The sequence below is a fragment of the Apostichopus japonicus genome, chromosome 15 (genome assembly GCF_037975245.1).
Source record: "Apostichopus japonicus isolate 1M-3 chromosome 15, ASM3797524v1, whole genome shotgun sequence".
Lineage (NCBI taxonomy): Eukaryota > Metazoa > Echinodermata > Holothuroidea > Aspidochirotida > Stichopodidae > Apostichopus > Apostichopus japonicus.
In genome coordinates, this window is record NC_092575.1 from 26,309,595 (window position 1) to 26,414,515 (window position 104,921).

The 104,921-nt window shown below is 37.7% G+C and overlaps 6 protein-coding genes across 11 annotated transcripts; 2 read left to right on the plus strand and 4 right to left on the minus strand.

The window, feature by feature from the left end:
• Positions 1 to 309: 309 nt before the first annotated feature.
• LOC139981466 (uncharacterized) lies at positions 310 to 26,809 on the minus strand. Of its 2 annotated transcripts, none has more exons than XM_071993873.1 (16): positions 26,648 to 26,809; positions 24,645 to 24,720; positions 23,701 to 23,836; positions 19,472 to 19,525; positions 17,359 to 17,815; positions 16,061 to 16,386; positions 15,531 to 15,787; positions 14,544 to 14,643; positions 14,024 to 14,393; positions 12,521 to 12,910; positions 12,132 to 12,236; positions 10,647 to 10,778; positions 9,954 to 10,085; positions 9,170 to 9,653; positions 7,864 to 7,960; positions 310 to 3,063 (listed from the first exon to the last, which is right to left on the minus strand). In XM_071993873.1, exons 2-16 carry the CDS (start codon positions 24,683 to 24,685, stop codon positions 3,055 to 3,057), a joined length of 3,090 nt encoding a protein of 1,029 aa, XP_071849974.1. In that variant the 5' UTR covers positions 24,686 to 24,720; positions 26,648 to 26,809; the 3' UTR covers positions 310 to 3,054. The 2 variants fall into 2 exon arrangements, with proteins under 2 accessions (XP_071849974.1, XP_071849973.1); XM_071993872.1 differs by having other exon boundaries at positions 9,170 to 9,656; positions 26,648 to 26,808.
• A 3,152-nt stretch (positions 26,810 to 29,961) lies between these two features.
• On the plus strand, positions 29,962 to 36,207 carry LOC139981468 (mitochondrial import inner membrane translocase subunit Tim10-like). The gene is made up of 2 exons (XM_071993877.1): positions 29,962 to 30,351; positions 33,209 to 36,207. The coding sequence occupies exons 1-2, from the start codon at positions 30,269 to 30,271 to the stop codon at positions 33,393 to 33,395; spliced, it is 270 nt and encodes an 89-aa protein (XP_071849978.1). The 5' UTR covers positions 29,962 to 30,268; the 3' UTR covers positions 33,396 to 36,207.
• A 4-nt stretch (positions 36,208 to 36,211) lies between these two features.
• On the minus strand, positions 36,212 to 60,269 carry LOC139981467 (G-protein coupled receptor 143-like). Of its 3 annotated transcripts, none has more exons than XM_071993876.1 (9): positions 60,177 to 60,269; positions 53,402 to 53,908; positions 52,377 to 52,483; positions 45,929 to 46,017; positions 45,027 to 45,128; positions 44,149 to 44,273; positions 42,980 to 43,085; positions 40,043 to 40,151; positions 36,212 to 38,500 (listed from the first exon to the last, which is right to left on the minus strand). In XM_071993876.1, exons 2-9 carry the CDS (start codon positions 53,676 to 53,678, stop codon positions 38,294 to 38,296), a joined length of 1,122 nt encoding a protein of 373 aa, XP_071849977.1. In that variant the 5' UTR covers positions 53,679 to 53,908; positions 60,177 to 60,269; the 3' UTR covers positions 36,212 to 38,293. The 3 variants fall into 3 exon arrangements, with proteins under 3 accessions (XP_071849977.1, XP_071849976.1, XP_071849975.1); XM_071993875.1 differs by having other exon boundaries at positions 60,139 to 60,255; XM_071993874.1 differs by lacking the exon at positions 60,177 to 60,269 and adding an exon at positions 59,123 to 59,431.
• A 1,440-nt stretch (positions 60,270 to 61,709) lies between these two features.
• Positions 61,710 to 89,267, plus strand: LOC139980573 (ubiquitin-protein ligase E3B-like). The gene is made up of 27 exons (XM_071992310.1): positions 61,710 to 61,879; positions 63,394 to 63,514; positions 64,188 to 64,261; positions 64,902 to 64,958; positions 65,579 to 65,683; positions 66,486 to 66,585; positions 67,208 to 67,376; positions 68,009 to 68,114; positions 69,057 to 69,177; positions 71,410 to 71,474; positions 71,912 to 72,024; positions 72,659 to 72,808; positions 74,018 to 74,178; positions 74,403 to 74,574; positions 74,942 to 75,060; positions 75,688 to 75,799; positions 76,440 to 76,542; positions 77,257 to 77,376; positions 81,550 to 81,627; positions 82,089 to 82,187; positions 83,091 to 83,198; positions 83,371 to 83,508; positions 83,951 to 84,075; positions 84,464 to 84,646; positions 85,370 to 85,481; positions 86,016 to 86,108; positions 87,211 to 89,267. The coding sequence occupies exons 1-27, from the start codon at positions 61,766 to 61,768 to the stop codon at positions 87,400 to 87,402; spliced, it is 3,210 nt and encodes a 1,069-aa protein (XP_071848411.1). The 5' UTR covers positions 61,710 to 61,765; the 3' UTR covers positions 87,403 to 89,267.
• A 906-nt stretch (positions 89,268 to 90,173) lies between these two features.
• LOC139980575 (coiled-coil domain-containing protein 86-like) lies at positions 90,174 to 96,461 on the minus strand. 2 transcript variants are annotated; one of them, XM_071992313.1, is made up of 5 exons: positions 96,325 to 96,461; positions 93,290 to 93,468; positions 92,631 to 92,760; positions 91,457 to 91,531; positions 90,174 to 90,798 (listed from the first exon to the last, which is right to left on the minus strand). In XM_071992313.1, the coding sequence occupies exons 2-5, from the start codon at positions 93,460 to 93,462 to the stop codon at positions 90,733 to 90,735; spliced, it is 444 nt and encodes a 147-aa protein (XP_071848414.1). In that variant the 5' UTR covers positions 93,463 to 93,468; positions 96,325 to 96,461; the 3' UTR covers positions 90,174 to 90,732. The 2 variants fall into 2 exon arrangements, with proteins under 2 accessions (XP_071848414.1, XP_071848413.1); XM_071992312.1 differs by having other exon boundaries at positions 96,312 to 96,456.
• Positions 96,462 to 96,688: 227 nt separating this feature from the next.
• On the minus strand, positions 96,689 to 100,356 carry LOC139980574 (F-box/LRR-repeat protein 8-like). Of its 2 annotated transcripts, none has more exons than XR_011797595.1 (2): positions 98,120 to 100,356; positions 96,689 to 97,844 (listed from the first exon to the last, which is right to left on the minus strand). XR_011797595.1 is itself a non-coding variant. In XM_071992311.1 (2 exons), exon 1 carries the CDS (start codon positions 100,348 to 100,350, stop codon positions 99,184 to 99,186), a length of 1,167 nt encoding a protein of 388 aa, XP_071848412.1. In that variant the 5' UTR covers positions 100,351 to 100,356; the 3' UTR covers positions 96,689 to 99,116. The 2 variants fall into 2 exon arrangements, 1 of the variants encoding a protein (XP_071848412.1); XM_071992311.1 differs by having other exon boundaries at positions 96,689 to 99,116; positions 99,184 to 100,356.
• Positions 100,357 to 104,921: the final 4,565 nt, after the last annotated feature.

Genomic DNA, 104,921 nt, shown 5'->3' on the forward strand with positions numbered 1-104,921 from the left:
GCTGCATCAGGAGGGGAGGGGGCTACGTCCAAACAATCGAATCTTCGCTAATTGTTACATGGGTGGGGATACAGACATGCCATTCCTTTGAATATACATGCTGTAAAGGTGGGGAAGGGCTGCGGGGGGAGGCGTACGTTTTGTTCTGTGCATAAAATCTGAATTGCATTGAATAAAATGAAATTTTTTAGCATGTGGTGAAAAATTTTAATACTTAAGAATTTAAAAGATGTGAATAATATATCCACCTTGGCAAAGTCAAGAATAGTCACTATAAGAATAAAGACAACACTGGTAAAAAGACCTGTATGAATATTTAACATTTATTACAAGGATATGGCACAAGATTTTATGTCTACTCATGCATTTTGAGAAGACAGAAATCAGATTATTTCAGCAAACCAGTTTTTTCCCCATAATCATCCATTATTAATTAATATGATACATTTACATGTAGACGGGGAAAAAAAAAGACCGTCGAACAATCAGCTGAGCAGAACATCTTGAGTTTATCAACCAGCTAAGGGCTACAATGCTGGGGAGGGGGAGGATGGGGCAATGAGTCCCCAGATAAAAAACTAATTCTAACTACTGTCATTTATGTAATATTTGAATTATTAATTATAAATTTTTAAACCAAGGAGTACTGTCTGCTTTAGATACTGTTCTCTAGTTTCAGAGTATGGCGTGACTAGTCACAACATGACTTAGACTGAACACATGCTTCTGGTATGTAATGTAACTTCTTAAAGTAATATAACAAAATGATATTTCTTCAAAAAATAAAGAGAAACTTTCTTACAAGAAGAGTCGATAGAGAGAGGTAAACCAAGGAAGAAATCGTAGTCTTGAATATGAAACAATTTATCCGTGGGCCTGCATAGCAGTTTTTTGAAATTGTTTCTAAAATATATTTATTTACAACATGATTCCTATAGTCAACCCAAACCTGACAACATCAGTTATTTGTTTCGGTTTAGTTTTCAGCTTAAAGAAGTTTTGTTTAATATGAGAGAAAGAAAAGAAAAAAGAAGAAGATAATTCAATTCACTTTGTGAATTTTTTTGTGGCATAACTAAAAATTAACCATGTAAGAAAATAACTGTATGATCTGACTTTGTCAACATTTTTGTTACAGTAATACAGGAAACTCACATCCGATATTTTAAATCCCTTCAGGTTTATTTTTGGAGTAAGCTTTTACGATAAAGTTCAACCCTTTTCCATGCTTGATTGTTTCCTTCTTCCTCAGTGTAAATCGATTACACAGAAAAAAAACCCATCTTATCATCTAGTGGCATCAACAATTCAACGATTCAACATTTCACATTAATGTTGTAATCCTTAATCATTATACCTAGTACAGCTTGGTACATGATTAACATCCTCAAATTAGAATTATTAGGAGGTATGAGACTTGAATAATACAGTTAGGTAAGATGGACATCCTCAAAGCAGAATTGTTCAGAGGTATGAGACTTGAATAGTACAGTAAGGTGGGGTTAACATCCTCAAAACAGAATTATTAAGGGGTATGAGACTTGAATAATACATTTAGGTGTGATTAACTTCGTCAAAACAGAATTATTAAGAGGTATGAGACTTTAATAGTACAGTTAGATGTGATTAACATCCTCAAAACAGAATTATTCAGAGGTATGAGACTTAGGTGTAATTAACATCCTCAAAACAGAATTGTTCAGAGGTATGAGACTTGAATAGTACAATAAAGTGTGGTTAACATCCTCAAAACAGAATTATTAAGAGGTATGAGACTTGAATAATACATTTAGGTGTGATTAACTTCGTCAAAACAGAATTATTAAGAGGTATGAGACTTTAATAGTACAGTTAGATGTGATTAACATCCTCAAAACAGAATTATTCAGAGGTATGAGACTTAAATAATACAGTTAGGTATGATTAACATCGTCAAAACAGAATTGTTCAGAGGTATGATACTTGAATAGTACAATTAACATCCTCAAAACAGAATTGTTAAGAGGTATTCCATTAAGCAGAAATCATTTTCAAGGCTGGCTTTATCAGTTTTCTCTTTCGAGTGATATACTTTCAAGAGATATAGTGTAATGTTATTCAAACAACTCTCCTACCCCCCACCCATACCCCTTCCCATCCCTGCTCTACCAAATCTAGGTAACAAAAGCGACAACAACAGCAAAAGCTTTAATCCCAGAATGCCATAAACTTCATTGAAAACATCAGCAAGGTATTAAATATATATTAAGTACTGTACTGTAATCAGTGGTAAATCCAATTACCATCTTGAATAAAACACCATTTCATTTTTTTGACACAAATAAAAACTTATGAAATTTCATGTATTTGACTTGATTAATTATTGGGGAAAACGCAAGGGCAAGCAAGGTTAGGTGTTAAAGGAGAAGGGAAAACCAATTCTCACTTCTTAGACAGATATCCAACGATTTTGTAAGCAGCAATGAGGTCGTCTTGGACCCCACTATGCACGTTGGTGAGTAGTCTACAAGCTCGGCCAAATGTTAGATACTGTAGCTGGGTCCGAACTAGCAATTATGTCTAACCTATTCAATGAATGGTGTACTGCTATCGCTTGCAAACCTCACAGATGGGAAGCTTTAAGGTGATTTTTCTTTCGCATCTTAAAACGAGCAATTTGTTTGAAAAATATGCAAATATAATATATTATATACCATACAAAGAAAAAAGAAGGAAAAAAGAGAATAAAAAGCAAAGGAAAAAGTAGGTCACCTGGTAATTTTAAAGATGAAGAAGGATCATACTTAGTTCACTCATCATGGATAGCTGATGCCTAAAATACCAGATGTCTCTAAAAGGGTTTATTTTAATGTAAGTATTACTCTCTAGATGAGGGTTGAACTAGACTAGCCATGTATCGTGAGGGATTCATTCTATTCGTAGACGCCTTTTACTGACTTAGACCTGGCTAGACATAACTAGGATCAATTTCCCTCGGTTTTCGTACACACTGCTTCGTCTTCTCAATCCAGTGCGATCACAGACATGTCATCGTAGGTTACAAGGCTGGCGATTTTAGTTATACTGTGGAACCAAAAGAAGAAAGGGATGAAAGGTTCTCAAAAATCATGGCCCGAAAAGTTTACAAAAATTTGATTTAAAAACTTTCCTGAAGTATCATGAATAGCTTAAAGCATCTTTCCTCATTAAAAAAAAAAAAAAAATCAAGTCATGAGCTATTGCATGGGTTACAGCAAATGTTAAGAAAGGTTCTTGCATTGGTCATTATAAATCTTTGATACTGTACTTTAACCAAATTCCCATCACAACATAAATTATTAGCTGGAGTAGACAGGCTTCATTGAAGTCGGCTCAGGAACATTGCCTATTTGTATGATGTTTATACCAGGGATGAGCCTGGGGTAAAATACAAATCACAGAATTTTCAAACGTTGCGGTATAGGCTCCAGTTTGCGGATGCTACAGTGTGTTAGGATAATAGTTTTTGTCCCTGAGGTAGAAAAGAAATCACGGATATTCCGCGTTATATTCCGCTGTTATACACTAACTGAAAGTCTCTAAACAATAAATGAAACAATATTTCATTCATAGTTCAAAGTATGTTTGTTGAATAACAACCTGATACACTGTTTCATCAATTGAAATACAGTTTCAGAGTAATGATTGTTGGGTCTGGTAATACTGGTAACCACATGCAAATACAGTCTGAAAAATGTCTTATAAATGTGAAGATATGTATGTATTTCAATGGAATGCAAATAAAGGATGGTTAGAAAATTAGATTCTAAACCTAAAAAGACCAAGTCTTCCCACTAAAGCTTTCCAAACTTTACCGCCGATGCTTTCATTTTGAACAATTTTTCTGCCTTCCTGTTCGCTGTGACTCATACAGGTTTTCAGGGTCTGTAGTACTACAGCCTTATCACATTGTAGGCTTGCCTTCAACATTACACGAGTCTAATATTTATGAACATTATAAAAGCAAAATAGACTGTGTAAGTTCCACAGACTCTTTCTAATAGAAAATTTCAACAATCAATGTTACAATGTCTTTTAACTAAAACTTAGATCATAAAAATGTGATAATTTTAACACAAATCAATTGTTCTCTTGTGAGAACAAAGGAACCTCCAGCTGTGGCATTTCTTTTGTTGCATAATTCATGTTTCTTTTGTGTCAAAGGTAGATGATTTGAATAAGAATTGATGTTTCATAATTATTCAAATTTGCAAAAGTAATCAAGATGAAAACGTCGCTCATTCATGGGAAATTTGGCCAAAAATGATATGAGATTATTGATTAAGAGTGGAAATATTTGCTATTATATGACTTACTATTTCGTCAGTTATGAAAAATTATGATCTCTTCAAAACATAAATTTACATATATAAAAAAAAGGTAATTTATTCGTAGCTTCTTCAATTAAAATCATTTAACTTACTTGATTTACCTACAAAATTCTGGGCTAAAGTTATTACTTTCATCAAAAATTAATTGGGTGAATTCCCATCAAACTGCACCATTTTGGGCTTGTATCAAATCAAATAAGTAACATTTGTCAACATAGATATTAACCAACTTATTAAATTTCATTTGAAACAAATTTGAGGTAAATTTGAGTAAATAAACAACAAAGTCACTTTCATAAATTATCTGCCATGGTTATTCATGATGTTACACTGTTGGTATGGCAAGTCCGCCAACCAAAAGCTCTCCACAATTGACCATTAATTCTTCCTTTTTTTCAATAATTTTTCGTCTCTTTATTTGCCTCAATCACTGAGCTGCATACGGGCAGTCTGTGTTGTGTTGTGGTTCTGCAACAGTATCGCAGTGCAGACTTGCCTTCAACAATACACTTGTAATTTTTGCTCATAAATTTTCAACTACAGTATCAATGACATTACAGTTTCTTTTGCGTAGTACCCATAATTAAAAACTTCATTCATGGAAGTACTATATGGTGTTCGAACAAATCAATTGTACTCTTGTGAGAACAAAGGACCCTCCAGCTGTGGCAATTCATTTGCTGAAACTGTACTGCGTAATTCATGTTTCTAAAATTAAAATTGATTTTGGATATTTAAGAAACAAATTTTGAAATCAATAATTCAAGGTGGACACATTGCTCGTTCATGGGAAATGTTACAAGTCGAAAAGAAGAAAGTGCTATTGATTAAGAGCGGAAACGACTTGCTATTCTATAACTGGTTCATCAAATTACGGAAAGCGACCCTTAGCTGCACTGTGTGCGGGAAAGCAATTGCAGCAAAACTGTTTTGAAATTGAAAACAGTTATCCACAACAAACTGTTCGCTATTTGCATGATGATGTCACTATAAAAGTTAAACATTTTGCCAAATTTATTTTAGTATTTCCCACCATTTAATGATTTGTTTGGTCACCTGCTATCAACTTTTGTGACAACATAAACTAAACCCGAAAATAACTTATTGAAACAACATATAAAAAACATAAAAAAAAAGAAAATATGAATTATGAGCTGCAGGGATATTGAAGCTTGACATCACAATGTACATAAAGCTTTATTTACAAAACCCGGAGTTCACTTATTTACACATTTCCACCTGACTCCAGTACTAATCAGATGGAAGTACCTAAGATTTATGACAGTAAAACAATGAGTATATAGCAAACCACATTGAAACGAAGAAAGTAAATAAAATGTATAAAAGATTAATGATCTAGGCACATGACAAATCTCTTTTCAAAAATTAGCAATGACATCCTTTAAAAGTTTATTGAAACTAATCAAAAGTAAACATACAATATCAACAAAACCTTACTGAAACTATTCAAAAGTAAACATGCAATATCACCAAAACCTTACCGAAACTATTCCAAAGTGAACAAACAATATTACCAAACCATACTTAAACTATTCAAAAGTAAACATACAATATCACCAAAACCTTACTGAAACTATTCAAAAGTAAACATGCAATATCACCAAAACCTTATCGAAACTATTCAAAAGTAAACAAACAATATAAAAAAAAACCTTACTGAAACTATTCAAAAGTAAACATACAATATCAACAAACCCTTACTGAAACTATTCAAAAGTAAACATACAATATCAACAAAACCTTACTGAAACTATTCAAAAGTAAACAAACAATATCACCAAACCTTACCGAAACTATTCAAAAGTAAACATGCGATATCACCAAAACCTTACTGAAACTATTCAAAAGTAAACAAACAATATAAAAAAAACCTTACTGAAACTATTCAAAAGTAAACATACAATATCAACAAACCCTTACTGAAACTATTCAAAAGTAAACATACAATATCAACAAAACCTTACTGAAACTATTCAAAAGTAAACATACAATATCAACAAAACCTTACTTAAACTATTCAAAAGTAAACATACAATATCAACAAACCCTTACTGAAACTATTCAAAAGTAAACATACAATATCACCAAAACCTTACAGAAACTTTTTGAAAGTAAACATACAATATCACCAAAACCTTATCGAAACTATTCAAACGTAAACAAGCAATATCAACAAAACCTTACCGAAACTATTCAAAAGTAAATAAACAATATCATCAAAACCTTACTAAAACTTTTCAAAAGTAAACACACAATATCACCAAAACTTTATCGAAACTATTCAAACGTAAACAAGCAATATCAACAAAACCTTACCAAAACTATTCAAAAGTAATAAACAATATCATCAAAACCTTACTAAAACTTTTCAAAAGTAAACATACAATATCACCAAAACCTTACTGAAACTATTCAAAAGTAAACATACAATATCAACAAACCCTTACTGAAACTATTCAAAAGTAAACATACAATATCAACAAACCCTTACTTAAACTATTCAAAAGTAAACATACAATATCAACAAACCCTTACTGAAACTATTCAAAAGTAAACATACAATATCACCAAAACCTTACAGAAACTTTTTGAAAGTAAACATACAATATCACCAAAACCTTATCGAAACTATTCAAACGTAAACAAGCAATATCAACAAAACCTTACCGAAACTATTCAAAAGTAAATAAACAATATCATCAAAACCTTACTAAAACTTTTCAAAAGTAAACACACAATATCACCAAAACTTTATCGAAACTATTCAAACGTAAACAAGCAATATCAACAAAACCTTACCAAAACTATTCAAAAGTAATAAACAATATCATCAAAACCTTACTAAAACTTTTCAAAAGTAAACATACAATATCACCAAAACCTTACTGAAACTATTCAACAGTAAACATACAATATATCAACTATGACACAATTTGTTGTTATTTAATTGCCCTTTAGGGATGACTGTAAAACAGGTAAGACAATCAGAAGGTGATAAAGACTTAAAGGTAAAGTTTCTTATAATGCAGGGTACAGAAGGCACTGTGATGGTATCACTAGATGCACACACTTAGAAGCCAGTACTAGGGACCTTGCACCACCTGAGGAGAAGTATTCTACAATAGGTCAAAAAGTCAATCTATTACAGTACGTAACATCAGCAATGTAGATATGTACATGTTCCTACACTCTTCAACAGATATACACTAATGTGTTTGGGAACATATACTGTATATATGTGCTAACAAAAATCGGATTGCACTTGGGTAAATAAGGTCACCTCTTTGACTCAGCTGTTCTAATAGGTTTTAATGCTGAGGTATTTTTCAACTTTGCAAAGACCAATATGGTAATGCATAATGGCAAAGAACAAAAAGTTTTGTTGCTTTAAGTGATGCAGCAGAAAAAAGAGAACATTGTATTTTAGGGTGAAAAAAAAAAACATCTTTGATCTAATTGGTTAGTTTGAAATTAACGATATAAATCTTCTCACCTGATTGGCCTCTCTATTGTTGTGACATCTTTGCATTCTTGTTTCTCTATTATCTCTTGCAATTCCTTGTTCTCCTCCATCAAAATTTGCCATAATTCTAAAGATATGAGCAAAATATGAAGAGATACCATCAGTATAAGGTTTGTAGTCTTACTTGTCTTCAATTGTGAGAGCTGTTCTTGCTCGCTGTATTTTACCTCCATCAATTTCAAATAATGTCCTTGTACTCACCAAGCTGGATCTACATACCAAGTATGACTTTCAACCACAATGTACTTTTTGACATATCATGTTTACAAGCAGGTGTCACCTACACACACACACAGATACACAGGTGTGTTTTACATTCCATTGTTCAAATCTACGTACCCTAACCTTAACAATACCCCATAACAATAGAATTCTTTTGAGGACGTGGTGATTGTTTAGAAATCACATCCGAGGACCTGGAATTCTATTGTTCAAGTCCTCGGTCAGAATACAAAACAAGTGCACAGACACACACATCATCATCATCATTATGCATAGATTCCTTTTGCCTCTGACAAGGAATCTAGAATCCCTCCAGAATGTTTGTGAAAAACATTACACATACTAGTAGTGTTTCTTCTGAGTATTGCTAGATAACAGTTCAAAACCAGCTGAATCAAATGTAACAATACCCTTGCTGAAATGTTACAAATTGCACAGTTTTGCTGGTTCATAAAAATCCTTTGCAGAATAGTTGATGAATGCTCCGGGCATCATCTGGGAGTTCTTAATGCGAACAAACAGTCATAATTCTAAGGTTCAATATTAAAGAGTAAATTAGTCTGTGAACATGTGAGCACTTTAAATTTGAAAATCCTAGCTGAACATTAAAAAACCCAGGTCATTAATAGCTTCATTTCAAAATATAAGGTCAAAACTCAAAAACACATTGAAGATTTTCATTTTGAATAACCAAGAGAAATACAGTAAGTTGAACTATCACACAGCAAATCAATAACATTTATGCGTCTTTTTGGAGAAATTAAGACAATTTTTGGACAATTTTGTTTGAGTCATTTTATTATTTTATCTCATAATCCTTTGCTAAAGGTAAGTCCCTTTGGAACCAATTTCTTTTCGATCTGTTCAAAACAGTGAAGTTGGTTTATCAAAAATATGATTACAGTTCAAACCATGGCAGGACCGAACACCTTGACTGTCACAGGCTCTGAATTTTTGCTGAAAATGAATTTTCTAATCTATCTTAAACCAACATTTACGACTCATAAACTTAAGTCCTGCTTATCTTAAATTGTCAGCTTTAATCCCAACTTACCTATGTCTTCTTAGATTTCGAACTCCATCTCCATCGTTCTGCCGCCTCTCACTGGGGGGCTGTCTGTTCCTCCCATAAGTGGTCTTCGACGAAGAAGTACCACCACCACCACTACCCTTGTTCCTTGCCATGAATTCGTTCACATCGTTCAAATCTCTTCTCACAAAATCATTTTCAAAAGCCATCTCTGGCTCTTCGAGGTTTTTTACTGCCCTCCTTCGATTGGCCGCCGTGGAATTTCCTTCGAGGCTCTTGCCGTTTACTGCTTTCTTAAGATTTGACGGTGACGAACCTTGAAACGGAAGAGACTTTTGAGCAGTCGTAGATCTAGGAGGAGTCACTCTGGATGATAAATTTGATGACGATAATGTTCTTTGAGACGTTCTCTGAGCAGTTTTCCTTCTCTGATCTTGTCCATCTTTTCTCTGTGGTTTTAGCATCGATGGTGATGTCACTACATTTTGCTCCCTATATTTTGGTTGTGCTGCTGTTTGGAAGAGACAAAACAATATATATAAGAGCAGACACCTAAAGGTAGTGGATTAGTGGGAAGGTGCTTGGGAGGGTAGGTGGACGTTTTGGATCACATTCTTGCAGCTGAAGAGGGTAGGATGGTTTGCAAAACAAACAGGAGTACAAAGGAATTATCAAAAATAAACATTATTGGTCAGAAAATTAATAATTTGTGATATTTCTGCCAACATTTTACATCATTTATGTCACTAGACCCTTTCTACTTCTGATGATGAAGTATTAAGTGAACCAAACAAACAAGCCTCCTCACCTCCTGATTTTACAGTTCCCTTTAAATTGAGGCTGGCAGCATTGTTCATATTCTCCAGAATGTCTTCCCAACTTTCCTCTCTTTCCCATTCTGATGCAGGAGGCTCTGAAGTCATCATCGAATTGGAGCCAACTGGAAAATAATGAAAATAAAAATGCAGTTTGTGCCAAGTACGAAAACAGAATACAGGAATGGAAATGCGTCTGTTTGCAAACTTGGTCCTGAAGTTATTATAATAAAGACTACTTTTGATCAAAGCATAAAATGGGAATTGTAGATGAAAGGCTGGATCATACTCTTGAAGCTGAAGAGGGTGGGGTGGGTTTCAGGACTGTCGTACAAAGAATTGTGAACCAGAAAACCTATGGACATAGTGATACCTTGCAAACTATGATGTGAGAACATTCAACAGAAACACTTTAAACCAGGTTTTTTTGTTAGCAGTAATTTACAACCAGTAATCCACGAGGCTCTTGCACTAATACAGACCTACATATTGAATATGAAGTTATCCAAGCTTTACTTTAAGAGATATCACGCTTAACAGGACTATGACTTCTGTTGACCTCAAATGACCTTTGGCCTCCACCCATTCAACACATTCTAAAAACTTTCTTAAATGTAAGTTTCTCAAATTTTCTTTTCTACTACTAATGATAAAAGCCAAAGCGTAGAACAATCAAATGTCCGTACCACCTGATTTAACTGTTTGCTTTGATTTGAAGCTAGCAGCATTTTTCATTTCCTCCCTCATGTCTTCCCAACTTTTCTCTCGTTTCACTTCTGATGGAGGAAACTCTGAGGTCATCACCGAATTGGAGCCGGCTGAAAAATGGTAATGAAACAAACATGTAATCTGTGCCAAGTACGATTACAAAAAATAAGAATATAAATGCCCTACTTAACAGTGTTGCAAGATTGAGTATGGTGCAATGAGGTTTTTCCATCTTATCCAAACAGTAGTCTCACATATACACATGCAGGCACACAAACAGACACACACAAATACACAGACAGAAGGCAAAACGAGAAAGAAAACATTAACCTCTGTAACATTAAAACAACAAATCTCCTGGCAGACATATCGGTATATGAAAGGACGAAAAAACCAAAACAATGCACGACCTAGCGAGTGATCAAACAGGAACAATAATTAAAATAATGCAAACGGTGAAGAATGAATGGCTGGAAGGAGGAAACCATGTATGGAACCAACCAACCAACCATGGATGGAACTAACCAACCAACAAACCAACCAACCAACCAACCATGGATGGAACCAACCAACCAACCATGGATAGAACCAACCAACCAACTATCCAACAAACCAACCAACCAACCATGGATGGAACCAACCAACCAAACAACCAACCAACCAATCAACCAACCAACCAACCAACCATGGATAGAACCAACAAACCAACCATGGATGGAACCAACAAACCAACCATGGATGGAACCAACAAACCAACCAACCGTGGATGGAACCAACTAACCAACCAACCAACCATGGATGGAACCAACTAACCAACCAACCAACCAACCATGGATGGAACCAACAAACGAACCAACCAACCATGGATGGAACCAACTAACCAACCAACCATGGATGGAACCAACTAACCAACCAACCAACCATGGATGGAATCAACAAACCAAACAACCAACCATGGATGGAACCAACAAACCAACCAACCAACCAACCATGGATGGAACTAAGAAACCAACCAACCAACCATGGATGGAACCAACCAACCAACCATGGATGGAACCAACCAACCAACCATGGATGGAACCAACCAACCAACCAACCATGGGTGGAACCAACAAACCAACCAACCAACCATGGATGGAACCAACCAACCAACCATGGATGGAACCAACAAACCAACCATGGATGGAACCAACAAACCAACCAACCAACCATGGATGGAACCAACTAACCAACCAACCAACCAACCAACCATGGATGGAACCAACTAACCAACCAACCAACCAACCAACCAACCATGGATGGAACCAACCAACCAACCATGGATGGAACCAACAAACCAAACAACCAACCAAGGATGGAACCAACAATCCAACCAACCAATCAAGGAAAACCTGGTAATTTGTTTCCGACCATGAACAGAACGATACATCCAGATATTCATTAGATCACAGGGGAATCCTTACCTATATCATTTGGATATTTGGCTGATGATGTGATTAAATCGTCTTCATGTGTTGGCAGTCTATTTCGTGTACTGGATTCTCCCCATTTGTTGGTTGAAGAAGTTCCTATCAGATGAAAAAACAGAGAAGACAAAGAATAGATAGGAAATCCATTTATGCATTTCAGTTTACTTCTTTTTAACTTTTATATCAGAGAGGTTTCTCCTTAGCAATGTTGTGCATCGGTGGAACTTTGGTTTTTTGAAAACAAAACCATGAATGTCAAGCAAACCCATCAAATATGTAAATTATATCAAACAGCATTAGAAACAAGAAGCAAACCACCCAAAAACCGTCTTCAATCTGCGAATGGGGTAAACCCAACCCCTACCACAGTTATTTCTGCTCACCTCTTCTGTTCCGGATAACTTCCGAAGAAAGTTCAAAATCAGATCCTCTTGCATTCCTTCCATTACTAGTACCTGCCTTCTTCAAAGCTGACATTGTATTTTTTCCGTTACTATGAGCAGGTTGTGCTAGAGAATTGGCTTCAATTGTTCCATTGCGGGGTAAGTTCCTCAGCCTGCTTTCTCGTTGCATCTGCAAGGCCTTCTCTTTGGACACGACGCCGGCCGTCGGTGGATTGAAGGCAGAACGCTGGCTGTGCTGGAATGATTGATTGGCTATCTTTGGTTGTTGAAAAGCGGCCCTCTCTTTGCCCTTATTGACCAGTTTCTTCTGACCGGAAGTCTGAAGCATGTTCACAGTCTTCTCTTTCGAAACAACACTGACTTTGGTTTCTAAGAACGTCAAATAAAAGAGGCAGGGTAAAAGTGACACTTTCCTTTTGATATTCATCTGATTAGTATGTTTTTACCCTTCAAACAAAAACTTAATAGCAATAACCCTTCTCCTACCTACCAAAGATCCATCCTCATTTGTAACTATTACAATTATTTTCTATTGGAAGTTTCACAATTTTTGGTTAAATAGCCCCTTTGGGAGTCACAGATATACAGATTAAATTTCATGTAGGTTTACATTTCAACCAACATAACTGCTTTGTGTACAATACTTACAGCAATACTTTCACACTGTACCTAGGATACAACTTTAACAAAACTGTTTTTTTCGCAACGAACCCATTCCCAGCAGGCAATCTTTTTTTGCAGCAACCTACGCTAACTTCCACACCACAAATTCATAAGCCAATGAATCATGAAGAAATGTATCGTTATCTGTCATGACATAAATTTCACATTGATCTTGAGTTGCTCCTTGGGTGGTTTGAATGTCATACTGTCGTTTCATATCTGATCTCATTATATATCAATGTTTTCATGCAACAGAATGACTTACTGCCACAATACAGTAAAAACTCCAACTATCCGAAACTCTTTTATCCGAACCCCCGATCTTCCGAACTGGCCATCCGTTCATTAATAAAAAGTCTGGAGGCCCAGTGTTATCCATTCCAAGTACTGATATTATGTCCAACATAAACTTGTGAACTTACATAACGATCAGCTTTTTAAATCTTTTGACAAAGAATGTATATTTTCATTCATTCTTCCATTGCCATCGAATAGATTAACACCTATTACATAAACATTGTTTGTATCAAGATTGTTACCACTTTACAAAAAAGTCGTGATTTCCGATCATACATTCAAGACAATAAATGTTCATTAGGCTAGCGCTTGTGTGCTCAGCATGTCGGCTATGGCCTTCTATTACCTGGTATCTGATACTAGTAGATTACAGTCATTGCAGCATTGTCAACTAAACACATTTTTGAATGAAAATCTACAGTGGTTTAATGACTTAGGATATGCCTCTTTATGGAAAAATTCAATGATATTTTTGTTATTTTCAACATAAGTTTGAGAATTATATTCTGCTTTGCTTCTTACCAACTTTTGGTGCAACCCGACTATCTGTGAAGACTGGATCAGGCTGGTGTCTTCGAGCCCTACTTGGAGGTTCAGAGGGTATCTCCTGGTGTCTTCGAGCCCTCCTTGGAGGTTCCAAGGGTATCTCCTGGTGTCTTCGAGTCCTACTGGGAGGTTCAGAGGGTATCTCCTGGTGTCTTGGAGCCCTACTGGGAGGTTCCAAGGGTATCTCCTGGTGTCTTCGAGCCCTACTGGGAGGTTCAGCGGGTATCTCTTCAACGAATGAACTAGTTGGTATTTGCCTTGCTCTCATCACCTCAGAATCTGGATTATCAAACCCATATTCCTTCATGTCGTCTTGAATATAACCGTTTTGAGGATCACAACAGACCTAGAAACCAAGATGAAGCAAAACGTTAGCATCTCGCCAACAAAATAAACCAACAAAAACACTATCAAAACGATTCAAAATGCTTTAAGGATGTCGTTTGTACCCGATAGATAAGTCGGACATTTTGTGCAAAAATGGTCCAGTTCTCACCTGATGTATGGCAACCGCATCAAATGGGAATAACTCCTCACAAAATTCACAAGGAACCATACTACTTTCGTCGTCGTCGTCACTTGGTAGGTTAATTTCTCTGAAAAAGAGAGCAAATTTCAAAGTTGATGACATCATCAAGTCAGGGGATCCTCTGGTCATTGCAAACATGGGCAATCATTCAGTCATATTCCAGCTATATTTTAAAGGATGGCTTCTAGGCACAAAATTAATGTTGATATTTTGTAGACCGTTTCAAAAACAAAAATGAGTTATCATTATAGGTTGCAGTTCTATATCACACCTATTATCAGTATAGGCTGCAATTTAAACATCTCAGGCTCATCTAAGAAAGTGGCTGGACAACTAAGTCTAAAACAAAGGTCATTAGGTCAGTTCCTCAGATGCAACATAAAACTCCATAGCAAAAACATAAAGAAAGTTATGGCCTAAAATCACATATTTAGGGATTACAAATTTGTGAAGGACAAATGATGTCGAGTGTCATCCGAGAGGGCACTGTTGTTTTACATGAAGTAAAAAGAACAAGTTTTCATTGAGTTATTACAATTCCTGAAACAATGGATTTACCTTTAACAATTAGGCCTACTCTGAGGAGTTGACCACATCCTAAATTTGGCTTTGAATATGCCTTAAGGCATCCTAAAATACCACCTCATTAGCATTTAGAATTCCTTCCAAATAATCACTTTTATGACATTATTCTTCTTTCCTCTCATTTCTTATTTGTCTAATTAATCTTATTATTCTATACATTAATATACATATTACTTCTTTCTTAAAGGTCAAAATCATTGTTATTACTATTTTCTGCTTTTTCTATTGTCCTTCACATGCAACATTCTTCATTCCACTCTTTTATGAAATATTATCTGTATGACTTGCTTATGAGAGTTAATTTGAACATACTACAGCATGCAGTAAGCGAACAACCTGTTCAGCATATATATATAGGACAATAGTTACCTGTAGCCGTCATTTCTGATGGCCGATGTGGTCCCATTAGTTCCTGTTTGGAAGGGGTTTCTTGATTGGCTGGAAGGAGGCTGTCTGATATCAAGAAACGATGGAGACTGACGACCGGTTCCCAGATAGGGATTGAACAGCTCTTCATCTCTGGAAGGGTAACGCCACGCTGTGTCTGCAGGGGCATGATCAACTTCAACAACATTGTGGAAGTTTAGACCGTTACCGAGTCCGTTCTGTACGAGTTGACATTCCTCCTGGTAGTTATGATAACAAAAGCAAGTAAAATTAATCATTCGAAAACTGACTGGGAAAATATAGAAAAAGTTGAAAAAGAGAAAAGAAATTTATGGCTAGATTCTGAGATATGAAAAAAGAGATTCATTCTCCTTCCTCGCTAGCAAATTTATGCAATCCTGTTTTCTTAGAATAACTGGCTGCAGTTCATAATCACATGACACTTATAAGAGTCCATGCAAACTTACCAGAGCTACAATTTGGAAACTATTGTGAACTTATCTTTGGCTTACCTGATGTGCGTTAAGTATTGTTGAAGATATCAACTGATTACAGAACTCGCAGGGAATCTCAAAGTCACTAGGGAGATCCGCCTCCTCCTGGGCGTCGTCAACGCTGAAACTTGTGTCTGTGTTTCTGGGCGCTCTGTTGAAATTGGCATTAGCAGGAGGCGACGAATGAGGCGCAAGTCCTAACAGGGCCAAGTCGGTCGGTGAGACATTGGAAGTGCTCTGTGACGGTTGGACTGCAACGCTGTCTGCTTCGATGTTAGCAAGCTGAAAGGCTAAGAGGTAATCTTCCTGCTCCTGTTGTTTTGTGGGGGAGCTTCCATCTATCTCTAAATGATGATGATAATGATGATGAGGATGATGATGATTAATACGAGAAGGACAAATGTTGCAAAAGTGGAAATTGAAGATCTGGTGCTACTAGTTTTATTCAGATGATGTTTCTAGGACTTCAATGGGATGCTGTCATTGTAATGTAATCTTAATCAAAATCTAAAATGTATGGACCATGCCCCCTACCCCCCCCCCCTCCTGTGCCTACATTCTTGAATAGTTATATGACATTAGATACCCTACCTAAACCTATAAGAGCAATATAATCTAGTATAAATGCTTGTGCTTTATTCAAAACTTTTAGCTTCCAATGAGTGGATAAGAAAAAGATATGCCTGTGCTGAATCATTCTGAATTTGGATACATACTACCCATTGTTATTTAAACTTGGCATCCAAATATCTATACGTTCTTTAATGTTTACAGCCGACCGCACACTGCCCCAACTGGTCAAGACCAGACTAAACTCCACCATTGTGACCCAGTATTCGATAGTTGTTAAGGCCCTTGGTCTTACAACTGACCTTGTACACTGTGCCACTGATTATCACACACGACAACTATTCACTGCTAACGGCTGGTGTTCATTTAGTCACAGGCAAAGTTACTTGATTGGTTAAAACTGTTAAGACTGGGTAATTTTAGTTATGAACAACCACGCAATGCCGACAGCCGATCAGCAAAAGGCTACATGTTCTGTTTTCACGACTGAAGCAGACACAACTCAAAACTGGCAAACACTTGATAAGTCGTAGTCTTAAGTTCACATGAATACTGTCGACTATCCAGGAACAACGATGGTCACGTTGAGTTTATAGGGTCGTGTGGTCAGAGTGCGGCAAGCTTCAAAGCTTAGCACATCTGAAAAAACGGCCGCATTCCTGTTTTAGCCATATACACAGAGAGACCAACAATACTAACACCCACTGATGGATGAGAAAATAGTACAGGAGTAAGAGTATATTTACCATCTGTCGGGGGACAATATAAATTCTGAACAGTTCTTTCATTTTTTTGGTTGTGCCTCTGAGTAGTTTCGTTTTTCAAACTCCTCCTCTGACCGATCATTGAATTCGAGTCCAATTCTTCCATGACTGTCTGGCGGTAATACGGCTCGTGATGGAAGGGTACGTCTTCCGGAAAGAAGTCCACGACATGGTTTCCTGGCCAAAGACTTGTTTGCTCTGGTCCTCTTGTGTAGGTCAAAGGTTGTTTGTAGGGATTCATCCCATTCTGCCCAAGGCTTCTTTCTTGGCAGCCGTTATGTTCGTGCAATATCTGATCTCTCAACTTGACAAATTTCTTACACTTCTCACACTTCTCGGTCCTACTTCCGCAGAAATCTTTGTGTTCGGACATTTTTTCAAAGGTCAAATCTATTTCGCAGTACTCACATTTAACCTTGCGAAGTCGACACCCATTTTCCTAAACGTGAGAGACAATGATACACAGTGACACTTTTAAACTGACAAATAAAAATAATTGCATGCATGGGTTTACACATTCATTGTGCTTGTATTGTTCCTAGGATTAATAAAGGTTACCATGGCGCCACCAACAAAGTATTATATATTCATGAAGTGTGAGCAAGACTGCGCAAATACTACCATTTCAATTTACGCCTTCATGGAGAAATGGAAAAAGGAACAAAACTACATATTATTAATTACTGTACAAGAGCAGAAAAAAAACGACACATGATATTGAAGTTTTCATTAATTAATCTGATAAATGTTCGTGCTTTTCTTGTTCGTCTTAGAACTTGCAGCTCTCCATAGATCTGTCAAGTCATTTAAAAATATCTGATCAATGATATTCAGAGCATTGAGAATTTGTTTAAAAAAAATGGTCTTCCAAACTGTAAAACAAACGAAAATCCAAACTAAGCTAAAACTTTCAATTGCATAGCCACCCGATGTGCAGTGTTTATGTATTAAGCCATTGGGCCTCTCCCACACACATATGTGTGGCTGCTAAAGTATTTCACTTTTCTCCCCCTTTTGGTTTTTTGTTCCTTCCTCCTCCTTTTTTGTTGTCTACGTAAAATCATTTATAGAAAACATAATGGCTAGGAAGCCAGCCATTAGCTCATATTTATCTTTTTGTGATGTGATGATTGTGGATAAATTATCATCAAGTAGCAAGTCCTCCTTTGTAAAAAAATTGATTGGATTGGGAGGATTAGAGGTTGGTTTTATAATTTTTCAACTTTAATTGTTACCATGTGTATACTTATTAAAAGTGATATCCAATATCTGGTTGGATATCCCCCCCCCCCCAATAAAAATCAGAATGCAAAAATGCATTGTGGTTTCGATGATATAACATGAGCAGTTTTTCTTCATGAAATCTGACATAATGGGGTGTAAACGTTTATAAGTGTTTCACAATTTGACCTCTGATGTACCTTTGACCTCTATCCAAACACAATAGGAATTTTTAACTCAATGTGGTATTATCTACACACTAAATTAGAGGTGGGCCCAAGCTGCCAGTATTGATATATCGTGTTTACAAGGTTTTCACAATTGACCCCTGGTACTACTACAAACTAAATATGAAATTTGTCTGACCTTCCCTTCTTGAGATCTCTCATGTTTACAAGCTGGGCATCACAAACGCACTAACTCACACACACACATACTCCATCATGAATGCATAGGTTACGATTATCATCGAAACCAAAAATGGGGTTTGGATTTTTTTGGTTATACGATTTGGAAGACCATTTTTGATATATGCCACTAAAGACTTAATCTGTCAATAAGTTAGATCAGGTAAATTGGTATCAAAAGTTCCACCTGATACGTCACCTCCCCACTACATCCCCTCCCCCTCCTCTCAGCCCCCCTCCCCCTCCTCTCAGCTCCACCCCTCATCCCAGGAAAGCAACATGCAACTTACCTACTACACATAATGAATAGTTCAAGCAAATGTGTGTGAGAAGCCCAATGGCTTATTACATACCTTTGACATCGGATGGCTATCCAATCCACAGCTTTTATATACATGTAGCTCATGTCAGATATTTTTCATTTTATGATTTGGAAGAGCTCAAAATGTCAAGTTATCGTTGCTTACCTTATGAGACTCCATCTGTTCTTTTTCAAAACTTTCCCCACATTCACAAGGCTCCTAAAGCATAGAAGGAATAAAATGATGCAAGAAATAATTTAGGATCAGTAAATTAATTAAAATTAGTTATGTCACCTTGCTGATTTCAACAGCTGAAATCCTGAGTCAGAACACTTGTAAACCTCAAGTAAACAAAAGCTAAACATCCTGGGTTTCCTGACTAAATTTGTAGAGCAATATAGACTGTTTTCTTACAAGACCTTGGCTTTCTAGATCATGTTATTTTGCCGCTTTGCTTTAGGTGTTATTTGTTGATCACTAATTTCTCTACGCTTTTCCGTTTTCTTGACATGCTTCTTTGCAATGTCTTATATTTTCAACCTAATTCTAGTCTTGTGATGAATACAGTCCATATTGCAATTTCTTCACTCCTGTTTGCACCATGTTTGTCATCAAAATCTTACACCCCAAGAAAGCAACATGCAACTTACCTACTACACATAATGAATAGTTCAAGTAAACATGTGTAAGGAGCCCAATGGTTTATTACTTACACTTCACCTCGGGTGGCTATGCAATCCACAGCTTTTATAGCTCATGTTGGATATTTTTTTCACACATAAAAGTTAGATTTACTCAATGGTTTGGTGAAGGTCTTCAGCTATCGAACTAGTATTCACCCCCTGTAATGCGGTCACGGCATTGTTTATAGTTCAAACATGAACAGTTTATTCGTCCTTTAATGCTTACAAATGAACCAATCTCTGTTGCCTGTAACTGTACAATGGGGTCCTCCAGCCATGTGCAATATCAACAGAGGGCACTCTCATACTTGGTCCTATCTAGAACTGCAAAAACTTGACCAGCTGCGGTCTATGACCGCAGATCAGCCTGAGTTTATCATTAGTAAAAAAACATTTTTGCAGGTAACTGTTAAAGCAGAGATCTTGTTAAACATTTTTTTCAAAGTTCCAAGTTATTGTGTAAGGCACCTTAAAATGTGTCTTCTAAAGCATAGTTTAGGCCAATGTTCCCCAAGCTTGTGATCGCTTTCACACAATTGTGTTACTTTTGATTCTGTAAACACAACAGATCACCGATATTGTGTCCAAAACGACAGTGGTCTCAGTTGATACGCTGGGGAAACCTGTTAGAAATTGAAAGAGTATTCTCTCAGGTTATCAAAAGGAAAGTCCAGGTAATAATTTTATATTTGACCGATGAAAGAGGAACCTCCCTCTGTCCATTTATCCTTCCATTCATCCAATTTTGTAGCAATCTTTGCGTCAACAATTTCCTGGTGACACAAAACTTTTCACAACATATCTATATAAGTTTCAATGCAGGATTGTAAATGCAGTGCATTCATGTCACCTTCCACTAGCCAAGTGAACCGTTAATAGACAGAATTGGCAGATATGTTCCATTATTCCAATCCCGACCCTTAAATACGTTGACACGGCATTACAGCGGGTGCATTCTAGCTCGATAGCCGCAGACCTTCACCAAACCATTGAGTAAATCTAACTTTTATGGTAATAGGGCGTTTTCATGTTTGTGCACCGCGTCTATGGAACGCCCCATTGGTTGCTTCAAGTCCCAAATTAGAACTCATCTTTTTATCATGTACTTTACTGACTGATCTTGGTTTTTATTTGTCTTAACCTTGTTTATTTACTAGTTTTGTTAATTGATTTTTTCTTTACTGATTTCCTTTGACTACTTTATTCCTTTTATTACTCCGATGTATCATATGTATGAATATGTGTATATATATGTATTGTGGGTGGTGGGGGTGGGGTGGGTGGGTTTTACGTATTTGGTTGGTGTGTGGGTGGATATAAGTGCTACTGAATACTTGTATTGTTCTCTTTATTTACTTATTGGAGCACTCTACTAGACAAGCCCTCTGGATTCTTTGTAGTGCTTCCTTTCACAACTTTCCCAGTTGTTGATATGTTTTGTCACTTAGTTAACTTCTCTGTATTTATATTGTGAAGAAACAAATGAATGAAATTAAATGAAATTTGTACCTTCTTCAGATTTTCCTCTTAGTAAAGTTCTTTAGAGATATTCTTCAAGTAAAGGGGCAAGGGCTACATTAATACATAAATTATTATTACTAAGCAGGACCTGCTGAATCATTGACATGCTATTTAGTGATAAATAAGTTTAAATCAACGTTCAAGGTCTGTTTTGTCATTCCAGACATTGTATTACATACAGTTCACATGTTAAACCTTTCAACAGCTGTGGGAATGAATACTGGCACACACCTAAGTGCAACTGTGAATTCAGTATGAAGTTAATGTTATTCTCTATAAATGCTCTCAAGTAGTTTCATTCTTTGTTTTTCTGCCAAATTTGTTTAAATAAATTTATTTATGGCAGTCTGATGGTCATTAGCATACATTAATACCCTGACAAACAAATAACAATCAAGAAAGAAAAAAAAACAACAGTGTGAAACATTTGATGATATTCAGAATAAGGCTTGGTATATGTGCTACATGGTAGTAACACAGAAATAGCTAAATATATATATTTCTATGGGAGAGACGGGTGGTCGGGGGGGGGGGGGGGTTACTGCCTTTTACTCTGACTAAACATCTGTTGTCAAGGACAATACTGTACCAAACTTACACTGCATTTTGCATTCATCCTATGGGTGAGAATACAATTTTTGGATAGTGTGTGTACGCCCAATTGAAGAACACATAGTAATGTATAGTAGTAATTGATAATTTGAAGATAAGCAAAACTAAAACAATGTTTTTCCCTGCTAATCAAATTGGGATTCACCCCTGTCTTCACCATATATATAGAATACATATCTACCATTGAATGATCCAAAATTAATTGGTTTAGGTAAACTTAATTATACCTCATTCAATACAGAACTGTAATTATCATATGAAGCTGTATGATCTTATTTGAATTGGCTGGTTTGGTCGACTGTATATCGACTTATTCATTTACATAGGCCTGCCCTACAAACTCAGGCTATTTACTGGCCATTGCTCTAGATTGCGAGCAACAAACACATGATTTATTAATAGTCTCTCAAACAATTTGGGTTGATTTCGGTACCTAACATAGGCCCCATATCTTTGCTGATTATCATCAAACATCTGTAGGCTGCTACCATAAGCTTGTACAGTAACTGAAGCCTGCTGTAACTCAAGAAAATGACAGTGGGAACTTGATTTTAGCCAGTAGCTGTTTTAAGCACTTGCATTTTTGAGCTAAAAGTGGCTAAAATTGTCAAGTTCTAGGCCTGTGACAGTTATACTAAAATCCAAATTTAATAACAATCTAGTAAAATAGTGTGAGCGATAAATCAATTTTTATCTCAAATAATTAGCTAGTAAGTTCTGAAGCAACACAATCGAGCTACAAAGGAGGGCTGCATTTTTTAAATTTTTTATTTCATTTCACAGCACATATATATGTTACCAAGTAGTGCTGTCAATGAAATCTGTATTGTGTTGAAATGTGAAAGTAAAGGTTCATATTACTCATACAGAACTATACTGATAAGACTGTAGGTCTTTCAATATGATATCAAACAGCTAGAAGTGGTATAAACCTTAGTAATCCCAATCATGATAAGATAATTTGTATTGTTATCTTGCTGGCTTTTAAGATAATCATTGAACTTGCTGCAGAGTACAGTACTTAGCAGTTACTGAATTTAGTATTTACATCAATTGCCATGTGATCTGTTTGGTGAAGCAACAACAGAAACTGTTGATGGTCTCGTCAAACATGAGAGTGACCTCTTGTGACATCACATGGCAAAATATATGCTAAATATGGTCACCATCGTTTTTCATTTCTGATTGTACGAAACTTTTATTGGAATACAAAATTTGAGATTTCTGGGAAAATGAAACAAGGGAATGAAACTGAACTTTGATGTGGAAAAATTCTTCTAATCCCTAACACTTGAAAGTCTATTGAAGATATGCCCAGTCATTGCGATTGTGTAAGGGGGAAGCAACACCAGTTAACAAATTCACAAAAAAAATGACCAAACTATTGGATTGCTTATTATCTCTAAAGTCTCTAAACAGAAGTGAAACAGCTTTTATTGAAAGAAGGAAACCATTACTTCTTGCACACTTCCAGGTCTCTTCACCCCATTTCATCAGCTTTCCTGCCAATGATGTCACTGGAAGCAACTTGGCTAGAACTCACAACAATGAGACTAGAAAGTACAATTGTTGACTCACCAGTATATGATACTCTTCCTCATGCGCCTCCATCTCTGATCGAGGTACCGGTTCTTCGCATTTCTTACAGAGAATGAGGTTCCTCACACAGTGGGTCTGGTGCATAACAAAGTTAATTGCAGGTATCTCTCGCTTGCTGCGTGAAAACAAACACAGAGGAAATGTTCATGAAAGCTCTCACTGGGATCTAAGGTTTACTGGACAAACTCTTTTCATAATCTTTCAAGTCTTTCAAAGGACAGATATTCCACTTGTTTTTTTACATATTTATTCAACAATGAATATTCAACAATTTTATTGCAATAAAATTTATTGAATTCCGAAATGCCATGATGTCTTCACACTGTTTTATTCAGGGAGTCACTCAGCTTCAACAACTGTATTAGCTGAGGAAATGTCTACGATTTTTATGCAAATATTTTTTCAAATCTAGCGATTGCAAAATAAGCAAAAGTCAAATTTAACATCAAATTTAACATCATGGAGTGTTAGCTCAGTGGTTAACGCCGGTACCTTCCAATCATAACGTCCCTGTTCGACTCACTCCAAGATTAATGTATGTCGTCCAGAGTTAAAGAGTTGTTGACAATTGATAATTCATAATAATGGACGTTAAATATGAATCTAAGAGACTGACTTTGGTCAGCTTGCGGCTTCGATAAGCCAATGAGGCTCCTTCGCGAGTTTCTACTTGCAGGAGGATATAAAATACATACATACATCTCTCTTCAAAATGTTTTAATTATGGCAACATTCTAACAAGTTGGTCTTTGGACCAAACATTTAACACTTTCCTCCATTTTGTCCACCTACGGACTTTTCTGTATATATACTGTAACTTTAGCAAACATTTATATTGTCATTCGATGGTACATACATTGCTATATAATGATATAGATAATTGATGTAAAAGTTGAACCCATGTCTGTGCATTCAAATCATACCAATTACTGCAGTATTCTGTATCCTCTTCTGAAGAATCCATAATGGTGTTGTGAATACACGTATCAAGAAAAAGTGCTGTATTAAAGAAGAAAAGAAATAAATTAGGAAATATTAATTAAACATGAATCAAAGAGCAACATGTCTTGCATTCAGCTTGCAGTAAATATATTATTAAAGCCTTAGTCCCTGAACCCTTAGACATGGTTGTGAAAACTTTCAAATTCAAAACTAAGAACCTCTAGTCATCTGTGAAGATTTTGATGATAAACATGGTGCAAATAGGAGTGAAGATATTGCAAAATGCACTGTATTCTCCATTGTCAACTTTGATAGCAAAGTAACAACTGAACTGGATAAAATTGATAAAATCCAACAAGGAAACATCGACTATACAAATCCTATATAATTGAATTAATCCAACTCAAAGCAGTTACTGCTATATAGTGTAAATCGACATTCCAAGATGGCAACAAAACTGCTACAAAAAGCAGATCACTGGTATTTTGTAGTTTCTCCAAAAAGTAAGCATATTTTGCTCCGGCTATGACTCTCTGGAAATTAAACATGAATATTTTGGTTTAATTCTGAGTGACGTTCCTACATGTCTAATACAATGTTGATGCTGTAAATGTGTCCAATCACTATAACTTAACAGAGTAGTCTGGAAACCTAATGTGGCATGGTACGTAATATAGCATACTTTGGGAATTACATGATGTTACCATAGCAACTCAGAGTAGGCCATGCTTTAAGGATGCTTGCTAACAAGTCGCTCAATATGTTTTACACAAAAGTGAAGCCACAAGATGATGTAAGTTTGATATTAAAATAGGTCAAATCACAATTCAGTAACTATATTTTTTTTTCTGCTAGGCAACTTCGATCAGGAAATGTATACATTCTTCTTGTTCCTATGATCATTTCTGATGTAAATATGAAGGAAAAAATCAAACCTTTCTTATTTGTAACATATTACATAGGACAGTATTTGTAACTCCCCGGAGGAGGAACAAATCGATTCCAGCTACATTCCACTCAAATAGACTTACTGCACTGTAACTTGTAAGACATCATACTTCAGTACCAATATTAATGACGATTTCACTGCAACAATTGCCCAGAATTTCATTCAAACAATTTTGAACAAAGTTTGAATACAATTATCTATGTGTAGGCTAGGTCACATTTGTATATGCTTGATAAAGTAATCAATTACCATTCAAAGTTTAAGTCCACCTAATTCACGCTACCCTTACCACTCTCAAACATGAGTAACCAGCTAATCTGAGCTAACAATTTCTGTAACTTTAACTGTAGGCCTATATGCCTATTGTTTAGAAGTAATTTAAGCTATAGCTTTGCATAGGGCTATGTTAGATCAAAACCAGTCAGTGTTTGGCTTTAATTCTTTGGTGGGAGCTGTTTACCCAATCCTCAGGTAAATAAGGATGGTGCTCTTGCTTATTTAATCAACTGTTGATTGACTGCACATACTATAGCATTTTTTGAACATCTGTCTAGGCCTGCATCATGGAAACCAGGAACTTTGTGCAATTTCTAAATGTACTCCTTGGATAATGCACAAATGCAAAAGTTTTTTCCAAGGCTTGATGCATCCAGTAATCGGTCACCAAGATTGATTGGGTGCAAGAACCCCATCCTTATTAAACTTACGATCGAGCAAATAGCTGCCACCAATTTCTTTTTTCCTAAATGTAATTGTTTACAGAGCTTATTAAGAGTGCAGTTAGGACTTGTCTACTTTATTATGAATGAAGCTATATAGGAAGCAGGATGTACGTTATAATATCTCAACTTTGCTGGTAGAGGATCTGAACTTGAGTAACGAACATATGCACCAACAAGTCTTTCGCCTTTACTGCAGTAGGTTAGCTTAGGCCTAGCCTAACGTTACTGTAGTTTACCTGTCTGAGGTCCTTTAGGACTAGACCCAAACTTAAACAAAAACACAATAAGAAAATCACCATTTCATTCTACATACCAGCGAGAACAATTTAGAGAGGAATTCAGAGAAGCAGGCGTGTTACTGCATATCAAAGAAATTTATGTTGAACTTTTGCAGGACCAAAGAAGGATTGAACAGAATATAGAAGTACGTTTCACCTTCGTTCGGTTTGATAATATTATAAGACAACAGATTTGCCATTGGTCTAACGTACGTACGTATGCTATGGTTACATTAGCCTAGCCAATGACGGTTCAATTTCATGATGTCACTGATTGATCGAAATGGCAATGGGGGAATTCCCAATGTCAACACTGTATCGTCTGAGTAACACTCCCTCGCCCACACTGATTTCAGGGTGTCGGTCATTATGATTGTGAAATCTCGCCTCTGTTAAGGATATCACGACAAATTAACTTAATATTTATCAATAATTTGGATTACTCATTTATTTTCATATGCATTTCACCAGGGAGACGGCATGCAGCCCTCGATCGATCGCGTTTTTCAACTTATATGTCTTGCCTGTAGCCTATATAACTGTCGAGGTAACAATTTATCTGACCAACATATAAAATGACTATTATAGTTAGGAATTATCTTTGGTATTATGAAAATAGTAAAAAAGTGTGAAAACATTAGATTCACAAGATCGACTGACTGGAAAATAAATTCATGTAACACTTTTTTTGCTGTTACCATTTTAATAGCATTAGATACATAATTTTGATCAACATCTTAAGCAAATGAGAGGATTAAATGATCATTTCTCAAGGCAGGTGAGCCTGCAGGGCATATAATGTATCCTTTAGTTTAGGCAAGCCCATCATTGAGACTGATTGTTAATAATTCTGTTTCTGACAATCATTTACTTTAATGATATCGGATGTGAATGATAAATGTTCGTATATACTAAATAAAATGCCCTGCGCCAGGGGCGGCGATTTGTTTCAAATATTAGGGGTGGGGAGACATTTGCATGGTTACTGGTTGCTACAGCCTTCGGCAAATTTCATTACGGATGCGGTCCATCTAGTTAATTCATTTCGAAAAAAGTAAAACTACTTTCAGGTAAATTTAAGTCTGTGATGTTATTGGGTGATATTGAGTAACAAATTGTGACACGGTTAGACAGGCGCGTAGCGCGGAATTTGCCAAGGGAGGGCGAAACTTGTAGGCAAACTATCTAAGCGTACCGCCACCATGAGTTGGCGCGAAGCGTAAAAGAAAATTTTGGCCGAAATTACCTCCCAGATTGCTGGAAATGGCACTTCCCAGGCCTTGTAAGTTGCATCTTAGCATTTCCTACTTTGAAATTACTAGCAATATCATAAAAAGATACAACAAAATGCTCAAGGGGTGGAGGCGATTGCCCTTCCCCCTCCCCCATGGCTACGCGGCCTGCGGTTAGAATCTTGTAGAAAACAGGCCAAATGGAAACCCAGTGAACCCATATCGATGTGGATCATATATATGATTGCACGTCGATCCTTAAACTCATACACAAGAGATGTACAGACATTATGATAATATGCTTTACAGTCACAGGTCACAGAAACGACCACGAAGTGTCATTTAGCTCATGCAGCATGTTTTGGATGAAGTTTAGGCCGCCGCCTAGTATGATTTGGACAAATAATCTCACACATTATTTTCTATTTATAGCCACAAAATAAAAACGATGCCACCAAATATTGGGGGGGGGGATATTAGATACTATATCCCCACCTAAAATATTGAGGGGACATGTTCCCCCGCCCCCCTCCCCATAATCGCCGTCCATGCCCTGCACTGTCCCTTTCAATAAACGAAACGTTGTTACTGTTTTCAATGTTTTTCAGTGCAATATCACCTGAATAAAAAATTAAAGATATTTCTATCGTGATTAGTAATCATAGCAGTGCGAAGGCGAGGTATCATCTTTTTGTTCTTGTCTATAATATTTCCGACATTTATCCACATATAGCAAATAAACTAATTAATTTGTACTGATATATTTAAAGGTCATAAGCATATCACGATCGAACTGTTTCATGACCCCTAAATTTAGCACGCTAGACGGTTTGCAAAACTACTTTCCTATGTGATGCGATCCTCCAAATGAAAATGGATGGCTGCAGTTTAATGTTTGTTAACATCTTGTATGAACATTCATGGATCGTGGCCGGATGTACTGATGAAGGTTTTTTTTAAAGGAGAAATATAGCCCAGGGGTCGTTGAAGAATACAGCCATGTAGGGGTATGGGGCAGGCGCGGCGGAACGGGAAAATTATTGGGGGGCTAATGCGTGGTGACTATCTAAGCGGAGCGCCACCATCAGTTGGCGCGAAGCGTACAAGAAAATTTTGGGTTTTTAAAACCCCCAGATGGCCGGAAACGGCACTTCCCGAGTGTTTTATGCTGCGAATACCTAGCCCTAAAATATGGGTCTCAAGCCTGCAATTTCTCAGATTGCACGTAAAAATCTGTAAAAACATTGTAATTTGTATATTCGATGGTGTTTTAAGAGAGTAGCTATTACTCGTAGTGTACTCGCAAAGACGTTTTTGACTGTAGTAAATGACTACTTGCAATTAAATGCAATAATTAAATAAATGTCATAAGAAAAAACAGAAAGCATTTCTTAATGTCAACAAATGGAAAATTCCAAAACCATGTGCAGTTGCCAACAAATCTCTATGAACCAAGCACTGTCACGAATGCATGTACCCTATACAGTACACGTGAATTAAATGCTAATATTGTGTTTTTGTTCGTTTAATAATTGATTGTGTTTAAACATAGAGCCATGCTCTACGCCTTGCGTGTAATCGTAGTGTAAACGCAAATTTTGATAAGTGTAGCGTTTAGCTTATTACACTCTTATTTAAAACACTAATATTCGATGAGGCATGATACAGACAAACAATTATCAGCAGTCCCCCCCCCCAGCATTTACTAAAATTATTACACCTATATAGTATAGGCCTACGTGTGCATCGGACAGATCGACAAGTATGCATTGAAAAATGGGCAGATGCACGTTTCGGAGCCTTGGTAAATATTGGGGGGCTTATCATGCATTTGCCCCCTCAACTTTTTCATGGGGGGGGGCTGATCCCCCGAGCCTACCGGTTCCGCCGCCATTGGTATGGGGGTCGATCCTCCCCTGAGGCAATGATATATATCCTAGGCTATAATGCGGTCTATTACGCAATTCAGGTACTGCTAATAAATACTTTTGATTTCTGACAATGGCAAGTAAAAGGACTGGTCCCCTGTCCCCCTCCCGACTCATTTGCACACGCCACTGTATCTGTGTATCTGATACATACTGTTTAATTCCTACTGCAAAATACCCGAGTAGGGAAATATGTCTCGAAATTGAATTTTGTGGCACATATCGGTGTGTCTGAAACTTTTGCAGTTCGGTAGTACTGGTAACGGTAATATTGGTATACTACCGTTTCCACATGGTCTCAACGAGGTAAATGATTCATTTACCTCGTTGCATGGTCTGCAAAAAATCTAGTGTGATTTTTGCACAGTATCATCGAGTTGGTTTGTACACAGCTATACGTCGCAGAATTCCTGTGCTTTACGTACGTACTTACACTTAGAATAGCAGGGAGCAGTTGACGATTTTTTCATTTTGGTTTATAATCCGTTCCGACAAGATGGCTATGAACCTTACCCAGCAGCAGCAGATGCAAATTTTAGCAGACTTAGAGATCGAAATGATGGCTGATATGTACAACAGGTCAGTTCATTTGCTATAGTTGAACCAACTCAGTTGTGACTCACAGTCACAGTTTTCGCGAATCTAGCCTAGCCGAGGCTTTGCGTATACTTTCTTTAGTCTCACTCTCTGTACTAAATGAAAAACTTAGATTATCGAAAACGCAGAAAACCAATTTAATAATCTAGAGATTTTAATTGAAATACTTTCTGCAACTGATTCATAACATTGATGATTATGGTACTTTGTCATATAGTTTGCCAGATTTAGTTGTAATACTAACAGCAAATTACATTTATAAGACCTAGCCTAGTAAAGTACTACTATTTTTAACTAGGCTACTACTACTAGCCTACTACTAGTACTAGGCCTAGTGCGAGCAGAAGTACATACTAGTACAGTAGTAGCAGACCTAGTAAGTAGTAGTAAACAGGGCTCGAATTTCGTAATTTCTAGGGCAGGCCAACTGACCTTGGAATACATGTTTTTAGGGAGGGCATCAAGGCCAGTGGGGAGGGCAGCAAGGCCAATGCTGAAATTGTGAGCAGGGCACCAAGGCCACTTTGAAAAATGATGCGAAGAATGTCTCAATTTGTAACCTGTTTTATTTTCCTCAGCAAAAATTACTTATCGCAGAGAATTTCAGTTTAACACCAGTTTAACACCTGCATTTAACACCATGGGAAACCCTGTTCACTCCATCACTCAGAGGAGTCTGAAACACTGTCACTGAGGGGATCTTCCTCGATCAGGGGCAAGTCCCTTGGCTTACAGGATCTCATATATGGCCTTCTGACAGCCAATCCACCTGACCACCACCTCTGCACCGCATCCTTGAAACAGATGGTGCCTGGTGCAGGTCCCTCGCTGCACACCCTCAGCAGGTCTTCCACGGTCTGGCGGCCCAGGCTCAGACGGCCGTCACCCTGAAATCTCTTGATGAAGGAGAACTGTCTTTCCACCTGTGCCGTGGACACAGGCATCACCAGGATGATGCGCACCAGGTGCAGCAAGTTGGGATATTTGTCTGCCTTATCCTGCAGCATCTTCTGGAACAGGGGGATGAATTTGTCTTTTCTGTGATGCCTGCCAATGTCCACTTTCATCCTGGCCCACTCCACTTTTTTCCCATCGGCGCCTTGCACTTAGCCCCACTCGATTTTACAGAAGTTTATGACACTCCGATATCACAGGCGATATCACCCGTACCACCGGGAATGATTTTTTTCCGAATACACACAGGCCCCCTCCCCCCCCAAAAAAAACATCATCGGCGAAAATATGCTCGAACTTTCATGATCATACCCGGACCCGCTACGGTTTGGGTTCTCAAACCGCCGCGTAGCACTCCTCCATGAAACAGCATTATTATTATGAAATTCATACACAACGCCGAAACACTGTCGATAATACAACTTAACTGCATATGCTTCCAGTGTACAACTCTCCACTACATAATTATTCGGTCTTCCGACTCCCGTCTGAAATTGGGTGTACTTGTAATTGCCAATAGTGACACACCCTCCCGAAATAATCCTGTGTAACTTGACTCTACTGGGAATTTCCCAGATTCTACCAAGCACCTCGCATTCATGTAGTTGTTAAGCCAATAAGCGAGCACGATTCTGTGACGTCAATCAGCCAAGCTGTATAATGGTACTACTGTGTGCAGGTGTGGTTTGACCGTAGCTGCTACTGGTTGTAAACTTTTTCGAACTTTCTTTCAATTTACGATAAATACAGGTATGTTATACATACATATACGTGAATGATATGGTTAGGAAGCTAAACATGTTCTCTCTCGGAATATGATGATTTTGTTCACATTGTTGTCCCTGGAATAATTTCTTCGCGATTCTAGAAACACTGTATTGCATTACGACTGAATTTCCCACTGAACTACGTTACGAAAATGCAATGACAGCCCGCGGAGCGGTCGTATATTAATCAGTTGGATAGGCTCACATGCGTGTACCGTTAGAATGCGGTACGTTTTCACACCAACTACCAAGGTCAGTACTGTGATGATGTTCAATTTTCGATCACAGTTCGTTATTCACGTCCTGTGACCGCGATACGCTAGCATGCTCTTCATCATTTTCCGCGAATAATAGCCACGCTTTTTCGGAACATATGATTCGTTTTTTTGTCATTCTCAAAGTCGCATTTGTCCAATGCCTATTCCTGCAAAAGGCACGGAGGCCAATGGGTAAAAAGGGCAAGGCCAGTACTGGCCTTGATAGTAGTAATTTTCCCTTGGGCATCGCGGCCAGTGGCGAGGGCACCCGCGGCCATGGCCGCACTGGCCGCCGCTTATTTCGAGCCCTGGTAGTAAAGTACTGAATACTAGTAGTAGCACATAGCCCATGTAGCCTAACAGTAACAGCATAAATTACGGCTAGCTCCTAGGCCTTTTAAGGGCTTAGTTAGGCTTTCGCTGAAAATGGGGGGGATATTGTCCAGCCATACATAAGGCTCCAAAAATGTTTAGTTTCGGCCTAGGTCGAATTCAATGACTTCGAATTGAGATTGTAGAAAAACCTTGGTTGTAAACATGGGCTTAGTAATATAGCCAAGGTTACTTGTCAAGGCAAGGTCCTAATTCCACTTTCAGCAAAACAATCAATTTAAAGGCAATGTGCTGCGCAACATAAATTATATGGTAGCAAATCCTGGTTGTCATACACACTAAGGTTACTATCACAGCTCAAGGTAAACACTTACACAGTAAGTTAGAAATAAATAGGACAAACAAGAAGTAGCAGTTGCTAATCAGCCTAATGCTGCCATTGTTACTGTTCTCTGGCATACATAGCTTGGCCTCAAAGCTGAAAACTATGCATTTGAGTATTAACCATGTATATTAACTTATTTTCAGGATGACCACAGCATGCCAGAAGAAGTGTATTCCAAACACTTACAAGGAAGGTGATCTATCTAAGGGGGAAGCTGTTTGCCTGGACAGATGTGTGGCAAAATACATTGAGATCCATGAGTCAATGGGAAAGAAACTGACGGAAAAGTCTATGCAGGAACAGGCAGCTGCTACACCAGGCCAAAGCTAGTTGCAGCTTTCCTTTCTGTTGAGGCAGATGGTATCTTCTATGCAACAAGAGAGATGGAAGATTTCAACCCATGGAGGGACAACTTGGAGGAAAGAAGAATATGTGATTCTGAATTTGTCAAGTAATGGATCTTACAATGCTGCCACCATCCATGTACCATGGATATGTTAGTTCAAGGGTTTATTCAAGATTGGCATTAGTTAGCAACATCTGTTTCTATGTCAATTTTAAGCTGGATTGCATTGTAATGTAATGGAATGAGTCTAGGTAGAATGTAATTTGTTCATAGAAAAAAATATAATCAGAGAGAAAATTCTATTCCTATTTGGTTTTGAGGATATGAAGTATGTTAAATTAGATTGGTTTGTCTGTTTAACCTCCTCATGAAACTCAATTTTGCATCACATTAAGGGACCTTGTTAGAAGTTTTCCTGGAGTTTCATATAATCTTCTAGACACCACGGCTATATGTCCCTGATGAACTGACCTGTTTGTTAACCATATTATACAATCTACACTGACTCCTAATTTGTATTGACTTTCATTTCGCTTGCAAGGTTTTGATTGGGTGTTTTGTGAGCTATGAGCTCATCATTCCAGTCACTTTGATGAATGAGCCACCAACTATTTATAGCTAGTATTTTTAAAAGCCGTAAGTGGCATTATGAAGGTTTAACAATGTTGTTTTTAATGGTCTGTTACATATTTGTAAGGTCTTCAAGCACTGGCACCAATATGAGCAAGCTAGAAACTGCTCAAAGTATAGCATTTTTCTAGAAGATTCTGACTCTTCTAATTATCCACATGCATGCATAAGAATTCAGTCAGACAATTGCATATTTCAGTGAGTGTGGAAGTGAAATATACCTTTTGAAGGTTGCGCATGAGTGACCATTATTTGAGATTCTACCATATATCCTGTAAGTCTTTCTTAGAGGCAACCTTTGATGCAACACAATTTAAGAACCTGGATATCTTATAGGTCATCAAAATAAAAAAGGTCTTCAATTCGTGGTTATCATTTGGATGCATTTTTGGTGTAGAAAGTTATTCGATAAATTCACGATGCTAAGAACACACAATTTTCTTACAGATTGGATGAGAATGCTTCTATTTTGCCCTGAATGTTTCAATTTCTTGCAAAAGATTTCAAATGAAACGAATGGAATGTCAGATACTTTAATGTTGTTTTGACCTGTTTTACCTAGAAATTGACATTGAGAAATGAAATGAATTAATGCACAATACGATAAAGGATTTGTGCTTGCAATATTTCAAGTAATAATTGAACCAATATGATGTTAGCTGGTTACACATCAGCATATTTCAATGAAACAGGGTTTTACTTAAATGAGTGTCATACAGTAAACATGGAACATATATTGAGTTTTTCCGATGTTAAAGGATTAGTTCAGGTGTCACAAATGTTTATGTTAGATGAAAGAGGACAATAAAAGAAACCCAGTAGTGAAGAAATTATTGAAATATCTTCTTCCGTTTAGGAGATATTCAAGTTTAAAGTTCTATCTGATTGTGTAGAAACTGCTGATATCAGACTAGCTGTGATGTCATATCCTCACATTCCTGAAAAGTCTTTGTTATTTTATTAAAATATTTTGTAAGAGTTTATGACTTACAACCAAAAGATACATCAGGAGATCTCATATGTGTCAAGGGAAGTATTTTAGATTTTCTGAAGAATGTTTGATTATTTTTTTTAGATTTGTGAAAAAAAATGTAATTATTTTTTAAAGAAATATATTGACACATGTTAAGGAAGTGAGGATGTGACATCACACCCTCACAGTTAGTCTTTCTACACCAGTCATTTGCAAAGAAATTTTGAAATCTTCAAAGTGTGATATCTCCTTAACAGAGAATGCTATCATGGTAGTTTCTTCACTATTGTGTTCGTCTTTTTAAGCTCTTTCATACAAGATAGACATGTCAGACACCTGAACCAATCAGCAGTTTTGTAAAACCCTTTGAGTTTTGAGAAAGTGGACATTTTTATAAACATTTGGATAGGAAACTATGGAAAGTCATTATTAGGATTTTCTAGTGTGATTGTGAAACTTTTATCAATGAGAAAATATTCTACACTGCTAGTTGGAAACACCATCTCAATATCATGTCCCTTGAGATACGGTTGATTGAATGTAGGCTGTTTCGATTGGCTAAACCTTCGACGACTACTCCAGGAAATTGGATCAGAGTAGGAGGTCTCTGATGTCATCTGGGTAAATGCTCTTCAAAAGGCTTTACTTATATTATTATAATATTCTTGGTGATTTTTCCATGAAACCTGATACATTTGGAATGTTTGCTCAGCTATCACAGATCTCTGTACTTAGAATTTCATCAAGATGTATCTCTTTTTGTAGAAATAACTTTTCCTCCTGGTTAAATGATTGACAAAGACAGTTTAAGCTGAATTGTTGTGAGGACATCATCCATTCTGCTTTTGCCGGATTCATTTTCAAAATATCACCAAAAATTGAAAAATTCATAAAAAATGATACTAAATGCTATGTGGATGTGGTTTTCACATAAAGATTCTGCTAAACATTCAACTTCCTGTGCAAGACAATCCTTTTAACTGCACAATTAGTAATTTTTGTTTAAGATTGCTACTATATTGACAGAAAGATCTCCTTTTAAGTAATGAAACTTGGATAAGTTGACATGTATTGTGTGAACCTGTCCATACATAAAGCAATGGTTTCTTCATGTAACGAGATGGGTGTCTACTGAATACCTTTTTCTCCAATTGAAAATGAAATTTCGAAAATAAAAGAAATTTCACAAATACTACCTTATCTTCACTTTTTCTTTATTACTGTAGTTTCATCTTATTTACAAGCACTTAACATCTCCTTTACTTACACATATATTTAAATCCCCTTAGAAACAATAAAGTAAGATAAAAATAAAACAAAATGTTTATCCGAGGCTCCATATAATGGAGTATGGCTTACCAACAGTTAATGTTGCAGCAATATAAAAATTGCTATAGTTGTTTACATGTGCATGATTAAATTCTGAATCCCATCTGCAATAAGTTGTTCTAGGTTTACTAGGCTAAAAGGAAATGTAAAATAAAGGATTTAAGGAATGATCTCAAGCAACATGAAGTCTGTACATAAATAAGTCTGTACATAAATAAGTCTGTACATAATAAAGTCTGTACATTAAGTCTGTGCATGAGTAAGTTTGTACACAAGTAAGCATGTACACAAGTAAGTCAGTACATTGAGTAAGTATTTGTGCCAAGCCTAACCTTTGCCTGAGCTTCCTTTGAAAATCACATATAAAAGATACAACTATCACATGTGCATCACATGTGCACCACATGTGAAGCTGTGTATCACCATATCATCTTTGGGAATGAGTACCACATCACACTTGAGACTGGGTACCACATCACTCTTGTGTTGGGTACTGCATTCCAAGTCTTATCAATTTCAAATTTCATCAGGGCAATTGTTATTTTTTTCTAAAATGAACAAAAAGGAACAGAAAAACAAACTAAATACAAAAGAAATTGCAACAAAGTTTTTTCAAAGGTGAAAAGCGAGCCTCGTTAAAACATCAAAATCAAGCAAAAATAGTAGTACTGGTAAAATATTTGAAACAAAATATAAATATTACTCTTACTGTAGAAACTATAAAAACATCCTTATATTCAATAAAGTACAAATATGGTGATTAATAGGCAAGGTTTACATCACATTTTACATCAGTCGCTGTAGGTAATTACAACTGATACACCAGAACTTTTAGAAAGTTTTAATAACGTCTTTAAGTCACATATGAGACATCAGAAATTGTGATGGTTAATAGTAGTTCATTTCTTTAAATAGTCATTGACTTTTACACTATTCAAATGAGGTAAAATTTCACAATGTTTGTGTCTTAAAAATAAGAAATGTTAATACATGATGCCAATTAATTCAATCCACAAGTTGAACCAAGGTCTAATTATTGTCAGCCTTGTATAGTTATTTACACCACACCCTTCATACTGTGAACTATTAAGCTGCTTAATTAAATGCAAAGTAATAACTACCAGAGAGGCTTGCCTCTCAAAATGAATTATTTTGGGTGGCCTGTATTTGACATTTCTCCGTCAATATTCAAGACCTCCACATTTAGAGCCAAATTTGTACGCTATTTTGGAAAATGTTTATGCCAGATATGTAACACTGATAAAGATACAAACCAGTACTCTTTATTTGGAGATCATGAAGAGAAAATCTGACAAGCAAAATCGTGGAAGCACTTTCATAAATTTGAACAAATAATCAGGATAAATTGTAGCAGCAACGACAGATAAATAACACTAGCATACTTGATCTACTCAAAGATTCCAATCTTTTGAAGAATCGAAACAAAGCTTTGCTACGACAATCCTCTTTTGTCCAAAAATGTTTTAGTTCTATAAATGCTACAAACACCAGATTTTTGAATGCTGGTATCAAAAACATATATTTACACAAAATGATCCATATGTTGGTTTATTAAAGGCATTGAAGACTCGCCCCGAACGGCGTGCCGTGCTCTGTAAAAGTTAACTTTCCGTTGCTTGCAAGTGAAGTTTTCTCTTGTCGCTACAAAATGCAGACAGTAATGAAACGTGATACCTTGTTATCTTTAGCTGGACCTGAGATGTCCATTGCTGTATCGTTTTTACACTGTGCTGTGGGTATTGACCGCAGCTGTATGTACTGACTGTACACTAGTGTCTAATTACCGACGGTAGCAAGCTGTGTGTGCATTTTCTGGGATCGATGGTGGTTTGTAATACTTCTGTTACACCTCATTCGAAACTAGGTCAGATTACCGGCATTAGACGTTTCTTTTTGCGCGAGTCTTCACACCCTTTAAAAAGACCTGGTCTACAGCATCATACTTCGGAGTAGGGGTGTCTGTTCGCCTGTGCCCGTCGCGTTCAAGGAGGTTGGTCCCGACAACTTCCCAATGTAGCCAGCACTGTCTGTCTCCAGCTGTTGGCTTGTTTCTCGGCTGGTTTGTACTTTTGTACATCCTGCCGGACCCCAGTACACCAGGGCATTAAAAAATGCTTGCAACGGATTCAAAAGAGCCTTTCAGAAAGGAGAAAAAGAATGCCGCAATTTTTATAATTCTCTCTGTTAATTTTATATAAGCTACAATGGAAGTGAAGGGTTAAACACTATATAGGTTTCAAGTTTCTTTGTAGAACACAATATTTCATAGCTTGAGTTTTTACAGTTAGTTGTATATTATTTTACTGTTGAGAAAAATAAAGTGGTCCAGACTATTATGGCTACATTTTGTTTAATGAGTTTTCATCAGGTAAAACCAAGTTTATTTTCCAGGTAATCAAAGGTTACAACAGACCTGATTAAAGGGGACACAAACCCAACTATCACCTTTACCTTAACTAATCCCAACTATCACCTTTACCTTAATTAATCCCAACTATCACCTTTACCTTAATTAAGCCCAACTATAACCTTTACCTTTATTAAACCCAACTATCACCTTTACCTTTATTAAACCCAACTATAACCTTTACCATTATTAAACCCAACTATCAAATTTACCTTTATTAAACCCAACTATCACCTTTACCTTAATTAACGACAGGGACCAATGTGAAGACCAACTCCCGAAAACATGTATTATGCAAATATCTTGTTCTGTACGGGAGATATCTTGGTTGAAAAGTCTTGCCTGGGAGCTGTCATTATGTAAATCTTCCAAGTCACCATCCCACTAGAATCTGAATCCTGTCACTTAATCTTTTATTTTCATTTTCATATTGTCCAGGTAGAATATGACCAGTGTTGACCCTGAAACCTAAGCCATCTTTATGTCATATTAAGAGCTTCGATAGTTTAGATTCAGCACTTGCAGTACTCATCTCCATTACAGAAAGAAACAAATCTTGTAATAAACAAAGAGAAGCAAAAATAATTTGAGGCAAGTGTCACTCGCATATGTAGACTTGATCAAGCCTTGGGCTTTGTCAGTTGCTATAGCAACAGTTTCCATGGTAATGGTTAAGTTTCCTGAGCAACTACTCCTGGGGTGTCACCCATGGTGGGGTAAGGCACGATGACTGAAAGTTCATGACTTGGGGGACGGGGGGAAAGGAGGGACAGTGGGGGGGTCGGGGGTCAAAATGTGTCCATTTGCATGAATGTGGGTGTGTGTCCAATTTTGTGTCAAAAACTCCTAAACAGCTGAGCAGATTTTCTTCATACTCTGTGGGAAGGTACTCCACGGTGAACCAAAGTTCAGAGGTCAAATTTAGTGAAAATCATTTTGTTTTTGGCTTCAACACCAAGGGAAAACACTGAATTGACATGGAACCTTCAGAAGCAAAATGGAAATTGGCAAGTACTATCGAGATATGTTGTTGCCATGGCAACAAACGTCACAATGTTAAAGGTCAAATGTATATTTTTATTGCAATTTTGTGTAAAAAACTCTTCCTAAATGGCTGTGCCGATTTCACTTCAAACTTGGTGGGATGATCCTTCATGAAGACACACACAGCATGGGAAGTGCTCCATTAGGAAAATATTTGTTCATCAATTTTGATGTGAGCTGATCAGCTCAAAACATGGGACAGTGCCCCTAATAATCAATACTCTTACCATTGTTAGCCATATTGGTATGTAGATGCCACGGGAATCATGCGAATAATTGACACCGAGAGACAACTGAATACCCATGATGGCAGCATTGAGAATGTTCGGCGCCCAGCTGAAGAGAGAAATATAAGAAGAGAGAAATATGAGAATATTTGTTTCATGAAAATGGGAAACGTCTGTCGTCTCATAGCAAAGATGCTGCTACCAGGAAAAAAGAGCTATTTATGTTGTGATTATTCACAACTTTGATAACAGTTCTGATGAGCATGTGTGTGTCCTGTCCACCTTTGTGTTCCTCTTAGCCTGATGATGTCATGTTGAACAGGGTGTCACACTATAAACTCTGTCTTTTGGAAGTTATTCTTCCACGTTAACTGATTAATTGGTAGCAACTTCTTTTGACTTCACAAAAAATGGTTTACAATGTTCATGAATGTGCACTGTTTAACTTCCGATGACTATTTCTGCCTAAGAATCTTACATATTGACCGTATCATATAATTCAGCCCTATTAGAAAGAACATGTGCTTTAGACGATCTTTGAATCTATCAATGCTATTGCAAATTGGAATCTATCAACGTTATTATTCATGCAGATAGTGCTTTAGATAACCAGGGAATGGGAAAGGGTAGAGGGGTTAGGATGGGAATGGATAGAGGGGTTAGGATGGGAATGGGTAGAGGGGTTAGGATAGGAATGGGTAGAGGGGTTAGGATGGGAATGGGTAGAGGGGTTAGGGTGGGAATGGGTAGAGGGGTTAGGATGGGAATGGATAGAGGGGTTAGGATGGGAATGGGTAGAGGGGTTAGGATGGGAATGGGTAGAGGGGTTAGGATGGGAATGGGTAGAGGGGTTAGGGTGGGAATGGGTAGAGGGGTTAGGATGGGAATGGATAGAGGGGTTAGGATGGGAATGGATAGAGGGGTTAGGATGGGAATGGATAGAGGGGTTAGGATGGGAATGGGTAGAGGGGTTAGGATAGGAATGGGTAGAGGGGTTAGGATGGGAATGGATAGAGGGGTTAGGATGGGAATGGGTAGAGGGGTTAGGATGGGAATGGGTAGAGGGACTAGGATGGGAATGGGTAGAGGGGTTAGGATGGGAATGGGTAGAGGGGCTAGGGTGGGAATGGGTAAAGGGGTTAGGGTGGGAATGGGTAGAGGGGTTAGGATGGGAATGAGTAGAGGGGTTAGGATGGGAATGGGTAGAGGGGCTAGGGTGGGAATGGGTAGAGGGGTTAGGATGGGAATGGGTAGAGGGGTTAGGATGGGAATGGGTAGAGGGGTTAGGATGGGATTGGGTAGAGGGGTTAGGATGGGAATGGGTAGAGGGGTTAGGATGGGAATGGGTAGAGGGGTTAGGGTGGGAATGGGTAGAGGGGTTAGGATGGGAATGGGTAGAGGGGTTAGGATGGGAATGGGTAGAGGGGTAAGGATGGGAATGGGTAGAGCGGTTAGGATGGGAATGGGTAGAGGGGTTAGGATGGGAATGGGTAGAGGGGTTAGGGTGGGAATGGGTAGAGGGGTTAGGATGGGAATGGGTAAAGGGGTTAGGATGGGAATGGGTAGAGGGGTTAGGATGGGAATGGGTAGAGCGGTTAGGATGGGAATGGGTAGAGGGGTTAGGATGGGAATGGGTAGAGGGATTAGGATGGGAATGGGTAGAGGGGTTAGGATGGGAATGGGTAGAGGGGCTAGGGTGGGAATGGGTAAAGGGGTTAGGATGGGAATGGGTAGAGGGGTTAGGATGGGAATGAGTAGAGGGGTTAGGATGGGAATGGGTAGAGGGGCTAGGGTGGGAATGGGTAGAGGGGTTAGGATGGGAATGGGTAGAGGGGTAAGGATGGGAATGGGTAGAGGGGCTAGGGTGGGAATGGGTAGAGGGTTTAGGATGGGAATGGGTAGAGGGGTTAGGATGGGAATGGGTAGAGGGGTTAGGATGGGATTGGGTAGAGGGGTTAGGGTGGGAATGGGTAGAGGGGTTAGGATGGGATTGGGTAGAGGGGTTAGGATGGGATTGGGTAGAGGGGTTAGGATGGGAATGGGTAGAGGGGTTAGGATGGGAATGGGTAGAGGGGTTAGGATGGGAATGGGTAGAGGGGTTAGGATGGGAATGGGTAGAGGGGTAAGGATGGGAATGGGTAGAGGGGTTAGGATGGGAATGGGTAGAGGGGTAAGGATGGGAATGAATAGAGGGGCTAGGGTGGGAATGGGTAGAGGGGTTAGGGTGGGAATGGGTAGAGGGGTTAGGATGGGAATGGGTAGAGGGGTTAGGATGGGAATGGGTAGAGGGGTTAGGATGGGAATGGGTAGAGGGGTTAGGATGGGAATGGGTAGAGGGGTTAGGATGGGAATGGGTAGAGGGTTAGGATGGGAATGGGTAGAGGGGTTAGGGTGGGAATGGGTAGAGGGGTTAGGATGGGAATGGTTAGAGGGGTTAGGATGGGAATGGGTAGAGGGGTTAGGATGGGAATGGGTAGAGGCGTTAGGATGGGAATGGGTAGAGCGGTTAGGATGGGAATGGGTAGAGGGGTTAGGATGGGAATGGGTAGAGGGGTTAGGATGGGAATGGGTAGAGGGGTTAGAATGGGAATGGGTAGAGGGGTTAGGGTGGGAATGGGTAGAGGGGTTAGGATGGGAATGGGTAGAGGGGTTAGGGTGGGAATGGGTAGAGGGGTTAGGATGGGAATGGGTAGAGAGGTTAGAATGTGAATGGGTAGCGGGGTTAGGATGGGAATTGGTAGAGGGTTTAGGATGGAAAGGAATTGGTAGAAGACATAAAATTATCAAGTTGTCATTTGTTCACTTATGCATTCAATTTAAAATGAACACGGGGATAAATAACGCTATCTGATCTGGTTGGCTGAGAGTGAATGGGTATGGGGAGGGGGGTATCCAGGGCAGCGGGACCTCCTATTGTTCCTCTTACTTCGAGCTTACCAAACAGCGAAGACTATGACGATCCTCAAAAATTTCTTCTTTATCTGAGCCTTGACTTTCCTTTCACGGTCTGTGTAAACTCCTCCTCTTTTAAGCATTGGAGAAACTGAATGAGAAGAGAGAGAAATATCAGTAAATTAGTCTGATGCATTTGCAAGACAGAATCCGGTTGCTCTATATCCTCGAGAAAATATATGTTTGGTGTTTTTTAAGCAACAATTGCTTTGCTTCGGCCTACAACACTTTCAGAGCAGGGTTACTCTGCAGATTGGAGTAGACCAACTACGAAAGTGGAAGCAGCAGGATAATATCATCGCTATGGTTACTATACATCTGGATTTTCTTGGACATGTCCTCTTTATTGGTTTCTTATCAGAGCGCATTTTGTTACATGTACCTTGTCTCAGTCATTTCATATTTTTTCTTTCTTACTATTTTGCCAAAATAAAACCGACATGCCGAGAATATCCTACAGTGATTCCACCAAAATTTTACTACAGTAGATTTCTGTTTTTAAATGCATTTGGCGTTTGGGTTGTCACTTTGTGTCATTAGGACCATTCTGTAATCATAATAATTAACAGTTCTTATATAGCGCAACTTGCAATAAAGTCAATAAATTGATAACTTGTCACACCTACACACCAAAGTGTGCACACTTCAAACAATCTCTCCTGGGGCACCACAGCCACGTGTCCCATGGGGAACTTCCCATAGGGTGCCGCCACAAACTGGCGCACGCAACTATATTTACAAGTCACCTCGCAAGTCCCCATTTATACACCTGGGTGAAGAGAGGCAATGGAGATAAAGTGCCTTGCCCAAGGCACAACTCAATGATCTGTCCAGGGCTCCAACCTGTAATCCTTAGATCACAAGTCCACTGCCTTAACCACTTGACCACAACGCCCACTGTATGTAGTTAGAAACATACATACAGCTGTGTGTAGTTAGAAACATACATACAGCTGTATGTAGTTAGAAACATTTTGTACACATTTCCTGTCAGAACTTCAGCAACCTGTTACAAACCCGTTGACCCGTTGAAGTTTATAATAAATTATTGCCAGATTTCGTGTTGCCTGGTGTGAGTTTAATGACACAGTTTATTATTTGCCTTCAGGTAGCCGCAAGATCAAATTGACAAGTTATGAAACTGGTGAACTTACTTTGTCTGGAAGATAAAATATACAAAATAGGCATGGCAATAAACACAATGTAAAGGGCACAGTAGGATCCCCACATCAGCCATTTGCTGTGTTGTTGGTCAAATTTAGTGGAACACTCAAACTTTCTAGAAATAGAAAAAAAAGAGAACAAATTTAATACACTTGAAACATTTTCCTATATACAAATATAAATAAACATATTGTTATGATGACTGCAGTCTGCAGCTTCTTTAAACTCTTGGACATTTTTGGAATACTTGTTATAGGGCAGTACCATTTTCCTGTCAGTCAGTCAGTCAGCCAGCCAGCCAGTCAGTCATGAGGTCATTCAGTGAGTAGGTCAGTCTGTGAGTAAGTGAGCCATGTCAGTAAGTGAGTGAGTCAGTTAGTGAGTGAATCAGTCAGTGAGTGAGTCAGTCAGTCTTCAGTCAGTTAGAGAGTGAATCAGTGAGTCAGTCAGTCAGTTAGTGAGTCAGCCAGTTAGTCAGTGAGTGAATCAGTTAGTGAGTGAATCAGTGAGTCAGTCAGTCAGCTAGTGAATCAGTGAGTCAGTTAGTGAGTGGGTCAGTCAGTCAGTGAGTGAGACAGTCAGTCAGTCAGTCAGTGAAAGAGTCAGTCAGTCAGTCACTTAATGAGTGAATCAGTCAGTCAGTGAGTCAGTCAGCTGGTGAATCAGTGAGTCAGCTAGTGAATTAATCAGTCAGCAAGTGAGTGAGTCAGTGAGTGAGTCAGTGAATGAGTCAGTCAGTCAGTGAGTCAGTGAATGAGTCAGTTAGTGAGTGAATCAGTCAGTCAGTCAGTGAGATACTGACAATTACCTATAAGACACAGTAAACATGTGAGATATAGTTTGATGCAATTCGTTTGAGACTACATACCCCTTTTCATATTTACTGTCATAGACAGAAATCAAAGTAGATGCGATAATAATGGCAGACAACAGCCAGGTGACACCAAAGTAAACCCAAAAGAGAAATTTCCTGCAAAAATAAACAAAAGAGAGAATAATCACCAAGGTTCTAACAAACCTGATTAAAAAGTGTCAGAGTAGTAAGAGTTATGTGTTATCCTGGAAGACTAAATATTACCTTATCATCTGGCCTATTTCCTATATATACATTAATATTTAAGAGAAAAAAAGAAAAACAGATTCAAACAAGGAAACAGATTGCTAAAATAATAAAGGTATATTTTGTTTGCTCTCGATATTGCTCTCAAGCTTGATACAAAGCCTAACAACAAAGCTTATGCTATAAATGCTGTTGAAGATTGTTGAATCTTATGGTGCATTTAGTTTATCATTTAAGGTCAGCTAAGAGAGATATTAATAAGACATCATGTGCAGAGCAAATGAAATACTTGTAAAACTGAGAATTGAGACTGCAAAACTTTATATGTAATTTTTATATCTAAAGGCTGCATTAATGTTCAGCTACATCTAAGTGGACAAAGACATATCATAATTTGATCCAATTGAACCTAGTAACTTATGAAGGGTATGGAGGGGAGGGGGGGGGGGAGTTTAAACTCTGACCAAACATATGAACAGTAACAATCAGTATTGTAAACAGTACCAAATACTCTCATTTGAAATGATCTTGTAAAAAAAATTAAAAAAAATTAATTAGGCTATTTGCTCTCTCCCTTCTCACATTCCCTACACAAAATACAATAGATAATGGGAAACATACAATCTCCCCCCCCAGTAAAAGGTACCCCCTCACCTCCCTTCCTTCACCCCTTTTCTGTACATTCTAAATGCGCTGATGATCAAACTTACCATTTGATTCCCTTCAACATCAGGTACACATCCAATGCATAGAACAACGACCAACAGTATGTTGCAAGGTAGAAGAACTGAACCCACGCCTGCACACAATGTGAAAATGTGAAACTTGAATTTCTCAAATTAATCAATTTCGATTAAGTAAAGTTACGATTTGTTCCATAAATTCAACCAGTCATTTCTTCTGATACAATTATTAATTTGACAAAAAACAGCTAATAATGGGTGTCCCAAATCCTACCAGGTGTGGATAATTACGAGTGATGAGCTTACCTGTCTACTCACAACCTCGCTCTACCTGTCTAGGGTAACCTGGTAACCTTTTAACACTATTCACCCCCCTATGGTGCAGTTTTTCCATTTCTCGACACTTTGGGGTTGGGGGGGGGATGGAGGGGTTAGAACGAGGAGGAGGGAGGGAATGGAAAGTGGCTGGTCATATAGGGGTACAATGTTGAAAGGTTGCCAGTTCACTTTTGACAGGGTAGAGTGAGATTGCTGAGGTTGTGTAGAGACAGGTAAACGAGGGAACAAGTAAATTTATGTTAATATTGTTGACAAAAGGTAATCTGTGTTCCATTTAGAACATAAAATTATCTTATAACAGTATTTTGATTGGGGGATATTTCGTGTAACTACTGAGGTCACACATACAAACAAATTTCAATTAACCTTCATTACAACAAGTATATTTAATTAAACCATTTATCAATTTAAACATTTATCAAAAAAAGAAGGCTGAAGGTTGTCAACTTGCTTTTCAGCATGCAGCCTCTAATCCTATACTAAAACTCAAAGAAGTATGTCTATTTATTTTTTTAAAGATTACATCCCTAGCAACAACCAATATTCAAAATCTAAATCTGATATAATCACCGAGTAGTTCCTGATTCAAATTTTACCTACCCCATTTTATGGAGTATACGGCACATGTAGCAATTGAGCCTATTTTGAAAACATATTCACTTCTTGTAGTCGAATTTCAATCCAGTGGATACCTCAAACCAGTGAACCATGAACTTCTGTGCCTACAGTTTCACACAAGGGTGTCTGATTTCCTATACACTTCCTATGCGTGCTTATTCCCGATTTGCAACTTAGGTATACAGTATATAGCAATACCGTAATACATACAATTCACACCCGGACAGCAGTGTCATTGCAGGAAACAATTTAAATACGATATCAGATACATATCCGTACACAGGGTGTAGTGTAAATAGGGTGCTAATAGATTAGAGCATCTCAATGTCACTTAATAAAATATGACAATGTGTCCATAAGAGGATGTGATACTTCTGCTCAAGTTAATAGATATTTACTTTCATTATATATATCAGCTCCATTGAATATAAAATAAAAATTGTCCAGTTATTTCTAACTCTTCTAACTCACGTAACTCTGTAATATTGCAACCAGCAAACCAATAAATAAAAAGGTAATAAGCTAAAAAATGGATTAATATGAAATTAAACAGTAAAAACAAAAAAACAAAAACTAGGAACTTCCCAGCATTGCTCTCATGATTGGAAAGAGAAACATCTTGTAGACAATGAAACCTGTCAATCGACGCCACTTGAAAGTTTACCATTTTAAATATTCTTATAAAGTTAATGGGTGTGAAGACTCTCGCAGAAAGAAACGTCTCATGCCGGTAATCTGACTTAGTTTCCAATGAGGTGTAACAGAAGTGTTAGACACCACCATCGATCCCAGAAAATACACACACAGCTTGCTACCGTCGATAATTAGACACTAGTGTACAGTCAATACATACAGCTAGCTGTCAATACCCATAGTACAGTGTACAAAGCAGCAATGTACATCTCAGCAGGGAGTTGTTATGGAACTCCCTGATCTCAGGTCCAGATAAAAGATAACAAGGTATCACGTTCCATTACCGTATGCATTTTGTAGTGACAAGAAGAAAACTTCACTTGCAAGAGACGGAAAGTTAACTTTTTCAAGTCGCGGCACACGGTTTGGGGCGAGTCTTCAATGCCTTAAGGAATATTTTGATCACGTAACTCTGCCAGGGTCAAACCAACAGAGTGAGTGGCAACTTTACTGAGAAGGGCTTCGGAAGGGAGCTCATCAGTTGGTAAAGAATTTAGAGTTGGCTGGTTAATATCGATATGGATCTTAACACCACAAGTTTTGCAACGTAAGAGTACTTGAACAGAATTCGCTATCTCTATTGCTATTATATATTGCACTACTGTCGAACAATATCAGTTCTCTCTACATAGTTTTTATTGCAATACAGTCTAGAGTCCCATGCTAATCTTTCTTTTTTTTTTTTGCTAGTTAATTACCATTGCATTAATGTCACATGTACTTACATAGAAGTGATATTGTCAGAATATTGTCAGGGCAAATGTGTAACCTTTCAAAACAAATTTGAAACCTATCATACTTTCATATGTTGTAATACCTAGCCTACTTTGCATATATTAGAGGCAAGCCTGAAGCTAAGAGCCAGCTAACTGCACTTTTTCGGATGACAAAGAAAAATCACAAGGACTAGAAACACAGAGTACTGAACACATGACTTGAGTGAACCTGGTCATAAGTGGAAAATAAAGGTTTTGAAATGCAACCATCTACCTCCTGAAAACAGCTTTTTGCATTTGATTCATAATATTTAACAAATCCCCACAATATTTCTCAAAGTTTGATTGCTAGGAAAGTGTAGGAAAGTTTTTTCCACCTAGTGAACCAGTATTAAGCAATAATATCATATAGAAATAAATATTGCAAATTGGATTACCTGTTCAACATTCAACTTGACTTGTTAACATGACTTGTCCCTCTAATGGTTTACATTTTAGTGTGATGCAAGGTTATGGAAGATCGTTGACTTGTAGTGACCTGTAGCTGAGGGCGTACGGTGTTAAAAGGGCTTTATACAAATTCACTCTAGGGAAAGTAGAGTGAAAGTGCTGAGTTTTTGAGGGGACAGGTAAGGAAGTGAGCAGAGATAACGTATAGAACATTATCAAGAATATCATCAAAGTCAATCAAAACAAGTTGGCTTACTAAACCTCTCCTCAAAGCTGTATGCTCATGTGATATCCATAGGGAACCCAGTTATAAATAGCATATGACATCATGATCACACAAACTCACATGTATAATAGTCTGTTCACCTTTTTGAACTCTCTGTTTTTGAGTAAAGCAATCGAAAGGGCTGATCTACTCCAACTTAAAAGGAAATAAACCTTCCAGGAAGTTAAAACTGTAGTTGCTTTGATTGCTTCATTCGATCCTCGTTGATAGAGTGCAGCTTGAAGAAGTTAAAATTCTGGGGAGTATTCAAAACTAAATAACCCACAAAATAAGAAATGTACATAAAAACCTAGGATATAAAGGGAAGTGAAACAAATTTAATTGACCAAGGCTATGACAACAGCAGCACACTAACTACAAGGACACTAATTACTGTACTTGGATGAATTTAAGTTGTGGAGACTTATGAGTTTTGTGATCACTTCCTCAAGTCTTTGATATAAGCCATGAACTGCATGGCCTGGAATAAGTACATATTGTTGTACATCTTTTGAAAGAAAAACAAAATCAATTTTTTTTTCTTTCAATTTTTCAACTTTTGGTATGCTGTTAGCATTGTCCAACAAGCTGAATGTCGCTTAAAATCCCTCGTGTTTTTCATATTTTTAAGATAAATTTAGCATGCAACTGGGGTGCAAATCCTGGTTACCCCTGGCTGGATACTGTAGGTCAGTTTTTAGTTTCGATGAAATCTTTACCTTTGTAGTCATGCAGGCTGATGAGTGTGTGTACAGGTATGTGTGTGACGCCTTGCTTGTAAACACGTTATCTTAAGTCGGGAAGCTCAAACTAAGCGCATATTTAGTGTGTAGGAGTACCACATTGAGAAAAATATGCATATTATTTTTGGGGGATGTCAATTGTCATTTGGGGTCACCAGGCGTCAAATTGTGAAAACCTTGTATACACGATATATCAGGAAGGGAATCTTTGACCAATCTGATATTTAGTATGTAGTTGTGAAATGTTTAAGTACTAAAAGGGTATCGTTTTTGTGGATGTCAGAGGTCATTTGGAGTCACCAGAGGCCAAATTGTGAAAACTTGTAAACAGGATAGCTCATGAAGGGAAGCTTGGAGCAATCTCATATTTAGTATGTAGTTGTGACACGTTAAGTTCAATATAAAGCCTATTAAGTTCAATATAAAGCATATTGTTTTTTGTGGAGGTCAAAGGTCATTTGGGGTCACTAGTGGTCAAATTGTGTACAAAAAGGTGTACTCGTGCACAAGCAGCGTTGCTATTGGAACGAACGATATCACTGAATCATTGGTATTATATATTTGCTTCCCGTTGTTGAAGTTTTCCGTTGTATTTTGCAATTGTCGAGATTCAGTGCCGAATAAAAACTACAGGTTTGGATACAGTTACTTCCGGGAAATGGCTAGGTGCCGATTACAAAACTTAACTGTCGCCTTGTTAGATTTTTATCAATGACCAATCTAAATGCGATTTAACTGTGTAAAATGGTTTGCTATCTGCACATGCGTGCATTACTTACGGGAAGTTTTCATGTGCGGAGATTGTTCACAACCTTCATGGAGCATTTACAAACAAACAGCGAAAGCATCATTTAAAATCTAATATAACTATTTATTAGAGGGACCGGTTTGAGCTTACGAAGTATGTAATGTGTTTTAAAGGCATTCATGTTGTGTTCATATATTAATTTCTCAACCAATTATTAAAAAATATTTCACCGTCGATATCACAGCGGCTTGGCAACCCCTGCACAGTAGAGTATATGCAGGACTCCTAACAATAGGTATTGTTAAAAGGTTTGGTGTCAGAATACCAATACAATTTAGGTGGCCAAAATTTTGTGGCTTGGATTTGGCCCATTTAATAAGAACACAGGGTCACCTATTAAGAACACATGTACATTACAGGATCTTCTTGAAGATTGTAAACCTACTTAAACTTAAACCAGTTGTGTCTCAACTGACTGATATATCCACCATTATAGCTAGCTACCATTTTTTGAAATTAATGTACACGCACGTGTCCATAGAGCAAATGAAAGGACTGAATTTGCCACATCACAACAGCTAGTAATATCAATTGTCGTTGACCTGATTATCAAATTCAATCAATAATACCGTCCAACTGGACGGCCCCTTCAATCAAAACCACTGACCTCTGGACAGAGTACAGTATGTACAATGCAAAATAACTTGAAAGCATGCAAATAATTCATCTTTATTTTTGAAAATTCAATGGTAAATCTTGTGTTTATCTAGATGCATATGTTATTGTACTCTGGAAATGTGCTTATTAGAGACAGAATCAATTTAGGAATTTGTTTTTAGCAATTTAGCAATGGAAACTGAAAGCAATTTTGTGCACTGCTGGATCGAGGGGACATTAAGTTGTAGGGCAAAACAAAACTATCTACATGTTATAACAGAAAAACTCTTGGACATATGTACAGTATAGCAATGAACTTGACAAATAACCATAGCATTGAGGTAAAATGTTAGGAAGATGGTTTCAGTGCACACAATATCTTCAACATCTCAAATACTAATACCAACATGTTTATCACACACGACTTAAAAAACCTGTTACAGTTGCTGCAAAAGTTGGTACCTCCATAATTTCACTAATTCATGGCACCCTCTAGCAGCTGATTACAGGCATCGACGTAACATAACAGTTCTTCTGTAACCAGTGAGTTTTATCCAAGTCAACAAACAGACAGCATGATGATATAAGAAGCCACCGAGTCCCCAGGAAACCGGTCCCAGCAGTGATAACATTCGAAGTCAACGTAAACTTAACATGCATTCATAAATTATGAACTCAACCCCTCCCACTTCCCAAAAAGGCTTTCTTTTTATCGGTAATAAAACAACCTTTTCCTCCATCGGTCACTCCAACTTTACAAGGCCGACAAATATTAACCAGACAAGTGGAGGTACGGACCTGATTCCTTCCTAGCATGGTTGGGCGGTTTGTTACCATGGCGACACTTTGAGATGGGCTCTGCATCTTTATTTATCCTGTCTACTATGTACTTGATCTACTTTATGTATTAAGCACTGTTTAGGTGTCTTTTGGTGGGAGGGGGGTGGGGGTTGTGTGTGTTTTTTGTTGGTGGCCTGGCATTGATAAGCTTTGCTTCTGCCAGGTCTCCCCCACTTCACATCATTTGTATATATCAATTGTTTAATTCCTATGGAATGTATTTGTATTGTATATTCAAGTGTTATATGTTCACTTTGTTTATGTTATGGTGAAGTGGAAATAAATAGTTTTCAAATTCAATTTCAATTCACTTTTGCAGCTTAGGCAGTGAAAAACTGAATCTACATAGTACACACACACTCTATAGGACTCTCTCAGAGGATCAGATTTCACTCATAATACTTACTGTGAAAATGATACAGAGCAGGGATTCTCTAATAGTTCCTTCTGTTGGTACAGTTGAAGTATAATCCTGTAGTTCCACCATACAAAAAATTGCAAAAACAATAACACCTGAAGAGGAAGACGAGAGTAGGTAAGACTGGGAATACAGTACACTGCTATAATTAAGTAGGGCTCTGAACTAGATAAATACGATAGTAGGAGAAAGATCAATGCTAAATTTAAAAGAAAACTTGACGGTTGAAAAATCATAAAAAAAAACCCACTATAGTTCTAATCTTCTAGTCAATGGTGGATAAAAAAATAGTAATGAGTCCACTGTTAAATCTTCCTCCTGTATCCCATAATGTTCTGCAATTATTATACAGTACTGATTAACAATGGAGAGTACAATGTCCAACCTCCCTTTCCCCCTCCCCCTATATCCCCACCCCCAAACAGTCCCAACAGAGAGAATCTGGACAGCACCTGCTGATAGGGTTTTAGTCAGAATGACTGTAGGTAGGGCAGAGTCCCATGTCATGGCAGGGGTGTCAATCTAAAAGGCCAGGGAAAGAATTGATCAACTAAGGTGAGGTGTCAAAAATGGTGATCTCTGTGTTTACAAGCTTCTGAAGCAGACAATTGGGACTTCATTTATCGGCAGGTTCATGTGAAGTCTTCATCCATTCTCCATCACTCTGGAAACATATCAACTTCTTATTGCTTTCTTCCAAACAGTCTCATGGCAGGCAAAGTATATACAGCGTAAATGAATATTCAGGAATACATCTCGTTCTTTTCTCATTTCTTGGTCGGTCCGAACTTCCAACAGATGACAGGGCATGTCGCAGGCTAAAAGCAAAGCCTCCTGGTTATATCTATGTTTGGTCCATAATATTTGAGGCAGGGGGTGTATAGGGGGGGGGTCGGGGTGATCAGCATGGCTTCCCAATAATATGCACAGCAATGAAATACATGTATAGCAATTTTTAGACAAGTTTCTTAGCATCTTAAACCAGCATCATGAAGTAGGGATGAAAAGCTTACCCACGCATGCTATCAAATCTGATGCTGCCAGCCAGGACAGAATAATTCTCTGTCTATCGTCTGAGACTGCATCTCGTCTTGTCCGTGGAACGCCCCTTTTGGGCACCAGGGTGATGGCAGTTCCTATGACGCTAACCAGCGCCGATAGGAATAGTGTCGTAAAAAAGATATAACCAAGGACGAGGTCAGAGACATGTTTGTTATGTTTGGTAGGATCGGTCTGTGTCGTATTTTTTCTGAACAAGCAGCACAGTAAGTCAAGGCTTGGCGAGGCCATTGTTATTACTATAGTATCAACCTCCCTTCAAAAAAGTCTTCCACTGAGATCAGGAGTCAAGTGTGTTACTGTACCATAGAAACAAGTGACTTTCTGTCTTGTGGTTGACCGGCTTGAGAATTTCCCCTCCGAAATTGTTGAGAAAGAACGAGAATCTACCATTAGATCATACCACTTTTCCCTGACCATACAGTATGTATGACTGTGCAACTTGTGAAACTGAGTGTGTCCTGAAAATACAAAGAATTATGCAATTATGAACCAAAAAACTCAAGGCATAGAAACACTTCATCATTCATGTATGAAAGTAAAACCTACTCAAAATTCAAATGACAATGGTTATGAGAGGAATAGCTGCATATCAGAAATAATGCAAAACAAAAAAACAAGATAGCCCCATAAAAACATCTTTCACTTTCTTATGCTAATCTTTTATTACATCAATATATATTTGATTATTTCTGGATGGGTAGGGAACAAAAAAAAAAAACAAAACACGCATTGAAACTGCACATTATTCCTTTGTTCTGCATGATTTATATTTCACAGTTAAAATAAGAAATTATGTTTAAAGAGATAAAAAGGTCTAAAATGTCAAATTTTGCATCAAAGAGCAATTTAAAAGAAACACAAAGGTCCAACTCCCATTTAAATTCCATTTGCTGTAAGTTGGATCAATGTGCTTCGTTTCACAAGCTGAGTAAATTCAAATTTATATTTTGTAATCTTATCCTTTGTTGTTCCTTTAAGAACATAGTCAAAGGTATTCTCTCAGCTAATCTTGTCTCAACGTATTCCCCGATTTAAAAATAAAATCAATGCCGCCCTCTGTTATAGCGACAACAGATTCATTCATTTAACGTGGCATTCTAGTCCTTAGCTATAAACAGGATATGGATCTGGGCACTGTTACCGTAAAGTTCTCAGGTGTCCTAGATTTCAATCGGTATCTCAGTTCTGCGTATCCTATAGGCCTACTGTATAATTGTACTGTGTATTATGTGCGAGCAACTTGGTGCTAGCTGTACGCAATTTTTCGATTGGCTATGGAAAAATGCATTTTTCAGAGTAAAACAAATCCTCCATGCGACGGGGGCAAGCACTTTTTCCGGATTTTCGCTGGTATGTCGTAAGACATGTACAGACCGAGAGATCTGCTGCACTTGAAATACTCGCATCGCTACTTTGTGATAAATTGCCCTTGTCCATTGGGTTAAAAGAAACTTTTTGGTAGATAAATAGTAATAAACTAAGTGTGCATCCTTTTTTCAATCCACATGTAAAAGTCAAACTAATAGTGATAAATGGCCAGCACAGTTTGGATATGTCTAATTTACGGTAGCCAAATAGTTAGTCGTGGTATCTGCGTAGACACCCCTATTCAATTGTTTTATTGAACAGGGAAACAACAGTATTGATAGAAAGACTTGCACTAGGCAATAGATGGAAAGGTCATCCAAGAACTTCTCACATTAGTTCAGCTGAAGATAAATTAGTCACACTGACAACTTTGACTCCTCAGGTGGTTTACATTTCTTCCTTTTCCAGTTAGTTGAGGCTCATATCATGGGTTCTGTTTCTACTGTAAAGGGTGATTAGATATGGGTAAGGTCATGGATACCCTGGTAAGAGGAAGGCCTTTGTGTGTGTGGGGTGTGTGAATGCATAACCATGTGAGTGCATAACCATAAAATGAGGCTGTGGGAGTACCAATCCGAGGGAAGGATAAGGGAGAGAAAACTGAAACCCAAAAGATGAAAGACCTTTCGGCACAGGGGTAAACTGGACTCCTCCAGCTGCCTTACAAAATTACTCCAAAATATGGTGGCTTCCACGGCAACTCTGGACCAAGTATATATGCTGTATTGGCCCCAAAGATACCAGATCTTCAAATATGGTTTACATTTGGTCAAAGTTCTGAAACTGTTTTTGTTACCACCTTGAAGGAAATTTACCTCACTGGGACATTCAGCCATCTTATAATGCTTTCATTTACAATGCCTGAGAACAATTTGGAATGTAAAGACCTCTAGGAACGGTCTTTTTGAAAACTTCTAGCAATTACAGCATGCTAAAGTTGGGGCCAATACAGCATCTATCCTACCTTTAATATATCCTGTAACAAAGGGTTTCGACGGTAAAGAGAATTTTGTGAACTATTAGATTAATTTTGATTTATGTAGCAAGATAAATGGATGGACAGAGTGTGAGAACTTGAAGTTTTTGTCAGTAAACTTGAAGGGCGAAGCATTACAATTCTTCTGTGATCTTCCTGAACCGGTTAAGACAAACGATGCAAAATAATCTACTCATTTTTTGACACGTTATGGTCCTCATGAGATTTGTATAGGGCTAGACTTTGTAGTCGTAGACAGGGGTGAGGGGGGGGGTCATTAGGTGAGCTATAGCAGCAGAAATTAGAGGACTTATATGCCTACCCAGATGTGCCCCTTACAACCAGGTTGCCATTACTTCATCGAATCGCTTGGTAGTCCCATACTTTGGGTGATAACAAGAAGGGATAAACCTTATACTTTCAACAAAGCATTAGAACTTGCTATGGAGGAGGAAGCTATTGGGAAGTTGGAAAATTTAAAACAAGGGAAGTTGCTCCACCACTTCTGGCATCAGTAGGGTTGAAGGCCGAAGATTGAGATCTTACAACAAATGATAAACAATTTAGGATATGCAAGTTAGACAATTAACAACTAAGGTGTCGGCATTAATGTCTGCTAAAAGTACTGACACCCAGAATATTTGTCAAATTAAAGGGAAACTTATAATTTTGGATGTTGGAATTGTGGGGACCCAAGACATTTCAGAAGAGATTGTCCCAGTGCTAGCCAAAGTCATTTTGCTCAAGAGGCATTAAACTAGGCAGAGTTGTCCAGGGGGTCCCAGGACAACTCCAGGAAAAATTCCAGACCCAAGATGATGGGCAAGTTGTGTATGCTTACGGTTGTGTTAATGGGGTTGATGTTAACTTTTTGATTGATACAGGTTCAAAGTGTACTATATTGCACCCTGAAGTATTGGTTACTTCCTTCTGCCATCAGGGCCAACTAGAACCTTGTTGACTTTCACTGGTAGGGGCTGGAGGAGAACCGCTAGTTGTTGAAGGCAACTTAAAGTATACATCGGGCTTGGTAGAATTAGGACTGAGCTTGTTATTTTTGTTGCTAATATCATAAATTCTGGTTTTATGGGGGTCGATATTTTGCAGCGTTTTGGCGGAGTAGATGAGTTTAGGGAGTGCATGCCTAGGTTTGATACAGGAAATGTAAGGTTAGAAAAAGGAGCTCAACCTTGCCATCCTTTGTGTTGCAAGATTGGTCTTTCTGTGACAGTAACTGTACCGGGCCCTAACAGTGAAATGGACGTGCCTGGAAAATTATGGTTTCCTGAAAAGGGCTTCAGGGAGAGTATAGTTGAAGTTTCCGAGAAGTTTCATGAGAAAGACTTGAAGGGCTTCTTGTCGCTTGTACGTTGATGAAGGTGTCCAAATTCCAGTTAGGGTGATAACAGGGTTGTCACCAGCCCATTTTTAGAGCCGGGTAATTTGTGACAGTGATCCGCGTCCTGGGGGGAGGGGTATAAGGGGAGGGGGTGTCCCCCTCGCATTTTGAAAATTTTTCAAATCCTGATGGTGCTTACATGCAAAATGGTGGCATTTAGAAAGGGTTTTGATCCTCAAAATTCTCCTGAGATACCTTTGTTTTTTCATGTGCATCACTGAATTTTCCTGGGATCTTTTTTGGTATATTTTGTATTTAGAGCCCCTCATCACTCACCCCAGTGTTAATGTGATTTAATTGCATGCTACAGTACTGTACAACATTCTTACGATGTGTGTGACACTTGTTCTTAGTTAAACTTGGCAAATCGCTAAGAAACGATTGGCAGTGGAACGTCTCTACATAGCGAAACAGCGAACAGAATCCAAAGCACCGAGTCTTGTCTCGACATGTTTTTAGAACAGTACTCAGTGCAACGTTTCCTAGCCTAATGTGCCTAAAGTCCACACAAAACGCGAGGCCTAATGTTACTATTAAACATGATATGTTACCCCGAAAGGATAAGGCACGAAGTTTCCTTCTTGCATTTTATTACTTCTGGTAACCAGAACATATCGGGGAATAAAATAAACACGTATCAAAAAGGTTTTGCCCTTCAACACGAAACTATTCTCGTTTAAAACTTTCTTTCAGTCAAAGTCGTGAACTTCGTACTCGTACACTGGCCTAATGTGCCTAAACTCCACACAAAACGCGAGGCCTAATGTTAATACAAAAAATGGTCTGTTAGTGTTACGCCGAAAGGATAAGGCACGAAGTTTCCTTCTTGCTTTTTATTGCTTTTTATTGCTTCTGGTAACCAGAACATATCGGGGAATAAAATAAACACGTATAAAAAGGTTTTGCCCTTCAACACGAAACTATTCTCGTTTAAAACTTTCTTTCAGTCAAAGTTCGTAAACTTCGTACTCGTAGGCCTACTCTGGATGTTTACAATAAACAATTGTGATGCATATAACGTGTGTTGGTTACAAGCGATCGGTTTACGCTACCTCCACGCTATGAATAGCGTTGTATCGATCGGTTCACTCCCATTGTGTCGGTGGTGAATAGCGAGCGAGGGGAATTTGCGTTCCTTTATTTGGAGTGCGGGGAAAGTAGCGTTCCTTTATTTGGAGCGGGGTTAATTACAGCTAAGCTGCGTTTTGCACTGAATCGCGCTAATCTTTACCAAGTTACTTATTGGCGGTACTGTAGGCTAATTTGTGCCGGGCGGTAAGGCTGAAATTGACCTTGAGTACCGGGCGGAAATTTTGAGAGCTGGGTAGCACCGCCTGGCGCTGCCCGGCGTGGTGACAACCCTGGTGATGAACCTATAAAGTGAACCTTGTACTCTTTATCAATGTCCACATAGCTAGCCAACCTGTCAATCAAGTGCATGAGTCTTCAAAGATGAAGTTAGCACTATACTGGAAGAAGAAGAAGACTAAAGGCCTATTTGATTGATATAGCAGCCAAATAGCTCAATGTTTTCTAGAGTAGCAATTTACTACGACAAAATTGGTGACATTTGGCAGACTTGGTAAAAGATATTTAAAATCCAGATATTGTAGGCAATATTGTAATTCCTTCTTGACGCCAAAGTAAGCCTGTAAAAACAAGTTATTTCCGGGAAATCCTGATGTCTGGTAACCCTACCATACCACTACTACTACTAGTGCTAGTTAGCCTACTTCCACAGGCACTAATGACTAAGTAATAGGCTTAACTTAATTGCTTAAGTTAGGCCTAACTTTAAATTACGCTATGCTACACGTTAAACTTGAGTTACCTTCTGTAACCTGTGTAGGCCTAGGCTAGAGTAATCACACTAACAGTAACAGACAATCAAAACCACGGGTAAAGCCCAGTAAAATTACAGCAACCTACCTAGAGTAAAATTAACACTGTTAATTCGTTGATACAGTTTAGGTGTTTCCAATTCCATTGACTAAAATGACTCACAGTCACATATGGCCTATTATGAGAGTCAACTTTCCAAAACACTACGACGAATGGCGTGCGGTATGCAGTACGATGACGGTATTGTGTCAACCTAATTACTGTAATACCAAACAGCAAAGATTCTGGACTCAATGAAGTTAGAATCTTTGGTACGACAAACTACAAAACAAAAGCAAATGCTGTTCGCTACTGTTCATGTTTCAGCCTCTTCACATTTAACCACGCCCAGAAGAGACCACACCTTCTTCCATCCGCAGGTATTAAACCTGGCGGATATTTTCAGAGGTGAAGCACCGATCCGGCCTTAATTTCCCGGGTTGGGGCAGGGTGGGGGAGGGGTTGGGGGTTGTCTCCCCAGAAATGTTTACCACGGGAGACTGTAGCTGGGTGTACTGGTAAAACTTTAAAAGAAAAACACCTTGAGATGCGATTTCCTGGCACATATATGACAGCTCGCAAAATAGTACAACGTTCAAAACACACTGCACTATCTTCGCATTTTTTTTATATATCTAAATAACATAACTTTCATACTGTCGACTACCGCGATACTAGGAAATACAACAAACCTATTGTGTACATGTAACAGGAGGTTGCTTGGGTTAGGGAGTTAGAGAGAATAAGGGGAGCAGAGGAAGAAATGAGGAGTTGATATATAGTCCAACGAATTTTCACAGCAATTTCTTTTAGCGAAATGAACTTCAATTTGAGCTTGAAAAATTGCGATACGATTGAAATGGTGTTCTTCGAAAATCGCCGCAACTTCCGGACAGGTTCGCCTACTTGAGCTCATCAGATCGATCCACACTTGACGGTCTCCTATAAATCCAATTTTTCTCTGCCTCCAATAAGAAGTCCCCATCCCTCCAGAATGGTAAAACAAACTAACACCTAGGCCTAAAGGAAAACAAAAAATAAAGTTAAGAACTAAGTAAACTTACCTAGATATATTGAATAACTATATTCGATGTTAGCTTACGTGTATATCAAGTCGACAGCCCTTCATCAAATTAAACATTTAACGTCGTCTGTGTATGTTCTCTATCTGGTTGGTATTTGTGTTTGTGCAAGGAAGGAATGGGAATCCCCTGATAGTCATATGACACTAATGAATATTCATATTATGACAAAAATGAATATTCATGTTGTTGTTTAAGTCCAAAAGTCAGTTTAATGAATAAGAAAATACTGTAGAAGGCAGAACTACGGAAGCTTAAAAGTGCCACCAACATAATAATAATATAATAATAAGCAAATATTTATATAGCGCTTTATGCAAAGGCCTCAAAGCGCTTAAAACAAGTACACAAATATGCAAGACAAATCACTGTAAATTTTGGAATAAATGTGTTTTTAAGAGACGCTTAAAACAGTCAACCGATGGTGCATTGCGAATTGAAGATGGTAGATTGTTCCAGAGATGAGGTGCAGCAGAGATGAAGGCTCTTTCTCCATAAAACTTTGTGTTTGGGGTATGGCTGGTAAGAAAACTTTGCCCCAATAAGTCAACATTTTACAGTAAATTGTTTAGATAACAAGATAATATCTTATCAAAAATCATAAAATTGTTGGATTGCACAGTTGCTTTAACTGAGCACTTGAACATTTTTCTGCAAAATGTTTAATTGTTCGAACAATTAAACATTTTGCAGAAAAATGTTGAAGTGATCACTTCATTCCAACTGAGTAATTTTCTGTAAAATGTTTAATTGACCACTAATCGTATCTCGTCAATTCAACACTTTTCTGCAAAATATTTAATTATTCACTTCATTCCAACTCAGCAATTGAACAACTTTCTGCAAAATGTTTAAAGGCAGTGAAGACTCGCCCGAAACGGCGTGCCACGCTCTAAAAAAGGTAACTCTCCGTTGCTTGCAATTAGTGAAGTTTTCTTCTTGTCGCTACAAAATGCAGACAATAATGATCGATCGAAACGTGATACCTTGTTATCTTTAATCTAGACCTGAAATTACCGGCATAGACGTTTCTTTGTGCGCGAGTATTTACACCCTTTAATTGACAACTTATCATATTTTTTGGGCAAAATGTTAACAATAATAGCATGTCAATTAAATATTTTGTGTCAAATTTTTGAATAGGCTCACATCATAATGTCATCATTTCACCATTGTGCAGCAAAATTTGAATGCAGCGAAACTGAATCATTAATTAACATTTTTACGCTGTGATTTAAAGCAGAACTGCGCGTTAAACACGGACAACGGCAGATGTCAGAATTATGCTGGCAGTTGCGAATGGTATTTGCATTGGAGAAACAAATTTGGTCGAATAGGTCTTGAATTCTGGCAGTTTGCTATTCTGAATAATAAAATATTTGAAGCTGAAATAAGCAAAAATTTTATCCTACGAAACAAAATAAGAAAATCTTCTTTTCGACCTTGTGACCATTTTTCAATTAATTTTACGATGTTCCTAATGAAGCACCGTACTGACTATATTTACATCTGGGCTTAAACTCATCCACTTATACTATTAGTACACAATAAAATCATATTGTATGCCGTTCTCTACCGCAGGACTAAATACGCGAAGTGTAATGTTACGATGTTTCAGCAGGGCGATTTGTCCAAGAAAGGACAACTGCTAGATAAAGCAAAAGCCGCAAGAGAAGAGAGAGCCTTGACGAAAAAGAAAGAAGAAGCAGCAGTAAAGATACAGGTGATCTACACCATGACGTGATACAAATAGTGTATTCCAAACCTTCACTGAAGTAGGCCTGCCGAGTACTGTATGCTACACTGTCACTGTCTCACGATAGGCTATACTTTAATTGTTAATCTTATAAACCGCAGGCCATACTCACTTACAAATACAAATCAGGGATTTGCCCAGGAATGTTTGAGTGCCGTACAGATTTGTGCGGTAGTGTGATCCACGTCATGGGGAGGGGTATTAGAGGTGGTCCCTTCCCTTTGGAATTTGTTTGCAAATGAAGTACTGTATGCTTAGGCCTATAGAGGCTACTGTAGATGGCAAATTGTGCTAATGCTATCTTTCTCCTATTCTGGCACTAACTTCAGTGCCAAATATTCTCCTATATTTCGGTGATGGTAAAATCTGATAAAAATAGTCATAAAAAAATGTGCCGGGCGAAAATGTTTAAGAACTGGTCGTGCTGGGAGCATTCAGAACTGCCGGGGATGTAACCCCCGGGGGTTACATCCTGGTGGCCACCACCCCCCACACCGCCTGGCGTGAGTACATTCCGGCAAGTGGGGTTGTTACTTTGGAACTGACTGTTGTGATTGTGTTTAACTATGTAAGTTGCAATGTTGTGACTCAATAACATTGGTTGGCATGAAAGTCAATCCATTCCCATCTATATACATACAAACTTTATCTGACAGTTAGGCCTAGGCTAGTGTAATTATTTAGACCAATGGTATGATGGGACTTGGTAGGTGCCTAGGGTTATGATTATATATGTTAAACAAATTGTTAGAACAGTTCATTGCCAAAGTTAACATACAGTCTGGTGGTTTACTAAGGGCATTGAAACTTATATGAATTGTTTTGTGTGTGACCATCAGTTGCTTCTACAGTTGATATCCTCCAAAATTCTACTTTTAACAAGTATAGTCACACATTTCTAAAGTGACCTATAACTATTGTAAATGATAAGGGTTAGTTAAGTTTAGTTTAGTAGAAAAAAAGGTCAGGAGGGACACTCATCTCCCATCAAGGACATCCCTTTAGGAGAGAAAAAAACTGAAGACACAAACACTAAGACCCTATTACAATGCTGATAGTGCTTGTCCAAAGCATTCTTAAACCCATTGACACTACTTGCAAGTACACCTTTCTCAGGCAAACCGTTCTACTCATTCACAAGCCTATTAGAAAAAAGTAATGCCGAATATTAATCCTAAAAATACTTTGTGAATTTTTGGAGTTTAAGACAATGGCCTCTGGTAAAAACTACTATTAGCAAACATGAAAAAGTCAGTGAAGGATTAATTGTCAAAACTATACACAATCTTGAAACCCTAAATCAAGTTACCACATAACCTCCTAAGCTCCAGTTTGGTGAGATTCAACAGTTGTAACTGCCTATAATAAGGAACACCCTTTAAGGAACTAATCATCCTAGTAGCCCTCCTTTGGACCACTTCGAGGTCCAGAGGGTAAGTCACCGTTAGCAAAAGTTTTCTTATTTTTTTCTCAACCAACAGGCGCTTGTGAGAGGCTTTCTGAGTCGAAGACGATTCCAACATTTGATGCTACAAAGTTTGGACAAACTTCTTTCCGATTGTGGTGCAGAGCAAACATTTCCCAAAGAGTCATTGAGACCTTGTGAGTAAAAGAAAAAGAAGTGAAAGTAGAAATGTTTAATGTTGCACAGTTTTTGAGGAAAAGTTAGTTTCTTAGTTTTGAAGATTTCTGTAATTGGACATGTACAGTATATGCTGATTATCAGAATCCCTGATTTTCCAAACCGGCCATCTGTTCATTAATAAAAAGTCTGGAGGCCTAGTGTTATTGATTCCAAGTACTGTACTATACTCATATTATGTACAATGTAAATTTTTTAATTTACATCATAACGATCAGTTTTTAATTCTTTTGACAAAACATGTCTATTTTCATTCATTCTTCCATGGCTTTATATATCGAATAGATTATCACCTACTACAGAAATGTCTGATTGTTATTTGTATCAAGATTGTAACCTCACAACGGTAATATATACTATTGAACATGTGGTCAGAGTATTGAAATGACAAGGAAAAATATTAGAGCCTTATTTTATCTTTCTTTTATAAACACAGAACAACCATTTCTGATAACTACTAGCAAGCAATCACATAATTGCCATGAGGTGCCTTTTCCCCGGCAGTTTGGCCCCTTGTTTTCTTGGCAATCAACGTTGGTAATTCAGTCAAACTTCCAAATGCCAGAAGTGACATTCACAGATAACATATTTACCATAAACATAAATATTTGGAATTTTTTCCCCCACTTCCAGCATTGGTGTTTTATGCAGCTTCTCAGAAGTTCCTGTTCATCCACAGAAGACAAAATATCAAAGATGAAGAAAAGGTTTGCATTAAAGATGATTGTTCTCAGGCAGAAGATTGATGCCGAACATGTTTTGATGACAAAATAGCTGCCTTCCTTAAATTTCCAAATATCTCATAGTACAGTCCTAGCAAGTTAAATCAGGCAGCAAAATTAATCTATTTAAAGAAATGATGAACTTGATCATGATATGCAGCAGAAGCATAAAAGAATGATGATTGTTGTATTTGTTGTATCATTGGTGTATTTCCCTAAATTGTCTGCTTCTGGAATACCCCTTTAATATCGGTTGACCGTAGGCAGACATTTAGGTTTTGAATGTCATAGTCTGACCAAAAAAAGAAGCGTTAAATTTCTGAAAATCCAGTTCTCACCTTTAAAACGTATGCTATTTAGTTAATTTATGCAGGGCGAGCCAGGAATTATTTTAAGCTTGATTTTACTCTCGAATTTTTTTGTCTCCTAAAGAACAAGGTGAAACGAATAAAAAAAAGAACAGATTTTAATTTAGTTGGATTCGTTAATTGGGGATGCAAGTCCAGAACCGAAATTGAGTATATCCAATTTATTCGTTAAAATTTTACACCGTTGTGAGATGTTTTTATCACCAAAAAGGAAATTCACCATCTCAATTTTAAGTGTATTTTTTTCTGCCCTTCAGAAAGTGGAACAGATGTGCCGTTACATCCTTACCAGTATGGATAGCACCGATCCAAAGGTACGGTTCTGTTCCAATTCTAAGTTCATCTAAATTTTTAATAATGCAAATTCCATCGATCAAATTCTATTGTTCTATTGTTACAAGCTCTGTGACCAGATTTGCAAGCTCTTTCCAAGCTACATCATCTGACACACATCAGTGTACAAGCTACATTACTCTGAATTCATGCTTCCTGGGATGAATGCTGTACTATAAGTATTAGGTACCATATCAAAAGATGGTTGCTAAGGGGGCTGCAGCCATCTGCAGCCAGGCTGTGTATGACATCATCTATTGTGCAACACAGGTTCACATACAATAGACACTGCAGGTTGACAGAAATGATCTCTTTCTTCTTTGATATTGATTCATCCTTTGCTGCGCAGGATTATTTTGAATGTGTGTTCTTATCACTGGAGTACTAGTTTGCAGGATCGATCTTTTGAACGATGTCATTTGTTTTAAAAAGTGATACATTGATATTTTATCGAATGAACTCTACCCAAAGTAACTTTCTCTGTGTGTAAGATCTCAACTTTATAACTACTTCAGTACTACTGTGTGAGATCTCATCTTTATACCTACTTCAGTACTACTGTGTGATAGATAGTAACATGAACTTTTCCTTTGTTTCATAGGAATGGTATGTTTCAGTGGCTCTGTCTAAAGACCATTTGATGGGTTGGATTCAACAGATTAAGGAACTCCTATGGCTAGCCTGTCAACAGATGAAGAAATTAAAGGTAAAAGTAGTGTTTAATGTTTGTTCTTATAGGCTGCACTAAACATGATAGTCAACAGTGATGACAACTAAGACCCAATTAGATGTGGGAGGTGAAGAAAATTACATTGTGTGAAAAATTGGCTGTCACATTTGGGTCCATGTTACATTAATGAAAGAATGATTTGACTACAACATTGTCACTGGTCATGTGTATGACATCTTGCTTTTCTTCAACCAGTGTTTCTCAACCCTATGAATGCACCTATTCCCGCAACAACAAAAAAACACCTGTCTGTATTGTGTGTGTGTATTTGTCCCTTCTGTTACTGTAACTTGTCATTCAGCCTCTGAAGAAGATCCTGCTAGGATCGAAACGTCAGGCCCTTACTTTTACACCACAAAAATAGACGTATGTCATTATATGGAAATGAGAGCGCAGAGAGTTCTATGTCTTGTCCATCTATGATGTTGAAATATCCTATCACTAGTTGTAGCTATATGCATACTGCTCCTGCAATACATAATGCATATGTCATGTCTTCCCTTGCTACAGGCTACAGTCTTTGTCGGCCCTATACTAAGGGTTCTGAAAGCTTGCTGGCAGGCTGCAGAAAATTTACCTGCTAGCTGCATGTGGCCTGGGGGCCACACTATGCTTAACTGTGTGTTACATTGTTAAAGGATGTAACCAAACAGATGTCTCTGTAGATCTATGAAACTTGTTTACATGTGTATTTAGCACTGCTGTTACATAATGGCTACTTTGCGTATTTAGCACTGCTGTTACATAACGACCATAAATGTATTTTTTCAATTTATAGCCTGAAAATCCTTCAGATGCCAAGTTGTTATCACTGTACCTTCACATGCTAGTGAAATTTACTAGTACAACTACATGGAAGATTGTAAAAGTTCCTGGAGGTAGGTAAGAGGTTGATATTCCTAAGTTTTAACACTGTGCTCTCTCCTCTGTAAGTAATAGTAAACCATTCACCATTCAGGTATCCTGAAGTCAAAATTTGGCCTGCCATGGAAATTGTTTGAGAGCTTGTTAGGTCTCAGGAATACTGACTGTAGTTATAATTGATTTAAGAGTGTGATCTCGAGGTTGATGAAGGCATGTTTGGGACCACCAGAGACTCCATCTATGAGCATAGACAGGCTTAAACAAGCAGGACAAGGTATTATAGGGACGTGATTGAGGATATGGAGGGTGTTGTAAGGATTTTATCGATGAATTTTTGATGTCGTGCTGTGTTTTGTCCTTCAAGATATGCTTTCTTGTATAAAGTCTTAACAATGTTCCGTGGATATGAAAAGTAAGAACGAATTTCTCGGTCTTGAAAGATGATCAATTTTTGTGTACTGGTGAAGTTCACAGTGATGTGAAATTAAGGATTTTTGTCTCACCAAAAACGTAGTTAGTAAACTTTATAGTAACCAAATGTTAGCTCTTTTATCTAGAAAAAAAATTAATCATGGTTTTTGATGAAACAGTTTGTACTCTTCTAGACTTTCTTCCCTCACTTTCATATGATTCCAGCTGAAGGGCTTCTACCAAGCCTGAATCAACTATGTGCAAACATCATGGGTCATTTAGTGTCCAAGGGCCTCTATCCTGTATTGAAGGACCTGCTAGAGAAAGGCCTCGCAAGGTCAAAGCCAAGTTTCTCCAAACCAGTATTAAGTGCAATATTCACAGTAGCCTGGAGGTTAGTATTTTTAATTGAAAGTTTGCTTCATCTGCGGTTTTTTACAATGCTCTCTATGGAAAATCTGATAGCTTTTGAGTCTTTTAGAACAAGTTAAAGTCAACATCAGCTCTATTCAAGGTTGTTGAAAGAAGAGCAAACACAAAAGAACACAGAAACTGAAAAAGGCAGTTTGGGCGAACTGACTACTTGATAATGTTATGGTCGAAACCTTGCACCTTCTGTTCCTGTGTAGGCTTTAGATGTTAAACCCACCGAAAATACTGACACTTGTTATGAAAGCGGTGCCCAGATGGTGTATATTACTTGAAATGTTCTTGGTTCTGGGGAGCTTCCTAATTGGTGAACAGCACATGTTCGTTACTACTTCATTACTGCCCTCAGCGCAACAGTAAACAAACCATCCATTGCACAGCCCAGAGAGGTACAGAAACTACCCCCGAAAGTAGGACTCAGAGCAAGGAACCACTTATGTAATATACCAAACCGAAAGGGGCTAACACATGTCGTTGCATAAATAAAAATAAATAAAAATAAAATAACATTAAATGAGTACAGTTTGTCACATCATAATAGAAATACCCCCACATTAAATATGCCTGTAATGATGGATATTCTTGTCTCTACTTCAGACCTTTTATCGGTAGCAACCTCTCGCCTCATCTTACTCATGTCTTCATCCTTTATATCTTCTCTGTGCCTGGCTTGATCATTCATCTCAACAGACTATCCCCTGAGGTAAGATTCTGTAAATATACAGGTCTGTGTGAATGATCAGTGGGGTCACCTAATGGTCACACATAACTAACATATCTTGTACACAGAACCAAACTTACCCACAAAAGACGATTGAGAAACAATTGACATCAGCTGGTATAAATTATCACTCTGCTTTGCTTCTGGACAACAATACAGCCTAGCTTTCACAACAAAATCCAAAGAAACTTCAAATTTCAAAAGTTGTAATTTGTTAAAAAAGCAACCCTGTCATAGCAATAACATTCAGAGAGAAACCTTCCTCCTCCCACCCCACACCCCACATCCCCCACCCCAACCCCCACCCCTTCAGCTTATTTGTTGCATTCCTATTGGTATGAATAGTGACAGATAGTTTTAGTTTTTACATAAGTACAATGAAACTCGGGTTCTAGGATAGGATGGCCTCAGACAGCATGTAAAGCCAATAACATTCCACATTGAATCAAATCTTTTTTATTGTTAAGTTTGTTTTTGTCTGACCTCTGACCTCCAGATTCAATCTTAGCTACAAAAGATGATTTGTATTTTTAAGTCAGAGAGAGAAATGAAATTTGTTAACACTGAAGATGCAGCAACCCATTGTTAAGTCCTGTAATCTTGAGACCATTCTGGGACCTGTTTCGCTTGAGACCGAAATGGAGCTGTTAAGATGGTTTGTGCTTGGAAATCAGGGATGGTTGTGTATTAAAGGAAGTTATAAAATACTGAAGATGCATCAACCCCTTGTTGAGTCCTGTAGTTGAGAGTGCTGTACAAGCTGAATGGCTCACACTGGGATGGAGCAGGACAAATTGAAATGTAGATTTCATTGTATGAAAGCAATACACACCAGGTGATAATAAATATTTTATCCAAGCCTACTGGAAGTCTGTCCAATGCCTCATCATGTAGCAAAATCATCTTGGTTTGTTTCTATTTCAGAGCTTAGCTGTTTTGAAAAAACACAAGTTATTTTCTCATATCCTAACCTACTTTGATAACAAAGACAATGCAAGGAACCTTTTCACCTCTTTGGATGGGAACTATTCATTATGTGTAGCAGGTAAGTTGCATGTGCTTTTGTGGGTGGGGGGGGGGGGTGGGTGAGGGGAGGGGATGTAGTGGGGAGGTGAAGTATGAGGAAACAAGCAGAAGTTTTGATACCAATGTACCTGATCTAAATTATGGACAGATTCAGTCAGAATAAGTCTATAGTGGCATATGTCAAAAATGGTTTTCCAACTTAGTGTAATAAAAAAAATCCAAGATAAAGCTAAATCATTCAATTGGATAGCCACCTGACATGAAGTGTAAGTAATATGCCGTTTGGCCACTCCCACATGTTTACATGTCATGGCTGCTTAGCCCTGTAAAATAACCGATGTTATGATCATTATGTTATGATTTTGGTGACAGAAACCAAAGTAGCTTAATGTATAGTAGTGCTGATAGTCGACACTTCCTTTGTAGTCGATTAATCGCATAGCCCTTCTCGCGATTACTCGATTACAGTTATGACGTCATCACTGTCAGTTTCGTAGAAATAGTCAAAACAAATTTTTTCTCCATGGTGGGCTGTCTTTATTTGTTCTTTCGTGTCTTAACGTGTGGTGTCTAAATCATGTTAAAACATCTAATAGTCGACACTTCCTTTGTAGTCGATTAATCGCATAGCCCTTCTCGCGATTACTCGATTACAGTTATGACGTCATCACTGTCAGTTTCGTAGAAATAGCCAAAACAAATTTTTTCTCCATGGTGGGCTGTCTTTATTTGTTCTTTCGTGTCTTAACGTGTGGTGTCTAAATCATGTTTAAACATCTACCAAACAAAAACGGTGAACAGCTTTCAATCTAAAACGTTTCTTAAATTCCTTCATAGTAAATCAAAAACTTTCAAATTAATCTATGAGGCTACTAGCACTAATAAAAGCAAATATACAAAGGATGAATAGATGTAACACCTTTTTAGCGTTGTGATGATTAGTATGCAAGCGTTTTCTGTAGGATGTTCAATGTTCTAGACAAGGCTCTAGCCAAGCGCGATAGCTGGCACATATTTTGCACACTGACATTAAACTACACCGCAATTGTCACACTCGATCAGACATTCGATAAATGAACCAGGCCAGTAATGAAGTAATTGTAAAAATATTTGGAGAAATGACAGATAATTGGCAATCGTAAAAGATTAATAACTTACGAATTTGCTATGATGTGCAATAATCAAACATTGCTGGATTGAATGGTGCCCTGCAGAACAAGAGTAATACTGACAAGTTACCGCATGAATCTAACTGGAGCAGGTGCTTGCTGATTTTTAACACCGCACAGTGCTAATGTAGCATGTAGTGGTATATAATCCATGCCAGTATAAGCTACCTATGGGTGGTTTGTTATCCATGCCAGTAAAGGCTACCTATGGGTGGTATATTATCCATGCCAGTATAAGCTACCTATGGGTGGTATATTATCCATGCCAGTATAAGCTACCTATGGGTGGTATATTATCCATGCCAGTATAAGCTACCTATGGGTGGTATATTATCCATGCCAGTATAAGCTACCTATGGGTGGTATATTATCCATGCCAGTATAAGCTACCTATGGGTGGTATATTATCCATGCCAGTATAAGCTACCTATGGGTGGTATATTATCCATGCCAGTATAAGCTACCTATGGGTGGTATATTGACCATGCCAGTATAAGCTACCTATTGGTGGTATATTATCCATGCCAGTATAAGCTACCTATGGGTTGTTTGTTATCCATGCCAGTAAAGGCTACCTATGGGTGGTTTGTTATCCATGCCAGTATAAGCTACCTATGGGTTGTTTGTTATCCATGCCAGTAAAGGCTACCTATGGGTGGTATATTATCCATGCCAGTATAAGCTACCTATGGGTGGTATATTGACCATGCCAGTATAAGCTACCTATTGGTGGTATATTATCCATGCCAGTAAAGGCTACCTATTGGTGGTATATTATCCATGCCAGTATAAGCTACCTATGGGTTGTTTGTTATCCATGCCAGTAAAGGCTACCTATGGGTGGTATATTATCCATGCCAGTATAAGCTACCTATGGGTGGTATATTGACCATGCCAGTATAAGCTACCTATTGGTGGTATATTATCCATGCCAGTATAAGCTACCTATGGGTGGTATATTATCCATGCCAGTATAAGCTACCTATTGGTGGTATATTATCCATGCCAGTATAAGCTACCTATTGGTGGTATATTATCCATGCCAGTATTACTGATGTTACTTTATCTCTGCTCTTTTCCAGCTAACTTGATCAATCTAGCTCATTTGGACATTGAAGCTCTTGGTGGACAAACTGCTGCATTTTCCGTAAGCTGATATTTCTAGTCTGTGGTCGTCTTTAAGAAGTCCCTATCCTGCTCCTACTTGCTACCCTGCTCTTAATTTGAAAAGTATTTTGGAATTGTCCCTTAGTTCCTTGTTTAATACCACGTACCATCGACCAATAAGCTGACCCACACCTTCAAAAGTACAAACTTATATTGTCAGTATTGGAGCCAATTTGAACTGGTTTAAAATTGACATATGTATCGTGATTAATTTTTTGGAAGAATAAGCAGTGTACTGCTTCCACTGGACACACAACAGTATTAGTTTGATGACAAACGGCATTACTGCAATAGTGATGATATTCTGCCATTTGTTGGTGTTTATTTTCTTGTAGATGTTTCATCAATGTGTGTATTTGTCTTCTTACAAGAATTCTTATGGAATATAGTTGGCTCTTTTTTTCATCCTAAACATAGAGAGCAGTGCGCGACCTATTACATCATTGTGGCTCATTTACTGGTAAAAAGAAACAAAGTGCAACCCAGTGGCATCCAGTACTGGGCTGGTACTCTCAACCCATGAACAAGAGGTTTGTATATATATATATATAGCATGAATGGTAGGCTCCATTGGAAAGTTGTGGGGTGGGGGTGGCGTAGGGGATAAAAGTGGGAGTGGTTCAAAATAGTAGCTTTTAGGACTGGGATGGTACTCTCAACCTAGTCATAAGAGGTTTATATAAAACCAGCATGAATGGTAGGGTTCATTGGAGGTAGTGGAAGGGAGGGGACAGTGGGGGGGGGGTTCAAATCAGAGGCATCCATGACCATGGTTGTGCTCTTAAACCATAATTAAGGGGTTTGTAGTACCCCAGACTGAAGGCAAGAGAGATGAGAGCAATGATTGTAGAGTTAGGGACGGTTAGTTTGGGTTTGTAATGGAATGCAAAATGAGGTCCTTATGTCAAAATATACAGGTATTTTCATGGTTTTATTTATTTATTTTTCTGTAGAAAAGAAAGTTATTTCAACAGAAAGAACATGAGCAATGTTTAAAATATGAAGTTCTGTCAAACTATGAAAAGTTTCAATTCATGACATATGTGATCGCTGAAAGACGCAAGCACAACAAACTTGATTTGGTTTGGTCCAGCATTGAGAAATATTGTTCAATTCCTTATGATGTACACTGTTTTACTTTGGTTTCCTTTCATTTGTTGAAAGGTTAAATGAAGCCATGCCATTTGTCGCAGTCCAGCTAAAGATGTTATGGGGTCCTTCTGTTTTACAAACCGTGGTGTTACTATCGTTGAAGGGCGCCCCCACTGATGAATCAGTGACCACATCCAACCAAAAAATGGAGACAAAAGGCAAGTAACAGGTTTTAATGATAATAATAATAGTAATATCATCATAATATTAATTACACTCACTTGAATGTAAAAATGGTTATATTTTATTGTTATATATTAATCATAGATTAATATTTTAATATTAATTCCAAACAATCTCAACGAATTGTAGCTTAGAATGTTTTTCTGCTCTTGAGTTACCCTTATGAACAATTTGGTTGACTGGGTTCAGGTTCTTCAAAATCGAGCAGCTAGATTAGTCCTGTGGTGTGGGCTTCAGGATGTGCATTTTACAGATATTTTTGATGAATTTGAGTGGCTAAATGTCCGTCAACGTGCATTATATTTCAGGAATATTCTAATGTATAGATGTGCTCACGACCTGGCTCTAGATTATCGTACTGATAATACTATTCTACTGAGAGACAACCATTCGTACAGAACTAGATCTAGCTGCTCTAATAATGTTTTACTTGCTCCTGTTAGATCTGGGAATGGCAAAAGGTCCTTTAAATTATCTGGAGGCAGGTTGTGGAACAGTCTTCCCTCAAATTTGAAATGCTTGCCAAATATTAATATTTTTAAATGCAATATGAAAACTTAAATATTTTGTTTAGATGTCTGAGTTTTGTGTGTCTATCTTTTTGCCGTCTTTTTTGTGCTTTTGGATGTTTACTGTTTTTCTACTGCATTATATTTTTTATGTGTTTTTGTATTGAGTGCTCCTCTGGAAAGCAGTGCTTCTGCACTGAGCAGGACTACCCTCATTAAAGATGACAATAATAAAAAAATAAAAAAAATATGATAGATCATATTACAGGTGAAGAAGGGACCACTTGGTGTGAGAAATACTGTACCTCAGGATGATTATCTTGTATGACAGCTTGGAGGATGAGGAGGGAAGAGGAGGGAAGAGGAGGGAAGAGGAGGGAAGAGGAGGGAAGAGGAGGGAAGAGGAGGGAAGAGTGTAAAGCTTTGGAAGGGGAGTGGCTATACAATCATTTTATGCATATTCATATTATGCATATTCATATCACAGAATTTAATCATAGCTGAAAGATGATTTACAAAATGAGTACTAAAAGATTAACTGAGAGGTGTAAAATGACTATCGATGGTCTATTTGGCTTGAACGTTTGACTGTGCCCTCATGGTGTAAATGTTAATGCTCAAACATGGAATCACATCCACCAAAGAATCATTTTTCTTTTTGAATTTTATAAACAGGAAGAAGCTTTTTCCAGAAATTGAAATTATCCACCTCAAAGCTTAGTGGAATTAAGACTGGCAAGAGCTTAAACTCACCGGAAGTAAAACTAGTCTGTGAGGTCTGCGGCATGTACTTAGCAGCACTCTCTACAATGAAGGAACTCACCAGGGACATTCTTACAGGTGAGATTATAAATGGAGCAGGTTTGTCAGACTTAGTCTGTAAGGTGTGCGGCACGTACTTAGCAGCACACCCTACAATGAAGGAAATCACCCGGTTCTGGAGTTTTCATTAAAACCTCACCCCCCACTCCCACCCCTTACAACATCAACTCAAACCCTTGTAAAGTCAAATGCCTAACTTGTAACAGAACAGGGTCATCTTCTAATTCTCCATTTGTTTGTAGGTTTAAGTTATAAAGAGCTACTTCTTCCCAGACTCTGGAGGTTTATGACGGAACTTGGACCTCAGGGTGGTCTCCATGTGTTTCAAGAATGTCTCCCTCGTGATCTGGAAACACATCCACCCATTCTATCAGTTTTGGTCTTATTCTGCGATGTTGCCAGTTATCTCATAGTGTAAGTAGCTTCTCTGTGAAGTAATGATTTGATTAAACAAAAGACTCTCTTATAGTGCGGAGACGGTTCTCATTCAGTTCTTTACCTTTCCCGAAAAATGATTTTATGTCGGTCAGGGTATATTTTCTATATGGCACAAAGAAGCACATTTGGTTTTGAGGTGATGCATGCAGGGAAGTACTGCAAACTTTGTTTGGTTTTTCCTGGTGCAATTTTTTAAATAAATAATGATTCTATTTATTAATTATGTATTAAGTTCCCTGTAATGTTGCCAGTATTTCAGAGCTATGTTGTATAAATTTACCCCAATGGATCTAATGCTTAAAAGGTTTCCCTGCTTTTATGTTTTTTTTCTCTGCTTTCACAGGATTCTTGACGATACAGAGTTTTACAGTCAACAAATACCATTCCACCTGGAGGACCTCGTTTCGGTGACAGGATTTCTAAATTCATTTGTTTTCAGGATGATAGTCAATAACGAGACGGGTAAGATGTTTCTAGTTTCTGTTCTGACACTGTTTAGTTACTTCCTGTTGGTCAACTATAAGTCAGGGTAGCCAGAGGATGGGAAGAGGGGGATGGAGGAGAGGGGAAGGGAGGGGGAAGGGAGGGAGGGAGGAGGGCTATATGCACTTACCAAAGTGTACATATTTCATGATTTTCTTGCTGTAATGTTCAATTGCTGCACAAATAGAGCTTTGAAAGTCTCACAGGACACAAAATATTTGCCCACCGATGTTTCAAGTGTCACAGATTATTTTGCTTTGTGCTGTAACAATCGTGAAATATCTAATACGACGTGTACAAACCAGCATGGAACCTTGTACCAAGTCATCCTGCTACCTAAACGACAAATCTGGTGCAATCATGCTCGTGTTTAAATGCTCGATTAGTTTTGTCTTTGAGAAATTAGTACGACTCCAATATTCTAACTGTTGCAAGACAGAATTCCTCAATCAATTTGTTTGTCCAAAGTTGGAGGTGAAAAAAAAACATGAAATTTTCAACAAAAAAAGAAGGATATTAACTTTGAGTTTTATATCTTTGCTCTTTTATTACATAATTGACATTACTTAGTATTTATAGTTTTATGTTGTTTGTTTGTTGTTCTAGATTCCAAGTCAGTTAACACATTGGTCTTTAATTCCACCTATACATTACTGATGATTCTCTACGACAGGGACTGCAGGAGGGCGTTTGCACCTCCAAACCATTGGTTGATAAGGTATGACCAGAAAAATATCAACAACATTATCAACTCTTTTTTCAATCCAGTGGTGAAATATGTGTCTGACTTTACTGGTCAAGTAGGCCTATATCCACTGATCCAGTTAACCTGTCTGAAGCATGAACATCTGTGAACACTATCCCTCTCAACCTCAGGGTCCCTCTGATTATCTAGGTTGCCCTTGAGAATTATGGGGAGTCCATAAGGGCAAACTGGTCCAAAGTGAGGGCAAAGTAGTCCAAGGTGGTCGCAATGGCAAAATGGGGACGTTAAAAAGCGAACGACTTGTAAATATTTCACTGACTTATCGATGCTGTCTAGACAATCAATAAAAGTCTAAAAGTGCCATCTTGGGCAAATAAAACTGACATTAATTGACCCCAGTCCGACCATTTCGAGGCTGTAGTCATTGCTGATATTCACTAGGACACGGTCCATGAATTTTTCTACATTTTGGGATTGTTCATTGACAATTTTCTTGAACTGTTCACATGTTTGCCAGCCAGATCGAAGCACCTCAAAGGAGGAAAGTGTTGTATAACTTTAAATGTTTTCAGATCCCATTGTGAAATGTTACAAGCCCTATGGTAATACTGTATGCCTCACTTTCTTTACCTTTCAATATTTTAACCGACAGAGAGGTGAAATCCCCACCATGTAAGACCTACCTAGAAGTGGATAATAATCCCCAAGGAATGTTAATAAGACAGATGATTCCACATGTGATACCTCACAGAGATGTAAGTAAAACAGAAACATGTGATACCTCACAGAGATGTAAGTAAACAGAAACATGTAACACCTCACAGAGATGTAAGTAAACAGAAACATGTGATACCTCACAGAGATGTAAGTAAACAGAAACATGTGATACCTCACAGAGATGTAAGTAAACAGAAACATGTGATACCTCACAGAGATGTAAGTAAACAGAAACATGTAATACCTCACAGAGATGTAAGTAAACAGAAACATGTGATACCTCACAGAGATGTAGTAAAACAGAGAGGAATGATAATAAGACAGATGATACCACATGTGATACCTCACAGAGATGTAAGTAAAACAGAAAGTGAAGATATTACAGGCTGAATACTAGAATGTGTGATACCTCACAGAGATGTAAGTAAACAGAAACATGTGAAGATATTACATGCTTGGTGAAAAAACCTTTGATACCTCACAGAGATGCGGTTACATAGATGTAGACACTTCTGATACCTCATAGAGATGTATGAAATGCAAGAAATGATGAAGTTAAAGTGTATATGATAAAACAAGTTTTCTCGCAGACATGAAAGTTCTGCAGGTGGAAACACACGTGAAGGGTGTAAGGTGGATGATCGTTGTTGATGTGACCCATGCTGGAAGATGAAAGGTTCTCCTCTTTTTACCCTGACAGTAAAAACTAGTTTATCATTAATTGCTTTTGTCTTTGTTCTCTCATTAAACAGAGAGTACAGTACTTCAGAAAGCGAGTGACTGCAGAGAAGAGGGCCTTCGGTTACATTTCAACTGACAGAATGCAACCGCAGTCGACAGTGGTCACCATCCACAGATCAAGACTAGTGGAGGTGAGACAGACAAACAAGGATATTAGGAATATATCAGTGGTATAAATTAACAGTACCTTCTACCTGGGTAACATGTTACTGATTGGTTTCTAAGGAGACAGACAAACAAGGATATTTGGAATATATCAGTGGTATAAATTAACAGTAACTTCTAGCTGGGTAACATGTTACTGATTGGTTCCTAAGGAGACAGACAAACAAGGATATTTGGAATATATCAGTGGTATAAATTAACAGTAACTTCTAGCTGGGTAACATGTTACTGATTGGTTTCTAAGGAGACAGACAAACAAGGATATTTGGAATATATCAGTGGTATAAATTAACAGTAACTTCTAGCTGGGTAACATGTTACTGATTGGTTTCTAAGGAGACAGACAAACAAGGATATTTGGAATATATCAGTGGTATAAATTAACAGTAACTTCTAGCTGGGTAACATGTTACTGATTGGTTCCTAAGGAGACAGACAAACAAGGATATTTGGAATATATCAGTGGTATAAATTAACAGTAACTTCTAGCTGGGTAACATGTTACTGATTGGTTCCTAAGGAGACAGACAAACAAGGATATTTGGAATATATCAGTGGTATAAATTAACAGTAACTTCTAGCTGGGTAACATGTTACTGATTGGTTCCTAAGGAGACAGACAAACAAGGATATTTGGAATATATCAGTGGTATAAATTAACAGTAACTTCTAGCTGGGTAACATGTTACTGATTGGTTCCTAAGGAGACAGACAAACAAGGATATTAGGAATATATCAGTGGTATAAATTAACAGTACCTTCTAGCTGGGTAACATGTTACTGATTGGTTTCTAAGGAGACAGACAAACAAGGATATTTGGAATATATCAGTGGTATAAATTAACAGTAACTTCTAGCTGGGTAACATGTTACTGATTGGTTCCTAAGGAGACAGACAAACAAGGATATTTGGAATATATCAGTGGTATAAATTAACAGTAACTTCTAGCTGGGTAACATGTTACTGATTGGTTTCTAAGGAGACAGACAAACAAGGATATTTGGAATATATCAGTGGTATAAATTAACAGTAACTTCTAGCTGGGTAACATGTTACTGATTGGTTTCTAAGGAGACAGACAAACAAGGATATTTGGAATATATCAGTGGTATAAATTAACAGTACCTTCTACCTGGGTAACATGTTACTGATTGGTTCCTAAGGAGACAGACAAACAAGGATATTTGGAATATATCAGTGGTATAAATTAACAGTAACTTCTAGCTGGGTAACATGTTACTGATTGGTTCCTAAGGAGACAGACAAACAAGGATATTTGGAATATATCAGTGGTATAAATTAACAGTAACTTCTAGCTGGGTAACATGTTACTGATTGGTTCCTAAGGAGACAGACAAACAAGGATATTTGGAATATATCAGTGGTATAAATTAACAGTAACTTCTAGCTGGGTAACATGTTACTGATTGGTTCCTAAGGAGACAGACAAACAAGGATATTTGGAATATATCAGTGGTATAAATTAACAGTACCTTCTAGCTGGGTAACATGTTACTGATTGGTTCCTAAGGAGACAGACAAACAAGGATATTTGGAATATATCAGTGGTATAAATTAACAGTAACTTCTAGCTGGGTAACATGTTACTGATTGGTTTCTAAGGAGACAGACAAACAAGGATATTAGGAATATATCAGTGGTATAAATTAACAGTAACTTCTAGCTGGGTAACATGTTACTGATTGGTTCCTAAGGAGACACACAAACAAGGATATTAGGAATATATCAGTGGTATAAATTAACAGTACCTTCTACCTGGGTAACATGTTACTGATTGGTTTCTAAGGAGACAGACAAACAAGGATATTTGGAATATATCAGTGGTATAAATTAACAGTAACTTCTAGCTGGGTAACATGTTACTGATTGGTTCCTAAGGAGACAGACAAACAAGGATATTTGGAATATATCAGTGGTATAAATTAACAGTAACTTCTAGCTGGGTAACATGTTACTGATTGGTTTCTAAGGAGACAGACAAACAAGGATATTTGGAATATATCAGTGGTATAAATTAACAGTAACTTCTAGCTGGGTAACATGTTACTGATTGGTTTCTAAGGAGACAGACAAACAAGGATATTTGGAATATATCAGTGGTATAAATTAACAGTAACTTCTAGCTGGGTAACATGTTACTGATTGGTTCCTAAGGAGACAGACAAACAAGGATATTTGGAATATATCAGTGGTATAAATTAACAGTAACTTCTAGCTGGGTAACATGTTACTGATTGGTTTCTAAGGAGACAGACAAACAAGGATATTTGGAATATATCAGTGGTATAAATTAACAGTAACTTCTAGCTGGGTAACATGTTACTGATTGGTTCCTAAGGAGACAGACAAACAAGGATATTTGGAATATATCAGTGGTATAAATTAACAGTAACTTCTAGCTGGGTAACATGTTACTGATTGGTTCCTAAGGAGACAGACAAACAAGGATATTTGGAATATATCAGTGGTATAAATTAACAGTAACTTCTAGCTGGGTAACATGTTACTGATTGGTTCCTAAGGAGACAGACAAACAAGGATATTAGGAATATATCAGTGGTATAAATTAACAGTACCTTCTAGCTGGGTAACATGTTACTGATTGGTTTCTAAGGAGACAGACAAACAAGGATATTTGGAATATATCAGTGGTATAAATTAACAGTAACTTCTAGCTGGGTAACATGTTACTGATTGGTTCCTAAGGAGACAGACAAACAAGGATATTTGGAATATATCAGTGGTATAAATTAACAGTAACTTCTAGCTGGGTAACATGTTACTGATTGGTTCCTAAGGAGACAGACAAACAAGGATATTTGGAATATATCAGTGGTATAAATTAACAGTAACTTCTAGCTGGGTAACATGTTACTGATTGGTTTCTAAGGAGACAGACAAACAAGGATATTAGGAATATATCAGTGGTATAAATTAACAGTAACTTCTAGCTGGGTAACATGTTACTGATTGGTTCCTAAGGAGACACACAAACAAGGATATTAGGAATATATCAGTGGTATAAATTAACAGTAACTTCTAGCTGGGTAACATGTTACTGATTGGTTCCTAAGGAGACAGACAAACAAGGATATTTGGAATATATCAGTGGTATAAATTAACAGTAACTTCTAGCTGGGTAACATGTTACTGATTGGTTTCTAAGGAGACAGACAAACAAGGATATTAGGAATATATCAGTGGTATAAATTAACAGTAACTTCTAGCTGGGTAACATGTTACTGATTGGTTCCTAAGGAGACAGACAAACAAGGATATTTGGAATATATCAGTGGTATAAATTAACAGTAACTTCTAGCTGGGTAACATGTTACTGATTGGTTTAAAAGGAGACCGAAAGAAGTGTCAGTGCTATTGCAAAGATTTCATGAAAGGAACTGCATTGTAAGTAACACCTAACTGGCCTTGAACATATGTATGTATGTATGTATGTATGTATATTAGATCCTCCTGCAAGCATTGTCTCGGGTTTGCTGATTGGTTGGTTGGGTCATTCATCATGTGGTCAAACTTTACATTGTGCAGATAACTTGAGGACCCTAAGTCAGTTTTATGAATTCATTAATCGTTTTCTGCTGCAGATACCATTGTATATTGTTCCAGTGTATATGATGTGTACACTTTCTTGGAGTCGTTATCACATTGAGCGATAATGAGTTGTCTGTCCCAGACAATTGAAGAAACTTCTCTCACCTTCTGCATTAAAGGGTGTGAAGACTCGTGCAAAAAGAAACGTCTAATGCCGGTAATCTGACCTAATTAAGAATGAGGTGTAACAGAAGTGTTAGACACCACCATCTATCCCAGAAAATACACACACAGCTTGCTACCGTCGGTAATTAGACACTAGTGTACAGCCTACATACAATTGCGATCAATACCCACAACACAGTGTATAAATGATACAGCGATGAACATCTCAGGTCCAGCTAAAGATAACAAGGTATCACGTTTCATAACTGTCTGCATTTTGTAGGGACACGAACAAAACTTCACTTGCAAGCAACAGAAAGTTAACTTTTTCAGATGGCCGCACCCGGTTTGGGGCGAGTCTTCAATGCCTTTTACTGTGACTGTTTTCTTGTTGTATTTCCAGGATGGCTATCAACAGTTGGCTTTCCTGTCATCACAGAGCATGAAGGGAATTATCAGAGTTAAATTCATTAACGAGCAGGTTAGAAATATCATAAATCATTTCATATTTTACCCATTTGGCATTCCATAGTATTACTCTACAGTAGAACCCCACTCAACTATAATTTCTCTATCCCTCTAAATATCAACGTGTACTATTATCACTAATGATTATATGTTCAGTACTGATCATGTTATTGTTACATATTGCTTAATTATCTGTGTATGGTGCAGATATATCAGTCCATACTGGAAACTTAATCTTTTTTACATGTTTCCCTGAAGAATGTTCATTACTAGTGGATACAAATTCAAGTTAGCAAAGAAAGTTGAAGTCTGAAGACAAACTTCAAGATTTTTGTATCGTCATGTATCATTCAAACTGTTGACTCCCTGCAGTCGTGAAATATTGATAATGTGATACTGAAATATCAATTTTTTAAATGTTTAATATTCTTCACATTATTCAATAATGACTTGTACATTGTTTCCTGTTGATAGGGTCTTAGTGAGGCTGGAATAGATCAAGATGGTGTTTTCAAAGAATTTCTTGAAGAAACAATTTCAACAGTGTTTAATCCATCGTTAAATCTGTTCAAGGTAAGATACGGCCTTGATTTTAACACCCTTGATTCATCAGCAACTCTTGATTCTTTCATTCATCACTCCATCATGATTCATCACAATTATGGTCTACAGTTTTGTATCTTTGACATCAGACATTTGCTATCTGAAAATTTAGAATTTTTTTCGAATAGAAGATAATGTTGGGAGATGTCAATGAGGTGTAGGAGTGGTGGTAATTAATGGTTGGTAAATTGACAAGTGGGTTTGGTAAATTTATGATAGAAGAGAATGGTTGAGAGATGAAAACAATGTGTAAGGGTGGTGGTATGTCTGGTTTGCGAATTGACAAGTGGGTTTGGTTTTCTCTTGTTTCCCTGGTTATGAAACATCTTCATTCTTCATAGCTGCACTGCAGTGATGAATTGGGATGCTATCGCCTCTCTCAGTTTGTGAGAAAGTGGTCAGATGCTAAGGTACACTCTCTTCAATCAAATGAGGATTGTTAAGTGGCCTGGGGGTTGGGGGTGTGTAGGAATTGATACGGCAAGTACATGGCAGCCTAGTAATTTCTCTGAACACTCATTGAAACGGAGAAGGCCTTGATATAAGCTGGTGTTCAACTACGATTATCACATGGATCGTGACTTCAAAATGCGCTTCTGTTGGCTTCGTAAATCTTGGGCAAAATTGAAATAAACTATGGGCCTGTTATGAGGCCAAGAGATACTTCATTTCCATATAGATCTACAGTTAACATTGGGCATAGTTTTTGTTGCTAGGACTCATCCCTTATTTCATGATATACTGTAATTCTTTTGAAACTCACAATAGTGTTTACTTGTGCTGAAAAGTGAATGTACCTATAAAGCCACCGTAGTATTCAACATATTTTTCAACCAACATTCTTTATAAAGTTGTCTATCTTCTTTCTGGCAGACCACCAGTGAGCAAAAACTCTACCCTAGTCCTACTTCGTACATCAACGAGAATCATCTAGCATTGTTTGAATTTGTGGGCAAGATGCTTGGCAAAGCAGTGTACGAGGTAAATAAAGTGGTACAAAACTTATTGTGTAGTTAACACTCAATAATTCTTGCCACGTTTGTAGTATGACTGATTAATAATTGGCAAAATGTCTTTTGTTTTAATTTCACTTCGTTAACTTTTCATACTCATATGCAAATTTTAACATTTGTCTTTCTTCATCCCGAAACAGGGTATTGTGGTTGAGGTCCCATTTGCATCGTTTTTCTTGAATCAACTTTTAGACAGAAATCACAGTGCATTCTACAGCCCAATTGATGAACTACCATCACTGGATCTGGAACTGTATAACAACTTGACTTACGTGAAGGTACAGTAATATATAATACCATAAGTAGTAGTTTAGCTACATGAATATAGTTTGGCTTACATGAAGGTACAGTAATATATAATACCATAAGTAGTAGTTTAGCTACATGAAGATAGTTTGGCTTACATGAAGATTCTTTGACTTACTTGAAGATAGTTTGACTTACATGAAGGTGATTTGACTTACTTGAAAATAATTGATTTTAAAGGTAAAGTGACTTCAATGAAAGTAGTTTGACTTACAAGATGGTAATAAGACCTACATGAAGGTAACAATTTACAAAATGCTGATTTAGACTTTGTCCATATATTCCATTCAAGCAAGGGCTTATAAGCAAGGGCTTATAAAGATAAACCTATACAGTTATAGCATATAACCATATGAACAATAACTTGAAAAACCTTCCCAAACCAAAACCAGCATCTCATCTTCTTCCGTCTAGCATTACGATGGCGACATTGCAGATCTGGACTTGTTCTTTTCGTACGATGAAGATTGCATGGGAAAGATTGTCACACACGATCTGCTCCTTGGAGGCAAGGTTATGACAGTCACAAATGATAATAAGTAAATTCCATTTTAATTTTATTTCATGAGCTTTTCGTTTGAATTTTTGGCATTTTGTAGAGGTGAATGCTACCTTAGGGGTCTCCGGTAGTATCAACATCATAAATGTTCATTTATCCCCAGTTAGAAGTCTCTAACAACCATGTAAAAACAGTAATGTTCATGTTTATGAAAATACTTTTGAATGAACTTTTTCACTGAATTTAAGATAATAAGTCTTGTTTCATGAATATTTAAAATATGTGTAAAAGTAAAAGGGCCTCACGTTCGATCCTAGTAGGATCTTCTTCAGAGGAAAAAAATATTTAGAAATAGAGCAAAAGAAAGTTAAAATATTAAAAGATGACTAAAGATGAAAGATGTTTATTTCTGGTTTGTTCCCCCTCAGAATTCACTACATTCACCTGATGGCTCACTTTAGAATGTGTAAACAGATTCGAGAGCAGACCATGGCCTTTAAGAGGGGCTTCTGGTCCATCATATCCCCAGACTGGCTCCAATGGTTCTCTGGGCCAGAGCTGCAAAGACTCATCTCGGGAGATTCAGCAGATTTGGACCTCAAAGATCTCAAGTTTGTGTCTATTTGTCACATTTTCTTTCTTCCTTTGAAATAGCTTGTTAAGATTCATAACTTTGTAGGAAAGGTTGATATTGATCTAGGACATGAGTTGACGAAATGCGACCTGCATGAAAAATTTCTGCCACCCGCAAGCTTTTAAAAACTCCTATTAATGCGGCCCACAGAATCTTGTGATCAAATAATAGCATGACATATGTATAATGAAGGGAGGTTTTATATTGGATGTAAATATGATATTGATTTTTTTAATGTAACAAATGGAAATTGCATGCTTATGTAGAACTTTCTGATCTCACGGTATAATGTAATTCTCCATATTTATCATAGGAGTAGGTACATCCTTAAGTGTTGCAAACTCAGGGAATGGGTACAAAAATTCACTGTGGCTCGCAATTTAAATTTTTGTGTCCGCCCTGTTTGAGGTCGAGGAAGTCAAGAAGATTCCTTTAACAGATTTATTGTAAGGGAGTATGCCAACGCTACATTACAAATTTGTTAGTGTTGTTTGATTGGCCTGTTATATTTTTATAGATTTGTCTTTTTCTATGGTACTTCATGAAAAAAAAAAAGTAGGCCTAATAAATAATAAGAAGTAAATCATCATCTTTCCTCATGATGCCATTCAAGCATACAATGTTTGGAAGCCTGATAAAATGGTTTAAAAGAGTCCTAATTTGACATGATTAAGCTTATTAATTATTCTCAACTTTACAGGAAGAATGTTCAATACTACGGAGGCTTTCATGGGTCACACAGGGTCATCAATTGGCTCTTTGATGTTCTCGAACATGATTTCAGTGAGAAAGAGAGAGCACAGTTTCTTAAGGTAAGACAGACTACTGTAATATCAGGTGGGGATGGTGGGAGGGGGAGGGGAGGGGATGGTGGGATGGGGTTGTGGGGACAGGGTAGTGAACAGCAGAGGTGCTGGGTTTGGTTTTAGTAAAATAGAGCACAGGAGAGTCTTGAGAAAGGTGTCATGTAGTCTATCAAGAAACACCATCAGTAACGTAGGTGTTTCATGGTTTCGGTGTTTGGCATCAACCAGGATCGGTATTTAGTGTCAGAAAAAGAGTGCCACTCTTGATGGATAATCAAACATCTTCTTGAGGGTTTTGGAGGGATAAGCAGTTTATTTATTGTACAGAACTGTAACTCCTTCTGTTTTCTTGTTATACAAAACAACATCCGAGGTAAAACAGTAATATGACATTAATAGTAACCATTCACTATATATATATGTCTTCTGGGTTATCTCAAATTAACGTAATCCGATGTCTTGTTAACTATTGATGGACTTTATCATGTGCTAGTTGGTTGTTGTCGATTCGATGAGCCATTTTTCTTTCTTCTCTTCTAGTTTGTCACAAGCTGCTCCAAACCGCCGTTGCTAGGGTTTGCTCACCTCGAACCTCCATTTTCCATCCGTTGTGTGGAGGTCAGCGATGATCAGGTACGATAGCACAAACTAGAACATGAGAATTTGTGACATCAATACAAAGGGAGAGACATGAAAAGCATTAGGTAGACATTGTTGATGAAAAAAGACTGGATGTTCCTGACCAAATATACTCTTTTTCATTTGTAGTGTGCATTCTGGTGTATTGATTGTTAAAAGTATTGAATTTATATGAACCTTCAGTTGAAAGAAGACATGCTCATTCAATTGTTCTGTGAGATAGACATACTAGTGTTGAACATCTTACCCCCTCACCCACACTTTCCCCTTCCCCCACACATTTCTCTTTCCCCACACCACCCCCTCATCCCCCCACACTTTCCCCCATAGCCCCAAAGAGACATAAACCACACATCACCATTAACCTTTGTCATAGAGGTGCCACAGTGATGAATAACGTCTCGTTCATTCCACCCTGAGGAGCTTCCAAGCCTTGAAATTGGGACTCATTCATGGTGTGAATTTCATTTAGGTTAATAATGATTTGTTGTATACTTTCAACATGAATCATGCAATAACATTTTGAAAACTCACAGAAAAATGGGAGATAATAATAATAACATAAGTCAACATTACCTCAGTTACATCGTTAGAAGTCAGAATACCTCAGGTACATCGTGAGAATACCCCAGGTACATTGTTAGAAGTCAGAATACCTCAGGTACATTGTACCTGTAGGCAAACAATCAGAGCCGTAGATTCGGCTTTGAAAACTATCTAAGTGTAGCACCACCATGAGTTGGCACTACGTGTACAAGGATATTTTGACTGAAGATACCTCCCAGATTGCTGGAAATGGCACTTCCCAGGCCTTGTGAGTTGCATCTAACCTTGAAATTAATAGCGATATCATACAAACCAACCAAAAAAATATGCTCAAGTGGGGGGCAGTCGCCCCCTTTGCCCCCCCTTGACTACGCGCCTGAGCAGGGATCGAACTTTGTGTCACTCCATACAACCCTAAAATGAGGCAGGGACGTGAGTTTTAGAATACTTTGGCCGCTGCCTTGTTTGGTCAATGAGCTTAAAAGAATGATAGTTTCATACCTGAATGGACCGTTATTATCATTTGATTTATTTTACTTTCTTTTGGAAGGACACTGGTGATACAGTTGGGAGTGTGCTAAGAGGCTTCATGAGAATCCAGAAGAAGGATCCAGTAGGTCGACTTCCAACCTCATCAACTTGCTTTAATCTACTAAAATTACCAAACTACCAGAAGAAGAGTACTCTTCGGGAAAAGTTGAGGTATTCTATCGCCAGCAATACAGGGTTTGAACTCTCTTAGATGATGGCATCGTTAAAGCTTGGGATCATGTGACTCCACTCGCCAATTGTCTTAAACAAAATGACTGTAATGAATTGATGAAGTATACATCAGGGAGAATAGTACAGTAATTAAAGGCACTAAATTGACTTGAGTCAGGAGAATCCTGCAATTACTTTCATCGACCTTTATAAAGTGTACAAGTGACATTTTGCAACATTGAAGAATGTGTTGTTGTTTCAACAGCTCAGCTCAAAAGGTACAACCCTTTATCAAGTGTGTTGGTGACACTTTGCAACACTGAATGATGTGTTGATGTTTCAACAGCTCAGCTGGAGAAGTACAGACCTTTATCAAGTATGTTAGTGGCACTTTGCAACTTTGATGAATGTGTTGATATTTCAATAGCTCAGCACAAAAGGTACAGACCTTTATCAAGTGTGTTAGTGACACTTTGCAACATTGAAGAATGTATTGATGTTTCAATAGTTCAGAGAGGTAAAGACCTTTATCAAGTGTGTTAGTGACACTTTACAACATTGAAGAATGTATTGATGTTTCAATAGCTCAGAGAAGTATAGACCTTCATCAAGTGTGTTAGTGACACTTTGCAACTTCGAAGGATGTGTTGATATTTCAATAGCTCAGCTAAAGAGGTATACTGTAGGCTTCATTTCTTACCCTGGGGTGAATTATTTGTTACACAAGGTAGCCTGAAAATGATTGTTTGCAGACTTCTGTCAAGTTTCAAGTTGATTTAATCTCTCCAACTGTCATTTAAGGTTATAATCACTCTTCACTGACATTAACTGAATTTAAATTTGCTGTTGTGGGAAGGATGAAGTTGCCCAAGGTTGCCCCTACATGGGTGGGTGTCAGCTTCAGAGATTGTGGCGTCACATCCACTCCTTATAAAATCCTTGGTTCACCTTAGGCCCTCTCGTAAAGGTCCGTACACCTATCCCCTAAATCATCTATGAGAAGGGGATTTAGAATTAGTTGCACTGGGGTATTGGTATATGGGTATACTACTATTATTTGGTACCCCCCATATTTGTGTGCTTTTCTTTATCTATGCCCAATTATTAATGTAGTTCTGCATTTTATCTTGACCTTGGATAGGGTTTACAATTGACATGTCCAATATTGTAGTGTCACTATGCAACTCAAGTGTTGGTTAGACATATCTAGAATGCTTTTTATATGTTAAGTTTAGTGGGGACTTTTGTTCTAGTAATACTTTGTTGGTCAACATCGAGAGGTCAACCTTCCATCAGAAGATCAACTAGTAGGTATTACCCTTAGCCTACCTTTTCTAACACTGGGGTCAGAAGACCACATCTCCTTCCTATTTTGGGCCAGGGAGGGAGGGGAGAAGGTTACAAGAGTACCCCTTGGATTGATATTTTGAAATCAATCCTCATTGCCTCTGATTATAGCCCTCCAATCTCCTGCAATATCACTGGCTCCATAAGGCTTTCCTCGTTCATTTTACCCTTTATGTCACCGTTAACTTATGATGCTTATCTGCTGCTTAAGCTATGGATATGTGCTGTTTCCTACATATGCAAGAAGTTAAGAATCACTTTGTCCATGCAAATTTCTCTCTCTTGTAAATTTACAAATTATGCTTCAATCAATATTCTAAATATCATATATGTAATTTAATCGAATTGTAAGAAGCCAATTTGTGTTAATTTTCATTAATACATTTTTAAAGTTGGAATGTGTAAAATGTATTAAACAAATGTATATGAAATATTTTACTTGTATGGAAAAGACTTAGCTTCGAAGAGATAACACAAACTTTCTTTGATATACTGTCATGTTTGAAATAACAATTTTTCATGTGATACAGATTACATGAGCAAAGAGCAGTTACATCATTTTTACTTTCAATATGTTTCTCTTTATTTGACAATAACAGGTTTTTGCTTATACACACACATCTTCCAAACAATAACTTGCAAAACTGTTTCAAGCCAACACTATTTTAAGATCTTGAATGCCAAATTTTAGCAAGCCTTTGGGTTATCTCTACTTATCTGTAGTCTAAAACAGACTGCTTAGCATCTAGATTTCTGAGGTGGGAATTCACCTTTTTTTCCAGCATACTTAAAAAAATTTGTCTGTCAATATTTTGACAAAACCACTAATCTAAGTTCATGAATTAAGTTCATTAAAGATGCATTCATGTTCTTGCTGCACACGCTTACTACTAGCTGACAATGTAGATTAAATATTAAACATAAATTCAATGAAAGTATTTCTTGTCATTTGCACAACAGAGATATACTTCTATAGTGTTAGATTTACTCCCCTGTACCCTTCCATACCCCCTACCCCTTCCCCCACCTCAACAACCAAAACAATCGTGGTGCTGACTTTTGTCATCCCATCTCCAATATTTCGTAAAATCAAATCTTAAAAGCATCTGTCTACAATTTCAATGGTCTACCAGGAAAACAAGTGAAATGTTTATTTTAGAGCCCTAGAGACCTTAGTCGTATGACTGAAAAGATCCTTCCCATTACTATATACTGATTACTCATAGAGGTGTAACATAAGTTAAAACACCAGGTAACATCTGGCAACTACAAATTATACATACAAAGTGTGCTTTTTAAACCACCAGATATGCAGGTTTCAACTAGAGGACATTGAGTATGTCACTCTGCCTGACCAAAACTATCTCTTTTAACCCTCTTTTAGGCAAGGCCTAGCCAAACTTGCTATGAAATTGAGGAAGGCTCGTTAGCGATAGTTCTTTTGAAAGTAACGAACTTTCTAGAAAAAAAACAGCATGCGAGCAATGCAACCAGAAATGTATTCTGTGTTCAACTATTTGTGGGAAAACAAACATTAGAATTGCATAAAAATTGCCACATGTCAGTTCTCTCAAACTGGATCAAGGCCACAAACAAAATTGATCGTCCTTCAGGCTTGTATGGTGTTTGTGCACAAATATTGCTATCAATGACTTTGTTTTAATCTTTCTGAGTGTAGTATTGAAAGAGAAGGTTTTAATCATACCAAACCACATTATTTTAAAATACAGAAATCTATATTTCCAATTTGTTTTTGGGCCCTGTACCGTTTATATCTGGATGTAACTAGGTGGGTCACTGTGGGTGGTGGAGCCCTCGAGGTATGACACTCCATCCATTGTAAAACCAGCCACCGACTGTTTCATGTCGAGATAAAACTATTCATCAAGCAGACATTTTATCAGAGATGATGAGCATTTTAGTAAACTGTAAGGCCCTCCATGACCATCTAGGGCAGCTTTCTCATCATTTGTGTCCATTTTTTCATCCTCTGCTGATAGCTTTCTCGTAGATCAAAATATTCTCATCGTTTCTCCAGCTGTCTTAGTTGTTTCTTCTTCATCCTCTTAATCTTGGCTGTGTTTTTGATCTGTACAAAGTATATTTAAAAAAAGAGGGAGTTTTGAGCAGATTGTTTTTGAACAAACCTCAAGCCACATCATATATTTTCTCTTTCAAATAATCTTCAAGCTCTGTAAAAAAGCGTATCTCTAGTTTTTCCTGTGATAACCAGACTAGGACATCATCATGCAAACTACAACTGCATTTTGCACCAATCTTACAACTACATCTTACACTACTACACCTGTGTGTCCCTGTAATTTAAAACTGGTGTAGTCAAGCTATCCTATGTCGACGGTAGGCTACATTTCTTTCTGCACTTAATTTCACATTAAGAAAATCTGGAAACTGTCAATATCACTTCAGCTTTATGTATTCAGGCCTAACAATTTAAACTATGAGGCAGAGAGGGATTTGTTGGGTTGGGGGTGGGGGGTGGGGTGGGGGGAGGGGTAAATTTCTCTGTTACTACTCTTATCCAACTTACCACTTGGACAACTTCACTCTTCCTCTCTACACTTCATTTCACATTAGGAAAATCTGGAAACTGTCAACATGACTTCAGCTTTATGTATTCAGGCCTAACAATTTAAACTAAGAGGCAGAGAGGGATTTGTTGGGTTGGGGGTGGGGGGGGTGGGGTGGGGTTGGGTAAATTTCTCTGTTACTACTCTTATCCAACTTACCACTTGGACAACTTCACTCTTCCTCTCATTCTCTTCCTGCCTCTTCTTCTTAGCGATTCTCTTTTTCTTCAATTTCTGAGAAGATGAATATAACTATAATAATCAGGCTAGTCATTTTTACGATGCTCAGGTGTCCACAAATGTGGGAGCAGCCTGCAAGGGCTTATGGATTACAACATACACGTCAGGTGGCTTCCAATTCAACATTTTAACTCACATTTGGAATCTTTTCAATTTTAGAATGTCATATCATATGGGAAGACCATAGACTGCACTTGGATGAAAAACCCAACTTACTATGACCCAGCCTGGAATAACCCCAACCTTCCAATTGCTAAGCATCATTGCTTCAAATGCCACTGCCTTTATGCACTTGGCCACAGCACTGGTATCAGATCAATAATTACTTGGAGACATTTTGCTGGTCGGCAAAATATTCCTTTGATATACTTTGTACCTTGACAGGAACAATGAAAGGCACTTGGACCCACCAAAGAGCACATGTCAGGCATAATGTATAGCAACACAACGATCCCCCCAACCCACCCACCCACCCACCCACCCCACCAACCCACCCCCCCAATAAAATCCATTAAATAAAAAAATGTGATTGCACTTTACACCCAACCATAATACTGCATTTCATACAGATCTCATTATGGTGTTGATATGCCTTCAGATTCATCTCAGAAAAACGCTACACAAACTTTATTTATGGCGAACCAGCACAAGAGTCCTGCTGTTGCAAATAACTGCCTAGTACCGAGCTATTAACTTAGTGTTTAAACTTGATATATACAAAGATATTTTGAATTTGTTACTAAAAGCAGCAGCGTCCAATTTGCAAGGCAAATGCAAGGCAATTGTGTACTTTCACTGGAATGCATGAACAAATTGTCTACAAATTTGGAACGTCAAATGACATCGTAATCATATGACACAGAATTATTACATTACAGATCAAAAGAGAAGGATGTACAGTGATTACAAATAAAATGCCAGACAAATAATATATTTGTCACTCTGAAACAGGGAAAGGGATTGATAAAGTCAAAAGATTGCATTGCTTGCATGAACAGAAAATAAGATCAAATGTCTAAGGGTCAGATAAGAAGTTAAGAGTTGAGAAGGCCAGGCTGACCAAAGCATAATAATTGATATTAGTCTTTCTTACCTCAAATTCTTCTCTACGTGCTGCCTTAAGTTCATTTTCGTAAGCTTTCAGTGACTTGAGTCGTGCTTTCTCGTCCATCTTCCATTTCCAAGACGATCGTAAATTTTTGTCCTTTTTGAGACTTGAAAACCTAGGAGAGAAGCACAAAAAAAACGAGGAAAAATCAAAACAAAGGCATTTGATGAGAGTGCTGTAAATCAATCAAAATTTTAAGAATATAAATGTTTAAAAAGATGAACATCAGATATAATAATATAATATCATATAATAATGTGCACTATATAATAAATACACCATACCATTTCTTTTGATTCAGATAAGTTAGGAAAAACCCACATCGACCAAATCAAATCAAATGACAAACGAAAATATTGCAAAATATATGCAGAATGAAAACAAACCAAGGTGGAAAAGCTACAATATCGTTAATTTGTTTAAATGTTACAATATTCATATTGTGTAAATATCGTAAAAGCCTAGGTTGAAGGGGAATGCTTCCATTAACAATCAGTCACAGTAGGTCTCCAGAAACTAGCATCTTGTAGCAATGAATAAAACTTGGAGACAATACTGATCCATGGACCTGCAGTTTACTGCCTTCTTATTGCAGTGGTCCTTTTGATGGAGTTACACTTTCTCCATGATCTCAAATCTTGTACCTCTGTCGCTGTTCGGTTTTCCACGTCCTGCCGGATTTTGGTCTACCTTTGGGCTGCGTTGACAACGATTCTGATTTGTAGTTTTCTTGTACACTTGCCACTACTTCTGGTGGGGTTTCCATGACAACGTGGTCAACAGCAGATGTTTGTGATTCCTCTGGTGGACCTCTCATGGTGATCTGTTGAGAAGAACAGGTCATGGAGGCTGTAATATGCAGTGCGTACCAAAACTACGATGTATGACAATGACATTAACCTAGAACCTGAACAAGAAACTAGAAGGGGAATTAAATTTAAGCAATGATTTTAATACTTACATTGGGCCAAATTTTTAACTAAATATGATCTTTATGTCAATAATCTGTTACAAAGGAGGCACTGGCAAAGGGGTCAATGAACATATATATTGTGACTACAAATTTGATAGACAACCCAAGCCGTCCAGACTGTAACAAAACATTAAATTTACAACTGTTTTCTACAATTTTCAAATCTAGGGTATGCTTTAAAAAAATATCAAAGCTTTAAATGCTTTACACACTGTGAGCAAGAAGGAGATACGTACAGTGACGGTGAGATTTGACAAAATGACTTAAAGGCATTGAAGACTTGCTTCACACCGAGTGCCGCCATCTGAAAAAGTTAACTTTCTGTTGCTTGCAAGTGAAGTTTTTTTATATCGCTACATAATGGAGACAGTAATGAAAAGTGATACCTTGTTATCTTTTATCTAGACCTGAGATGTCCATCGCTGCTATGTACACTGTGTTGTGGGTATTGACCGTAGCTGCATGTATTGACTGTGCACTAGTGTCTACAGTAATTACCGACGGTAGCAAGATGTGTGTGTATTTTCTGGGATCGATGGTGGTGTCTAACACTTCTGTTACACCTCATTTGAAACTAGGTCAGGATATCGGCATGAGATGTTTCTTTGTGCGCGAGTCTTCAATGTCTTTAATGAAAGTATTCTGATTAATTGTTGCTGTCATCTTTTGCTGCACTTGACACTGCTCTCTGTTGTGTATGAGTATACTTTTGTAAAGTTCCCTGTTGATTCCCTTCATGGAGTTCATTGCCATCTTGGTCATTGCCAGTCGCTCTCGACAGCCTGAGTTTGGACACCTGTCTGCAGAACAAGATAGTGCACCTACTGTAGTGGTTGATGATCCTGTGGACAAATCCTAGCTGTTGAATGATGGCAGGATGCATGTATCCCACTAGTCTGAGTGTATTGCACTGGTTTGCCTGACATGACATTTAATGAAACTGTTAAATGAGTAGCTGCATCTCATGTGTTGACAATTCCCATGTACTGTATCCTGTGGATGATGAGGTAATTGTCCACCATACCGTAAGCTCATCTCTGTCTGTTGTATTTTAGTTTGTGTGCAAGCATACTCTCATCTATTTGCACAATGACCCTTTGGCCTCTACAACATACTCATGTATTAGTTTGGCCCATGCAACATTCTTCAAGCACTTGTAACATCTGGTCTATACTTGCTGACCAGCCTGTTCGTCAGCTTTGAATATATGGATTGCACACGCTGAAAGATGCATCACCAGGATCAAGTGATCGAGTTGATGGCCAAAACCATTGGAAGAACCTTTCTGTCTCTCTGGATGACAGTACAAAATCTGATTTCATAGGCCCTAGCTAGGCTGCATGACCATCACTTATAACTTGTTATATTTCATACTAACTTTGTTACAAACTGAGCAATTGATTAATCACTGAACTCCTTGTGACTTTGTGAGATGTTTTATTCAATATTATCAACTATTATTGTAAATGATATTTATATTTTCTGTCTGTGATCCATTTCTATACATATCAGTAATGGCATCCTTCTCCATGTACATCTACTTCCGTTTTAATTTTTCCGCACAGAGTTTCTTCTTCCCGGTTTCAGTTGTTTTCCGCATACGTTACTTTCCGCTGATTACTTTCCGCTGAAAAAAATTCTTCTGCGGAAAACACCTTTTTTTTTCACCTTCCTGTATACTATATTTTCCGCATATTTTAGGATACCAAATTCAGGCAGGATGATTAAAATAACATGAGAAAGTATCAAAGAACGTCGATAAAGGATGGTTAGACTGAGTTCATGTCAGAAAAGTTAAGCTGCTTATAATACAGAGGCTTGGGGGTGTGTACTTAGGGATTATTAAAGAAGTATGTGGTGGTCGGCCGATAAAAGGGCAAAGGGACACCCGCGTTATGAAGGATTGACTATCTAATAAAGTATTAAAACTGCGGTCCGCGTAATGATAGTTTAAAAAAAAAGTTGTAAAAGGCGGTATCTTTGATTTTCGCTGGAAATGGCTGTATAAGTAAGGGCTGTTTTAATAGTCGAACACGCATTTTGCACCACCTTTCTTACGAGTTACATCTAAAATCATGGCCGATTTATCCTGTTACAGTTTAATCCTATCTTCTCCACCTTCCTAAATCATTCCATGTGCCTAATCAATTCAGTAAGTTATTCTGTCCCTCCCAAAAAAATAACGTTACTTTCCGCTGAAAAAAACGTTGTTTTCCGCTGACAAATTTGTTTGCGGAAAACACCGTTTTGTTTCAGCGGAAAGTAACGTGTGCGGAAAACAACGGTACCCCTTCTTCCCTAGCCTTGATCTTTGCTAAAGACAGGATCAAACTGTTACAAGCTACAGTAAGATCCCTTTGCTTAATGCTGTTATAAGCTACTGTATGGTGTCTTTGTTTAATCCAATGACAATAGATCTTGTTATGAAAACCAAAATATCGGTAAATGTGGCTAATTATTCCATTTTTGCGGCACTAACTACAGTTCAGTGTAAGTCTAATGTCACACTGAGTACGAGATCGCAGAACTAGGCTTTGGGTAGGCCTAGTTAAAATGCAATGCCTATGCATGTCAACTTGCTGACTGAGAGTTTATAAGTAACTTGTACGAGAATTTGATAGGACTATACAGCTATTTTTTTCATAACAAAGAAATATGTTTTAAAATGTTTCTACTGACGCATAATCACTTACCAAATGTACTTGCTACAATCAAAGCAGGGGAACTCAATTCAATAGCGACAGTATTGTATCTGCCTTTTCAACATCGCACGTGTATCATACTCAGGCTACATGCAAACGCTATGAAACTGTATACACGTACGTACACCCACTGAAGCTAGCACAACCTAGTCAGGGTTGACCCTTCCGCCCTTGTCATGAAGAGGTATGTGACATTACAAAACTCGCGAAGTGGACCAGAAATATGCACTCATCCGGGCAGTTTGAGTTATGTGTTGTTATGCTAAAGGAGGTTAGTTTCAAACAGTTATTTTCCAACTGTGTGGAACATATGTCTCCAAAATGAGTATATCACTATCAAAAGTGCACAAGTGAAGGCTAAAATGAGGACATGAAGCAAATTTTATTTTTATTTTTATTCCTATAAATATTTCTTCACAACATTTATCGTACAAAAAGATGCATATCTTTACAATAATTTGTGTATCTCTTTATTATCATATCCTTCACCAAGAAAGGAAAGGCTTTCAAGTCAGCTTTGATTAAATGCCTTAAGTATTGCCTACAAATATGTTACAGACATTGAAAAATTTAATATATGAACACTGAATGTCTGAGAAAAATTAGGTCTGAAGATCAGATTCACCAGTTGAGCACTTGAAAACGTTCCAGGTAAACTTAAACAGATCACAGTTTTGACCCAATTATGATTACCCAGATTGATCAATCATGCATTTGATGTTAGAGTGGAAGCATTCATTTGAACTGGCTGGCTAAAATTAAGTCTAAAGTATGGAGGGTTGGTTATTCATCAAGTTGTTTCAAACACTAGTCATGTTTTAATAAATGATTTTCCTTCTGATGTTTATAACACTGAGTGAATGAGTTAACAAGCTGTACTATACAAACAAACACTTGCATCATGTTACCACAAAGTTCAAACCGATGGGATTAATTGCATAAAATTCCATAAATATCAACTAGACGCACTAACTAAGATTAGCTAATAGTCTAAGTAATGATATAGGCACAAATATACGCAGTGAAAAAGATTAACACTAGATTAACAAGAACAGTTTTGTGATACACATACTGTCAATATTTAATGTGGCATATATTGGGCCATGAGAACTGGTTAACTATGTAAGGAGACAGTGAAAACCTGATCATCTTAATACTCCATAAAAAACGCACATAGAATACATCTAGTGTTACAATAACAAGTCATAATTCAAATTACTATATGATATTTCAAGTATATATGCGTTTGCAAAGTTGTCCTGCAGAGAGACTAGATTATGAGTTAGTTTAATTACTAAGTTATGACGTACTGTTTATTGTACTCAATCCAGGTGCATAGCCAGGAATTTCCCAAGGGAGGGGCGAACCTGTAGGCAAACTATCAGAGCTGTAGATTCTGCATTGAAAACTATTTAAGCGTAGCGCCACCATGAGTTGGTGCTACGCACCAGTATTAGAAAATTTTGGCTGAAAATGCCTCCCAGATCGCTGGATATGGCACTTCCCAGGCCTTGTTAGTTGCATCTAAGCCTGAAATTACAAGCGATATCATAAAAACATCCAAAAAATATATGCTCAAGGGGGGGGGGGCGGTCACCCCCTTCGCCCCCATTGGCTACATGCCTGACTCAATCCTAATATGATGTGACAATACATACTCATGGTATATACTTAACATTTTCATGCCTCATACAGTGGAAACTGAAACCGTAGCTTCACAATGTATCACACATACTAAGCAAGAAAGCTTAAACTGGTCCAACTCTTGCCTTGCCCAGATACAGTATATTATATGGCACAGACTGAAAATTTCAATTTTAAGTTTGACTGAAAAATTTTCCATGTTAACTTTCTTGATGTCGCGTCAATACCTACGACTATTATCATAAAACATGTATAAAATCAAATTGACTGTCTCCATGGTAACAAAATCAACAAAGAGTATCACTACCGTAGTTTAACCACATGACAGAATCTGCCTTGACATAGTTGCAGCAGCCATTGTTAATTTGTTTATAAAGTTGCATAAGTTTTATATGTTACTCATAAACAAATGAAATAAAATAAACCAGATGACTATGTTGAATGTGTTACAATCCAACGGTGTGTCCTTTATCAACTGTAGAGTGAGTAGTGAACACAAAGTAACAGTTCTTATAAAATTCAAACTTTATAAAAACTTACTACAATTCATTGTAAACATGCACAAACACACAATCGCACGTAAACCTGTGTAAACACACATATTCCGAAATGAAAGACCAAGTCCTTGTGGAGGCCATGTTAATGTGACATTTTAATCATAAAATTAGTTTAAGAGATCTGTCATTCTTCGATAATGAATGATACCTGTAGATAAAACAATAACTTCTTCTTACCACAGAGAAAGCAGACAAGCAAACTGGACAGCTGAGTTGTACCTTATAGATACTGTATTTTGTCTGGAAAGCATTCAAAATGATATTTCAGAAGTTACAAAATAAATAAATAAATATATAAAAACATGCAACACAATTTTTTTATGGCTCTTGTTACAACCAAAATTTTATCTTTAAAGGTAGGGAATATTTAAAGCAATTTTGACATCTATTCCGACTTGCCAACAAAGTTAAAAAAAATGTGAACCTGAGCCATAATTAATTATTTAATGTTGATATATATATAGATAGCTATATATATATATATATATATATATAAATATATATATATATATATAGCTATATCTATATATGTATGTTGATATAACTGTCATTCACAATTAATAAAGTGGAAATTCAATTTGTAAATAAACCTAACCTAAAAGTAGCCTAACTCTTTCAATAGCCCAATCTTAAAAGTAGCCTATTTCTTCCAAAAGCCTAACCTAAAAGTAGCCTAACTCTTTCAATTTCTCTAAATTTGCAGTGCGGCCCGTCATGACGTGCATAAAGTTCTGGTCAAATTCTTCGGTCACGCAAACGAAACATTTAAGGTCAGGTTTCATCTTCAGAGCTGCTTCCTTGAATGTCGGATTCAGGTTACAGAAACAGGTCAAGTTTTCAATGTTTTTCGATTTTTCCACCAGAGACAAGAGGGCGGTCTCCAACTCTGGCGAGGATGGGGCTGTGATGGTGAATTTCTTCAGCGTCCTGCTGTAGTTTGCCTCGATCCTCGAAACTTCCTTGTGGGCTTCGAACAAGACATTTAGAGTCAACTCTGCCAGCGGGATACCGGCTTGAAGGATGCTCTCGATATCAGACCGAGTCGACAAAAAGTTGAAGTACAGGTAAACTCTAAGATGAGGTAAATGTTCCGCCAACCGCTGCCAAAGACTTGAGGACACGCGGCGTCTGATGCCACGCCCTCCGCCAAAGGTCAACGACAGCTTGCGCAGTGACCTGTGGTTGACCTCGACTAAAGTGGCTAATGCATCCTCCGACATTGATGTGAATGATGCACAGAGCTTCATCAACTTTGGGCAAGACTGGAAGAGAATTTTCACAGAGCTTGGAGTCACAGAGGTAGAAGGTGTTTGGATGTGTACAGTCTCCAACTCGCCGTGGTTCCGGGCCAGCTTAGAGAGCATTCCATCTCCGATAGGGAATTTCATCTCGCTGCAGCTAAAGTGTTTTAGCTTGGACGTTGACTCCGATGACAAGAGATTGTCCAGGCTGCACAGGATTTTGGAAAATAGTGGACTCCATACAATGTTGGCTCCGCTGCAACGGAGAGTGAAGGATTCCAAATTGCACTTATTTATAGCCAGCTCTGCCATTACCAGGCAAGCGTTTTCTATGTTGGCGTCGAGTTCCGTCACGATGTGAATATTAACTGAAGTGATATATTCAATGCTCTGCTTCAGGAACTTGATATGAGCCTCAAGTCTCTCGGGGCGAGTCAATTCAAAGGAAAAATGTTTCCAAAGGAGCGGACTTTGTATACAAAAATTCCAATATTTACACACAAGCATGACTGCCATTTTATCTGTAAAATCTAAATATGAGAATGCATGCAACAGAACATGTTCTGGCAAGTTTAACCATTGTGCCATTTTGACTGCAGTTTGAAAGACACACTTTAACAATATTTAGCAGACTATACAGGGAATTCACCGTGGACATGAAATGCCGAGCGGATCAAACTTTGTCTGAGAATTGGGATAACGCTGAGCTAGCCAGTAGATTTGCTATAGCTATACGTTGACTGGTTTCGATGAAGTCTGTTCAATTTGCTTCACTCGTAAGGATTGTAATCCGAATGTTTTCATGACTTCTGGATGTTTAAAGATTCACTTTTCTAATCAGGAGGAAGGTGCTTCAACTTTGTTCACTAGTTCTACTGGCCTGTTTGAAATCCTGTGAAGTAAACAAAATAGAATAGATCAATAAATAAATACCTAAATTCTTTTTGTGGAAATTCATCAGCTTTCAACAACTTTTCATTTTCTCAAATAAAAAGTTTGACTAACTTTCAATTAAGCTAATGTGAACAATTGCAACTAAATGCAATGTTAAAAGATATATTGCTGTTTAGTTTAATAAAATTGATTACTTCTAAGCAAGTCTCTGAAGCAGGTGTTATTTTTCATGCAAAGATTCAAAACTGTGGTAAGGAAATGCAACTTACTGCATTGACCTCTCTTGGTCCCGACAGGGTCTGACGTCTTAATAAAATAAATAAGTTTGATGCCCCTTTTGATGGAAGTAAAGTGTTAGCTCAATAATAGAAGCAACAATGATTGTCAAAATTGATTACCACTGAACTTAAGAGACATACCTCCATAGTTTCAGGTTTAAAACCTAATTTCTTGGGTATTTAAGTGTCAAACGTCTAAAGTAAGGAAAGATTATGGGTGCATTGAATAACTTAAATCAGTCAAGAGTTGCAATTATTCAGTCATACATGGTAAGGTCAACATGAGTCCTTAGCAATTAGCAATTGATTTTCATGATTCTAGTTAAATGTTAATACTGCCTCTGATTACTCAAAAAACTCCATAGAGATGAAGAAAAAAGAGATAAAAAAGTTAGCAAATCTATGAGAATATTCCATTGATTTATCACAGCTAAATCATTTGCTGCAAAAAAAGTTCACACACAGTAGTAACTGAAAATCATATTCTGGTAATATGTTTTGTCATGAAGATAAATGCCTATTCAGAAAAAAAAATCACAAAACAGGAAAACAAACAAGAATCAGATCTGAGTTGTTCTAGTTACCCCCTTCAACTTTTAATATTAATCTTAAATACAGTTATTCCTAGATACATGTATCTACAGGAACCAAACACTGTATTAAGTACACGCTCTTTAAGGAACTACTAATAGTTTACAGTCAAAAGTGACAGCACATCTCTGAAACAGTTGAATTTAATTGATTTACCTGTACTGACACTTGTAACAGGCCTAGATCTAATATTAACGATGCATGAAACCATCTTCTTCCTTGTTAATATCAATACATCCATGAGGACATTACTCACAATGTTATATTTCAGGCTTGAGGCTTATTAGTTTAATTTTTATCTAGGGCATTGGCCTTGAAATATGGTTTGACATTATGTATGACTAGTTTGGCTGTACTCCACAAAATACTGTTGTGATTTCCAAAGATTAATTTCCCTGCAGCTATACTTAGTATAGTAAAGGTTTCATCTTTGAAGCACTTTCTTAATTGATGCACCTTCAAATATTATTAGCAATGATACAGCAGGCAACCTAAACTTTTGGCAGTCAAGCAGAGTTACATATTTTATAAGTTTGAATCCATTTCAGGTACATGCTGATGAAATGGTGTTTTTTTTTTAAACTTTTAACAAGTTTGTACATATTTGGGGGGCATTTGGAAATCTTACTTCCTAAAAATTACCTCAATATGATACCACTACTGTCGGGGGCCGGACCTGTCTGCACTAAGAGGCTCAGAGAATACTGAAGCAAACATCATCCAAAGTCAATGTATGTATACTTAGGCCTACACTACAGTTAGCTTATCGACGAATGTGTCAATTTAGGGGTATGAAAGAACTTGACACGGCAGACATTTGGTGGTCAAATTCTGCACAATTGTACATTGCAGAGACACAGAAACAAGAACAATACATATTTTGAGATCATTACATTTCTGAGGAACAACACATATGAAACATGCATACAGTTGAGTGATTTGGATTTTTCGTTGATAGACATCGTTAATCACATCCTTGGCTTAAAGCAGCATTTTGCGTTGGGTCGCTTTTTTCCACTTTTTTAACATGTGCATCGATTTTTTTACATGTATCAATCATAAAACAGCAATCTATGATACCATCCAAGTTTCACCCTGCTAAGAGCGTTAATTAGCGAGTAATTAACGATTTATGTCGATAAATGAGAAGAGTGTCCTCGACAAATTTCACAGTTAAAATTAATCGCATACAATTCCGCCAAACCCACTAGTTTGAATTCAACCAATCAGAGATGCAGGTTAAGTTATGAGCCGTTGCTAAAAATAGATTCAAGACTTCGCGTTGGTTGTACCAGGGAGTTGTTATGCAACTCCCTGGTACAACTGCCATATAGACTGTACACAAATCAAGCGTGATGTTATATTACGTATCTGTCAATGACGTTCGTAGTGTTTAAATATTCATATTATGGGCGAGGTTTATTGGGTTCCCAACGGAAAATATCTTGGAGAACAACAAAGTTGAAAGTTGCAATTTTTTCGACTTTTATGCCACCATTTGAAGTAAAATATAAATAGATTAGCTAGTTATGTATGTCGTTATGGCAAAGTGGAATCAGTGAGGTTGAGAAAAATGATAGAAAAGGACGCAAAATGCTGCTTTAAGTGCGTCAATTAATATGAGCCCACCATGCTATAGGCTGGCTACCTTGGCGAATTTATTCATTAGATAGGGGCCTAGGTGAAAAGGGTAGACAGCTGTTGTTTTCAATATTCAGAACACTTCCAGAATAAAAAGAAGCGGGTTTTATCGGCCCACTCACCAACATCCACGGTATTAATGCACAATGGATGTATGATAGCCTGGTATTTTCTTGCCTACTTTTAGCCTAAATGTTACTGCAGCGTTACGACTATACGTACTAGGCTAGTTAATTTTACAGTAAAGGGTTAGCCTCACGCTAACCTAACGTCACATAAATGAATGCGAATTGACTGTTTCCAGTTAGTCAGGCGAGGCCCTAGCATACCGAAGCAGTTGTAAGATTTAATATGTTGACTGGTTAGTTGTACAATAACTTTTGATATCTTATTCCATTTAAGATAATGCAGAATCATACAAAAAAATCTCACCGAAGACTTCACAATGGTACTGTGCAGATGGTTTGTCCTTCGTAATGTTTTTCGTGAAATTATTTACTGCCCCTAAAATGGTTGACATAGACAAGGAGGTATCATCATAATAAACAATTTCCCAATCGGAAACTACATTTCGAAGTGGGAAATTGGATCGGTAGCATGGCAGCAGAGTGTCATAACAAGTGGGCAACAGAAAATTAATAAGTGTAATCTTAGTAAAAACTGATTCGCGTTGTCATATTCATGCTGATGTCAAAAATCCTATGACAGGATTGCAGTTAATCGGATATTTCACCGGTCGGCGGTTTGCGTCCAGGTTGGGAAGGAGTGCGGATCCTTGTTTCCTAAACTGAGGAACGGGTGTAGCCTTTGGGCGTTGCAGGTGGCTCCCATGTATGAGGTTCTTGGGATCCTGACCCACAAAGAAGAATGAAAATTGTGCATTCCGATGCATATTTAGACAATAAAACGCAATATTGTGCCACTAAATACATTTGTGTGTGTGTGTGAGCGTGTGCATGCGTACGTGACGTCACTGACGTGTGTATAGCCAAGGTGTGAAAAGGCGATGTAGCCTATCCGGTCCGCGATTTTTTTCCAGCGCGGTAACTGTAAAGGCCATCATTTGCATCACTCGATTACCATTGGCTGGTTCTTGCACTTTTGATGCTGAATTATTCAAATTAGGAAGTTCTTGCTTATGTTATGTACGCGTGTGTGTACCATAGGCGTAGGAGGCGGGGAGGGGGGGGGGGGGCTACAGCCCCATCCTACTGAAAGAAAAATAATTTGCAATGTGTTTTTCAATGGTTAAACTGATATTTTTATTATCATTATTATTATTAATATCATTATTATTAATAACACGGCAAATGATTGTATGTTATTGGCATGCGATGTAATAACCGATGCATGCCTATATGATATGCACATTAACGCGCGCGGAGCGCGCGAAAAATGTTGGTTATTTTTCGGGCAAGTTGTTACAGCCCCCCCCCCCCCAATCAAATTGGGCTCCTACGCCTATGGTGGGTACGTGTTTCTACATGTATACATATACGTGCACGCAGTGCATCGTCATTTCCATACACGTACTGTATGAACTGGCGGCTGTCTTAAGAAGACAACTTTGTTAAAAAAAAAATTCTTTGCTTTTGGTCGGACTTAATTGTTTGTGAAAATATACATCCATAAGTTCGTAAAACAACACCGCGATCATGGACTGTGCGTGTACACGTCTCATTGTAGATGACTGTTCTTCTTTGAAGGTAAGGATTATTTAGGTTTATGATCCAAAACTGAAAAGCCAATAAATTG

Bases quoted from the DNA above. Each gene is read 5' to 3' on its own strand.
- LOC139981468 (XM_071993877.1), top strand. From the start codon at position 30,269: ATGGCTATGAACCTTACCCAGCAGCAGCAGATGCAAATTTTAGCAGAC. The intron at 30,352-33,208 runs GTCAGTTCATTT...ACTTATTTTCAG, and splicing joins ATGGCTGATATGTACAACAG to GATGACCACAGCATGCCAGA.
- LOC139981466 (XM_071993872.1), bottom strand. From the start codon at position 24,685: ATGGATTCTTCAGAAGAGGATACAGAATACTGCAGTAATTG. The intron at 10,779-12,131 runs GTAAGGATTCCC...ACCATTTTTCAG, and splicing joins CAAATATCCAAATGATATAG to CCGGCTCCAATTCGGTGATG. The intron at 7,961-9,169 runs GTAAGTTGGGAT...TCATATCTTTAG, and splicing joins CGAAATCTAAGAAGACATAG to AATTATGGCAAATTTTGATG.
- LOC139980574 (XM_071992311.1), bottom strand. From the start codon at position 100,350: ATGGCACAATGGTTAAACTTGCCAGAACATGTTCTGTTGCATGCATTC.
- LOC139981467 (XM_071993876.1), bottom strand. From the start codon at position 53,678: ATGGCCTCGCCAAGCCTTGACTTACTGTGCTGCTTGTTCAGAAAAAAT. The intron at 52,484-53,401 runs GTAAGCTTTTCA...CTTCCTCTTCAG, and splicing joins AGATTTGATAGCATGCGTGG to GTGTTATTGTTTTTGCAATT. The intron at 46,018-52,376 runs GTAAGTATTATG...CATTGTGTGCAG, and splicing joins TGCTCTGTATCATTTTCACA to GCGTGGGTTCAGTTCTTCTA.
- LOC139980573 (XM_071992310.1), top strand. From the start codon at position 61,766: ATGTTTCAGCAGGGCGATTTGTCCAAGAAAGGACAACTGCTAGATAAA. The intron at 74,575-74,941 runs GTAAGTAGCTTC...CTGCTTTCACAG, and splicing joins GTTGCCAGTTATCTCATAGT to GATTCTTGACGATACAGAGT. The intron at 85,482-86,015 runs GTAAGACAGACT...CTTCTCTTCTAG, and splicing joins AGAGAGCACAGTTTCTTAAG to TTTGTCACAAGCTGCTCCAA.
- LOC139980575 (XM_071992313.1), bottom strand. From the start codon at position 93,462: ATGAGAGGTCCACCAGAGGAATCACAAACATCTGCTGTTGACCACGTT. The intron at 91,532-92,630 runs GTAAGAAAGACT...TCATCTTCTCAG, and splicing joins CACGTAGAGAAGAATTTGAG to AAATTGAAGAAAAAGAGAAT. The intron at 90,799-91,456 runs GTAAGTTGGATA...TACTTTGTACAG, and splicing joins AGAGTGAAGTTGTCCAAGTG to ATCAAAAACACAGCCAAGAT.